This window comes from Oreochromis aureus, linkage group 7, assembly GCF_013358895.1.
Source record: "Oreochromis aureus strain Israel breed Guangdong linkage group 7, ZZ_aureus, whole genome shotgun sequence".
NCBI classification, from domain to species: domain Eukaryota; kingdom Metazoa; phylum Chordata; class Actinopteri; order Cichliformes; family Cichlidae; genus Oreochromis; species Oreochromis aureus.
The window spans coordinates 45057893-45180717 of NC_052948.1; the positions used below are offsets into that span (position 1 = coordinate 45057893).

General features: G+C 40.1%; 8 protein-coding genes, 1 long non-coding RNA gene, 1 other non-coding gene and 1 pseudogene across 14 annotated transcripts; 4 read left to right on the forward strand and 7 right to left on the reverse strand.

Annotated features, from left to right (window-relative positions):
- Positions 1-532: 532 nt before the first annotated feature.
- tmem141 (transmembrane protein 141) lies at positions 533-4076 on the reverse strand. The gene is made up of 5 exons (XM_031754543.2): positions 3915-4076; positions 3674-3740; positions 1773-1856; positions 1538-1648; positions 533-1312 (listed from the first exon to the last, which is right to left on the reverse strand). Exons 1-5 carry the CDS (start codon positions 3966-3968, stop codon positions 1251-1253), a joined length of 378 nt encoding a protein of 125 aa, XP_031610403.1. The 5' UTR covers positions 3969-4076; the 3' UTR covers positions 533-1250.
- A 2428-nt stretch (positions 4077-6504) lies between these two features.
- Positions 6505-10978, reverse strand: LOC116331834 (annotated as a pseudogene).
- trnak-uuu lies at positions 9942-10014 on the forward strand. Its single transcript has one exon. It is a non-coding gene; the product is annotated as a tRNA-Lys (tRNA).
- A 3048-nt stretch (positions 10979-14026) lies between the features above and the next one.
- On the reverse strand, positions 14027-18068 carry zmynd19 (zinc finger, MYND-type containing 19). The gene is made up of 6 exons (XM_031754607.2): positions 17678-18068; positions 16577-16636; positions 16383-16489; positions 15552-15692; positions 15218-15398; positions 14027-15125 (listed from the first exon to the last, which is right to left on the reverse strand). The coding sequence occupies exons 1-6, from the start codon at positions 17726-17728 to the stop codon at positions 14982-14984; spliced, it is 684 nt and encodes a 227-aa protein (XP_031610467.1). The 5' UTR covers positions 17729-18068; the 3' UTR covers positions 14027-14981.
- An 8446-nt stretch (positions 18069-26514) lies between these two features.
- bspry (B-box and SPRY domain containing) lies at positions 26515-34211 on the forward strand. Its single transcript, XM_031754566.2, has 6 exons — positions 26515-27019; positions 27669-27767; positions 29909-30139; positions 30268-30293; positions 30387-30511; positions 33120-34211. The coding sequence occupies exons 1-6, from the start codon at positions 26630-26632 to the stop codon at positions 33653-33655; spliced, it is 1407 nt and encodes a 468-aa protein (XP_031610426.1). The 5' UTR covers positions 26515-26629; the 3' UTR covers positions 33656-34211.
- Positions 34212-41763: 7552 nt separating this feature from the next.
- coq4 (coenzyme Q4 homolog (S. cerevisiae)) lies at positions 41764-49586 on the reverse strand. Of its 2 annotated transcripts, none has more exons than XM_031754476.2 (7): positions 49456-49586; positions 47694-47849; positions 46629-46725; positions 45427-45529; positions 45181-45310; positions 44570-44663; positions 41764-42276 (listed from the first exon to the last, which is right to left on the reverse strand). In XM_031754476.2, exons 1-7 carry the CDS (start codon positions 49517-49519, stop codon positions 42099-42101), a joined length of 822 nt encoding a protein of 273 aa, XP_031610336.1. In that variant the 5' UTR covers positions 49520-49586; the 3' UTR covers positions 41764-42098. The 2 variants fall into 2 exon arrangements, with proteins under 2 accessions (XP_031610336.1, XP_031610337.1); XM_031754477.2 differs by having other exon boundaries at positions 47694-47846; positions 49456-49566.
- A 50-nt stretch (positions 49587-49636) lies between these two features.
- traf2b (Tnf receptor-associated factor 2b) lies at positions 49637-64627 on the forward strand. Of its 3 annotated transcripts, none has more exons than XM_031754475.2 (11): positions 49637-49772; positions 55041-55243; positions 56316-56394; positions 56643-56741; positions 58669-58830; positions 58937-59011; positions 59172-59246; positions 60975-61187; positions 61287-61590; positions 61838-61986; positions 62074-62292. In XM_031754475.2, the coding sequence occupies exons 2-11, from the start codon at positions 55068-55070 to the stop codon at positions 62290-62292; spliced, it is 1551 nt and encodes a 516-aa protein (XP_031610335.1). In that variant the 5' UTR covers positions 49637-49772; positions 55041-55067. The 3 variants fall into 3 exon arrangements, with proteins under 3 accessions (XP_031610335.1, XP_031610334.1, XP_039471380.1); XM_031754474.2 differs by lacking the exon at positions 49637-49772 and adding an exon at positions 50072-50198; XM_039615446.1 differs by lacking the exon at positions 49637-49772 and having other exon boundaries at positions 55068-55243; positions 62074-64627.
- A 1901-nt stretch (positions 64628-66528) lies between these two features.
- Positions 66529-77375, reverse strand: fbxw5 (F-box and WD repeat domain containing 5). Its single transcript, XM_031754473.2, has 10 exons — positions 77243-77375; positions 75203-75398; positions 74954-75111; positions 73139-73322; positions 72886-73034; positions 71509-71844; positions 71233-71413; positions 70998-71145; positions 70694-70906; positions 66529-69337 (listed from the first exon to the last, which is right to left on the reverse strand). Exons 2-10 carry the CDS (start codon positions 75387-75389, stop codon positions 69064-69066), a joined length of 1830 nt encoding a protein of 609 aa, XP_031610333.1. The 5' UTR covers positions 75390-75398; positions 77243-77375; the 3' UTR covers positions 66529-69063.
- A 1653-nt stretch (positions 77376-79028) lies between these two features.
- Positions 79029-80344, forward strand: LOC116331706. Of its 2 annotated transcripts, XR_005614008.1 has the most exons (4): positions 79029-79076; positions 79431-79563; positions 79876-79965; positions 80056-80344. It is a non-coding gene; the product is annotated as an uncharacterized LOC116331706 (long non-coding RNA). The 2 variants fall into 2 exon arrangements; XR_004200324.2 differs by lacking the exon at positions 79029-79076 and having other exon boundaries at positions 79287-79563.
- Positions 80345-81872: 1528 nt separating this feature from the next.
- LOC116331714 (PR domain zinc finger protein 12) lies at positions 81873-87879 on the reverse strand. Its single transcript, XM_039615835.1, has 5 exons — positions 87844-87879; positions 83490-83680; positions 83216-83371; positions 82886-83000; positions 81873-82755 (listed from the first exon to the last, which is right to left on the reverse strand). Exons 2-5 carry the CDS (start codon positions 83562-83564, stop codon positions 82304-82306), a joined length of 798 nt encoding a protein of 265 aa, XP_039471769.1. The 5' UTR covers positions 83565-83680; positions 87844-87879; the 3' UTR covers positions 81873-82303.
- A 1916-nt stretch (positions 87880-89795) lies between these two features.
- On the reverse strand, positions 89796-118232 carry fubp3 (far upstream element (FUSE) binding protein 3). Its single transcript, XM_031754493.2, has 19 exons — positions 118125-118232; positions 107500-107611; positions 104738-104771; positions 103754-103803; positions 103543-103614; positions 101677-101734; positions 101262-101424; positions 100187-100285; positions 99889-99993; positions 99684-99786; positions 98848-98948; positions 98476-98605; positions 93647-93807; positions 93286-93359; positions 93099-93175; positions 92744-92800; positions 92514-92564; positions 92276-92400; positions 89796-91630 (listed from the first exon to the last, which is right to left on the reverse strand). Exons 1-19 carry the CDS (start codon positions 118218-118220, stop codon positions 91622-91624), a joined length of 1677 nt encoding a protein of 558 aa, XP_031610353.1. The 5' UTR covers positions 118221-118232; the 3' UTR covers positions 89796-91621.
- Between the last annotated feature and the right edge of the window lie 4593 nt (positions 118233-122825).

Genomic DNA, 122825 nt, shown 5'->3' on the forward strand with positions numbered 1-122825 from the left:
TCCCCAGTTTCGCGGTATCCTTGTAATCTTAAAATAATGCAGTTAAATCTCAGCAATGCAGGATTTACAGTATTTAGTTGGTTGTTATATAAATAGCTCGATAAAGTGAGTCTATTCATATTTACATTTGATTTTGTTTTGCATCTGGCATGACAATGCAAGTCTTCTTTTTGCATGAACATAGCCTAATAGCCAACAGCAGTCTTCTGCTGCTGTTGTCCATCTACAATAGCTTGAAGTACTCTGGTCATTCTCCTCTGACCTCTACTATCAACAAGGCATTTTCTCATTTTCAGACCATTCTCTGTAAACCTTAGATATGGCTGAGTGGGGAAATCCCAGCAGTTTCTGAAATATTCAGACGCTTCTGGCACCAACAACCATGCCACATTTAAAGTGACTTAAATCTCCTTTCTTCCTCACTCTGATGCGTGGATGTGTGGAATGAATGCAATGTATGAAATACATGTTTTGGTTCTGGTACTGTATATTTTAAATAGTAGCCGTATAGTTTAAATAATGAAAAACAGAATACTTTGTTATTTTACATATTATTGAAGAAAGTATTACAAGGTTATTAGCAGAATGGAGTTCAAGCAAAAGCTTTTACAGGAAAAACGCTGAATTCTTCTCAGTCTGTCCTAATGCAGACAAAAAAAGGTAACCTGAAGACTCTATTACAGCACACCTGAACCATTAGACGTCCAGGGGCTGAAAGCTAAACATTGTCAGGATTAATATGCTGTTACTGTGAGAAGGCAAGGATTTAAAAGGAAGAACTGTCCCCACATGATTTACTCTGCGTAGTTCAGGCACATGTTTAAATAAAAGGTTAGTAACTTGCTTGTCATTTACTGGTTTTTCCTACCAGAGACTCCAATAAGCAGCTCTACACCATTAGCTTTACAGTAACAAGTAGAAGCTGGTTTTGGAAGTGCACTGTTAATTCTGTTGCACGACAACCCAACACATCCAAATATTAATAACAACAACACCGGATCACAAGCTTTACATCTAATTCCTACTAAAATCCCACAACTAATTCCTGACCTCTGAGTCAGGAAAACCCAAGGTTTTTTTTTTTAATCCACACATTGAGACTGTTATGAAATTTAAGATCTCCACAACCAGAATAAATATAATACACAATCATGTGGGCCATGCAAAATGTGCAGAGCACCCCTGAGCTGTTTCTCTTTACATATTTATAATCTTTATATTGTAGATAACAAAATTTGTTTGAAACTTTTTCATTCCATCACGTCGCCATATTTTGTCTTCTGTGGTGCTGTTGGTTCCTCTTGTTGGGGTACTGAAAGATAGTAAAAAGAAAGGTAGAGATGAAGTATACGGTCTTCACTTGGTGAATCATAAGTGATTCGCACTGATAACTTTTCTGACCATAAATCTATATACCTCAATCTATATACCTCAATAGATTGACTCTTCAATCACATATCCAAGTTAACATAAAATCTTATATCCAAGTTAACACAACATTAAATTCACATTTCATACATTTCTGTACTGTGCTCACCTGAAGGTGGCGACCTGTCTGGGACTTTGCCTGTTTCTAGGAGCAACCAGAGGTCTGAGCATTTCTGTGTTTCCCAACGAGTCACTGCGTAACTGCCCACTGATGATGCCACTGAGACCACACAGGGGAGAGACAGAGGTTTCAGTGGCAGCACTGATGTAAGATCTACATTTGAGAGCTAAATAAATTTCTTTATGTATTTTTAATAGTGCAATTCAAATAATTTACTCCTGACCTATTGAAATGAGCAGGTTCCACTGAAGGGGATAAGGAAGCTTCCTCTGTAGGGCCTTCTGAATAGCAAAAAAACCTGCAACACCTGCACCAACAACACAACTCACTGTCACATCTAAAAGCAAGGAGAAACACTTGTAACTGTGCAGATTTTCTTATTGCTGTTGGGGTTTGTTTTGTTTTTTTCCAATTAAACTAATTTCTAGGTTAAACCTAAAATGACAGATGACCTGACAGCTGAGTGGGTAGGACACAGACGGGTAAATGCCATCAGCAGTGGGCACTGGATTTGATTCCCAGCTGACTGGACATTCACTGTCATTCCCACACTTTCTTTCACCATGTTTCCTGTTGGCTCTGAATAAAACTGAAAATGCCAAACAGTCAAGCTTTTGTTTGGGGGGTGGTAGGTGTGCTAGTGTCCCTTGGGAAAAAAAGGCATATATCCTCTCACTGGACACTTTATTAGTACAAGGCCTTCAAAAATGGCTTATTTCTTTGTGGCAACTTCAGCAAGTTTCTCAAAACATTCCTCAGAGATTTTGGTCCATATCAACATGATCACACACTCATGCACATCCATGATGTGAATCTCCCGTTCCGCAACATCCCAAAGGTGCTCTATTGGATTGATTTTCTTGTTCTTGAAACCAGTTCGAGATGATCTGACCTTTGTGTCAGCCATTAGAAGATGGTCACACTGTGGTCACAGAGGAACGGACATGGTCAGTTACTGAAGCAGTGAGTTACTCTAGACTTCCTATCAGCTCAAAGCATGCTGGCCATTCTCCTCCAACCTCTGACATCAACAAGGTATTTTCACCCAGAAAACTGCTGATCACGGGATATTTTGTCTTTTTCACACTATACTCTATCAATCACAGAGATGGTTGTTACGAAAAATTTCACTAGAACCGCAGCTTCACCTTTCTTCCCCACACTGATGCTCAGTTTGAACTCCAGCAGGTCGTCCTGACCATGTCTACATGCCTAAATGCACGGAGTTGCTGCCGTGTGATTGGCTGATTAGATATTTGCATTAAGAAACAGTTAAATCAGTGTACATTACAAAGTGATCAGTGAGTATATTGTTAGAGCTATGTTTAGGTATCCTTCAATGTATTTCTGTTATCATTTCTTCATTAAGAAACATTTACATTATGAACAGCTGGCATAAAAACAAAAACAGTCCAGGATGCTAAAGAGCAACATCAAAAACATAAATAGATATAATAACAACAATAGTTATTTTAACTTAACAATACAATCATTTTCTCCCTGTGCTGAGATCAGTGGATCATGTTGCTGATACCACAAACATTTACAGAATACAGCTCCCTCTTGTGGTATATTCTGTCTGCAAATCTGGTCATCTGTAATGTTTACCTACATTCATGTTGACCTTACTTCAGTAAGGTCGTTTTACTTTTACAGTTGTGTGTCATAATGTTTTTGTTATTTAGTCCGGCTCTCTGAGCTAAAACGCTATAAATTTATTGATTTGACAAAAACAAAATCTGGTAGATTTGGAAAACTAGTGCAAAGTAAATTTTCTATGAAAATCATAGATTGCTCTTTTGGGTTAAAAAAAAGAGACTGTATTGCAAAAACATTTAATAACAACAAAATTATTATATATTAACACGTTTTTCGGGGGGGGGGGTTTGTCTCGATTTTCATTAGAAATCTCAACACAATGCAGAAAAAAATGATAACAACTGAGGTTCAGAATTACACATAAAAACAGCAGCACTAAATGGTTCAAAACCAACAAGGATTTGGATGAAAGCATGAAAGCATTAAGAATGTACAAATATGAGAAAGTCAAAGATTGAACATGGACTGAAATATTTCTTATTTTAAGTATGTGACTTGGAATAAATAAGTAAATAAAGGTATTACCCAGCACAAAGGTCCCAGACCCCTTCATGAAAGCATGAGACTGACAGGCGGCGTAGCTCTCCAAACCCTGAGAGACAACAAATAAAAACAGCTCTCACCTGAGCTTGTTACACATTTCTGTTTTACCTATGGAAAAAGTGTCAATGTGAGCAGCTGCTGGTTTATTCCAAGTGTGCAGAGGGACAGTGTCCTCCAGAGTACACAGGTAATAAAAATGCATAAAAACAAACAAAAAACCCACCGGATGTTTGGCCACCAACGCGTCGTCCACTTTGGTGAGCCCCAGATTAACCATGTTGAAGCTAGAGGTAAGTTTTTTTTAATAAGAAATAACCACTTTAGCTCATTCACTAACTTCTTAGTCCATAGCTTGCTGTAGATGTACTGTTATGAAAGTTCCGTGTTTGAGAACAACAAACAGAGAAGAAGGGAAAATAGAGCAATCTGTACAAAACTGTGGCGACATCTAATGGAGGGAGAGTGGTACTGCACTCAAGGTAACTCAAGGTAGCATTTTAGAGGTCGCTTTTGCATTTTAGAGGTTGCTTTTGCATTTTAGAGGTTGCTTGCAGGAAAAAAAAAACAACAACAAGATAATACATACATGAATGAAATATATACTCACTCACTAACGCAAATATCTAATCAGCCAACCACGTGGTGGGCATGGTCAGGAAAGGCAGTTTAACAGATTTTGATTGTGGTGTGGTTGTTGGTGCCAGACTGGCTGGTCTCGGGATTTCATAAACTGTTCATCCACTGGGATTGTCCCACACAGCCATCTCTGTGGAAAGAGGAAATATGCAGTGGTTCTGTGTGAGAAAATACCTGGGTGAGGAAAAACACCCACTCTTTGAGCTGCTGATAAGAAGGCAATGGTAATTCAAATAACCACTTGTTAAAACCAAGGTATGCAGAAGAACATTTCTGAACCACATACATAACATACCGAACCTAGAAGCAGACTGCCACTCCTTTCAACTAAGAACAGTAAGCTGAGGTTACAAATCATGCAGGCTCTGAGAAAATTTAAAAAAAATAAATCTTTGCCTGGGTTTGTGAATCTTGATTTCTCCTCTGATATTTGGATGATAGGGTCAGTATTTGATGTAAACAGTGTAACTGGTGTGCTTCTGCGTTGTGTCTGATAAAAACGGTAAAAGAAAGAAAGAAAGACCTCCAAATAAATAGCTTGCCCACTCCAGCTCCTCTCCCACAGGGGAACTGTAGAAAAGGGCCGGCATTTATTATTACATTAAACATAAAATATGCATTTACACGTAACATATTTGATAAAACAAAAACAACAACATGAAATCCGACATACCTGATAAAAACGGTAAAAGAAAGAAAGAAAGACCTCCAAATAAATAGCTTGCCCACTCCAGCTCCTATGACCAAACACAAACAGTGGGGAAGAGGGTTAGCTTAACCCACCACAACTTCCAAGCTAGCAAGAATTATCTATTCATGCTAGTGTTCACGTTCCCTAGAACACATATATGGCACACACATACTACACATTTGTAACATCTAACAAAAAACAGGCTTAATAATGACAATAATTGAACTAAAATCACAATCAGAAACATCCAGGTGGCTAAATATGCATTATATGAGTGTTTTACAGTGTTGGGAAAGAAATTACACCAACCTCTCCCACAGGGGAATTGTAGAAAAGGGGAGAGGCAAAAGGGGTACACTGTATTTATATGGTTGCACCAAAGAAGAAGAAGAAAAGAATGAGGAGGGGCTCTAACTGATAATGAACATAACTACAGGCTTGGAGGTCCTAAAAGTCAGGTATAGAGGGAAGAGTTTGGGGGTTTAGAACACATTTTGTGTAATTATAACAATGTGATTTATGACCCTGTTACAACAGCATGAAAGCATGGATCCATGCCGCCTTGTATCAACGGTTCAGGCTGCTGGTGGTGTAATGATATGGGGGATATTTTCTTGGCACACTTTGGGCCCCTTAGTACAAACTGAGCATCATTTAGAATCAGAAATAGGATCAGAATACTTTATTGATCCTTAGGGGAAATTATTTTTCGTTACAGTGCTCCATTATAAACAAACATTAACAAAGACAGACAATACACTAACTAAGAATAGCACAATATATACAGGCATATATATACATAAAAGTCACTTATTAATAAATAGCTGAAAAGAACATGTGCAAAAAGGGTGTAGCTGTTGCAGTAAACAGTGTGTTAAGTGGATGAGTTGTACAGGGAGATGGCCACAGGCAGGAATGATTTCCTGTGTCGTTCAGTGGTGCTTTTCGGTAATCTCAGTCTCTCACTGAACGTGCTCCTGTGACTGACCAGCATGTCATGGAGTGGGTGGGAGGTGTTATCCAACATTGTCTTTATCTTGGACAACATCCGCCTCTCCGACACCACCTAGAGGGAGTTAGACACCACAACCTACCCGAGTATTGTTGCTGACCATGTCCAGCCTTTCATGAGCCCTCTATGACAACTGTGTGATGCTATCATGTTGATATAGACCAAACTCTCTGAGGAATGTTTCCAGCACCTTGCTTATATCTTTCATACCTTCATGTTTCCTATGCCATGAAGAATAAAATTACATTTGAAGGCAAAAAGGGGTCCAGGCCTGTCGCTAGCATGTGTGCCTAATGAAGTGGCCGCTGAACATAGATGCTGTTTAAATAAAAAGAAAAAAAAGTAAAAAATTAGTTCAACAATAAGAAAAAATATATAGCATGGGAGACAACAAACAGCCATTCTCTATTAAAAGACACATCTCCTGGATGCACTGGTACGCATCTTCAGTGATGTATCCTGGGGTCATCAGGTGTTTCGGGTCTCACAACATCATACACCCTCGCCCAGGCGACCCAGCCGGGGGTGATCAGGCCCCGACTTGCGTACCAGTAGCTACCCACGGATCAGCCCTCTTAATCCACAGCCACCTTGTGGCTTTCTCTGCCACTTCGCTCACAGCCTGGATGGCCCTCTTCTTGGCTGCCCCAGCCACGCCCAGCCGGCCTAGGACTTTGCAGAGTGATTGTCCTGCAAAGCCCCTACAACCCACTTCTATGGGCTCGTAGAAAGTCTTCCAGCCCCTTCCCCTGCACTCCTGCATTAGTTCCTGGTACTTTCCTCGTTTCCTTTCATTGGCCTCCTCGATCCGCTCTTCCCAGGGCACTGTGAGTTCCAGCATGATCAGCTGTTTTGAGGCCTCAGAAATAATAATCATGTCTGGCCGGAGGGATGTTTTTGCAGTGTGCTGTGGGAACTTTAGCTGTTTACTCAGGTCAGCCTGTAGCTGCCAATCAGAGGCTGTGTAGAGGAGGCCGGTTGTTAAATGTAGGCGCACTTGCGGTTTCTCTCCAGCCTTAATGAAAGAGATTGCCTTCCTCGGAGCATGATGGTGCTTGCTGGTGCTGATTGCTGAGGCAATCTTTTCAGCAACTACTCTGAGCACCTGGTCATGTCGCCAACAATACCGACCATCGGCCAGGGCCCTTGGGCAGCTGCTAAGGAGGTGTTCTAGGGTCCCTCTTCCAGAGCACAGGGGACAGACAGGTGTCTCGCTCTTCCCCCACAGATGGAGGTTTACTGGGCTTGGCAGAGTGTCATGTACTGCCTGCACTAGGAATCAGATCCGGTGGAAGTCTGCCTGCATGATGTTTGCCCAGGTGACCTTACGCTGCAAGGTGCTGTCCCACCTTGTCCATGCTCCCTGCCGCATAAGGCCTACAGCCCTACTTACTCGCTCCTCCTCCACACTTGCTCGGACCTGTTCCTGGAGTAGCTGGTGTCTCTCCTTTCCCTGTGCCCTGCTGACCTGGGCCTTTGGGAAGTACCCCAAGCCTGCTCCCCCTGTTGCTAAGACCCCCACCAGTGTTTTCTGCCTTAGGCATGACTCTGCCACCTCAACTGCCTTCTCGGCCTTCCACTTTCTTCCTGTCCTTACCTCAATACCTGCTGATGCCACCTTGCAGTCTTTAGAATCTCTGTACTGTAGGGCTTCTCGTGTGCGAGCCACCTTGAACTCTTCTGTGAGACCACTGAAGGGTAACTGCAAGCTGTTGCTTGCCCCATACAAGGCAGCGCTGGTGAGGCTGCGGGGAAGTCCCAGCCACTTACGAAGAAAGCCACTGATCTTCCTTTCAAGGGATTCCACAGTAGTTATTGGAACTGTATAGACAAGCAGAGGCCACAGGATTCGGGGCAGGATGGAAAAAAGCAGTACTTATATATTAGAGAGGGTCCATTTAAGATTTTTTTTTATTTTATTTTATTTTATTTTATTCTATTCTGTACAGTTGTGTACTGTATTTATTCTTATTTTATTTTATTCTAATTTTTGCTTCATAACTTTTGCACTGTCCACTTCCTGCTGTGACAAAACAAATTTCCCACGTGTGGGACTAATAAAGGTTATCTTATCTTATCTTATCTTATCTTATCTTATCTTATCTTATCTTATCTTATCTTATCTTATCTTATCTTATCTTATTTTTCCCCAGTCTGAAGACATTTAAGTGCTGTACTTACACATGAATGAGGAGATTTATGTTCTGCAGTGGTAAAGGTCCACAATTTAGAGCAACAGACAATACCAGCATTAAGTCGTGCAGTAGACAAGGAACACACACACACACACACACACACACACACACAAAAGCAAAAAATGTATTCTTATGGAAATACACTTTCCTCATTTCCATATGAATAAGGTTTTCTCCTCTTTGTTGTGCGTATGTGTAGAACCTGACCTCTGGGTAATTCAGATGTTATCTTGACCTTTTAAAAAGATGCTTCACATGGTTTATCCAGTGCTACCCAAACTTCTTTGCCTAGCAGACACATAACAAATGGCACCTAAACCACCACATGTGGGGTGCTTTCCGCACAAAATGCAGTCTATGAACTATCAAACTTTTCATTCAGGATTGTATTTATCTCCTTTGTTGGGTACCACTGGGCTTCACTGTTTTACTATTTCACTAAAATGGTCGCTAATCTATACTCAGAAATAAAAATTCTTCTTATTAGCACTACAAAAATGTCAGATAGATCAAATCTCAATAATCTGCAAGTGCCCAGACTCTCTGCTGATGTCTGTGACCGGTCTGTTGACCTTTGACACCACAGTGGCCTAAAAGATTTAAAGACCTGAGATCAGTTTCTGTCCTAGAAGAAAAAGAACAGGCAGATGGAAAGAATCCAACTGCTGAGACCCAAGAAACAACACCGAGGGTAGAGTTACCAGGAGGCCACAGCAGAGCATCCAAACATCTGTTGCTTGTTACAGAGGAGAGAAAACAAAGGGCGGAGGGCCGCTGGAGATACATGAAGCATAGACTGTAAGAAAGCATTAGCTCTCAAGGTGGTGACTGTGATGACACATATAAGGTTTGATTTATTATTCATGATACTTTCACAATAAGAGCATAATTACTGAGATTAAAAGTGAGTTAACAGGCTTAATAGATTCAGTCAGTGCCAAAGCAACGTGATGGAAGACAGCAGCTCCATTAAAAAGCGACTTCCCCTTTAACCTTCTCAGCTTCTCTGTGTTTATGCCTATAACTAATTAAGCAAATTTTCACAATAAAATGTCAAATGTAACTGAAAAGAAATACTGATCTGATGACTTATTTTCTTCCTTTCTCTCTGATTTAACCAGTGGCTCTGTTTAAGACCCGGGTCTGTTCCCTTGAAACAGAGTGATAAAACAGTTAAAGCTCTGCCTCAGACAGTTGGGGTAAAATAACACACCTGGTATGTTTTTGGTCAAATTTTGGGTTTGATACTCTTAAGTGTATTTATTTTTATTTAAAGTGGACTAGCTTTGCTTATTCACAGTTCAAAATAATCTCTTTCCCTCCATTTAAGGCAACTTGCTCCTGATTGGCTGCCCCTCTCAGGCAGCACTGAGCAATGCTTGCACACATACTGACGTCATTATTGCAAACTTGGCTACATTTTATATGCATCTCTTCAGACATCATATACATGACAGAAAATGAGCAATGGTATAACAGGTCTGCACTTTAAACTGGTTTTTGTATTTAAAGTATTAATTTTAGTGGGTTATTTACAGGACATGCGTATTTGTGTGAGTTTGGTCTAAATTAAAACAATAATAATAATGAAAAGGATATTTCACCCCAGGAGGTCTTTTGAGCTGAATGAAAAGCTATACAGCATACCTGAGGAAAAAAAAAAACCTAAATGCACTACATGCTGGTAAGATCTACATTTCAGCTACACTTGTCAGAGCCCGGATAGCTCAGTCGGTAGAGCATCAGACTTTTAATCTGAGGGTCCAGGGTTCAAGTCCCTGTTCGGGCGAAAGATTTTGACGTGGAAGAGAACAGAGCTGAAAGTTGAGGAAACAATACAGAAAGAAGTAGTAGCGAGCGGACTCTGCTGCCGTGCCTGATTTTGGTTTGTCCAAGTAACTGCAGGGTTAGCCCCGGCTCTTCTGTACTACGAGGTTAGTTGACTCCTTAGCATGATGGTAATTTATGCTGTAAATTTAACCTGCTCCGGAACAAGTTAAGATACAGATTAGAGATCAACAGGTATTAAATCACTGATTGCTAACCAATCCAGTCTCCAGAAATACCATCACCAATCCCGCAAGATCGCGCTGACAGCACGAATGGCTTACGTTTTGTTTTTGTTTTTTTGTTTTTATAAATGTGTAATGTTTCTTTGTCGCGGTAACGTTCGTATATCAATGTAATGACATAAAAAATATTATAAATCTTGTTCTGCTTCATTCTAACCTGCTGATTAGTTTGTTTTACACTCCTGGAAACACACAAAAGAAACACGTTCAACCAATCACATTCATTGGACTTTGATCTGCGACAAACTGCAGCGATGTCCACGTCTTCTCTATCAAGCTGTGGGACAGCAGCCTTTAATGTTTAAATGGATCCAGTTTAAAGTATCAGAGATCTAATGTGCTGCTGTCACCTTAGAAATAATCAACAGCGCTGGGAGCTCACTCAGTGACAAAATCATTAACTGGAATTAAGCAGATGAATTTGCATTTACAGCAGTGGGCTGGTTTCAGTCATTATGCAAATGTACTGTTTATAAGGTTTGGGGAAACCTGCAGTCAGCTGAGACTGAAGAAGTCACTTGGATGAGTGACGAAACGTTTCTCCCACCAAACGCTACGTCCAGATGAACAGATTCAACTTTTGGAGATACAGCAGTGATGGATTTTGCTGGTATATTTTTATGCTCTTTAGAGATCTTTTTAATTACCTTTGATGACATCTCTGGAGTAGGTGGCACTCATAGGGATGATTTTCTGTGGATGAAAAGTCATATGATCCATGGACCTCCCTCTTCCTTTTCTGATTTGTCAGATGCTGCCAATGCCACCCTATTTGTGTGACCATTCATCTCGATCGCAAGTGAATTCAGAAAAGGGAAAGATGTCCTGGGTACGCTGAGTGAGCTTCATAATATAGGGCCCTGGTGACTTGGTAAGTACAGGTGAGGAGCTGATGAATTAAGTGCATAGATGGAGGAAAGTTAGAGAATCAGAAAGTGCAGAGGAAGTGAGGGCAGCTATGAAGAGGAGAGAGAGAGAGCAATTGCCTTTAAGACCAGATTGTTTAACACCATGCCTGAAAAAATGAGGCATTGATGGTCAAGAAGAAGGCTGATGTGCAGCACTGTAATAACTAAAAGAGTTGTTAAAGCTCAGTTATGAAGAGAAGTGATGAGCAACATTATGGCTGGTGCCAAGAGAGGAACTGTGGTACTGCATGAGGAAGTCTGGAATGAGGGTGGTGAGACAGCGGTGAGGAGTGCAGTTGGATTGACACGCTTAGGTTTAAGATGGGGAGTTGGATTACATCACGTATTGACTTTGAGTTCATTTGTGTTTGCGATGGTGATGGACAGGCTGCCAGATGAGGTCAGGCAGGAGTCTCTGTGGACTATGATGTTCACACCTGCAAAGTTGTATGGTTTTGAGGCAGTAGTACTAACAAAACTATTTATAAAATACTAATTAATTCAAGTTAAACAGAAAAGCAGCACATTTTCAAGTATAACTCGGGTGAGAACTGGTGACTGGAGTATATGCTGATCGGGGCATGGCAAAAGTTACACATTTGTTCCACTCAATTAATGAATTATTCTAGTACTTGGAGGCATTTCTTTGTGATACCAAGGGTTCAGATATTCAAAAGACACTTTAGGAATCAGCAGACTTCTTTTTCAACTGCTCTGTTCAGGAGTCACTACAGCGGATCATCTGCCTCCATCACCTCTGTGATCTTCTTTTCCTCCTGCCTTGATTCTCCTCTGCACCAAAACCATGTCCAAACCATCTCAAGCTGAGCTGTCCATCTGATGTACTCATTTGTAATCCTGCTAACTCCCAGAGAAAGACTGAGCATCTGCACCTCAAGCCTCCTGTTTGTTATTGCCACCATCTCCAAACCATACATCACAGCAGGTCTCATTACGGTCCTCTAAACCTTCTCTTTCCACCCACTCCACCCTGCCTGCTCTCCCTTCTTCACCCCTCTTGTGCCCCGTCCATTGCGTTGGATGGTCAACCCCAGGTATTTAAACCTGTCCACCTTCCCTCTCATTCACATTGTCTCACTTTTACTGACTTTTATTTGTGATCTCTGCAGTGCATACCTCCACCTGCTCCTTGCTCTCGCTTCAGATCCCTGTATGTGGCCCCTGTATGCACATCAAACCAAACTCCACCAAATGAGGTTCATTTTTATTTATTATCATTTAACATTGGAAAAGCAACTGTCGGTTATCCCAGTTGTACTTCCATTCACATATTGTAGCTCTTTATTTCTAGGTGATTAATGCGTATATTCTTACCAATAAAAAAAAAAAAAATTTTTTTTAGACACAATCTGTACACTCTGTCCAAATCCACAGCACACCCTTCACCTCATCTACGACAGGTACGCCAACATGGGAGCCAAATTTTAGTGCAGTGTTCAAAAACTTGTTCACATTCACACACACACACACACACAAGAAAAACAAATAAATCACATGTACACATGCTTATTAAGTGTTCGGGAATTCTCACCAAAGAAACGAGAGGACACATTAAGCAGGTGTGCATTGTAGGTAACACAAGGAAGGCAAGTGATTTGTGGATAAAGTCGACACGGACCACCGTGTCTTAAAAAAAAACAACAACCCCAGAGCAGGAAATGGTTCAGTTCATCAAACCACTTTCCAAAATAAAAGTCACAAAAAGAGGGTCGTGGGAGGGATTCAAGTTTTACACTCCAAGACGTCTCTCACGTGGAAGATTGTTTTTTTTTGTGACATGACTGTGTGCAGTGTTCTCATGGGATTTAAAAAAAAACAAAAAACACTGGGAAGGCAACAGCCAGGACTCAATCATTCAATCATCCATCTAGAATCAGGAAAGTAAAATAAAGAAATGAAGTAACAGCGATGAAATGTTTCAGCCCCTCCCATCCAACCTCATCAACTCACAGATATACAACAAAAAAGGTCCCACAATGAGCACTTTTTTATAATGATGACTGTTATGCCTTCAAATATCACCAGGACAAAAAAAAAGTTTCACAATCAATTTTTTTTAAATAAATATAGCTCCATTGATAGATTTTCTTCAAAAAAAATAACCCTTAGCGCAAATACGCACACGAGAAACCGAGCACTAGCTCCTCCTCGCCAATCAACGCACACATACAGTGTAACCCCGGAGATGCAAAAATACAGTTTGAAAAGGCAGGTGTCTGTTTGGAAAAAATAAAACTGAAGAAACCACCCCCCAGCAAACTGAACCATAGAGGGATTTATACCAGGAGTGGCAAGCTACGGAAGGTCAGAGAAGACTTTGGTAAAGATCATTCTTACAGGTTGAGCCATTGAACATCAAATAATAATTGCTTTTATATTACGCCATCAGTGCTCACTTTTACTGGGACAAATTGTGTGTAAGAGCATCAACAACACTGGTCGTACTGAAGCTGGTTTCTGCCAAAGTAGAAAATTTATTAAAAAAAAAAAAAAAAAAAAAAAAAAGCCAGTCACTTTCTCAGAAGACTGAGTTCATAAGTCAAAATCTCAACATGTTTTTTTTTTGTTTTTTTTAGTTTTTTTTTTCCAATTTATTTATTTTTACATTGCAGAAACAAGCTTCCATAGAACCACATTTTTTAAAATGTTAACCGGAAATTCTCAAAAAAAAAAAAAAAAAAAAAGCTAAAAAAAGGAAACAAAACAAAAACTACAAAACAAACAAACAAACCCCAACTACTTCCAGCACTGAAACTGAAGTCTTTAACCATTAAAATTATTATATGTATATATATATATATAAAAATAAAAAAGTGACGCCTTTATTTGGCAGCTACTTTATTACAGAACAATGATCTTACTGTCAGACCACCAATTTATAATTAAATAGGACATTTTTAAATTAAGTAATATGGCCCCCTTTAAGTAGAGCAAAGATGTCCGTTAACCTCGACTCATTAGCAATGGTGACCACCTCAAAGTCCTTTTTGTACATGTTGGCAGCACACGCGCTCACACACACGCACACATCCACCCATGCACGCCCACATTCACTCAATACTGGTAGTGTGACTCGGTGAAATCTCTGATAATCTGTGTCATGGTTTGCTGCGTGGGGAATACAGACAGGGAGGCGGCGGCGATGGCAGCTAAAGTGTCGATGACTGTGAGCGCAGCAGCCGTGTGCACGAGAGAGGTCAGAAAAGGGAGCGATACAGTGAAAAGGTCCATGTCCCATTGTACCAGCTGAACGACAGATGCTGCAGCCCCCAAGTCCCCTGTTTGGACAGACGACGTGACACCCAACGGGATGACGGCGGTCTGTATTCCAACTGTGGTCCGGAGAAGCTTGTTCAGTTCATCAACAAGATGACTTTCCCCTCCTTACATACAAAACCGTAGCAGCAGGTAGTGCCCAAGGTTCTCCCTCGAGAAAAAACAAAGACCCCCCCCCCCCTCCCCCAAAAAACAAAAATAAAAACAAACAATCCCATCCCTGTCATCCACATGAAAAGCAAGCTATGGAGAATTACTAGTCCTGGGAAGTGGCAGATGTCTTTTTGTGTTATTCTCCGTGCCCTCGTCTTCTCAGTCCTGAACTCCTTCAATCACTCAACCAATCAACATTGTCTCTTCTCAGGAAGCCCCCCACCCCACCCCACGTCGCACTTAATCCCCGCTCCCCTTCCCAAGTGTAACCCCATTCCCTCCCCGATGATCATTCTCCTCCCCTTCCAAGCGAGGATGAAGACGGATCACCGCTCGGGCTCAGACTCCAGGGCCAGCGCCCGCTTACGCTCACGACACTGTTTCTTGTGGGCCGGCCAGTCCCTCTGCTGGCACTGGGACCCGCAGTAGCGCGCCACCTGGCAGCGGCCGCATATGTTGAACTCCCGCAGCTGTGGACAGACAAGGAAGAAGATCATCTTTGGCTCTGAGAGCACAAAGCTTTCGAATGGGAATGCTTTGTTACACGAGTTGGAATACATACCCTCCTCTCAATGAGCGAACAAGGAGGGTAGTGACACTCGTAGTAGGTGCAGGAACACTCCTCTTCCTCCACCAGCTCCCCATTTGCGTTGTAGTAACGTGTGCGACTCAGCTCCAGATATTGCTCCTCCACAGGGTCGGCTGGTACCTGCTGGATGGCCAGCCAGTAGAGGGACTGCTCTCTGTACAGATAACATGAGAAATGTTAGGCATGCATTACTTGTTTGGATAACCCTGGAATAAATCACAAAAGGATTTAAGACTCATTTCCCCTTAACATCTGCCCGGTTTGTCCTTTCTAGCATTTTCACATGTACCTATAACCAATGTTTTACCTCTGCTTGCTGGAAATCTCCTCTGGTTTAGGGCTCCAGCCTACTGGAACCAGTCGCAGGTTGTCTAGTCGGTTGTCCACTGTGACAGAGTTGATGTGGATAACTTGAAAACTAGGGGCGATGCCTCCTCTGTGCTTCTCCCTGGGTAAAGACATTAAAAGTTAGCCAATCTGCAACCAGCAGGGCAAAAATCTGATCTTGGATAAGAAGAGTGTTTATTCCAAGGACTCCTCAGTAAGGAGCTGATGCTAGCTCAGAACTTGAGCTTTGAAGACGTATATGAAGCAGCATTGAAAGCCAAGTCCTCTACAGAGCTTGAGCATGCACTAGTTTACTATACAACCTCCATTTCTCACGACTAGTGATGAAAGTGGAAAGCTGGCTCGCTAAACAGTTGATGGTTTAAGTGACACCTGTGACGCCGCCCTGAAAGAATTCCTTTTGCAATTTTAGCCTTTCCCCTACTTTTGTTAAGCTGAAGCAAGTCTCATCAGCACCCACTTATCTTATCTGACAAATTTTAGACTGACTAAACTAAGATGAGCCTTAGGATGGAGGGTGCTTTCACAAGAAGCATGCTCACAGATTTTCCAGCAGAGGAAAAACAACCACAGAAGAAGCTACTTCCAGCAGGCAGCTCCACATGTTTGATTTGGCAGGTTGTCTATTTTTAAATGCCAGATTCAAGCCCATGAGCTAAAGATCAAACCTGAGACCTGTCGCTTGTTAAAGCAGTGCGTAAACGACTACGGTATGGCGTCAAAGGAAAAAAACAACAACAACAACAACAAAACAAACAAAAACGCCTTGACACAGTTTAAACAGACTTACCAGAGCAGCTCGTGCAGCGGCCTTCCTGCCCAGCGGCCTTTGCCGACGTCAAAAGCATAAGCAAAGATCTTAGCTCCATTGCCATCTGCATCTACTTCCATGCGTGCCTAGAAACAGAAAAACATCGCTCTATATTTTTTCTCCTCAACTGTATCCGGATATCAGAGCAGTAGTGAAAAATCAAACACGCTTACCTCAAAGGCATAGTTCTCCACCAGTGGTATGTCCTGCTCATCGATCAGCGTGTACTTTGTCTGAAATAAGACAATTCAGGGTTATTTTCATGTTTACACCTACAACTGCAACAACAGCATCCCCACTCTCAGGGGAGCTTCATTGTTTGTGAATTAGCACTAGCAGAGTCATAAACAGGGGCACTACTTCTAGGACAGGTTTCAACCTTCCAAACTTTTTACACATGCACAGCAGCAACACCTTTATGAAGCAGTCCCAGCTGTCTCACAGACACCTGAGCTCTTCTCCAGCAACACAACATCAAACAGATGAAACCTATAAATGTGACACTTTCTTCTTTCTATGATTGCATGTGTGTGTGGCGTTTTCACGAGTGACATGTTTACAGCTGAGTGACCGGAGCCCTGTCATTCAGCAGGTGGGCAGCCGGCTGGTCACGGCTCAAATACGGTTTATTCCCAGTGTGTCCCGTGACTCCAGCGGCAGCAGCTGGGAGCGCTTTCTGACCCACCGCTCGCCACAGTTTCTGCTTCAAGCGTTAATTAGTACGATTAAAGCCAAAGCCGACACAGGCACAGATGTTGGGCAGTGTCGTCCTGCCGGTGCTTTGTCACACTGCACAAAAGAATCAGTTGATGGCAATGGCTTCCTCATTAGCCGACACTTGAGGGTAATCCTAGTAACAAGGCTAGCGTGGCTCTGCTAACTGCACCTCCGAGTCTTGGGTATGACACGACCGCCGAGGGGTTTCCACTCCACCGACAGCGGCTGTAACAAAAACTGAGCACGTGTTTACGTTTCTGGCGCTGTTTGATCGTTAAATGTTAGCCAGCGGCTAGCGTAACGCGCTACATGCTAACTAGCGTTAGCGGCGGAGTTTGAGAAACCAGTCTGGCTCGGCACGGCCGGCTTTTCTAATCCGCTCAAACGCCTTTAAATCGGTAAAGCCGAACTACTCCCGCATTTGCGACTGCTTCATAATAATCAACTCGGTTGGCTAGAGCTGATTGAGCATCGCTAACTATGTCTTTTCTGGTGACTTTTCTCTTCCCCGCGGGCCCTCCCCCGGCCGCACATGGCAGCCCTGGGATCCAGCTCACCTTCCCGGCCACACGGCCGAGCCGTACGATCCCGAGCTTGAAATCCGACATCAGGAGGACGGGCGGTGGCGACAAGAAGAGGCGCAGGGTCCAGCCTAAACTGTATTCAGGTTCAAAACTCGCCTCTCAGCCCCGGTTGCCAGGTTGCGTTAAATGGTTGGGTATATTCTCTGAGTCCGGATCTCTCCGGCAGCAGCCCAGCCTCGGTGACACACCGCCGCTGGCGCAGGAAAGCCGAACAAGCTGCTGCTGCTGGGAGGGGAGGGGCGGGAGGAACCTCTAACCGCAGCGTCCAATCAAGCGTGGCGTTAAGGCTTTTTAATACAACACGTCACCTTACGCTGCCAAATAGGAAGCGGCAGTTTCAAAAGACCGCCTGTTTTCAGTTACAACGTCATCACACTCTCGTGACCACTTCCAGCCATTTTCGCGCGAAATGTTTGATGTCTGGGTGGGATTATTGCAGAGGGCTTTGACGTCATGATGCGTCGTTTGCTGCTAAATTTGGCGACAGGCATTGAATGTGCATTGCGTAGGAGGCTAACAATGATTCATAAGGTAAACATTGAGCCCAGTGGAATAAAAGAAACTGGTAGACATGGATAAAAGAACATCATAAGACTGGAAAAATAGAGATAATTACAATAAAGAGAAAAGAACAAAAAAGAGTCAGTAGAAAGCTGAGCCACTTACTGTTCAGGATCAAGGATAAAGTACACAGTGTATTCAGTTTATAGCTCAATGCAAGAACAAAAAATAATAAAAAGAAAATTGGCCAGTGTTCAGATGATAGTTTACCATCACTTTAGCATCTAAGGAGCAAAAAACAAATTGAAAAACCTGATATGGAGAGCTTAAAAAGGTAATTGCTGTTCTTTAGGTTTGTGAGGATGTTTCATCTTTCATTGATTAATTTGTTTTACTAACAAAAGGTGGAGAGTCCTGGTTATTTAAACCTTAGTGAGGGTTGTGTCCCATGGATGTGGTCATTAACCAATTATTGATCATGTGAGTCATCACATCATCAAGGTGTGAAAAAAGGGTGAACTATTCACCATCACCCGGGGTTATGGGTGAAATCACTGTGGGATCTTGCCTCAACCAACCATGTGACCCACTGAAGTCATCTGAGTCAAGGCTGAATGTGGAAGGGGGTTTAAGAGCCTGGGAAGGGACCTCAAGACTATGTTCTGGTAAACCACCCTTTCTGTTCAACGATGGTCGTTTACAGTGGATGTAGATGGGTGCCTTTACTCTTCTCTCAAGCAATCTGCCATCTCGGTCCAAAGTGTGAACACTTTGCGTCCTCAAAAGACCTGCCATTGTGCTTTAAGTGCAGGCTTAGAGATGAGTCTTAGGCCCATGTGTTTGTGGTTTATTTGCAGTTTGGTTTCTCTAATACTGAGGTATGAACACGCCTCACTGCACTGCCCAGCATACACTATGTTGTTTACCTTGTGTTTGGGAATTTGGAGAAAATTCTTCCAAGTTTCTCTGATAAACCTGCTACACAAGGGTAAACAATATTGCTGTCCAGTTGTCTTTCTGTTTGTCCCTAGTTGTCCCTTTGATGATTTAATCAAGGCCCAGTTGAGATAACCACATGTTTCAAGAGCTTTCTTTACATGTGTGGAATATAGCTGACCTAGCCAGACCTACCATGACCTGGACGACTGTGAACCTACACAGACACACTGAACCTGATATAGTTCTTTGAAGATTTTGAAAGATCGGTTTCTTTTTACAATCACTTACTGACTGCATAATGTCTTGATGCATGCTCAATCACCCGGGTAAGTAAATCTCCAAAAGCTGATTCTGTTCATCTGGACGTAGCGTTTTGTGGGAGAAACGTTTCGTCACTCATCCAAGTGACTTCTTCAGTCTCAACTGACTGCAGGTTTCCCCAATCTTATAAACAGTACATTTGCATAATGACTGAAACCAGCCCACTGAAAGAACAATGGGCTTAATGGAAGGCATTTCTTCCTTCATGTATGTCGAACTTTCTGTGCCACTTGTTGCTACGCAATCCCATTACATTTTGGCTTTTCAGCACCTTATACTGGATTCTGTGTTTGTCAGCAATGGTGATATGGTGTAAAATAAATGCACTGTTCCCGTATGAGTGATCTTTTTCATTTTGTTGCTTCAGTTATTTCAGCTCAGTTTTTACTTCCAAATACTGCTTCATTTCAGTCTTTTGTTATGTGTGTTGAATCACGCTACAGTAAGCTGTAATTCTACACGCCAGCATTCAGTCATGAGAAACAGAAATTCACAGGTCCTCATCCCCTCCTGTGAAAAACTAAGTAGACCTAGTGACTGAGTAGCTTGTAGAGCCACGTTTAGCAGCTATAACTTGAAATACTGGTTTTCTGTATGGGTCTATCCGTCTTACCCCACTCTTCTTTACGACGTACTATTCGTTTACACATAGCTCTCTTAAGGTCACACCACAGCATTTCTGTCTGGACTTTGACTGAGCCATTGCAACACCTTCATTCTTTTCTTTTTCAGCCACTCTGGTGCAGATTTGCTGCTCTGCTTGGGTTCATTGTCCTGTTGCATGATCCAGTTGTAGCTGTCCTGGACAGACAGCCTCAACAGACAGGCTGACCAGCTCTGTTCAAATGAACGAGAAGACTTTGTTCAAATGCTTGTCTGTTCATTTGTTAGCAGGAATAATCAAAAGGATTTACATGAAAAAATAAAATAAAATTACCAGAAGTGGAGTCTAATTTTGCTGCTGTGTTTGCGATGATTGTCATGTTGAATGACTCAGTTTTAATCAAGCTTTAGCTGGCCTCACATTTCACTCTAGAATAATTTGTTCTCCAGAGGAGTTCATGATCAACTCAATGACTGACAGATGTCCAGCTCCTGTGGCTGCAAAACAAGCCCACATCCCCCACATCTCCCACCTCTCTGCTTGACAGAGAGTATTAGGCATTTGTGCTGATATGCTGTGTTTGGTTTTCTCCAGACATCTCCAATCTGGTCTGGTCTGTCCAAAGGACATTGCTCCACAGGTCTTGTAGTTTGCTTGACTTTGCAAATCAATGTGCAGATGGTGGATTTGCATGAACACACATGTATGCTCCAAACTATCCAGCAAACTACCAATATATGTGCTTTTCCAGAGGTCGTCACATCTGATTATCAGTAAATCAAATGCATGTCTTTAACATCCAGGTGCTACTTAACCCCTTAATTCCCCGAGAACCAGCCATGGGGGGTAAGAGAAAACTTTCCTCTTCACATGACAGCACATGGCAGTGTACAACAGGTTGTATCAAAATCAGAGGGTCTGTGGTGGGTTCTGTTTATGTTTTAGTCTTGACATTTGTACAGTTAACACCTACAGATATCCACAAACACCAAGAACTTGGCAACAGTAGGAAGGGAAAATTCCTTTTTAACATGATGAAAGCTCCAGGAAAACATCAATCTGCTGCTGTCTGTTGGGATTGAAGAGAATGAGAAGAGAAAAATAAGAGTATAGAGACAAAGGATAAAACCCAAAATATGGACATGCTCCCATCTTTTCAGATGGGGACTGAAAAGATGGGAATGAAGAGGAATCCTCAGAGTCCCCCAAGCAGCTTGAGACTACAGCAGCAGAGGAACCCCAGGGTCACCTGGTCGAACCCTAACAAGAAGCTTTATCAGAACAGAAACTGTTATGCCTAGAGAGTATCTGTCTTCTGAATCCAGACTGGGAGCTTGTTCCACAAAGCTGAAGAATCTGCATCCCAAACTTCATTTAAAAATCCAAGGAACAATAAGTAAGCCTGTAGTCTGTATTCTCTTTGGATAATATGGTAATTATGAGGTCTTTAACATATGGTGGGGCCTGGTTATTCAATACTTTGTATCCTGGAGGTCATTAACCTAAGTCATTTTAAATCATTACTATTAAAGTAATACTTGGTTCAAGAGAGCTCTGACTTTTAGCAGCCTGGCTACATTGCTGAAAAGAAATCTGTGGTTGTTCCTGTTTATCTCAATCAGTGACAAATATTAAGACATTCTAGCACTTTGGAGGTTTTCTAAACACCATTTCCTCACCACCTTCTGAGTTATCTGCTCTAAGATGTATATTTGTAAGTTATACCAAAGATTCAAGCCTCTGTGATTTGTTGCTTTTTCTTATTTTTTATGCTATTAAAAAAGATATCAGAGGAGGAAGCAGATATAGTGTAATTACATTTATTAAGAGCTGATCAAACAAAAGGGGGTTTTCAGGAACTACTAACCCAATTCCAAAAAAGTTGGGAGGCTGTGTAAATTGTAAATAAAAACAGTCTGCAATGATTTGCTAATCTCGCAAACCCTTATTTAATTGACAAATTAAATAAGGGTTGCACTAACACAGGTATGATTCTGTCATGGAAATTACTGCACTGGCTCAGGAACACTTCCAAAAACCATTGCCTATCAACACCATGCATCCAAAAGGTTAGGATAGCTCCATCACGCAAAGAAGAAGCCATATGTTCTTTGGTCAGAATTTGAAATTGTTTTTGGAAATTTTGGATGCCGCATCCTTTAGACTAAAAAGGACTGGGACCATTCGGCATGTTATCAGCACTCAGTTCAAAAGCCTGCACTTCTATAGTGTGAGGTGCAATGTTTCTCTACCAAAAGCCCATCAGCCAGCCGTCTTAGTTTCTACCTTTATGGCCTGTTGTTAAAAGAAACACAACCCTGTCCCAAACATTTTTGACATCTGTTGCTGCTGTTAAATTCAAAATTACTTTTCCAAGTTCAAACATTTTGTTACTTTGTACTTTGTAGGACTCAGAAGCAGCATTGAACTCAAAATACAGCTTTATTCATGGACTTCCCTACATAAAAATATAAAAGAACTTAAACTGGGGAGATACTAGAAAATTGCTAACTAGAAAGTTACAAAGGTGAGACAAGGAAAACTAAGACAATATATACACGCAGATAACGAGGGAGGAGGAAACGGGCGGAAAACACAGCAGAAGCAAACCAGGAATAACAAGACAAGGGAAGTTAAACTCAACACAATGCATACGAGACAAGAGGTTATGACAATAAAACAGAAAACATAGCTACCTTTGAGACAGAGCCTAAAACATGCAAACTTTACAGGAACAGAAGACAAACATGGTGACAGAACACAGAGAGACACAGGGATGTGATCCTTAAAGATAAAATGACCACAAAACACACAGACAAACAACACCTTGGGTCAAGACCCAGGGATCATGACAATTTACAGCATCCTAACAATTTTGCAATTGCAGAAAAGAGACAACAAATTAAACTCGCAGCTAAGAGATGCAGTCTTAGATGCAGTCTTAGATGCCATTAGTTTTATTCTTCAGACTGAATGTGCAGAGGAAACATGCAAAATCTGGAATATGAAACCATTAAAAGTGAATCCTTGTTAAGGAAGCTTATCATGTAGAGTCGTCATTTAAAATAATCTTTGTGGTTCTCAGTCTGGAACCTCACACCAACACCCGTTATGTTTAGTTAAGGGAGCCAGCGCCCTCTGGAGATCAGGAGCAGTATTACAGAAACCTCAACCCAAGCAGCTTGAGTTAGACTGAAAATATAGAAGAAATGCTTAATAAAAGAGGAAATATGGAAGAATTTCTGAATTTCTTGATTCCTTTTCTTTTTAAGTTATTCTGTTGAAATTTGCTGCTGTTTTGGTTAGGATCCCTCTTGCACAGACGGCCTCACATTTGACTTTAGAATACATACTTTGGTATACAGAGTTGCTCAGGTGCTGTTACTACAAAACAAGCCCAAATGATCTCCCTTCTCCCACCATGCTGACAGTCTTTTATGGCCAAAAATCATCTTGCAAAGGACATTGTTCCAGAAGTCTTGTAGTTTGTTCAGGTGCACCTTTGCAAAGTTAAGCCGTGGTTTTGAGAAAGAGGCGGCTTTATCCTGGCACCCGTTCCAAACAAGCCAAACTTGTTCAGTGTTTTTCTAATTGTGCTATCATGAACTTGAACATTTATCATGCTGAACATTTTTCAGGCATGTAGAGTCTGAAATGTAGCTCTCAGTATTTTTTATTCTCTGAGCACTGCACACTCTGACCTTGGAGGGAATTTGCTGGGACGTCGACTCCTGGGAAACCTGGCAACTGTCTTGAATGTTTTCCACTTGTGAATAATCTTTCATACTGTATAATGGCATAATGGTATAATGTATAACTTTAAATCCTTTGGTAATGGTCTTATAACCCTTTCCAGATTGATGGGAAGCTGCAGTTACTTCTTTAAGACCACTGATCACTACGATCATATCAGATGTCATTTTATTTTCTAATGGAACTCATCAGGATGTATCAAGAGACAGAAAAGGCGCGAGCTTCATTTGTTTTTTGTCTGGATTATTAAAAATCTTTTAATTGTTTTCCTTCTTTTACTATGTAATCACATAGTCATCATTCTCCCACAACAAACTCAGTGTGCTGGAAACCCTTAATCATTTCATGATATAAGCACCTCTTTGTCTTGTGTTTACTTGTTTCCCCTTTACAAAACAGCTTTTTATGTCAGTACAACAATGGCAGCCCTGTTTCTCTGCTGTTCTCAGTTCAAAGTGAACTGAGTGGAAACCCACCTTATCTGAGCCAAAAGGCATGACGCTGTCCTGTCAATCACTCCTATTCATTTCTCTAAAGACATGGCTGTGGGAGGAGTGGGTGGGTGGGGGTGGGGGCGTCTCCTCCTGCTGGTTTGAGTTTCTGGAGATCTGATCTGTTTGCTCCAAAATGTACAGGTGACTTTCTTGTTACTATTTAAAGTGCTTTGACCATTATTCGTCTTTCCAAAGGTCTGTCAGTTTTTCTTTGGACATCAGCTGCTTTTTCACTTTTCACTTCACTCCTTGTACGTGACCATTTTCAGAGGGATGTTTTTTATTTGCTGAACCGCATAACACTGGCACGTGAATCATTCAAGCATAACAAAAGCATCTAACTGAAAGGATGAACCAGAGCTGTGTCTACACATGAAAACTGGGCAAAGAACCAATTTTAAATCGTATCTTAAGGCACTTTCTTTTAGCCTTTCACAATAACACATCTACAAAAGATGTCAAAGATAGCACAGTTTGACGGGCATAACATTGCTCCAAAAAGGGGATTGCTGGTTAGCTATTAGCTGAAAACTTAGCATATCTCAGCATGGTGTGCAGTGTGACTTAAAAAAACATGGAAGAATCTGGAAAAGTGGAGGACAAAAAAAAGACATGCCAAACCTAAAAAAACTATCTACATTTCCTAAAAAAATAGGAAATGAGAGATACATCTGGACCTTCAGCTGATCCATCTACAGTTCACTGAAGCCTCATCAGAAATGGTCTCAGCTGGCTGTCATTAATCCATTCTTAAGGAAGGGAAACAAGGAGTAAAGGCTGAGTTGTGCCAAATTACACTAGAACTGGACTGAAAATCAGTGGCAACAGGTCTGATGGAGTGATGAATCCAAATCTTTTCTGTTTAATCAGGGCTATTTTTGGTCTGTTTTTCTTATTAATTGTGTTTTAATTGTTGTACAGCTCTTTGCAATGTTTATATCTGTGAAAAGCTCTCTATAAATAAACTTTACTTACTTAACTTACTTATTTACTTACCTGAATAGAAAGACACACAGTGGAAAACTATGACTCATGGATTAAAGCGTGAAGCTCTACATTAATGAAGCCGTGTGGGATCATGTGGACAGACAACAGAACGAAAGGAAACCAACATCCAAAGAAGAGCTTTGAATGTCCTTCAAGAAGCCTGAAGCTCAATAAATCGCTGCACCTGTTTCTCATCCTAGCAAAATGTAATGAAATAAGAGGCAGCTCAAGAGTGTTTTTTGGATGCCACACCTTACAAAGCAAGTGGCATTTTTTGTTAATGGACTTGGCTGTGGTATGATATGTGGTAGCAGACCATCTTCCAAAGTGTACATTGGGTATTCCCAGGTCTCTCTGGATTCACTGGCTTTTCCAGAGAGTGGGTGTTGCTCAGTATTGCTAAATGAACTGTCTCAAGGTGTGGCCGCACCGCAGATCCCTGCACATAGTCATAAAATGAACCATGAGTTTCTATCACACCTGTCCTTCCTGAAAAATATAATTACACTCTGCTCACACAAAGGTATCTAACAGACACTCCAGTGCCCTATTGTTGCATTGATACGGTCTCAGAAACTCGCCATAAATTAGCCAAAATGAGGAAATAAAGCCTTTTATTTTACACATGAGAGTTTTACCTTGTTTGAAGTATAGCAAAAATCAATTTGACACATTTTAAGTATATAAAATGTATAAATGTCCACAAAGAAAGATTCTCATTAATTATCCGAGTGTGATTTACCTAATGTCCCCTGACCTGTTCTACAAAATCCCACTCAGTTTTTGTTCATGTTGAATTTTAGGGACTTTGCTCAGTTAGTAGGATTTTTTTTATTTTCTATACATGAATTTCATCTGAAATAACCACAATGTAGGACTATGAATTAAAGCTGACTAAGGTTGAAATCCTGCCCTTTGAGCTGCGCTTTATAAAACGAAGTAATTGTTTTAAAACCAAAGGCTTTATCTGCATACTGAAAAAGAAAAAAAAAAGGTTCTAAAGTGGCCAAATCAGGAACACCAGTGAAACAGGGAAATGAAAGACACTATAAATATGTAACCGCAGGCTATTAGGCCATAAGGCGCACAGGCCTATAACACCTGCTTGTATGATGGCATGACTTCAAACTCTACGGACGGCTATCAGGTGACGCTCGTGTGAAAACCAGCGGGGCAGAAGCTTTTTTTCTTTTTTCTTTCTTTGGGCTCTGACCTCTGAGATCCCTGTTACTTCCGCGTTCCGCTCACCTGTTACACCTGTGTTACTGCTACGCTGTTGATGCGACTCCTCCTCCTCCGCCGGTGCACCTGTTCTGCTTTCGTGCCATGACCGAGGACTTCGAAACGTGTGATTTAACATGCTCGTCCCCATCGGGTGACCCAGAGGAGACTCTAAAAACGGTGAAAAGCTGGAGTATGGAGTGCGAGCAGCCCATTTTCTCCGTGCTGGGAGGCGGAATGAAGCTGCAGAAGACGGTCGACGCTCCGCGGCCGACTATTAGCGGCAGTCCCGGAAAGACCTCACTGGCTGCGGCCACTTCCGACACCGAGTCCGGGATCTACTCCGTTGAGAGTGAGCTGTGTGTGGACCACGAATCCGAGCTGGACTGGTACTGTGGCACCGAGCAGAAACTCATCTGCTCCCACTGCGCCACCGTGGGCTCCTGCCAGGGACACACCGTGACCCCTCTGGCCACCAGAGTCACCGTAGTCAGGGTGAGTCTCGGGCAGCCAAGCAACAGCTGTTTGAACATATTTCAGTCATATGGGATTTAATAGTGATCATTTTCAGCTCAGGGGTGTATAGCTACAATAAATACACATTTTCACCCGGAATAATCTGCCCACAGGGCTCCAAATGGCTTCATGAAGGTTTCACTTTGGCTGAGTGGAACTTTAATCTTTTTTCATCTTTAAGGGCAACTATTTTCTTCTAATCCTATTTACCATAAAATGACATTTTTCTGACTAAACTTAACAAAATACATGTTTAAAAAGTCAAAATACTTTGATTTAATTGAGTTTTTGTGAAAGACTTTGCCCATCGTGACTGAGAAAGTGTGGATTTTTATATTTCACCTACAGTTGTATAACCATAACAGTTGTCCAGATAACAGTAATTATGAAACAAAGTGGCCCGGGTGTTCCCATATTTGTTAAGTTAATGTTTGTGTAGTTCTTAGGCCTTTCTTGGGTGTGCCACACTTTAAGTGGCTGATTCCTCTCAGCGGTATTTGAGAATACAGGATTTTCTTGTTGTGTTTCCAGCTGATGAGTTCCACATGGTTTTTAATGTGATTTTTATTCCTGAACTGCAGACAGTGTGCAGCTTATTTAGGTTTTTCTTTTTTCTTTTTGTTATCAGAACAAACTGGTGGACGTGTGTGAGAAAATGCAGCTGCAGGCACTGAGGATTGAGAGGTTTATCGAGCAGACACTGGGAGCCAAAGAGCAGAAGCTTCAGGTGATCCACACCCACCCAGGCTCACCACACACTCATGATGATCTCAGCATCCAAATGCTATGGAGCCTGTTTAGCAAGTGCATTGTGTTGACATTGGCTGGATCCTTTTTCAGATGTGACTCTTTGGCCACGTTTTGGGTTTGTGTATGATGATAGAAATTTCTACAAGCTGCTATCTGTTTCTACTGATCAGTCAATTTATTGATTTTTTTTTTTTTTTTTTTTTTTTTTTACTATTAGTATAATATACATATATAGATCAACTCTCTGAGCCCAAAGTGAAGTCTTTATTTTGAGTGTTTTGTCCATCTAAACCCAAATTATTCAGTTCACATTAAGCAGAGAAACAGAAGCAAATCCACACATTTCAGAAAAACAAACTGTAACTGGGACATTTCTTTGATAAATATCCAAACTAATTGATTATTGGTAAAATTTTCTTTGAATTTTTTTGCAAGTAAAACAAAACTTAACATGCATTAACACCTTTATTCCTTTATATGACCGACTGTGTAAGTTCTATAAATATTAGGAGGCAATTATTTGTTTTCTCTGACAATTAAGTGTTAACTCGGGACTATAATAATGAAAAGATAATGATAATATATTTTATAACATATGCTTCACATGGTTTAAAAGACTTTGATATAATCACTGACTTAAAAATATATAAAAATGTAATGGATGTAGACTGTAACAACAGAGATAGGAAAAAAAATAATGGGGCAAGTCTTGCTGATTCAGTGCACGTAGCAAAGTCTGCAGCCTCTCTTAGCTTAATGGGTGTTCAGGGCAAGTCGTGCTTGTGCACTAAAGAGAGCAAATCGAGCCTCAAGCAAACAAGAAAAGCCTGATAAGTGGAAAACTACCACCACACCTGAGCAGGAATCAAATGTTTCTGTAACAAAATAACTTTACACAGTGGAAAAAAAGAGCGTGGTCAGTGAATCTCTGTACACTTTGCTGTGCTTGGTCAGACGTGCGAGTCAGGAGTATCATTAACGAGCCGTCGTGCGTGCCCACCGTCAAGTGCTTGTGCCACTGCTTATGAGCAGCAGCAGCTTCCATTAGACGCAGGTGTAGCCCAGTGTTTGAGTTATAGGATAGAATACCAGATAGGAAGTGGGCATTAAAAAAGCAAGACTACATCACAGTGTGACGAATTTTATCAGAATATGCTGCTTGCACTTGAATTTATTACAGCAACGCATTTGACTGCAAGCAGCTTTCTAGCTGTACGTTCATACAGTGATTTATTCTAAATACTTTATGAAATGCAAATCCATGGCTCATTTGAAATCACCAGCTAACCTAGCATGCATATGTTTGGGCTGTGGGGGGAAAGTTACCGCCACGGGAAAAATTCTCTACACAGGTAGTCCAGCAGGGATTTGAACTGGGAACCGTCTTGCTGTGAGGCACAGCAAATTTTCCTTGGAGATGTTCAGTGATGACACAATCAAACAAACCGAAACGTGATAAAATCATAATAAAACCATATCGGAAAACCTGCTACACCACAGCATTTTCTATTTACTTTTTATGTAATTTTGACTTTTTGTTTTTAATTCACTTTAGTTTCAGTCAGGTTCCAGAGTTGCTGTTTTTTATTTCAGTTTAGTTTGTTTGGCTTTAGTTTAGTTTTTATTAGTTTCTGTGCTAGTTTTAGTCTTTATTATTGCATGCAGGGCATGTGTCAAGGGCGAGATTTTGGAAACTCAGTGCAGCATAATACCCATGCTACAGCAGGCCAACATCTCAGATAGCTGCCACAGTTTGATTGGGTCACGGTGGGCTGTATGTATATTGTCATGTTAGTCAGTTCAAATATGAAGATGTGAAAATTAGTTCTGGGACTGTGGATGTGGTTTTTATGGCATTTTTCACACATTTTTGATATTCAAAGAACTGTACAAGTGACACTAAATGATTAAAAGAGTAAAAACCATGTGAGACTAATTCACGGGAGATACACAAGGATAAAAGTCATGATAAAATCAACAGATTTCAGTAAATGTTTTATTTTCAGTTTTCTCATGCCAGATTTTAAAGGAAATCATTTTAAAATCATTGATAAATCAATCAAAGGATTTTCACTTCACACTCGTGCATTTCTTCTTCCCTGCTGTCTTATTATGCAGGCAGCGGCGACCAGGGCGAGGGAGCAGGTGCTGGCACAGGTGAGCGCTGCACGTGAAGCCCTGGAGGAGGAGGAGCAGCGTCTCTTGGAGGAGGTGCAGAGAGAGGAGGAGCGTGTGGAGCAGTGTCTCCTCACCCAGAGGGCCCACTGGGGCCAAGCGTTGACGAATCTGTCGCAAACACGCTCCCGCCTGGTGCACACGCTGACGCACACTCCCGACGCACAGCTGGTGGTGAGAGACTCGGGAAGCTTTGACGGGAAGGGGTTAACAGGGGCGGCTCTAATAACTGTATCCTGAGTTACGTTTGACTCAGTCATAATCACTGAGAGTAATCACTTGCTTAATGTCTCATTTTTCAGACCAGTGTCCAGGAGATAGCTGAAAGGTAATGTTTGTTTTTTATAAAGCAATATTTTGTGAATACTATTTTCTTGCTCAGGAGCTGTATCATCAAACCTCTTTTCCCTGCTTGTCTCAGGGTGGAGGAGGCAGAGGGGGTCGGTGAGCCCTGTGACACAGACCAGCTCAGCCTGAACCCGTCCTGCACTGAAAGCAAGCTGCTGAGGGGTCTGTGGGCTACTGCAGTGCTGCTCGGGCCAAATGGTCAGTAGATTTTTATTTATGTTATACTTATCAATCATTTTGTGTAAATGCAGCACATTCAAAATTCAAAAGCATAACAGTTTTCACTGCAGCACTACACAGTGTATTTACCAACCTTAAAAATCTATGAACAGAGTGGATTTTGTAGAGTATGCTCAGATCCACTCAACAGAAGGAGTGAGAAAATCTGCAAGAAAGAAAGGTGAAGAAAAAAGTATAATTTCCAATTACAGTTTATACAGATGTAAGAAAATGGCTCATAATCATATTTTCTCTTGATTCTTAATCAAACAAAATTTTGAATCCTAAAATAATCCTAATTTTAGCAAAATCTTAAATAGGAATAGGAATTGATAAGAATTTAGCAATTCCTGTTCCATTATTGATTCTCATTGGCTCGACTCTGAGAGTCACCACCATCGCTAAGCAGCATATCAAAGACATTACATTCATGCTGAGGGTCAAATGGTTATTCACGTTGGAGGTATTTGCCCTGCTCCGTGTGATAAGTGTTGGGATCATCAATCAAAAAAAGGAATTGTTACACAGAACACTTCTCTTAAAAGTATTGCAGTATGTTACTTAATTACACCTAGGAGGAAGTAATTTGTTTTACTACTACTTCATTTCGCTCCATAAAATCACCTTAAATGCATTGTCTCATAATCAGCATTTAACTATATAAACCTGAGGCTGCAGACACACACATTCTACTTTAGAAACATCAACAGGCAGAAACAGAGGCTACAGCCTGACTGCTCATCATGTTGTTACCTGTTAGAGTTCAGGGTCTGGCTGCTGGGCTGGGGTCAGCGTTCACTCAGCTTTAACATCACTCTGGGTTCTTGGCTAGCTTAGCGTCTGTGTAGGTGCTTGCAAAGTCGAGATTGTGTTAGCAGCATAATGCAGTTGTTTCTGTCCTGGATGCAGTTTTAACCCAACCCTATTCTTTAACAACGGTACATTATACTGCATAAAATAAATATCCAAAATATGGTTAAAACCAATTTTAGTTTTTTGTTTCTCACATAAAAGGAAAGTAGTTATTGTACCGCCGCTGTGAAATGGCAGAGTCAAACGTAACTGAAACTCAATGATTATTCTAAATTCTCTTTAAAATGTGACAGTTAGTAAAATTATGCCTTGAAATGAGGCATACAGATAATGACCATTTTAATTTTAGTTTACCTGCACATTATTTTCTGAATTAATCGATTTTTAAAATGTTGTTTAAAATTTCAAGTTGTGTTATTTATTAGAGAAATAACAAACTGAGTTCATGTTTTTATACCCAAATTTGATCTGGCACTTGTGTCTGAGAGGTCAGGAGTTCATGAAGAACAACATTCAGCTACTAAAACTAATTTTTCTATTCAGGAATCCAACTAAATAATTTGGCATCTTAATCTAAAAATAAATGTGCTTCATTTTTTCCTGCTTTTTTTTTTGTAAAATAGTGAATTTGAAAATTAAAATTATATAATTACATTTACAACAATTATAGGAAATTGTTGTAAATGTAACATTTACAACATTAAAAATATAATTGTATTAAAAAATGCTGGTAAATATCATTACTCTTCATTTTCAGGTGTTGCATAAATGTTACATGTGGTGGTCTACTACATTTGTAATAAAAGTTTTAAAAGCAGGGGTGGTAGAGCTTGTTTATATAAATAAATTGAAGATTAATCAATTCTGGGCAGGAAGAATGAGTCCTTATTTGTGGGTCCCCTGCAATGCTCAGGTCCTACTCTACTATATAAATGTTATTGTAGTCCCTTGTAAGGTGGTTGTTAGGCAAGTTTATAGATGTATGTGTGTAAGGAGTTTTTGGGGTGTGGTACATCGCCTGAAATTCAGATAGATTATCTCCAGTTAGGTATTACTGTGGTGAAATTAAAACAAAACGGTGCTTTTCTAAGGTGTTACTGATGCACAAATTCTACAAGTGTGTCATTTTAGGTCATTGGTAGGTGGTTCCTAAACAACATGATGACATCATAATGCGTGATATAGATAACAACCTTCAGACACCTAAGATATACATGTGTGCTACTCCTGACTATGTAGGGTGAGTATGCAGAAAGAAAGACAGAGATTTCATACTAAGATGATGACAACGTCACTCTCATTGTCAATACAGACAATGACGGACACGCCCTACAAAATATCCCTGTTAACTGTGGCAAATTTAACATAAAGCACATACGGTGGTTACATGTATTTTTTAGCGACACAGATATAAGCATGTAATCACACATTTATCTCCAAAGATGATCTGATTTCCTAATGTGTGTGTGTTTGTTGTGCCTGGACATCTGAATGTAGGGTAAACTGAAACACATTATACTGGTGCAAGTTAGAAATTCAGGAGTTACTGGTATATCAGGAAGATCTGGAAGATGAACGGGGCAGTACTGTAAAGTAATTCCAGGTATTCTGTGTTTGGAGAAGAGGCCATGTGCCATCTGTTTGGCAGCGCTCAGAATTTGCTTGATGTCCTGTTTATATTCTCTGTATTTACTGCATATTCTCATGTTTAATGACGAAACAATATAAAAACAAAAACATGATAGTAATCGACCCTTTTCCTTTCTTCTCGCAGCTTATGGATCATCGTGTTTAAAGTTCGATGAGCGCACAGTCAGCCCTCTTCTCTCTCTGTCTGATGACTTCTGCACTTTAACTTTCCTCCACAAAAAACCACGCCACTCTCCAGCCTACGACCCAGCACGATTTGACTCTTGGCCCAACGCCTTAGGCTCGCTCTCTATGTCGTCCGGCACCCACAGCTGGGTGGTAGACGTGGGCCAGAGCGGCGCCTTTAAAGTTGGGGTCTGCTACGCCTCCCTGGAGCGCAAAGGTTCTGGGAACGAGGCTCGACTGGGCCACAACAGTCAGTCCTGGGTGCTGTCTCACTACGACGGAGACTACTCCTTCTGCCACGCAGGGAAGAAGGTGCCGCTACAAGTGGCGAGGAGGCCGGAGAGGGTGGGCCTGCTGCTGGACTGGCCAAGTCAGACGCTGCTGTTTTATGAGCCACATTCCTGCGCTGTGCTGTACTCAGTCTCACAGAACTTCAGTGCACCGCTGCTGCCGGCCTTTGCCGTGACTGACCGCAATATCACCATACTGCACTGATGGACACACACACACACACACACACACACACACACACACACACACACACACACACACACACACACACACACACACACACACACACAGTTATATAGTGCCAAAATTGCTAAATGAGCATTAAAGATGTGAAGAAACCACAGAGAGAGACAACGTCCTCTAATGTAGATTTAATTAGCAGCTTCGCTGTCTGAGCAGTAATGAGAACTCCAGACACAGGCTCAGTTTCTATTTATTCACTCCTGCTGTAGACACCTTTATTTTTTACTGTTTCTAATTATTTTAGGCTAAAATGTCATTGTGAGCTGATCACATTATAAAGTAGTGTTGTTATAGTAATAACAATTTTTTTTATAAAGAATATTTTTGTTTTTAGTATGATTACATGTTGCTAACGAAGCATCCACAAAGAAAACATCACTTATTCTGGTTGATCCAGGACTATTTTAAATGTGGAAAAGAAACTCACTTTAACAATAATCTGAAATTGTTTTGTATTGTCAAAATTTTAGATGTTATGTGGTGAGTAAAGGAGTTATTAAAATTGACTCTTTTGTTACTTGAGTCTAATATTACCCTGTTATTTATTTGAGCCGCAGTAGTGTTTGATTTTGTGTATGTGAGGCAGCGTCCACTGGGATACAGTGAAGCACAGCGTACTGTTTAAGTTGGTGTAAGTTGGATTTTTGGTACTTTCGGGCAGCGGGAAAGGTAATCAGGAGGAAGCTGGTTCAAATAATCCAGCTACTGGTCATTTTCCACATGTAAATGTATGAGAGTGATACTTCTTGATAAATCTCACACAAAAAAGGGCATTTGTGAAGGTTCAAATCAAATCAAATCAAAATGTATTTCTGTAGCACAATTTAAAAACAACAGCGTTGACCAAAGTGCTTCACATCAGCCAAAAAGAGAATGAAAAGTTAAAAATAAAGCATTAACAAACAACACAGGTGACAAACATAAAAAACAAGCCGGATGATAGTCGAACTAGTTTGATTCAAAAGCCAGAGTAAAAAAGTGAGTTTTAAGACGTGATTTAAAAGACTGAATAGACTCAGAAGTACGAATATCAACAGGAAGGTTATTCCAGAGTCTAGGTGCTGCAGTTGCAAAGACACGATCACCTCTGGACGTCAGCCGAAACCTTGGTTGTACTAAGAGCATCTGACTAGAAGATCTTAGTGCTCTTTTGGGGTTATACAATAGAGGAGTTCAGCTAGATAGCTAGGCACCAAGTTGTTTAAAATTTTAAAAGTAAGCAAAAGAATTTTAAAATCAATACGATATTTGACAGGGAGCCAGTGTGAGTTAACTGAAACTGGAGTGATGTGATCATACATTCTAGTACCAGTTAAAAGGCGTGCAGCAGCATTTTGAACTAATTGCAAACAATGGAGAGAAGAGTGTTGGAGGCCCAAGTAGAGAGAGTTACAGTAGTCCAGTCTAGTGATAAATGCATGAATAAGTTTTTCAAGGTATTTCAGAGGAAGATAGGGCTTCGCTTTGGAAATCCAACGTAACTGGTTTTAACCACTGTGGACACTTGCTTCTGTAATTTGAAAGAGCAAAAATACTCCGAGGTTTCTTACAGTGTGGGAGAGATGGCTAACAAGAGGACCAAGAGTATCAGTTTGCTGGCCCAAAGGGCTGTGATTATCAAAAATAATAACTTTGGTTTTATTTTCATTCAGGGAGAGAAAATTATGTGATAACCAGACTTTGCCATCATGACAGTTAAACAATGGCGGCAGTGGGGCGGAGACATCCAAGTTCAGGGGAAAGTAAACTTAGATGTCATCGGCATGGCTGTGGAAGGAGATATTGTATTTTTTGAAAATGGATCCCAAGGGCAGCATGTACAAGGAGAAGAGTTGGACCCAAAACGGACCCCTGTGGGACACCACAGTAAATACGAGCAGAAGAGGAAGACAATTGCACCATAGCAACAGAGAACAACCTCTAGCCTTGATAAAAGAATGTTATGACCAACAGCATCAAAAGCAGAAGTCCAATCTAGTAAACTAAAACTACAGAGCAACCCGAATCAACGGTTAAAAGAAGATCATTAAAAACTCTTAATAAAGCTGTCTCAGTACAGTGGCGAGGTTTGAAACCAGACTGGAACTTTTCACCAGTACCATTAACATCTAAAAAGGCCTGAAGTTGCTTAAGAACTACTTTTTTCAGGATTTTGGACATAAAAGGGAATTTGGAGATCAGCCTGTAGTTAGAGCATTAGGGTCAAGGTTTTTCTTCTTAATAATGGGTTGCACAACAGCGTGTTTGAAGGCAGTCGGTACACAACCTAATGACAGTGATGCATTCAATAAAAGTAAAATACAGGGCCCAATAGTCTTCAAAGCTTCCTTGAAAATGCGAGAGGGAAGATTGTTATGCAGGAAATTAGAAATTCTTAAGTGATCAATTCTGACTTTTAAGGCAGAAAAAGACAGGCTCAAACTGCTGAAAAACAGTCGAACATTTAGAAGCTGGAACTTGATCTATCACTGAACGTTATAATACATTCAATCAACACTTTATTAGGTGCATCTTGCTTGTACATGGTTGGCTCTCATTTTTGGTTCTTGGTGGGATTCAATGGTGCTGCAAACATTCCTCAGACTTTTTCCCCCATATTAATATGATGACATCACAGTTACTGCTGAGTTGTCGGCTGCACAACTGTGTTGAGAATCTCCCACAACAATAACACTCAGGTAGGCTGTGGGTTTAACTAAGGGGAACACAATGAACCAGTAAATTATCCCCCACACCATTACACCTCCAGCAGCCTGACCCATGCTTTCATATACTTTACACCAAATTCTGACACTATTATCTGAATGTTGCAGCAGAAATCAAGGTGTAGTCTTCTGCTGCTTCGAGGTGTACATCTCTTCGGCATACTTTGAATATAACAATACGTTATTTAAACGGCTGTTGCCTTCCTATCATGTCAAGGTCATGTTTATTTATATAGCACATTTAGAACAATCAGATCAAAGTCAGCTGTGTAAAAGTGCATTAAAAGTATATAGCTACAAGAAAAATTACACCAAATAATCAGGAAATTTTAATACAATACTTAACATTAAAATAAAATAAGATTAAAAACTGAAATAAAAACAATACAAATAAAATCCGACAACAAAGGATGAGGATGTCAACTGGTGCCAAATTCCAAGCAGAATAAATGTGAAAATAAATGTGTTTTTAATGAAGATTTAAATGTGTGTGCTGTCTGTCATCACTGGCTATCATCTTAAAGCATTGGTCGCATGCGATTGACCGACCGGATATTTGCCTTTGCGTGCAGCTTAACAGGGTGTGACTGACAGAGTGGCCAGGGAGTGTTTCCTCACTGACTGAAGCGCCATCTACTTTTTAACCACTAGAGGGCACCACTGTCCGACCTAAGAAACCGACATCATAAGCTTGATGTTGGTTGTGATCTCCAAGTTTCCTCGTCAGAACAGTGAGGACCACGGATAGAGTCAGTCATGCAAAAATACAGGATATTCCCAAACTGGGTTCATACTGTCAATGAGAGTCTGTGAAATAACTTCCCGAAATTTTAAGATAAATGAAACCGACGTGGCTGCCCAAGACTGCTGACTCTGGTGGTGCAGTGGTTAGCACTGATGCCTCACAGAACAAGTTCCTGGATTTGAATCCACCAGGCTTTGGCTTTTCCGGGCTGAATTTCTGTGTTCTCTGTGTGGTTGGGTACTCCTGGCTGTTTCCTGACATCCAAAGACATGCATGTTTGAGGTTAAATGGCAATTCCAAATGGGTCATGGGTATATGTGTCTGTCTCTGCGACAGCTGGAGTTGGCTCCAGCCCCCTCATAACCCTAAATTGGAAAGTAGATTGTACATACACGAGCACCAGAGAGGAAACATGTAAACCTCCAAAAAGCGATCCCTAAAGGTTGATTCTGTTCATCTGGACGTAGGAGAACCGTTTCGTCACTCATCCAAGTGACTTCTTCAGTCTCAGCTGACTGCAGCTTCCCACAACCTTATAAACAGTACATTTGCACAATGACTGAAACTAGCCCACTAATGGTCACTGATCAAAGACCGTTGATCATGATACTAATCATAATACATGATACTACAATCCATTACGGTTCTTCAGGTAGTCTGGAGTACAGCACCTGGCTGCTCGACAAGCATTCACCAGAGGTCACCAAAACTGCCACCATGTTCGCCATGTTCGCCATGTGAGATGGTGTGGCAAACATTATACTACCTATAATATCATCAGTTGGAGAAAAATCAGTCAGTCTGGATAAGGAGATAGCAATTGTTGACGTACAAAACCATTCCCTATTCAGGCGGTGGAGAAATGCTTCGTCATTAGGATGTGCAACAAACGGTTATTTACACAGTAAATTTTCCAGCATGTAGCAATCACTATAAGACAGTAGACTCTGCATATAAAACTCTCTTCTGCAACAGATAATTTCATTTATAACAAGGGCACTTTAACATCTGAGACAAAATCAGGCATTTGCCCAAAGAAAATTATATTTTGTATCTGAAATACTAAATTGGAAAAGTTAAACAAAGATTTTCTGTTCTTATATTTTTGAGCAGTGAATTAGGGTTAGTTTAAAAACATCTCTTGTGACCTCACTGAAATTTATGTTTTTAACAGGAAAGGTGCTTCTGTTCGGCCGTTACAGCACTACAGGTGTACAGAATTTTACTTCCTCCTCGTGTCGTTATTACTGTAAAAAGGAGAGTAAAGTTTGCGATATGACAGTCAAAAGGTCAAGGAACACAGCTGCCCTATCACACACTCCTTTCCCCATCAGAGTTCATGAATCATCAGGTGCTTTTGTTCCTCAGTCATTTGACAACTGCATTCAGTTTTGAAATTAATCACTGCATGGATATCAGATCAATATTAGCATTTATATAAACCCTAAACACCTGGCAATATTTACACATTAAATGGCCACTTTATTATGTACAGTGTTTTACTTACAAGTAAAAACTACCTGTTGATTTTCAAACCGAACATCAGAAAGGGGAAGTAAGGGGGATTTAAGTTACTTTGAATCTAGCATGTTTGTTATTGCCAGACAGTATGAGTATTGCAGGAACTACAGATCTACTGGGATTTCCTGCACAGCCATCCCTACGGTTTACAGAGAATGATCTGAAAAAGAGAAAATATCCAGTGTGTAGTTCTCTGAATGACACTGATTGGAAGGAAACAGTAATTCAAACCACCACTTAGCAGCAGACCACACCAGGCGTCACTCCTGTTACTGTACAACCAAAACCTGAGGCTATGATTCATGCAGGCTCACCAAAATTGGATAACAGAAGGTTAGAAAACATTGCCTGCTCTGATGAGCCTCGATTTGTGCTACAACATTCAGATGGTTGGGTCAGAAAACTACATGGTGTGAACTACGTAAAATCATGGATCCATCCTGCATTGTATAAACACTTCATGCTGCTAATGGTGTGCGGAGTATTTCATTGGTTCATTTTGCAGACCCTTAGTACAAACTGAGGATCTGTTAAACCCTACATCCTACCTGACACTCAATAACACTCAGGTGTTGTTGATTGTCTGATGACTACTTCCAGCAGAATAACAAACCATGCCACAAAGCTCGGTTTCACACTGGTTTCCTAAAACATGACAGTGAGATTTATACTCAACTGCCTCCAGACACTAGATCTCAATCCAATAGACCACCTTTGGGTTGTGGTAGAACACGAGATTTTGATCATGGATGGGCACGAACTGTGTGACACCATCATGTCAATATGGACCAAATTCTCTGAGGAATGATTCCAGCACCTTGTTGAATCTATGACATGAAGTATAAAGGTTGCTTTGAAAGCAAAAAGGAAACCCAACCTGCTACTAGCAAAATGCACCTAATAAAGTGGCCACTAATCTATTATAACCTTACAAAGTATTGCTCAATCTGATCAGCATTTTAGATTATTTTCGTTTTGTAAATTCAACTTCAATTTGTGTCCTGTGGGGATTTTTAGACCAAGATAATAACAAAAAATAAAAAACCTAAAACGTTGTAGTTATACTACAAGGTATGAGAGACCTCTGAGAATGAGATTTTGCAAAGGTTGGCTCCGCCCCAGTGGAGGTAAGATGTTTCGCTCTTTTATCGCTCTTACCAGGCGATAAAACAAAAAGTCAGAATACCCCTGAGAGCACATTTCAAGTTTCAGATAATGAACAATGACAGATGAACAAGAGCAGATATTTTGTGTAAACACATCTTACTGTAAAAGTACCACAAATCCAACTTAGAACACTGTGATGTATTTCACTGTATCCAGTGAACTCTGCCACATGCACACAATAGATAAGACTGACATGGCTAATTATCGCCCCATAAGCATACTCCCGGTCATATCTAAAATAGCTGAGAAGTGGGTGGTTAAACTCCTCACTGCTCACCTAGAAAACACCCAACCCTCATTACATCCATTGCAATTTGGTTTTCGGGCACATCACTCCACAGATACTGCCCTGTGTATGTTAGTGGAGAACTTGAAGAGCTTGCTGGACAAGAGTCCCTGTATTGGAGCTGTATTTTTAGATCTGAAGAAGGCTTTCGACTCTGTAAACCATCAGATATTGTTGTCCAGATTGACTCAGTTTAATATCTCCAGTCAGGCTCTTCAGTGGTTTGCCTCATATCTCTCACACAGGAAACAGTGTGTGGTGTTGGATGGGGTTAAATCTCCATATTTAGATTGTGATACAGGGGTTCCTCAAGGATCTGTTCTTGGGCCCTTATTGTTCTCTCTTTTTATCAATAACTTACCTGAAGTCTGTCCAAATATATTTGCTCAAATGTATGCGGATGATGCAGTTATATATACGCAAGCAAATAGTGTCCAGCAGGTGGCAAAAGATCTTACAGCTGCTTTAGCATTAATGCACAGCTGGCTGGAGGACTCATGCCTAATGTTGAACACCTCAAAAACTGTCTGTATGTATTTTTCAAAACGCCCCTTAAACTTGAAGCAGTCAAACATATTCCTGGATGGAGTAGAGCTTGAATTAGCTCCAGAATTTAAATATCTTGGGGTCATTCTAGACCCAACATTATCCTTCAAGAGTCACATAAATAAAGTGTCCCAGGTACTTAAATTTAATAATCGAAATTTTAATCATATACGTAATAATTTAAATATGAATGTTGCAAAAACTTATTTTTACTCAATGATCATCTCTCATATGGACTATTGTTTGACGTCCTGGTCACTTGCTTGTCCAACAACACTTAAAACTATTGAAAACATTTATAAAAGAAGTTTAAAACTACTTGACAAAAAAACCAACTTCCCACCACCACTGTCATGTGTTAAAAAAACATAAATGACTGAACTTCAATAACTTAGTGAAACTTAAAAGAGTGTGTTTAATATATTAAGTCTTACACTCCCTTGCTCCACCACCACTAAAGGAGTTCATTAGGCATAAAGAAAGCTCAGACAGGACCACTCGAGCTACAATCCAAGGAGACATGTTTATACCCCACAGACGGACAGCATTTGGGCAGAACGTCCTTTCTGTCAAGGGCGGCCATCTGTGGAACAGTCTTCCTCAATCCATTCGAGAATGCTCTACATTCAATTTGTTTAAGGCAAAGGTTAAAAACTGGTTATGGACAAATCAAGTGTGTGATCATGTATAAGTTGTATAGTTTTAATGTTTTATTTGGGAACAGAATGGTGTGTATGTGTAAGTTTGGTGATGGAGCTTTTATTATGAATGAATGATGAATTTTTATGAATTATTATGTCTATTTTTTTATGTTTAAGGACAACAGATGGAAATTAGCCCTTGGGTATAATCTGGTATGTTTACATTCATGTAATTTTTTTTTACATTTATGTTCATTAACATGCACTGTCCTAAATAAATAAATTAAAATTAAATTAAAAACACAGTGGCTGAGGTTACAACTTCTGAGTAAAAAGTAATAACAGTGTCAAAAAATAAGCCTGTTTTAATAACTACAACAACTTTAATAATTCTAGTTATATATAACTTATTATATTACGTACCTAATGCAGTGGCCAGTGAGTGTATAGTCACTTTATTTTTAAACTTAGATATAACTTTTATTCAGATCTTTATTAATTAATTTATTTGCATTTTGTTTTTTTTTACTGCAGTTACACAACATCACATTTTTAACAGGTTACTGAAAGTGTTGAACCAGAGCCGTTATCTGGCAGAATCCGAAGCGTCTCATCAGCTGAGATCATCTTCCGTTAAAACCAGAAAAACAGGAAAGAAGATTTTTCAAATCTTTGCCAAGAGGGAAATTCTCCCTTCCCCCCCAGCATTACAAATTTCCACAGAATCTTTTAGACATTTCTGGTTTAGTTTCTTGTAGAGCAATTTCCAGAACATTCATTATGTTTTCCCTTTTCAGGTCTTCTTCTTAGCCTTTGGTATGATGGGAGGTGGCTCAATGTTGAGCTCTCGCTGGAGGTCCTCGAGGCTCTGTTCCCAGCGCCTCTCGTAGAAGATGCTGAGGACGCAGCGAGCACGCCGACCGCTCTGCAGAGCCCATGGGCCCAAAGATGTGAAGAGTGACTGTAAACGACTGGGAGAGGCACAAGGAAACACAAAGAAGGAAGATGAGAGCGTCATATAACAATAATGAGGAAACCTGGCAAATAAACAAGTCACAACAAAGTCCCCTGATACTGAGGAAATTCACAGGTATTAAATGAGGAAGACTTTATGATTTGCAGGCAAACAGCCCACATACATGTCATCATCCCACACCCACGCACATGTACTCACTTACAGGATTTCACTGATTTTACTGTTTCCAGATGTTTTACTTTGGACTTTTTACACTGTATCCACTAAATCCAAGTACAAAAGGACTTCTAATCATCTCGGTTATTTTCTCCATTGTGCTGAACTGAAAGTGAAGAACTGTTATTAAGACGAGGCGGTCATTCGATGATGACAGTAAATGCAAGTTTGGCTTCTGGGTAACTGAGATGGTTTATTGCTTTTTATTTCAAGAAACAATGACACATCAAATACTCCAGAAATGGACCTAGATGGATTTACATACACTATATTGCCAAAAGTATTCGCTCATCTGCTTTCACAAGCATATGAACTTGAGTAACATCCCATTCTTAATCCATGGGGTTTAACATATTGGCCCACCCTTTGCACCTATAACAGCAGAGTGCATGACTAGGTACTTGATTTTATTCACCTGCTGCCATGGAAGTGATCAGAACACCTGAATTCAATGATATGGATTTGGGAGTGAACACTTTTGTGTACAATCTAACATTCACTTCCACCTCCACTTGGAGAGGGGTCTGGGTTTTCACTTCTCCCTCTGGCTCCCCTTTTTATTTTTTACTCAACTCTTTGTCATGTTTCATGAGAGTAACTGATTACAACATTGAATTCCTTCCTCTTGAGCTTGCTGTTCCCCTTTTAGAACGATATTTATCTGATGTTCAATAGCTGGATTTCTTTCTTTCTTTCTTTTTTTTTTAAGCTAGAATTCTGTTGCAGGAAAGGAGCTGACTTAAAGTCTGGGTTGCGCAAAAGAAGACACCACACACAACGCGCTCTGTTTAGACTCAGAGCAAACAATACTGTTTGACTGATGGCCCTTAATATAAAGACTTCGGACTTTACGTTTCCCAATTTTTGCTTCAAGTTATTTTGTTATTTACATAATAATGTAAATAACCTAATAATTATCCTTATTGCAGTTTTAGAGGAGCGGTGCTTCAAAGGATAGTTGCAGATTTCTGTCAGAATCTGCAGATTATACAGTACAAATAAAATGTTCACGTTGTCTTCCCAACAGTTTCACTGACATCTACACTGGATGGCCAGGAAGCGTTCGCGATGTCCTCTCGGGCGCTTCTCCGGCGCTGATAATTGGCGTCTGTGTTGTGTCAGTGACGTAAAAGACGGATTTAATGCGACATGACCGTTCAAACAGCCGTCGCTTTCTAAAACATCGGATATGTATCGGATTCAGTACCTCATACGAAAGTGACCCAGATCGGATTTGAAAATATCGGATTTGTGCCGTTCACACTGTCATACCATGATCGGATATGGGTCGCATAGGGTCAAAAAAATCGGATTTGATGCGCTTTCGCCTGCAGTGTGAACGTAGCCTAACAGATGCTCTGGCGGGGTTTTTCACTGAGCCCTGAGTTTCTCTCTGACTCTTCCCCTCTTGCTGAGGCAGCTCTGATTTCATTTCCTTTAATATCAAAGCATGCAACAGAGCGCATCGATGTTCATGTTGAACTTCCAGTTAAATATAAATTTTTTAGCCTTTAATGTGACCGATTTGTGATTAAATAGTAATGGATGTAGAGCGCACCTTTATAATTGTATCATTAGTTATTATTAATCTCTGGCTTTCTTCAGTGTGTCATTCCCAACTGAAAGCAGCAGATGCCTGGTTCTCCTGGAGGTTTCCTTCTGTTAAAAGGGAGTTTTTCTTTCGCCCTGTTGGTCATTGGTGGGAAGTCTTGTTGTTTTTTTCTCTGTATTATTGTAGGGTCTTTACCTTACAATATAAAGCACACTGAGGTCACTGTTGTTGTGATTTGGCGCTATATAAACGAAACTGAATTGAATTGAAATACTGTATTAAAATGGAGAATCCTGGTATCAGAGCTCCACTAATGGTGTCAAATTTTTTCATAACCTACAAACAAACTTAACACGAGGTTAATGTATTCAGAGTTTATCATATAAGGAGTTTAGCTCTAAACTCAACATTATTCCTGCTTTTTGAAACAGACGGCAGCCTGTAATCAGACTCAACCCAACACTTACAGAAATTTCAGCAATTCAGTCAAACTGTAACTCTCCTGTTATCCCAACTATACCTTGCATTTAGCCGTAGTGGCCCCAGCACAGCTCCAAGAGCACACATGGGAAGCCCAGTCTGAGCAGCTTCAAACCATTTCACAGCGACTTCACCTGAACGGAAGACACAGAAAAGGACACAAACATGCAAATTAAAGATTAAATTAGGAGAAAGAAAAGGAGAAGTTGTCAGCCAACAGTTTTTTTTAAGTGTATTAAAAATAACTTCTGTGTAAACCCTGTTTCTCTTCTCAGAGTTTTTGGCAGGTTTATTCTGATATAGAATCGGTCAAATAGGAGATGCCTGCAAAACTGAAAGCTCAGGTCAACACTTCATATCAAATGGACTTAAAATGTAGGTTTAGAGATTTGTAGGTTTGCAGAGACAACTGGATGAGAAAACTTGGGAGAGAAACAATGAAGTTCAAATCTCAAATCCAGTTTTGCTGTAAAACTGGAAACATTTGTTCAGACACGCACAGAATAACTCTCACTGACATATAATTAGGTATGCACTATATAAAAACAATGCATGGCTTGGCTGTGAAGTTTCTATAAATGAACTTTTACTTTGCAGATGAAAGTAAATGTCAGAAAATAGCATTTTCAGATTACACAGAACTCGACTCACCCAGCATGTTAGTGGGCATGCCCAGTAAGGTGTGCAGTAAGTCGTGGACCTCTCTGTATCTTTGCATGACATAAGCTAGCTCCTCGTTGTCCACAAACTTCACGTCTGCTCTTGAGTCAGGAGTCACATCCTGAGGGAAAAATTCAAAAACGGAAGAAGGAAGGAGCGTGTTTATATCAAACAATAAGTGTTTACAAATGCACAAAAAAACATGTACATATGCACATCACATCAGCAAATACTCACATTGTCCTCCAGAAATCTGAGGTATTCCCTCCCAAAGGAGCCGTCAGGCAGCGAAGCCATCTTTGTCAGATCGAGCGTAGACAGCCGGATCCTCGGCCTTTCTCTGCAAGATCAAATCAAATAATAATAAAGCGCAACACTAATTCCAAAAAAGCTGGGATGCTGTGTAAAATATAAATAAAAACACAATGCAATGCAAGCTTAACCATATAGAAAAACCGAGACCAGCTGCTGGACTTTTGGATTCCAGCTGCTCAGCAGTCCTGGGTCTTCTTTGTCATATTTTCACTTTAGCATCGTCTTGCTTTCAGGCCTTCCCTGAAAAAGATATCATCTGGATGGGAGCGTATGTTGCTCTAAAATCTCTATATACCTTTCAGTTGCCTGATGTTACCTTTCCAAATGTGCACTGTTGCACTCCCATACCATTAGAGAGAGATGCAGGCACCAATAACAAATTGAATAGTCGCTCTCCTCTTTAGTCTTGCAGCGTCCATGTTTTCGCTCCAAAAATTCTAAATTTGGATTTTTTCTGACTACAGAACTGTTTTTGTCTTTGCCTCAATCCACTTTAAATGGATAGATTAGAGAAGACAGCAGGGTTCCTGGTTCAGGTCTACATCTGGGCTCTTCTTTGCACAATAGAGCTTTAACCTGGATTTGTGGATGGCATGGTGAACTGTGTTCAAAATGATTTCTGGAAGTGTTGCAGCGCCGCCTGACAGCCCAAAGATAACAGACATCTAGTACCAATTTTGGCCTTGCCTATGCGCACAGAGATTTCTCCAGATTCTCCGACTAAACTGTTGATGATGAGCAACTCAAAGTCTTCACAATTTTACACTGAGGAACATTAACTCTGAAACTGTTCAATGACTTCTAGATGCAGTTTTCTGCAGACTGGTGAACCTCTGACCATCTTTACTTCTGAGGAATGCTGCCTCTCAAAGATGCTCTTTTTATTCCCAGTCATGTTCCTGCCATCAAATTACAAAAATGATACATTTTCTCTGTTTAAACATTTAATTTGTTTTCTATGTTCTATTGTGAATAAACTACAGGTTTATCAGATTTGCACATCACTGCATTCTGTTTTTTTAAACATTTTAAACAGCATCCTTCGAAGATCCAAATTCATTCACATTTTTTTTTAAATGTGCCTGAAGCAGAAAGCACTCTGACGTTCTGCCACACTGACTCACGTTAGGACAGCGTAGCCTTCAGGGTCATTTCTCATCCTGTCCCTGAGCTTTATGAGCGCTAGGTGTCCCGTTGTCTCCCCCAGGACTGCAACCATGTCTGTAAAGTACCCAGAGTTTCATGAAATCCAAGGGCACCGAGTGCAACATCATGACAGTACAGTGAAATGTTGACGATATTTTTATTTACAGTAAAGAAACCATGTGTTGATTCTAAACAGGTCACTACTGTTTACTCATCATGGAAACAATACTCAGAAACTTCACAAACTTTTAATCAGTCTGCTTTAAAGACGGAGCTGGGAAAGACCTCTGTGCCTGTGAAAAATGCATTTTAAAAAAAATCCATTTATTTATCAATTTATTTTTGGACATGAATCGATACTAAGCAGTGAATGTCATGAGAAACCTCACTAAATGTCAGCTGACAGGTGTTAAGACTCTGTTCCTTCATTTAGGTTTCAGGGTAACTAATATGTGGCTGTAATTTGTATTTAGTCTCATTTTTGTTTCCAAGACATTTTAAGTCACGTACTAAAGGTCTCCAGAGAATAAGCCCTTGAGAATGAATACAAAACGCTTAATCAGTACATGGGAAAAGAATCTAATCAGTGGTATCATTTCTGAAAAATGGAAAACAATCCCAATCTGGAGCCACATCAAGGTCACAGACTTGTTCACATCCCTATCAGTTGGAGACTGGCTGAGATCAGTTTTACCAAGAAGCCAAAAATACACTTTGCTTTTTTTATTCTTACATATTTTTGTGCTATTTTGTTCTTTCTTTGGAGACCAAGAAGACATTTTGTACAGTGAAAACACTGCCTCAAAAAAATACATGTAAATTAAGGTTAGGCTCCGATCACTGTGATTCAGACACGAAGGCAAAAAAGTTCAAATGTAAATGTTGGCACTAAATTTTATACCGTTAACTCCAACACCACTCAGTTTAAAAACAGCTGTGCTTTAAGGTTTATCCGTGACCTTGTAAACAGCACTTTGATTAAATATCCTCATCTTAACCGATTTATAGTCTAACACACAGAAATGCTTATATGAGCGTCTCACCATGTCTGTAGGGGTTCTGCAGTGCCGCCACACCTGACCCAATGGACAAGAGAGCTTTTTGAACGGCGGTGGTGGGAATATGTCCAGGGTACAGTCCATCGTAGTGGATGTTTGTAAACTCAGTGCTGCTGCTGTGCAGCTGCTGAACACAAACTACTAAGGAAAAGATGGAGTGGCATTAAACACTGGACTATTCTATACAGACTATTGCTGTTATAACAAAAAATAACTGAACAGATTATTGATAGTGGAGTGTCTAAATACCAAAACCTTTATGGCAGGATAAACCATTCAGAGCATTTATTTGTAGTAACAGACTGCACTGCACATCAAAGTTATTAGAGTTAACTAAAACTAGATGACAGGGGAAAAAAGAAAAAAAGTTTTAATTAAGTAAAATGAAAATAAAAACTAGACTTTTGAAACAGATTAAAACTAAATGAAATGACTTTTTTGAACCTGGAAAACTGACTAAAATTACATTAAAAAATACAGAGGAAATATCCTCAGTTACTATCTGTTAGTATGGTAAATATTTTATAATAGCTTGGCTGATGAGGCATTGATGGATATGTGTATTGAGACTTTGGATGTCTTGAACAATGTGAATCAACTGCTTTCAAAAGATGTGTTTTTTTAACTTAATTTTTATTAACACTTAAACAATTAGTCATTCGTTGTTATATTACAGTTGTCACATTTACAGTTATGGTGGCAGAATATAGCATTCACATAATTACTTTTTTATAATAACAATAATAATAATAATAATGATAATGATGATGCTTAAATATAAATAAATCTAAAAATGAAAAAGATAAATAGATAGATGAAGCAAAGGAAAAAAACACAACCATAATTAAATTAATATTTCCCACTAATGTGTTTCTCTCCCTTCATTGTTCAAATAATGTAAAAATAGGTCTCCGTCTCCTCATGAACAAGTCTTTGTTCCATTTCTAATGTTCCATTAGATAGAGTTCCCAAATTCTAACTCCAACCACATATGATATGATGGAGGGTTGTGTTTCAGCCATCAGATGAGTTTTTATTGTAATACCTGCACTGATTTTCCTAAATCTTTCCTCTAATGTATGGCCTCAATGGAACAAAGATTATAGGGACTAAAAGTAACACTGAAACCAGTAAAATTAAGTATTTTCAAGCAATAAAACCTACCTGAACTCAAAGTGAAAAACTGATTAAAGTAAGTGATAAAATCAAAAACTAAAACACAAAACAATAATGACAACAATGTTGGCTCCTTCTGAAGAAGGAAGCCACAGTCCTGTCTTGTGTATGTGTTTTGGCAGAAACGTGTGCTTAATTTACGTCACATTTTGTGTTCGTACATCTGATCTGCATGAGCTCCATGAGAATAGATGGCACCAGAAACACATGGGACACAAAGATGGAGAACACTTTCATTTATATGAATTATAAATCACTGACATTCAGCACCGTTTGATGACGTGTCAAAAGATCATTCCAATGTAGGGTGAGTTACTTTCAGGTATATGTGTTGTTCGCCTGCTACAACGCCTGCTTTTTTCTAAAGAGTGATTCAGTAAACAATGATTAACATTTCCCTGATGTTAAGCTAACAGATGCTTAACATACTGCTAAGTAACGCGTAGCCCTGTGCCTGGTGCATGCTGACAGCGAGGCTCCCACACTACTTCTTTCCTTCACCAACTTACCACCAGGTTTATTTTTAAGAACACTAAGCTGTAACACAGAGGACACCTGCTTAAACTCGTACCTTTAGAAACTGTAAAGCAGTGTCGCCGCCGGTTGATCCATCGGAAGGGTATCAGCAGCCACATTCTTTTGCGGTAGTACGCATGCGTGAGTGTAGCACTTTTTTTGTGTTTCGGAGCAGCCCAAACTACGTTGAGAGGGGTGGCTTTGGGCTTCCATATAAAAACCCAGCCGTTACTGCGCCCTCGCTAGCAGCAGCTTAAAACCAAGTGCGCTTAGTGACACACCCGTAAATTATGATAAAGGGCGAGTTCTCCTTCTCTTTTAGTGATTAAGTTGAGTTTTCCCCTCGTTGAGAAACACAGGCCAGACGCCAAGGTTAGTCAGTTTGCATGCTGTGAATCCCTTCCTATAACTCACTAGCAGTTAGCTATCTGAGTAGTTGAATGTACAAGTCCTAACACCAAACACACTTTAATTTTAGCTGTTTGAAGTTTCGCAGGTGCTCATTAAAATAATTAAAGTGTATTTTACGTGCCAAAGTCTACGGTTGCTTTAAAAAAAAGCACTAGCCCAAACTCTAAAATAATACTTAAAATAATTACAGGAGCTAATCCAGTAAAATAGATGCAAAACAGCCCACATTACAGTGGCTAAGCTCTCTGGAAGCTCTCTGCTACTCTCTGCTGTTTTTATATAGCTTCCAGTGCTTACGTGGTTAAGGGTGTAGCTAAGTTACGAGGTGAAATACTGTGTCAGTGGTGGTGACGACTGTAAGATCCGCTGACAGTCTTTGCGAACTCGGTGAGTAAACATTCAGGTTTTGGCTTTTGTATGAGAAAGGGTCTGAGGCACCCTGCATTTTCACACTGAACTTGCAGTAAGTTCATCGTGAACACGCAGGGCAATAACATGGCGAGCTCAGAGGACGAGTCTCCCCAGGAAGAGGATGTTTTTTAGGCTTTGAGCAACGCTGGGTGTAGCTTTAAAGAGCAGCTGTGGTTATTTGTCTGAGACAGAAGTTGAAATGTTGAGACTGAATTTTGTACTCTTTTTTTTTTGTTGTTGTTGCTTTATTTCGTTGTTGCTGGTTGTGTTGTTCGTTTCACAGAAAAGTTTGTGCTGCTGTACATGACAAAGGTCACTTTGCAAGGTTTAGCTGTACGTAGGCCTCGTGTGTGTTACCTTTATATAACTTCACTTCTTTTTTCTGTTATTTCAATGCACAGTGTTTCATTGTCTATTTCTCTGACAAAGATGACTAGTTTCCACGCGATCCAGTGATTGCTCTGAATGGATGTTGTAATTACAACCTTTGACAGAAGTTTCTATGGACACATCTAAACACGAGCTTACACGTCTTTTCGCTCACAGCCTTATCCTTTCAGTTAAGTTTTGTAAGAATGAAGTTAGGCTTGAACTTCTTACGCAATACCAGTAACAGACAAGTTACTCATGGTTTAATGTGAAAGGGGTGAGTGGCAGAAATGAATTGCTTTCAAATAAATACACATAGGAGGAAAGAGCTTCCAAAGAAAAGCAGCATTTCCTGCCTTAATATGAAATTATTAACAGTGTATTCAAATCATATGTATGTGTTCTAATATCGTATGTGTTCTAATTCAGGGTGAGATAAGTAAAACTCTAAAAATAAACGTTTAGGAATCTAGATTTATGCCAAAGAATTTCATTTTGTTAGAAACTTCTAAGATTTAAGTAACAGTTTAGAGGTTAAATCTGTGTGAAGCACAGTTCAAATAAAAATGAAATGAAATGTTCCACTCTAAAAGCTGGATCTTTAGACAGTAAGCTCACCTTGGCTGTAGTGTGATTCATCTAACTGAATGAAGTAAAAAATCATAAAAGTTTCTAACTTAAATTCTTGTAGACGAGTTTGTAGGAAGGACACAAAGCTTCTTAATTTTTTTTTGAGCTATGTGTACTTGGATTTACTTATATTATGTTTATTTATTTATTTATTGAGTGATGTATTGGAGTTGGATTGTTAACTATTTCCAGTTTCACTGTTAATACTCCCACCGAAATTAAAACAGGGGCTTTCCTCGCATATATCTTTTGATTCAACATCCACTTTCTGTGTGGTCTTACTTCCCCCCATGAAAGTTAGTCGCTTTGTTTGAAAAGGATCTAAATTGGTCTAAGGAAAAATCCACTGAAAACATGATTCAGATATGTTCTGCTTGGAGACCATGTCAGCAGAAAGTTCATTGAAAACTCGTGACCATCAGGACTTGTGCTGTTTTGTAGACACAATTTGGAATTTACCACTTTATTTCTTTGTGGGGAAAAAGCTGAGCTGTTTTGTTGGAATTGCATACATCATTCACATTTAGTTAAACATTAACATTTACTTTATGGGTGTTGTTCTGTTCACTTTAGGATGTGCTTTGACATAAGAACATAAATGGTTGAATGGTGAGACAGCACTGTTAAGCCGGGTGCCTTTTGCACACAGTTTTACCAGACTGGCAACATATTGTGTTACCTTAACCCTACAAACACCACAACCTCAAACAACCATATTTTCAAGTTGTGACATGCAAAGGTGCACTTTGTCCACATTCTTTGCAGTTTTCTTTGACATGCAGGCATGTATTATATATAATTTATACACCTGTAAAACCCACTTACACATGCAGTGGGTGTGTGGAAATATATCAGTAAGAGTTGTCATCTGCTGGTTATGGGAAAAACAAACACTAAACATTCCCCACACATTTTTTTCATAAGGGAATTTTTTATATATACATATATATAAATTGCATAATACCAACAGAATAAACATTTACAGAAATCTGTGACAGAAGGGATATTTGCAAGGACAAAAGAAGCCCTGGTGCTGTTCTTTATGCAGTGGGTGAAATAACTGGCACTACATGCTATACTTTTAGTCTGAGGTAGACAATTGTAGGAACCGTGACGTGAACTGTGCCAGATGATTACTGGCAGTGATAAGTGATTAGGAAGCAGACAGTGCATAATAGTCTGGTGTCTATGAACCAGGTGGGGTGAGTTTTCTGCCAGTTGGGCATTTTCTTTATTCACTTTTTTCTTCACATATTTCAATCTGAAATGATTTCCTACCATAAAGTACTTTAATGGGAGAATGATTTTAAACAGTTAGAATTAGTGAGGGAAGATATTGTTTAAGTGTAAATGTAAAAAATATGTTTACCATCTTCTGATTGCCAGAGTAGAACTCTTGATAATTTCTAAGACATACTGAACACAGTTAAAGGAGGTAATTTAACCAAAGACCATGAGAGTTTCCTAAATTTGGTGCCTTAACTTAACCAGGTATAAAATAATATAATATATATATATATATGGAGAGAGAGTGCTGGCAAACCTTTTCCACTTGTAGAATATATATTCAAAAAGGGGCTTTAAGTTAAAAATTGAATTCATGTAAAGCCCAGATATTGAGTACATTTAGAGCCCTATTTGGAAAGAAATTGTTGCTGGACATTATATTTTAAAATGCAAAGATATTACATGTTGAACATCAGAATTTAGTTTTGTTTTAAAGTTGAGCTGATTGTGAATTTGATGCCAGCAACATGGTTTGAAAAAGTCAAGACACAAATTGTGTAATCTGGTGAAGCATCAAACATCTGATTGGGGTAATTGGAAAACAGGCAGCAGTGTAATTGGGTCTTAGTCTTTTAGAAGTAAAGATGCAGAGGAACTGAGAACTCTGAGAGAGACTCCTTGGGAAAATTTAAGCATAACTTCAAAAGAATTAGTGAATTTCATTATCTGCTTTTAAAAAATGAAAACAGTCCAGGGGAGCTCAGGAAATTGCTGCACGGTCTCAGAAATACTTGCAGAAACAAATGATGAATCCAGTTTGTTGTTGCTGCTGTCACAAATTGCAAATTATGCATAATTACTTTATTTTTTAGAAAGTTTAACATAGAAACAAGATACAGAAACATCAAAGTGGAAAACTGCCCAGTTCAGAAATGGATAGATGGATTTATGGATGGAGCCTCCTGTAGGTTAAAAGACCAAAACGGTACCATCTAGCTTATACGTGTAGTCGTTTGTATTAGTGATCGTGGCTTGAGTGATGTGCACACCAGCGAAGTCACCATTAATGCTGAATGACATGTAGATTTTGGAGTGACACATGCTGCTATCCAAACAGCTTTTTCTCCACACAAGTTGAGCCACATTCTGCAAAGAGCAGTGGGATGCAACACATAACAAACATTTTCTGCATCGTAAAACCAAAATAATAAGTGCGTGAGAAAACGACTCAGTGATTCTTTTCGATCCCTGAATGCTTATAAATTAATAAGAAGTAATGTAAACCTTTGCTCTTCCCTTTGTACATGTTGGAGACATCAATTCATTTAAAATCTCAATTTCAGTATTTGATATATTTTCTTTGTGCCATTTTCATCAATATACAGATGAACTGATTTGCAAATTTTTTTACATTTTATACAGCATCCTAGCATTTTAACAAAGAGGTCGTATAAATATTATAACTATACACCACTCTGTATGCATTAAACTTTAAAGAACATACAGGATGATATGAGCACAAACACGGTTAATGGTAAATTTGACTTAAGTAGCTAATGTTAAAACGATTTTAAAAATGGTCTGTCTTTCTCGTCCTTTAATTTACGCCACTGTGTATCACTGCGCAAACCTTCAGTACCCGCTATTACTTAGTTAAACTTCCTCAAGTTGAGCACATGGTGGAGCTGTGGCCAGCACCCCTATAAGTATCATTCCTGTAAGAAACCGTGACTTAAGTGATCTTTTAGTGTTAACACTTTAAAGCAAGCTTGAAACTGAAACAAAGGTAACAGAAACTATTTGTGGAGGGTGAGAAATGTTGACAACATTGCAGGAAAAGTATTTAAAGGAAAGACTCAAAATACACATGGGAAGAAAAGCTATGCTGTCTTTTGCCTGGCATCATCATTTTTTCTGTGAAGTACTAAAGATAACAGCAAAGCTCGTGTAAATGCTGCGTTTGCATTTCACACCGTATTTACTCAAGCATCAGAAAGTGAGAACTATTTTGCTGGTATTTCTCAGTAGAAAGATGCTTATCTGATTATTATCTGGAAATGCTGTACAACAAAACCAAGTTCTACATTTCAAAGTTACTCAGCTATTTGTAAGCTGGACATACAAAGAAAATTTGCAGGGGATTTTTTTTTTCAAACTGGTTTAGATACGTGTTTAAATAGATTAGGTTGTATATCCTGATGCTGCTTCTCCCACAGTTATGTTTATCCCACCAATCACAAGACTTTTTCTGGTAACTCAAAAAGAAAGAGTACCTATGTCTTCAAGTCATTTGACTTGCTGATCTTGTTGCAGCCGTTGCAGTGTTAAGCAGGGTTTTCCATATTTTTGAATATTATTACCATGCTTTTCTTTTTTTGTGTGGCATTGCTGGCTGTGCCAAGACTTACACAGTAGCATGGACAAATATTTCCTCGAGGGTCACACAGATTCTCATGGTGATCTTTTAAATAGTTAAGCTTGCCAGTAGATAATTCGCTGCTAGTTTGAGTTTCTGGGTAGTTTAGATTCCATCTGTGCAGTTAGTTCCTGTCTAGTTAGTTGACAGCTGTTTCTCTGTGTTCTCATTAACAGGATATAGCAGCAGATTGATGGAGAAGAATGGCCCGTATTTCTTTGGACTGTCCCAACTCTTTACCAGGGATTCCCCTCAGTGTCCTGTCAGTGCCCATGGAAAATAAATATAAATGTCAGCAATGTCTCCAGGTCCTCAGGAAACCTGTCCAGGCTCAGTGCGGCCACCGCTTCTGTGTACACTGCTTCAAGCAGCTCACCAGGTAGACTGGAGGTCCTTAGACCAAACTGCTTACCCCGCACCTAATGTTTCCTATCTTACTGGAGATGCTTCAGCACATCCTTTCCTCATCTTTCCTCAACTCTGGGAGTTTTGTCCAGACAAGATCAGTTATTAATGCAGACTCATGCCCCACATGATGGACCTGTAATACTGATGTCTGTGAATCACAAGGATGTGGTGTTGCTGATTCATTCTAAAGTCTTCTTTCTAAAACCTCCTTTCTGAGTCATGCACACACTGGTGAATTGTTAATGCATGAGGTGTATTTGTAATGAATACCCAATACAGTGTTTTCATTGCCTTATGTATTCAAATTCATTACAGAGTAATCGTAATGAATATTAACGAAAAATAATACATGAGGAAAAACACTGGATTTGTAATGAATATTCACTACAAGTACAAAGAGGTGACACACCAACGTATTTGTAACGAGTATTTGTGATGTGTATTCGTTACAGATACATACATGGATACATTAATTAATTTCTAGTTGATGTCCATTTCTGTTATGTGTTATCTAATGTTTCATGAAAGTATAATTAAACAAAATGTGACAGAAAATGTGGAATTTTACCATTTAATTTTTTTAAAACCGCCAGACTCTTTGTTAATTCCCCAAACATTTACACAACAGTACCACAAGTGCTTGTGAAATGTGTGGATTTCGCATGTGATTTGTCTGAGTGCTTTTATTTGTTTCAAAATAACCAGATCATGTACGTTATAAATTCACCATGTGATGTGACGCGCACACACACGTGCTCTTTGTTTATGCTTGTGTGTGTGTTTTGGTTATTTGTTTAATCGCCTTCAAACTTGCTAAAGCAATTTTTTTTATTATTCTTTTTTTTTTTTTTCTTGTCCCACTGATATGATGCTTACAAGCTTCTTTTCATTGCCCTTGCATTGATTAAATGTTCATCTGCTCGAGGTGTAATCCACACTGGTCAGCAGTTGCTCCAGTTTTGGATCAGCAGGAAATTGTTGCTGACTGTTGGCGTCGAGCAGCTGCTTTTACAGTAAAGTCACAAACCTGTCTTGTTTGGTAGTTCTGGCCCAAAGCCATGTGAAGCCTGCCGTCAAGAGGAGATATACGAGGAACCCATTTCCATTCTAAACAGCAGTGAGGTAAGCCTTTATATTTATTCAGGTTAGGTTTCAAACCCACCATCTTTGTTATGCTAGGAGTAGTCAGCATGCAATGTGTTACTGCCCTTTAGAGGAAAAAATATGACTGCAATCTGGTGGGGGTTTCCCTAACCACACAATGCATCCTACTCTTGTCTGCTTTCTTTTAAGACTGAGGGAACATTGAAGGCTTTATGAGTTCACTGATCTCTTTGTTTTTGCCCTTCCCCCCACCCCCCACCTCACAGGCTTTCCCAGACAATGCAGCAGGCCGAGAAATAGCAAGCCTGCCAGCCAGGTGTTTGAACCAGGGCTGTAACTGGACTGGATCTATTAAAGAGTATGAGGTAAAGTATGAAATCTGTCTTCTCCTGTGGCATGGGCATTGCTGCCTTTTACCTGGGTGTAGGTTTACGCTACCAAAAAAGAGCCTTGTCAGTATTTATTAATCTACATGAGAGGTTAATCTGACCTATAATCTGCGTTCCCGGGTCACTGTGTTCCCTGAAGAAACCTCAGCTTTCACAGCACGTTCTGTACGCTATGTGCTGCGTCGCTGCAAACAGGAAGTGAAACTTAACAGGCAGCTGGAAAGTCCCAGCCTCTCCTCATTTATCAACAAAAGCTCAGTGGAAAGTACCAGAATGGAACAACCCTGTTGAGCTTAGCGTGACTGGGTTACTGACCATTAACCATAGAGCTGTTAAGGAAACTGCTTGTATTCATTCAGTTTAGCAGAAACCCAGATTTCATTGAACACAGACTGCAGTTTGTAAAACTGTATGAAAGACACGTGAAGTAAATAAAGCTGGTTAGTGTGTGTGTGCGACTGAGCCTTGTGTGTGTGTCTGTCTGCAGCTGTGTTTCTAATGTAAGCATCAGTTTTAGATGAGCTACTTAGTTTGTGTAGTAAGCAGATGGCACCATGATGCTAACGCTGTGAAAAGGATGTTTACAACAATTCTTGTCTGTTTGTGGTTTTAACTAAGCGTACCAGTGTGACCTAATCTACATCAATTTTGTGAGTGTGCGTGTGTGCATGTATGTGCGCGCGCATGTGTGTTTTTCACCTGGGAAATGTTAAGATGATGATGTTTAAATGAAACCACTAGGCTAATGTGTGGGATTTGCATGGATTGGAAATGGGATCCCAAGCAATAGCATGCAGATGAATCTTCCTCTTATTAAAAAAAAAAAAAAGAAGGCACCAAAAGATCAAAACCTGCCAACCTCTTATTGTTGCTTCACAAACTATTATTATGCTGTGTGATACACCCACTTCGCAAATACTTTTGGTCTGGTATCTTAGTCACTGTCACTGTGTGGAAAAAGCTACAAATTGCTAGCCGCACACACCCATAGCGAGGCCTTCTGAAGCTGGGAAAAAAATAGTCACATCAAGGCGTTGGAGTGTTGTGTCGAGGTCAGGGATGAGATTAGGAATCTTCTAAATGTGAGTCATGTTTATTGACGCGATCCGGTTCAAGATTTTTGAGCGTAGCAAGTCTGGAAAGTCAGCAGTCAAAGCGAAAAACAGGCTAACATACCTGAGCTTCTGCTTCTGGGTCTGCAGCGTGCCTTTGGTAGTCATTCTGAAAGACGGCAACTTCCCTGTCGATTAACCCCACCTTAAGCTCCACCCCGCCTGTGTGATTCCCGGTATTTTTAAATGGCGAATACACAGCTTTAAATATATTTCTTTAATTATTCTACTTCCACTTTTTTATTTTTGTACTTCTCTTCATTATAATTCTATTTCTATGGTACATTTTCATCCTTTTTTTTCTATCAGATGTTTGTGGAGCTCGCTTTTTGTTTAAATTTCGTTTGCTTAGCATGTCATTCGAAAGTAAGAAAAGTGCATATTTTAATGGGGGTTGCAATGAAAAACAACTAAATATCAAAATAATCTTGATCATAATCGTGTGCACAATCATAGAACTGTATTTATCTCTTTCATACTCAGATCAGTGTATTATGTTTTTACTTTCACTTTTTTTGTCAGTTGGAGGTGTATTTTTTTTTTTTTTTTTTAAAGAATAAAACAAAACAAAAAACCACCTGTTTTTCCACATAGAAGCTAAGGAATACACCCTGTACCACAGCACTACACCTTCATTTAAACACTTCCTGAAAAGCGGTTATTTATCAGTGATTGGGAAGGGTTTTCCCCAACTGTCAGTTTGCTCTTTCACGATGCTGAAAACCTGCTTTACACATAACAAACAGGAAGTTCGATAATAATAACGAATAAAAAATGTCTAATATTTTTAGGCTCAGCACGAAGGTCGCTGTGAATTCGAGCGGATACTGTGCGAGGGCTGCCAAACCCTTATCCTTCTCACGGAGAAGGACAGACACAATGAGAGAGAATGCGAGGCAAGAACTCTCAACTGCAAATACTGCAAGATGACCTTCAACTTCAAAGAGATAAAGGTGGGACATAAAGAGACTACACTAAAATACGCTGTTTTTTGTTTTTCTTCTTCTTTGTTGGCATTAATGGACACAAAGTGACGTTCTGCTTTACGATGCATTTCAGGCCCATGATGAGATCTGTCTGAAGTTTCCCATGCAATGCAAGGACTGTGGAAAAAAGAAGATACCAAGAGAAAAGGTTAGCACTGTTACCTTCAATGTAATCTAAGTGGTTTTAGGTCAGTACTCCCCAAAGTCTCCTTATAAGTTTCTTTTTGACTAGGAGTCCTTCACTTCCACTTTCCTGTTGATGCACTGTTTATAAATGGTCTTTTCTCTTTGTTCATTCTGCCTTTCAGTTCAATGATCATGTGAAGTCTTGCGCCAAGTCAAAGAGCACGTGTCCATTCAGTGAAGTGGGCTGCAAGTCTATGGTAGGTGCAGTTACATAATCACCTCTCAGTGTGATCAAACTCATTTTTGTCATTGCGTTGTAGTAGTTTGGTGCTTATTTGTGGTTTAAAAAGGAGTCTAAATGTAAGTACCTTACAGTAAGGTAGTAATGTGGCTTATACTTTTGCTGTTGTAAGTAAATTATGAAGTTGGAATCAGATGAAGGAGCTGGCCTGGCTAAAGTCACAGCATCACTGTTTGGTGTTTTTACTGTTTTGTTTTCCCTTTAACATAAGATATAATGAGTGCCTGCTTTGTGCCTGATGTATGCAGTGAATCTGTGTAGAGCGTATGATGTAGCCTACGTAAGCAGCACATGCTGTTTCCAGTATTTATACCTGTGCAGGCTGTGTAGTTATGTGTAGTTATACTGATTATAGGGTTTCAGAAGCGTAGATTTAACAAAGAAGTCTAAAACCACTGTTAGAGGTTTAACTTCCAAAAGAGCCAGGGAGTTTCCACTAAACTAATCATCTCCCACCAGCTGCTTTGTATTTGGAGCACAGATAGATGTGAGTTATCTCGTGAAAGCTAGAATATGTTGCACACAGAAAAGATTTCGGTGGGGGTCATTGGATAAATTAGTCTCATTGCAGAGCAGATTCAATGCTATTAAATGCATTTTCTCATTTCCTTCTTCCTAATGTGTTCCCTGAGGTTAGTCATGTGACCCTTTCACATGAGATATTTCGCGCTCTGTGCTTTTGTCAGTAGTTTAAAGTTGGCTGAGCTCAGTTTGGCAAATGTGATGTGATATGATATTACACCCAAGCACCAATGAGAGCTTAGGAGCCTTTGAATCAAACCATCGTGGCAGTTAAGGAGGTGTTTGCTCATGCTGCCGGGAAGCCCTCTAAAAGGTTAGATAAGGCTGTTTTCTCAGTTCTTCTCGAAGCAATCAGCACTACTCAGCAGGCATCTTAAAAGGCCTCCAGACACATGCTTAGAGCAATTTTAAGCTTTATCTAAATTGGGTTTACTTTCATTGAGCCAACAGAACAAAAGAAACTGCATGTAAATACTCAAAAGTGAAACCTGTTTAAAAATATATAAAAAATTCCCAGCTCGCCCCTGCGGGCGGTCTATCCTTCAAGCTTGGGTCCTCTACCATGTGTATATAAATGTATCTATATATATCTATATCTATATATAGATATAGATATATATACACACACATTATTTATAAGTGGAGGAGGTGAACACAAATCAGTCCCATCACACATTTGGTTCACAGGAGTAGTGATCAGTCGATCCAAAGACAGTTTATTTAAAAAAGATATTTCTACTCATCTGGATTTAAAAATTGCCAGTTACAGATGGCAGCACACTGATATGTGATTACTGAAACCACTTATCCGGGTTTGGGTTGGCGGGGCAGCGGTCTGCGCAGAGAAGCCCAGACTTCACTCACCCCAGCCCGCTCTTCCAGCTCATCCTGGGGGACACAGAGTCATTCCCAAGCTGTCTGAGAGATGTAAAATCAGTCTTAGGAGTCAAAATCTTTTATATTAACACACTGAATCCTTTTTCAACCGGCTGGTTTGATGAGTCTGAACCTTTTCAGAGTGCAATCACAGCAGTAGTAAATTTGTCCTACTTAAGGCACAAACTGGACACCACAGCCCAAGCACTCGCCTGGGATTAAAACTAACTGGTTTGACCTTTGTCGCAATAAAACTTAGACGAGCTCTCCCGTGTTTCTGTATCAGGTAGAGAACGGGAAGCTCTGTGACCACGAGGTCAACAATACTATGGAGCACTTGCGTCTGCTGCTCCCTCTGGTGCTGTCAGCGACTCGGGCTCACTCAGAGGGCTGTGGTGCCGGGGAGTGGCAGGAGGACTCCGGCGTGGGCCTGTACAGGGATCCTAATGAGGGAGCCGGGCCCACGACCTCCGTGCAGTCTGTTGACCTGGAAAAAAAAGTGAGTCTCAACAGATTTGATGCCGCTTGTAACCACTCTGTTCATTTTGTGAAATGAGAAAATAATGATTTGTTATTTACTTATTTTTTTTGCCAACAGGTGAACGCTTTAGAAAACATTGTGTGCGTCCTGAACCGGGAGGTGGAGCGCAGTTCTGTTACAATGGAAGCGTTCGCACACCAACACCGCTTAGACCAAGAGAAGATCGAAAATCTGTCTAACAAAGTCCGACAGCTGGAGAGGACGCTGACCATGAGAGACTTGCAGCTGTCTGAGACCGAACAGCTGGTGCGCGAACTCCAGTTCTGCACCTACGACGGAATATTCGTCTGGAAAATCTCCGACTTCTCGCGCCGAAGGCAGGATGCCGTGGCTGGTCGAGCGCCTGCGATGTTCTCACCAGGTAGGATGGAAAAAGATCACGGTTGTACACGTGTGGTATGCTTTTAGGTGAGAGGGATTTTTCTGTTTTGTTTTGAGGTCATACAGTTCACATGACATTATCTTCTGGCGTGTAGACGGGGGGAATTCCACGCCGCTACACCCTTGTTGTTCTTCAGGGAGCGTGCATGGCTCTGCTGATTTCACATGAAGCTGTTTTAGGCTCTGTTTCCATTTCTGACCCTTCTTTTTTTGGTTTTTCCACGCAGCTTTTTACTCCAGCAAATATGGCTACAAAATGTGTCTAAGGTTGTATTTGAATGGCGACGGGACGGGACGGGGAACGCACCTTTCACTGTTTTTCGTCGTCATGAGGGGAAGGTGCGACGCCCTGCTGAAGTGGCCGTTCAGTCAGAAGGTGGGGAACCGTTTTGATCCGTTGAAGCACGAAACTCTCGATGAACGGCACGAAACGAACTCCTCTTCTCTTCTTCTTCCCCTCCAGGTGACTCTGATGCTCCTGGATCAGAACAACAGGGAGCACATCATCGATGCTTTCCGACCGGACGTCAGCTCCTCGTCCTTCCAGCGGCCGATCAGTGAGATGAACATCGCCAGTGGCTGCCCACTCTTCTGCCCGCTGGCCAAACTGGCCGGAAAGAGCCCTTACCTCAGAGATGATACCATTTTCATTAAAGCCATTGTAGACCTGACAGGCTTATAAGGGTGTACTGTGGAAGTAACACCAAAAAACACTCTTTGTTTTGTTTTGCTTTGTTTTTTTGTTTTTTTTTTCAATACAAAAACAAAAATCTAAACCGAATAATTACGAATTGTAATAATACTATTAATAATAACAGTAGTAGTAATAATAATAATAATATTAATTATATATATATATATGACGAAAATACAATGTTATTATCATATAGGACTCTATATTTATATATTATCACATTAAAAGCATCATTAGGATGTCATTACACCTTGAGGGCGTGCGATGTGACATCTGCACTCATTCCGAGGATCCATCTGCAGTGAATCAGTGAATCAGCGGTGGGAGCTGAGAAGAGCTCTCTGAGGAAAAAAGGGTCTGAAGTCATCTGTTATCCTGATGTTACCCACCTTATATCTGTATTGCATCTTGTAGATGATAATTATTTCATATATTATAAGCAGCCTAATATCATAATAGATATAATACACCTTCTTTAGCTTTGTGGGAGTGTGTGTGTGTGTGTGTTGTTTTTCCCACCACTGTGAGGATTATTTCTAGTTACTATTTATTTATGGCTCGAGATAATTAAAGTTAACTAGTTCTAATAAAATATTTTCGTTTTAAAGGCGCATACTTGTGTTTAGTTTTAGCCACTGTTAGCTCTCATGCAGTAGAGGAAAACGACAACCAATGAAAACCAAACAAGCGCTGATGGACAGGAATGAAAAATACTAGCTTATAAAAACTAGTGTTGATGAGCCCGTGGTGCGTGCACTTGTCACTTAAACGGCTCGATCTGGTAAACATTTTATATAAAATTTTAAATGAATCTAAAGAGGATAAGACAATGATAAAATATGTAGCCTGTTTCAAATAATCCCATAGTACTGTATAACTAAATAATCCTGAAACATCTAGTGTTACACAGAGAGGCAATTATATAAATAAATATATAAATCTATATATGTACACACTTTATTGTATTATGTCAGTGCTACTGCTAACTATAATGCCTGATCAGTTGTACTCATACTGTACTCAATCATATAAAGTTAGTTTTGAATCTTTCATGACTTTGATGACTGGTGATTATTTATAAAGTGTTTTAAGGGATGCTAAAGTACCATTTGACCGTAGGTACATTATTAATTTAACCATTTTTCTCTTTGTTTAGACTGTGATTTGTGAGTGTGTGTGTGTGTCATTTAAGATAAAATTTCACAAAATTTTATTTGATTTAATTAAAAGTTCATTTAAAGCATAAAAATACTGAATATTTCCTTGTTTTATTTTTGTCTTCTTTTTTAAGACTTTTTGTTTTTTAATCCTGTTTTAACCTAAACTGGATTAATTGATTATTAAAAATTAATAATTGCTGGATGTAGCAACATGTGAAATGTAGGCACAAAGGTGTAAGCACCACAAATAGCTTTAAGTCAAAAATATCTTGTAAAACACTTTTAAAAAAAAGTTTCTTTTAACCACATATTTTCTTACATTTGTTTTTTTTTTTTCTAAAATAACCACGTGTGAATGTGAAAATCCCCCCCCCACACACACACAGGAATAACACTACAGGTGATTCCTTTTATGTAAAACTCTGATGCCTTCTCCTAAAACAAACAGATGATGCAAACTAGCAAGGGCGCTAAAGAGAAAAAAAAAACACAAGCACCACGCCGCAGTCGAAAGCAAAGAAACATAGCTGTGTTTGTTGTGAATATAGATGTGGTGTACCTGTTTATCCTTGCTTCACGTTGTTCTAGGGGAACTCCAGCTATTTCACATATAAAAGGTTTGATATCCAAAGTGCTCGTCAACCCATTCTGTCGTCAAGGAGGCGATTTAAATGATGGGAAATGTGTGAACTTTTTTCATTTTAGGGCAGAGTAGGAACATAAAACCAAGTTTGAGTAGCCTCTTTAGCCAAACATATTGTGGCCTTCCTGCCTTGCAAAGAAACACAAAACCTGCTTTGGTGAATGCCCAAATCAGCAGAAGCAGTGTGCACAGCTGTATTATTGTTGCACCTTTGACTTCTGTGAAGCTCTAATAGAGGTCCAAAGAGTTTCCAATGTAAGTGTATGACAGTTTAATAACAACCTCTTTCACTCAGACCTTGTAGATCTGAAGGTACTGAGCTCAAGCCAACAAATTCCTAAGAATGAGTGAAATGTTTCACTTGGATTATGAAATTTAAGACCACTGCTTCCCAGCAGCCTCAGCAATGCCTTTGTACCTCAGGCTGACAGTGGTGAAAACTGAAAATGTTGACTGTGTTAATGTGTAGCATGTCAGTGTGCTGAATTACAAATAAAAGCAGAACTGCAATTCAAGTGAACTCAAAGCGGTAACCCCTTTATTTTAACCATTCCATTTAAACCATGTTTCAGCCTCTTTTTAGGTTTCAGGTCAGTCATGTCAGCTTCACCACACAAAACATGTTTACCAAAAATGAAACCCCACTAGTATAAAAAGAACACAAATTGACTCATTATACATGCCAGTGATGGTCTTCACTGAGGCTGTGGAAATGCCTCATCATGGTTGATATAAATGTGGTTGGAAAGAACCTGCCAGAGGGACGGCGCACGTGTGATTGATGACTATGCGAGGAATGAAAATCTTCTGAAAGCCCCGGGGTTAGATTCTCAAGTATTTAGATGGTGACGCACTTTCTTATCTAATGTTCAAAGTCAGACACTGTGAGGTCACCAGATGATATCACAACAAGTGCAGCTGTGCCATGTTTTGACCTATTTGTATTTTTTTCAAGTCCCCATATAACTGAAATGAGTTATTGCCGGTAATTGTCGATCCACTAACCTACACACACAGCTGTAACTGATACACTTTGGTTGATGCTTTTGTTCTCACCCATGTCCCAGAGTTATCGTGTATCATTTCGTAGATGGTGACCAAGAGTGAGTGCTAAACAAATGACACAAAACTGAAACCGTACAAAAGTAAATCCCCTTACCTTATCACAACTTAAAATCCACGGAACTAGAAGCTGTTGTAGTTTAGACTACATCTCTAAAACATTTAAAGTCGCCACGCTGAAGAAAATCACCTACACATAGTTCAGATTCATTTCAGTTTAATCAAAACACCCAAATGTCGCCCGCACAAGCAGGTGTGTCAAACCAAACTCTTTTCTGTCAAATATCTAAATATACAAACTTAATTCTGAAAACTCTGCAACGTTGTGTGAAATTTAAATAAAAACAGAATGTGGTGACTTTGTAAATCTCATTAACTCATTTTTTAAATTCATAATAGAGCATAAAAAATATTAAATGTTTAAACAGACATTTTACTGTTGCATGAAAAATATGAGCTCATTTTGAATTTGATGGCAACAACATCCTCTTCTGTCAGCATCTGGAAGTGAGCAGACCAGCTACTGGGCTCTTTCTGGTTCTTGTCTGATATACGTAGGATCCTAGCTGTGTAAAAACGGGTGATGCTCTAACAGGATGCTACTATTGCAACGAGTCAGTACAATTTCTTCCCTCGTAGATACTCCGCAATTGCAGTAACACCACTTATAGTCAAAGTGGAAGCATTTAGGAACCACAGCAACTCAACCATGAGGTGGCAGACCACGCAAAGTCAAAGAGCAATGGTCTGCTGAGGACTGAGGTGCAAAAATCACAGAAAAGTCACCAACTTTCTGCTGACTCACTAGCTGCATAACTCCAAACCTCCTGCGGCATTTACATCAGAACAAGAGCTGTGCGCCGGGAGCTTCAGGCCATGACGCAGCTCTTGTAGCTAATGTGCAAGAAGCCCAGTGCTTTCTGCCAAGGTGGGCAATAAAAGTTCAGATGCACAGGATAAAATTATTTAATGAATTACTTTAAAAAATAAAAAAAAAAGCTAAATTTCCCTGCTGTGTGGTTCACATGTATCATCGTTATCTGTAGGCGCTGTATCAAAAATAAAATGTCCAAATATGTCAAAAACAGAAACAAAGGTTACCAGGAATGTACTTTTTCTCCCTACATGACTATTAGTAAGCAACAGTGACATTTTGATGGAAAATTTAATGCACACAGAAGCTAAAAATATGCCTGTGTAGTATGTGTCTATTTTTAGATTTGACTGCGGAGGAGTGCGAATGATTCTGGAGAAGACTCAAACCGCATCACCTGGGCGCTCAGGGTCGATTTCTAAACTTCACTAACTGACAAATACTTGCAAACAGACAATAACAATAAGGCTAGGCATGCATCGGGCTCTCTTTTCAAAACCTTTAATCAAAAACTGCACAAGAAAGCAACACGCAGAAAAGAATATCAGTCTGACACATGTTCAGTTTTCTGGACTTGCAGGGCATGCGCTTTATTAAAGTGGAGCTTTTAAAAAGAACACAAGCTGGAAAAAAATGATCATGAGGAAGCAAACATTGGCAAACCATGACAGCGTGATGAAGAGGAAGTAAAAGGGGAGCTCAGGGAAAAAAGGAGAAAGTTTGTGACTTTTTAAACAAGTTCAAAAACATGAAAAAACAAAACAAAAACACTGTTCAGGTTAATGAAACCCGCTTGTTCAAGTGTCGGATTCACAGGGGATTCTGAAAAGTCAACAAGTGAAACAGTCGCCCAATCATAATTAAAGTCATGTTTTAAAATCAGTCACGTCCTCTTTAAACAGGCATCTGCGTGGAAATGTAAATAAGCCAGTAAAGTACCCTTGTGCTGGTTAAACTGTAGCTGTAGTCATGCGTTACTTTTTGTTTTGCTTTGTGTTTACCAGTAAAAGCACCTCAAAGGGGACTTAAAGTATGATGTAAATACCAACAGACATTTCAACACAATCTGACCAGGCATTCAAAATGAGTCTTCAGTCCTTTATACTTTCTGTCTGTTTCTGTGGAAGTGTTTTTAATCTATTGTTTCTTGTCTTTACCAAACAAAGACTAATAATATTAGACAAAGTATTTTTAAGCCTTGCTAAACTGAATTTAATTTCAAGTAATAGGCGCGACTTGTGCAACCTGAAAGGTCCATGAAACTCCATTATTGCTTTGGGTAAAAGTCTGTGGCACTGGTGCACAATGTAAGTTACAACATAAACTGCCAATCCACTGAATATCTTTATTACAGCATATTAATATTTAAAAACAAAAAAAAAATTTGTGATATTAAAAGTTACATGTGTGCCACCTTAAAATAAAGACTGGGTATTAACACCGCCTTCCAATCCTTAAGGGAAACATTAATTATTTATACACTACAGCACTGTTCAGCAGTCTGTGGACAAACTGGAGAATGGCGGCTTTCTTTTAAAATCCACAGGACCAATTGGAGCTCGAGGTCGGGGTGTCAAACATAAGGCCTGGGGACCATAATGGGCCCGGCAAAGACTTCAATGGACGGCTTTGGAAAACATTTAGTGCATAGATTTTTAACTTTTAACTGTATTTTCATAAGTTTTGCAGCTTTTTCAACTCACACAGACCTCCCCCATGCCCATTCATACCACACCAAAGCAGTTAAGTAACAGATTCCTGTTTTGACACTATCAACTATAGAAATGTCATTTTTTTTTTAAAAACAGTGGGTCCACAGTTTAACAAAAGAGAGTAATTAACAAAACCTTTACGTTTTCTAAATACAGGACAGTCTGGGCAATGTGCTACCACTTTTTCTGCAATTTTACACATTTATCATGTAGAAAAACGATCATGTAGTGTTGAATGTCGGGGATTAAATGTTTACTTAAATGTTTTTACTGGTCTGGTTCTCTTCAGATTAAAGTGGCCCACAGCATAAAATGAATTTGACATCTAGGTAACTTGACTAAAAAGGCTCTACTTGTAAAGTTTCCTTCTCCAGAGGGGGGACAAAATATGTTGCTAAATAAGAAAAGCAAAATTAATTAATTAAATTCTGCAAAATAAAGGGTGCAGCGTTGTGATGCTAATGAATGAAAAGGGTTTAAATACATTTTTATATTATACAGATCCAATAAACACTCAGCTACACAAACAACTCTTCTTCACAGCCAGCGGTTCCTCTTATATTAAACTGCGCAGTAATTCTACATTTAATAGAATAGTGATGGATCATTTCCCGGGCATGGACAAAAAAAACAAACAAACAAACAAAACAAACAAACAAAAAAAAGCAGACCACATTAAATGCAGCTGAAACTCCTTTTCCCTTTTCGTTTTATACTCTTTTATAAAATCTTTGAGAAAAGAGTTTATGAGGAACTTTTAACTCGAGACGTCAATTGGATACAGCCACTGATAGGAAAACAAACAGCTTATTCTCAGTTGCACTTTGCCCTAAAGGAGGACCTTTGTATACATGTGTACGTCACATCCAGGAGTCCAGACTGTTCAGACGCCACTTTACAGATTTTTTTAAAGACAAGAAAAAAAAAAAAAAAAAAAAAAAAAAAAAAAAAAAAAAAAAAAAGGAGAACAATCATCTTTCAGGGAAGCAGTTTTTGGGCATCCGTGTTTAGGTGTCAGCTCTACACTCTCTACATCTCTACCTGTGTTAACGTTGCATATCATTTCTGTCTGCAGTCAGTTCTGCTGGCACAACAGCGCCCCCTTGTGTCTGAGCCTGCTATCGTTTCCTGTCAGCTGAATCAGTCACCGCTTTAGGTCACAACACCGTGAGCTCAAGCGAAAACAACAGACTGTGCCCACGCTGTACACATACATGGAGTGTGTATATATTCATACCACAGAGGGAAAAGATCAGACTTTCCTCACCATGCTTCCCCCTCCCCGCTTCAAGTGTTTTCCAGCCTGACTCATGGTTTTCCGTTGATGCAGGAGTTCTTGCTGCGGCTCAGCCAGGACGGCAGGAGGCTGCGTGGTCTGGGCGGCCGGGCGGAGGCCTGCGCGAGGCGGATCATTCGCGGCGAACGCCACACCTTGATGGTGGAGTCGTCGCTGGCGGACAGCAGCAGCTCCTGGTCGGCAGGGCTGAACGCCACCGAATTCACCACGTCGTCGTGTGCCAGACGCGCCAGACAGATGTTGTAGTGACGGTCCCAGATGTAGCCGTGCTTGTCCTCGGCTCCACTACAGGTGGGAGATTGGAGGGTAAGTCAGAGCAGTTACCAAGCGTTTGATTTAGTGTGTAAACAACTGCAGTAAATATCGATTAAAACTGACAAACACAAATATGTTTACTTTACTTTGAAATAAATCAAGACAGTCAGCTGTGAAGCTGCAGCTGTGTGTGGTTACGCAGTGGTTTTACCTCGTCAATGTTTCAATCAAATACAAAGTGAATAGTGAGTTTAACAAAACTGTTATACATATTTCTAATAAACCAGTTAAGAATTTAAGTTATTTAGACATAAACATACGATCACAGCCCACAAACACATTTAAACAACAGCATATGATTATTAATATTTATCTATGAACACATTTTATTTGATTTATTTCATCTTTATTTTATTGTTTTCATCGTGTTTAATGTCTTATTTATTTCATTTGTGTTTATCTACTGGGTTTTTTTTAATCTTTCATTTATTCTTCTGTACACCACTTTGGTCCATGTGGTTGGTTTCAAGTGCTTTCCAAAAAAACCTGCTATAGTATTGTGAAGTATGGTATAGTATGCGGTATGGTATTTGCCTAAAATGCAAAAGATCACCAGTTTGAGACTAGGAGGAGACACCAACCGAGTCTCAGTTGTGGGTTTCTATCTGGTGAGAAATCTGAGGCAAATCAAACTTGATATATCCGCTGTGGATCTACATTTTGTCTGACAGTGATATTGGGTGTCACTTCACTGCATCTATGAACCTCCTCTTTGGTCTACCTCTTTTCCTCCTGCCTGGCAACTCTTCAACATCTACTGTCCGTTATTCCCACCATCCCTCCTCTGTACATATCCAAACCAGCTCAATCCGAGCTGTCCCTCTATCCTTGTCACTCTCAACAAAAATCTTCACATGCCATGGGAAATATTTGTTTTTATATATGTAGTGGGGGAATAATATGGACAGTAAGTGGAAAATCTCTTCATGACAGCACCCATCATACTGAACAGATTCTTCTCAGTTTCGAGGAAAGATTTTGTTTCTGCTTCATTATTTTCGTTTTGCTCACGCTCACGACTGACATGTCCTGAGTGTAAACTTTGAAAACCTCAACATCCGAAAGCAGCGTCTTCATTCAAACAAGCGGTCTGATTACCGTTTTAAATACTGGCACACCCCTGTTACTAGAAATAACGTCATGTACAACTGACACACTGTGACGCACTGAGCCAGAACAAAAAAAGGGAATTTCTTATATACTGAGCAGTGAAATGATGAGCACATTTACCGACACTGCAGTATCGCTTCCCTTTCTGTTGCCCAGTGGAGAGTGGCTGCGAGTTTTAAAAACCTCTGTGTCTGAGGGATAAAATAACAAACACACCTGGCAACAAAGTCTCTGCTGACGTCCAGGAAGATGAAGAAGCACTCGTCGTTGGGTGTGAAAGCTCGATGAGCGCGCAGGCTTCTTCTCTCCTCTCTCAAACTCTTCAGGTCAATCACGTGCAGGTCGATCTCCTCGGCAATAGGGGGCGGAGACATGGGGTCTGAGATCACGCATCCAGCTGGCCAAGCCCGGCTATTAACATACAGGTATCTGACCAATGACAGAGGAGAAGTGATGTTAATCTTTAAAGCTGATACAGGATACAGCTTAAAATTAGCTCAAATTTTTCTCATTTTATCACCTGTGGTCTGGAGAAAGGCCCATGCCAATGATGTGACCGTGGATATCAATAACATGGTCCAGGGAATCAAAAAACTCATCTGAACTTCGCTCTTCGCCGAGAACAGGACCCGAAGTGGTCATCTGTTCAGGCCTGATTCGCTTAATGCCTGGAAAGTGAAAAAGGAGCTTCCAGGTGAGAGAGGGCCGCCACAATTCTGAGAAAATATCGCAGCATTTCTGAATAACTTTGTTACCTATCTGGTGAGGAGAGTATGTAAGGCTGCCGGTGGTGAAGAGTAAGTACGTTTTGTCTTCCTCCCCGGACTCGGACGGCTCAGAGAGGCTGGGGTCAGGGGGCTTTGTGTAGGCTCTGCCCATCAACTGAGCCACCTGGGTCTCGATCTCCAGCTCCTTCTGCCCCACGTTTTTTCGGCTCTAGGAGGAAGAAGGAAAGTGCAAAAAAAGAAATTGAATAAAAAAAAAATGAAAAAGCTAAAAAACCAAAACCAAAAGTCAAACAGATTTTTTACATGTATAACGTGCTCCAGTCCCGACATGGTCGGCTGAGGGAGACGAGGACTGGGGAGGCCATGACCTCTCGCTCCCCTCTGGCACTCTTCCTCCTCTTCTTGCTCCTCTTCTTCCTCGCTGCCGGACGTCGCCAGGTCAAAGAGGAGAGGCTGGTGGTGCTGCTGCTGCTGCCCCTTCTGTCTTCGGGCCTGAGACTGAGCCTCATAGTCCAACAGCAAGTCCGGGTTATCGTGACGCCGACAGTGGGCCACCATCACCGTGCGAATGGTGCTGGCGTTGATGTTCTGGATCTTGAAAAGGCGCTTGACCACGTTGACATTCTCCGATTCGATATCCTGTTGCAGGAAAGGAACATTTATTTTTTGTTTTTCCCCTGGAAACCCACCACTGCACATGAGCTGCTTGGTTTTATCTTATTCGCTCAATATATGCAATATTTTAGACATGTGTGAGTCTGTGACCTAATGCAAACCACAAAAAAGTGCCACGTATTGCCACTTAGTCTCACTCAAGCAGCAACATCTGGGCCTGAAAAATGAAGCCACTGCAGGAGCTGCAGTTCCTCCGCTGGCCACTGAGGCTTGCTCCAAAACAAGAGCAAACCCACAGAGCACTGGCATGTTAAAATAAAATAGAAATAAACATGTTTACAGCCTGCTGCTTTGGAAAAAAGAAAATAAACCAAATTTCTCAGAGTTATTGAAAGAAACAATATGGGTTAATACCTCACAAACAGTCTTTGATACTGAAAAATAACACCACCTTTCTACTAATGTGTGGATGCAATCTTTGTTTACTTAGCTGTTGGGAGGTTTTTCCCCTCACGGTCATGTAAGCACCTGCCTGATAACACACAAGATCCTGTTTTCTAGATCCTCCTCCTCACTTTCAACGTCCTTTATAACCTGAGCCTTTAGCTGCTTTGCCCCAAAACTTTGGAATATGCCTACACCGGATCTCCGGACCATAAACTCTCTATTTATGAATCACGTCTGAAAACCCACATGTTCAGAACTGCATACCGTTCATTATGACATGGCCTTAGTCTACAATCAATTGATCAGTTTTTACAGTTTAGTGGTTTTATGTGTTTGTTTTATTATCATTTAACCGTGTATATGTTTTTAATTTCCTAGACTAATGTAAGCTGTCTTTGAGGGCATAAAGTTTTCATGATCTCGAACGTATCTTACAATTAGTTGCTTTCTACCCGTGCAAACACACTCTAGTTAGACTCACATGTTGACAGTGAAAATAGGTTAAATCAGGGAAAACACACATTTTCCACTCGCCCACACATATTGCTCATTTCCTGCTTTATGACAACTGCATGTCAGTTTTTATAATAATATCAAGGCTACAGTCTAGGGTCTCACCTGGAAGGCTTTATTGAGCCAGAGCACAGAGCAGGATGTCATGTTGCCTATCCAGTGCAGGTTTCCAGATATCAGGTGGGTCTCATTCAGCCAGCAGCCAAAGACATCATAGGGCTTGTTCCTGACCCGTGACAAGAGCGTGTAATTTTCTGTAGCAATGCATCAAATGGGGAGAGCGTCACAGAGAACACATTCATGAACAATGTATAACCCCGAGCATAACCTCATAGTTAGAGTATTTCATGGTTCCTACCTAGACTGATGACAGCGATTTCTCCTGATGACGAGTGGTGTGGTCCCAGGTAGACACCCGAGACGAGCAGCAGGCTGTCATCAGCGTTGAACTGGGAGAACTGGGTGTAGCCCCAGTTAAACTGCCGCATGCTGGAGCTGTGCACCAAGGAGATATTACCATCTGGCCGCTCAGTGTCCCACAGCTGCACACAGGAAGAGAGAAGACATGAGAGAATGTGCAGAGATGGATATTGATAAGACTTTAGAGAAACCAACGCCACTATCAGTTCGGCTCACAGGACTGAATTTTTAGCAAGTCCCTCGTCTATTCTTGGTTATATTCTCTGAGAAATAAAAAAAAAAAAAATGGCCTATGCAGGCTTTCAGCATCATCATTTCTATAAAAACTTGTTAGAGCATTTAAACTTTTTGACACTACTCGTCATTTTCCTTGCACCACTGTAGTCACACATGAGACTGATTGCTGTTACACAAATGAATAAATACCAACATATTTATAATTTTTTTGTCTAATTAATCACGACTCTACGAACAGTATTTTCCCCAAAATTTATAAATATTTTGTCCCAGAAAGTTGACTCTGTTCATCTGGATGAAGTGTTTCAGTGGGAAGCGCTGAATGATTGAGCATGCATCAAGACACAAACATTCTGTGTTAGTTAATTCTCCAATACACTTCTATTTTTCCTCTCACCAGTGTGCTTTTTTTATATGCGTGATGGTATTGAGTGCCTGGGTCATGCCATTGGTCATCCACTAATTTTCATGAGCACTGCTGCATACTTTGCACTTTATAGCCTGGAGTAATACTCACTATGCATTTGGACAGCAAGATACCCCCACAGGAAGTCAGACATTTTTCACATACTTTGTAATCTGTTTGCACTGTTTTTGAAAGTTGCCACTTCTGAAGCCCCCCAGGTACTAAAGAACCAACCAGAGCGACTTTAAAACTGGTCACCAGAATTTTGACTTGCAGTCATAAAACAAGAACATGATGTAACACAAATCTTCATTGTCCAATTGCTCCAAGTCCCCAATACTCCACACGAGTTGAGTAAGTTCTGCTTGAACAGACTTAACAGAGTCACAGTCAAAGCATCACAAACTGGTGAACACATCCCAACAAGGTGAACACAGGAGGTGATATGCAAAGCTTTAGTGCAATGTAGAAACAGCACCGCCTCGAAGACACCATCTCTGAAATGCACACGTGTGCAGTCTGCATTAAAGTTACTTGCTGTGCTAATTCTTAACATGGTAGTCTACTCAGGTAAATCTGGTTGAAACTAAGATGTTTGGCATGCTGTTTTCAATATTTAAAAACTGATCGGTTGCTTTTCATAGCTCTTCTGCTTCCTGACACAGTCAGTGCCAAAAAAGTGACCAGAATAACATTTATTCAGATGAGTAAAATACCCCAAATTGCATAAAAGTGTCGCCTAGTCCAGCGGTCCCCAACCCCCGGGCCTCGGACCGGTACCGGTCCGTGAGTCGTTTGGTACCGGGCCGCGAGAGTTGAGGCTCAGGTGTGAAATGTATGGTTTTCAGGGTTTTTATCGGTTTTCAACGTTATTTTGTTATCGTTTTTATCGTTAACTCGGTTTTCCTGGGTCTTTTCACGTGTGTTATGAATAAATCTTCTTTTTTTTCGGTACCGCACTAGTTTTATTTTGTTGTATTCATCCGCGACACCTCATTGCCGGTCCGTGAAAATATTGTCGGGCATAAACCGGTCCGTGGCGCAAAAAAGGTTGGGGGCCGCTGGCCTAGTCCTCCATAAACAACACGGAACCTCAACAGTATATCTTACCTTAACAGTACAGTCTTTTGAGCAGGAGGAGAAGCGGTGACCCCGATGAGAGAAAGCCAGGTGAAGGACTTGGTCAGTGTGCTCTCTCAGAGTTTGAACCTCCACACAGGGGATGCAGTCAAACAGACGCTTGAACTCCCTGTACCACGACACAGCCGCTGCACACAGACAGGTTTTGGAAGTAATGAGAGAAAGTTTCAGCAGTAACTAAATTCTTCTCAGAAACAAATAAATAATAAAGATATTTACCAGGGTGCCGGGGTACCGAGCGGGGGATGCGGTAGTAGCTGTAGAACAGCTCCCTCCACAGGAACTCATCTCTGGAAACAGCCAGCCACTGTCGGCAGGTCAGACCAGCTCTCAGCACAGCATCATGGGGCAGACGCAGAAAGATCTCCAACACCAGGCTGTCCGGCAGAACTGGGCCACACTCCATCCTAACATCCTGGGTAACAAGCACACACAGGTATAGTATAGTGCTGTCCAAAGGTTTCAGGCACAAAGTATAGAAGAGACAACTTTTTATGAAGCTTTTTGGGTTTGTCTTTGAGCAGTCTGTGTCTGCATTCAGGTTAAAAACAAAAGATCTGCTAGGATACCAAAATAGGGAACTCATTTGTTGGTGTGCATCTTGAAATCATCAAAACAGGAAGTCTCGTCTCAGATATCTCTGGCCCAGAAATATTGACCATTGTCTCCAGAGGGAAAAATTAGCTGATGGATTCCCGGACTGCTACATATTAGGTGATGATGATTAATTAGTCCCTGTTGTTGTTAGCAGCAATATTTTATCTCAAGGTTTCATCTGAATATAAGCCATTCTCTGACTAATACCAAAGAGGTTTTGGCCAGAGAAAAATCACAAGGACAATGATTAAAAAAATAAATTTTTCGGCACTTTAAATGAGGTTTGTGGCACATATCCCCAGAGGTAAGAGATGTGGTACACCCTCAACAGTCTACACATCTGTAAATTAAACTTCAAATATATTTTTGATCATTAAATTGTCAGAAATGACAGGAAAATGCACAGAATTGCAACTTTATCTTGACGAATCACGCTCATCTACGTGGTCTAACTGCAAAAGCCCATTTTAAGCCAGGAAGGAAACTGGACAGTTTCTGTGAGCTTCTTTCAACTCCAAATTAAAGCTGTCCAAACAAATGTTTTTATGACTGCACATTTATAATCCTTTTTTATGTTAGCCATATGAATATATTGCATTTTATGTTGTATTTGCTGCATTTGGCTGACCTTCAACCAAGGATCAAAACTTCATTCGCTGCTTTATAAAAAACACAATGTAAAATATAGACATCACTCAGGCTCCATGAGATTAACTCCTATTCTGACTCCAGTCAGCTGAGATATGAGTAAAATTATTTTTTTTATTATTTATCGCATGAACTGTAAAGAACAAATACAGATCCAGCTTCTAGCATTAGCATTTTTGCATAAACGGCTAACCACGCGTCTTCTGTTCATTTCAGCTTAATTATAATGAAAATTTCAGCTACACTTTTAAAATAAAACAGCTACAACCAGTCAGGGTGCTGCATATTTTTGTGGCTCCACCTTTAATGAGATTATCTGAAGCCAGACAGCGGTTGACAGCTGTTGCAGTGCACAGACAGCGGCCCATTAAAGACATCATCATGATGTCAGTGAACCTACGACCTGCTCTCTTCCTTAAAACCGGCTTTATTTGCAGAATTTTGAAAGAAAGGGAGAGCTGACATGTCGAGTCCTGTTCACAGCAGCTGGAACAGGGCCATGTTAGCGTGGCATTTCCTTACATCACAAAGGTGCAAAATGGAAAATTTTACGTGAACTGAGTTTTTAAAAATGTGATCGACACCCTCTCCAACTTTGGAGTAAACGTCCGCAGCTCGTCTGTGAGGGACCGTCGTGAAAAGATGACCTAACATGGACATTTTTTGTCCGGTACTATGTTTACACTGAAAGCAAACCAGTCTAGCCTTCCTCCTCACAAACCAGACATTTGTAGAAATACGTTATAAGTAGTAAACGTTTGTATTTGTTTGCCAGTCTAAAGTGGAAAAGAGTTTCGTTTTCAGCTACAGCAGAAGACTATGTAGCTAGCTTTAAGTGAGCTAACTTATTAAGAATGCAGCTAGCTGTTAGCTGACATTTGTTTTCAACTTTTAGCTGCGCCCGGCAACACTCAATATTGACTGCTAGCTGCTAATTTTACGACTAAAAGCTTTCGTTGACTAACTTAAAGAGCCTCGCTTCATACAGGTGTAATGACACAAACTGGAACCCACCTGCTGGATCAGAGTATGTTGGAGAGAAAAATCCAGCGGCTAGCCAGCGCTCAACGCTAGCCACAGAAAATGACAACAATCCTGCAGCAGCTACGAGGCAGACAGACGCTACCAATAGATGGCAGAATAATCGATACATATACATAGGAACTTTAACGTATGCAATCCGACAGAAGAGGTAGGAAAAATGGATTTAAAAGTGAAAAGTAAAGATAAAGAATAAATGTGTCATATTGCGATTACTAAAGCAACTCTATTTTATTTAACGGCATAATCGTTTTCTTCTTCTTTCGGCTCCTCCCTTTAGGGGTCGCCACAGCTGATCATCTGCATCACTCTAGTATCCTCTTATGTCACACCAAACCTCTGTATATTCTCCTTCTGTGGTCGTCCTCTTTTGTTTGGCAGTTTCATCATTAACATCCTCTGCACATGTCAGCCTTGTCTTTCTAACCGTGTCTCCAAACCACCCAACCTGAGCTGTCCCGCTGAGATACTCCTTTCTAATCTTAACATCTCAGGTCTCGCTGTCATCTTGTAATCCTTCGCTTGCTGCTATCTATCAGTCACAAGTCAACCCTGACACTCGTCTCCACCCACTACCACCTTGTCTACACTCTCGTCTTCACCCCTGTCTCCTTCTTATTCGCACACATGTATTCCGTTTTGCTTCGACTGACTTTTATTCCTCTTCTCTTCGGAGGATACCTCCACCTCTCCAGGCTCTCTTCCATCTGCTGTGAGCGTTCATCAACTCCTCAAAGTCCTCCTTCCACCTTCCTAACACACACTTTTCTCTCTTTCTATCTTTAATCACGCTAACCTGCTGCTAATCCTTTCCAGCTCGATCTCTCTGTCTAACCAATCGATGCAAAAATCTTTTGTCTCCTTCCTTAAGTCATAAAAGTAACTTCAACAAAGTTAACTCGGCCTGTTCACCATTTACAGTTAGGGTATTTTATGACTCATATCATCATCATCATCATCATCTCTAACTCTGTCTCTATAGACATTTTATTAGCATCAGTAAATGATCTCATTTTCTTTTCTTGCCCATAAAGTAAGCAGACAATGGAAAAATGAAGGACAGTAACAGGAGTGGTGGCCAGTGTTGGTCAAGTTACTTGAAAAAAGTAATCAGTTACTAATTACTGATTACTTCCCCCAAAAAGTAATCCCGTTACTTTACTGATTACTTATTTTCAAAAGTAATCGATTACTTAGTTACTTAGTTACTTAGTTACTTTTTAAAAACACGATTTACAACCTGAATAGGTGATAAAGCGATAGATCTTTCAGCCCAATTCTACTTTTTCTGCATAATTCATCATACAAAATGTAATCAAATGGAAAAGTCTCTTTTTAAAACTTGTTTTATTAGTTTTAATCTTTTAACTTTATGCATCAAGCAAAAATTAAATTATATGCAACATTCTCTGACTGGAAGAAATTTGTTTAACATTTAAACCTATTTTCTGCACATTCCAGCACATAAAATAAAATATTTTTTTGTGTTTACACTCACTCTTTCAAATAGATGCAAGTAAAACACAGCAGAAAATAAATAAAATCAAAGACTAGCGGTCCTGTTGCTCTATTTTCACCTGTAAAGCAGGACTGGGGTAGGCGGAGGAGGTTTACCCTGGTGCAGGTGTGCCGCAGCGGTCAGTGGAAGAATCCGCGAGTTTCTCTGTGAATTTCACATTACGTCGTAGTACACTCGGTGCTTGCTTGGAAGTTTAGGGGTTTTTTCGCTGTAAAAAGAAGTTTTCTTCCCACGCACAACGGACACTAATGTTTTTGTCACTTTTTATGGAATCAAACTCAAAATAAGGTCAGTACTTCCACGCTTTAAACGCTGCATGCTACACTCTGTCCCGCACTCGATATATTATGATCTGCAGACAGCTGTTGTCACGAACGTCGCACTCGCCACGCCACTGTCATGAGACGTTCTCGCAAAAATCACGGTTTTAGTAACGCAGTAACGCAGCGTTCCTACGTGAAAGTAACGGTAATCTAATTACCGTTTTTGCAATAGTAATCCCTTACATTACTCGTTACTTGAAAAAAGTAATCAGATTACAGTAACGCGTTACAAGTAACGCGTTACTGCCCATCTCTGGTGGTGGCTCATGGTAAACTGACACCCCAGTGGTGTACTGATGTCTGTGTGACTGAAAAATAGCTGAGTCATTAGGTTGGCACTGTCGCTGCACATATAACACTGACTACTGACCAGCTACACAAGATCTAACACTCCAAGACTGACTGGTGAAGAAAACACTGAAGTGGAGCCATGCTGTGACTGATATGCTCTGGTAAGATTTCCCTAGATTTTTTCCCAAAGTTTTAAACATGAAGATTTATTAATTGATATATTTATTAATTAAATAATGTGACTAATGCATTTATTTTTCTTTAGATAAGCAACATGTTCGCTGCTATTTTATTTTTTTTAATGAAATAAAGACGTAAAACATAGACGTGCATCCTGGGTTAATGTGTTAATGGCATGTGTTACACCTGATAGGGATGGGATCAGTTTACCTGCTGCACCATTATCTCAGCAGAAGAGGCTAGGCTAATGCTACAACAGATAACAGTCAGATAAAGTTCCTGTCTTTATTTAGCGCTGCACAATGTGGCTGCCTGGGTCGTGTCTTGCTGTTGCTCCTCAGCAAAGGACGGGACATCATCAGGAGAGACATACACGTGTAAAGGTGCTCATCACTGGGTAACATGGTATCATTTCAGAACAGTAATCTGCAGAGTTGTCACAAACATGCTGTTTTACTTACCTCGTTGTCCAGGAAAGCAAGTGTGGACGGTGTCTGATGATGCAGCACCATCCAGTCAAAAGCCTTCCTAATTCCTCTCAGCAGTGCGGAGAGGAACGACAGCCACATTTTCTCCACCCGGACACCCTGCAAAGTGTTTGATCGCCGCTCTGGTCTGACTCTGTGTTGCTCTGTGCTTGTTATAATGATGACTTATCTAAAAACTCCTGTTTGGGAAGCTGGATAAGGTCTGACAGCTGACAAATACGGCAGCATCAGTCAGGTCATTATGTCACATCACGACTTTAACCAATAAAGAGTTGTGCAGGATGTTTAATTTTGTATTTCTTGGTGTGTTTCCAGTAAAGTAGTGATTTCCAGTATTTGCCCCCCCCCCCCAAAAAAAAAAGAAAAGAAGAAAGACGATTGCTCGTACAAAGTGAGGCTGCAATCAGTTTTCAGAAAAGTGACTTTTATTTATCGAGCTAAAAAGTGTCACTGACATAAAAATTGTCTTTTTCTGGATAGATCTGGCCAAGAGCCTGGCAGAAAATGCAACAAATATAAAATAACAGTTCTATAAAAATATCTGAAGTGGCCAAAAAGCACTGGACTGGTTATAATAGAGAGCACAGAGGAGTTACATTAACAGAGAATCATATAACCCCTTCGTAGATCTTCTTTGCTACAGTCTATTTACCAATATGAGCAAAGATAGCACATAAAAAACACACATAGAAACATCCGCAATGACTTTTTTGTGAAACCATCTCTTCTCTCCAGTGTCTCTGGCGCCATCCTGTGGAAGAGACTACTGTTTCAGGCTGTAGGACTTGTTGGGGATCAGTCACAAAGCAGAGCGTGCAGCATTATAAAAATATCTCCAAGGTTTATGAAAACACCATGGCAACACGGGAAATATGCACTGATCATAAAAACACACCAACTACTTGTTAATAGAATTACACCAAATATGTTAAAGTATCCATGCCGCTCAGTACTTTAATACTGTACACTGCATATTAACTTGTTATGGTTAAAATTCAGCACTTCATCTTCTGGTAACTGACCATGAGGCGGCAAATGATCAATAGTGGGTCAACGACACTCTTAAGGGACAACTTCCACTGGGGATTAACACCAGGGGCTCTCCACCATTTGGTTTTAGAACTGAAGAAGCTTCTTGGCTGAGAGGTGAAACGTCTTCAAGAAACTGAAAAAGCTCCAGTCGCTTTCTTTCCAAGCTCCTTAGATGTCCATCTAACTACTTATAATAATTGTTATGATGCAAAGATTATTACGAGTCCAGGCCGAAAATGATGAGCCAATGAGCTAAAGAAGTATCTACGTTTTTGAACATTATGTTTCATCCCTTTTTGCCTCCGTTTATATGTATTTTTAAAAAATCCACATGGGCAACAAACACACCGAAACCCACAGACACAGACACAGCCAAAAAAGCTTAATCCTGGGTCACATGCGCTATTTCAGAAGAACAACGTCACTGATTTAATTCACTAAATTCTTCTCCTGCATGCTGATGAGAGGATTCAAACCAATATCATTTATTCTATGTTTCTATTTTATATGTGGACTTTTCTTTAAATATTTGGATCTGTTGTGGAAAGTAAAGAAAGAATCTAACTGTCTAGGGAAGCATGATGCTTTTAGATATGATTATAAAACTTGGGCATGTGGTTAATGTTGAACTAATGCAAGAAAATAACTGAAACAGCAACGCATGCAATATCATATCATTTATTTAGAATAGAAGAAAGCACAAATGTATTTACATTCACATGTACAGTAGCATACAATTCCATTTTTATATAATTACCTAACTCTCCAAAGTACCGTCTGTACAACGTTAAAGTGACTATTTTAGTTTACAGTGTGGAACAATGCAGCGGAAACCATGTACATCCCTTAGTTTCACATGACTGTACACATCTGTGATGGTACTTTACACCTGAGCTGGTGAGGATTTGATGCAAACATATCAATTAGATTTAAGGATTACGCACAGAATCACTGATAACAAATGATATAAAAACGAAATATGGGTCGACTTGTCTTTTCTCTCTTTCTCTCATCTTCCAAAACACAAAAATTAAAGCATGATTTCTGACAAAAAGAAACACGCAAAAACAAATTAGGCGAGAAATGCTTTCACTGTCACCTCGACTTGTGTTTTCCATTCACTGAGCACCCTTTGCTCTAATCGGCTCTAATCTAAAGTGCAACGTCGTCCTGCGTGACAGTCCTTCCAGTGTTTCCGTCATCATAGCACCATGGTTGGGATGTGGTGCACCAGAGGCATCTGGTGGGGCACGGCTGTCATTTGTGGGGGAGGAGGGGACACCTGGGAGGGCGCATCGGCTCCGGCAGCCACTGGTTTGTGCCGTGCGCTCTTCTGGTGCGCCCTGAGGCCCGCCAGCTGGGAGTAAGCGCTCTGGCACACGTGGCACTTGTAGGGCCGCTCGCCGGTGTGCAGGCGCACGTGGTTGCGCAGAGTGGACGACTGGCTGAAGCGCCGGTTGCAGAAGCGACAGACGAAGGGCTTGTCCAGAGTGTGGATGCGCATGTGCGAGCGCAGGTTGCTGCGGGAGTTGAAGCCGCGGTGGCAGATGACGCAGCGCATCCGACCCGTGGAGGAAGAGGAGGTGGCGGAGGAGGAGGAGGAGGAGGAGGAGGGGGAGCACGAGGAAGGGCCGTCACAAGAGTGGGAGTCATCTGGGGAGAAAAAAAGAGCAGGAGATGTTTGAAAACCTTTTCAGCGCGAGTTTCACGTGGTTACCGTGTTTTGTTTTGTTTTTTAAGTAGCTCCTTTTTCATTCACAGTGAAATAAAACCTGCTTCTTACCATTTCTGCCTTTCTTCTGGTGTTCTTCTTCAGTTCCGGGAACTCCAGGGATTCCCAGGAACGTGTTCTGGGTGTTTCCATACCAGACAAGCAGCTCTTGGTCTGGCGGGATGGTCTGAGAGGGGAAAAGCGAGATAAAAAATATCAGTTAGACATCGTGAAATTTCGATTTGTTGCTCTGTGAATGATGCAAATGACAAAGAAAGAAATCACGGGTTAAGTTCTTATTCTAGCCAGCAGGTGGCACCTGCATTTTACACGCTTAGATGTCTTTTAATGCCATGGGCATGTTACAGCTGCTATCTGGACTGAACCTAAGTGCGTCCTCACCTCCACGGCCTTGTAGAAGATGCTGCTGCCGATCTGCACCACTTCCAGGTTTTGCTCCTGCTCATTCCGGGCACACTTGATGTAAGTCATCCAGCTGCGCTGATCCTCCTGACTGGCGTCGATGAAATAACGCACTGTGCCGTCTTCGTTGAACACCTGAGCGCACAAGGCAATGAAAAAAAGTGGGAGAAATTTATAAAGAGTCCGACTGAGGAATTTGGATAACACAGGTCTCATCAGGTTGCGGGATGAACAAATGAAGTTAGAAGCTCACCTCCCACATGAGATTGTTGTTCTTGAATAGGTCCACGTGTTCAGGGGACAGGAGCCTCCCTGTGAAGGGGCCCATCTCGGTGCCGGCTTTGATCCAGGTCTTGGAGAAGATGCCCAGACCCTCACCGGGGATCGAGCTCTGGGCGATGATCACCTCACTGGGCAGCACCAGGCTGGACAGCTTCTGCACCTCTACGAATATAAAGAGGAAGATACGTGAGAATGTTTGTTTGTTTGTTTTGTTGTTGTTTTTTATAAGTAAGTTAAAATACGGAGAGCGGCTGGTCAGTTTAAATGATAACGCGTACTGTGAATCTTTGTGTCAGTTAAAGGGCATGGGAGCCAGATTACTGTGGTCGGGAGACGTTCAGCACCAAAGCTTTGCTGGAAAAAAGTCCTTAAAGCAACAAATGAACTGGATCTTATTTTAGTCACGAAATATTAAGCTACACCTCATCCTCCGTTTAATTCGATTATCTGGCTGAATTGAAACTTTTTGTTGTGCAAAAGCCTCTCGGAAAGCATTTTCATCCGCAACAGAAAGGAGGGAGAAAAAAAAGAAAATCGTGCTTCTTTAATGTCAAAATCAAAGATTTTTTTTTTTTTTTTATTACTTTGGGCTGCCAAAAAAAAAAAAAAAAAAAAAAAAAAAAATCCCGTCCGAATAGGGGTTAAATGGTCCTCTATTGCGCAGGGTCCAACAATTTGTCATGCTTCAGATGTGATATTCATTAAAGTTTACTGGAAAAGAAACGGCTAATTCCAAATTCATTATCCTTTTAAGAACTTTGTAGCAATAAATTTGCACTGAAAGAAATGCGGACTTGTTAAAAGCCTCAGGAATTTCTGCAACAAAAAAATGGAAAGGCGATTAGATGGTTGACATGCAATGAATAGCATTAGATTTAGCCTTCACGGTGCATTATGTGAGGAACAGCAAATCTTTTAAGGAGAGAGAAAGAGAAAGGCTCCGGAGCCCCATAGCTGCCAAGAGAGGAAAAGAGACTGTCCGGAGATTGATGAATGCAGGATAAAAAAAGGAAAAAAAAGAAAAAGAAAAACCCGGGGACATCTTAAAGAAAGGAAACCTTTCACTCCGCGAGGTTTAAGTGGAAACTTTCCCAGGTCAAGCACAAAGTTAACCAAATTAATTTAATGCTCGCGTCTTTCAGTTACACGCCTAACAAGCCTCCAGCGCGAGGTCTCGGAGCTGGGGAAGGGTTAACGCGTTAAATGGGTCGAAATAAAAGCAGGAAAAAAAATTGGGAGAAAATGTGGAAAGCAGCGAGGAGTCAGGGAAAGTTTAGGACATAGGCACTGTAGAAGGCCAGTAACAGGTCCGTGTTTATAGCGATGGAAATAAATGAGAATTTTGAGAGAGAAAAAATCTGTGGGGAAAAAAAATGTAAAGTTTTATTGTCGGCTTTGATTAAACGAAGAAAGATGATTTGATCAAATGCTTCCAAAAATGTGTCCTACAGCCATAAAGCGCAATTCAAGGGGACCTTTTACGCACAACCTGGTGTAACGAAAACAAACCAAAATCTGCATTAAAAAAGCACAAACCCGCACTGCAGTGTGGTTAAACATTTTAATAAAATAGTAAAGCATCAGCAGCTCAGCCTACCTCCAGCAAAGGACTGAGCCAAGACTTCGGCGGTAAAGGCGGTCTTGGGGCTGCTGCCGGTGCTGCCCTGCCGCTCCTCCGCCAGGTGTTCGCCCAGCACGTTCCTCCACCTGCCGTACAGGAAACTGTGCAGGATGTCCGATGTGATCACGTCCGACAGCGAGCGACTGGGACACTTAAATCCAGATTTTAGAGCCAAAGCGTCGGCGGGTAGCACGGAGCCCATGTTGTAAGACGAGTAAAAAAAACCCACAAAGAGCGAGGAGGGAAAAAACCAACCCAGAAATGATGATAAGTGAAGCTGCAGTGAGCGGAGGAGAAGAAGGAGAAGTGGACACACAGGGAGCTGCTCTTCAGTCCGCCCCTCTCTCTGCTCCAAACTGTGCGCAGTAAAGCTGCCCTGCCTTGGTTGTGGGGGTCTCTTTATATAAGTGGCTAGTGTGACCCCTGTCTAATTACTTATTAATGACACACCCCTCACCGCGTGGACCTGCCTGCTGCACGGCAACAAACCAGCAGAGACATTAAAACAAACGGAGACAGAGGAGGGGAGAGTGAGGGGAGGCAGGGAGGGTGGGTGAGCGGAGGGGCAAACTTTACTTTGGTAATTATCCGCACATAAAGCTGCATATTAAATTAACACACATGCGCAAAGCCATTGTAGTCATGCATGTGAGATCGAAAAAGGCACACAAATAAAAAAAAAACCGCTTTGAATGCACACCTGTGCTGCCGGGGAAGGGGGGGGCTGCTTCCGTGGATTTGTTGGGACTTTATTAATGATGTATGTTTAATAAATAAGAATAAAGAAGGAGAAGGTGGTGTTAAAATGATGATGATGAAGAAGGAGAAGTTTCCTTCATGCGCACAGAAGTGGGTCATTGAGTCTGGGAGTTGCTCGCCCATTTTTTTCTCATGCATTTCGTATTCATGTGGTGGTAATATTAATTTTTTTGTGAAGAGTTAGCGCGGGAATAACAAGAATGGAAACAAGCTCAACTTTAGGGTTTTTCTTTCTTTCTTTCTTTTTTTTTTTACAGCTTTGTTCGCATGCAAAAGAAATGCAAAGCTGCTTTGACGTGGTTCACTTTTTCAAGCCCTTGTTGAGGTAAGCGGTTTAATATTCATGGATGTTCGGATCCCCCTCCACCCCCACTCCGTATTGTGGCGACGTTTAGATGAGTATATATGGGCCCTTTTCTTCTCCATATAGTCGCAGTCCTCTGTGTTTTTTCCTCTCCTGCCTATTTTTCGGGCTTGATGGACTGGGGCTAAATGGGCAGTTTTTCCTTCTTTTCCAGCAGAGAGGACATCTTTATTCCATCCCTGGCTCACAGGTTTCCTATTCAGCTCCCCTCCAAGTAATGTCAGGGCCCTGAAAAGTGCTGCAAATCAATCTTTCATGGTGTTTTGAGGGCAATTTGACATCCATGCACTCCTCTTTTCAGTCCAACAACTACAAGGGGATTGTCCGAAAAAAAAAAAAAAAAAGAAAAAAAGTGGGCAACGTTGAGCTCTCTCTCTCTCTTTCTCTCTGGACGAATATGGACTATGGCGATGTAATGGCACAGAAGATATGGCAAGTAAATACAATAGCGGAGAGTTTTGTTGAGCTGCAGAGATAGTGAAAAGGCAAGGTGAGTGACAGGGCACGAAAAAAGATTACCGTGTACAGCTGCTTTTTATGAGCGGGCCCCTCCCACGTTTGTCTCCTTTTTCCCAGATGAAATTTCTCTGCTCTTTCAATGGGATTCTTTCTCATCTAGATTGATTTACATTTATAGCATTCATCGCACAAATCCGAGGTAAATGGCGGGGACAGGGGGGTGGGCCGCTTCTTTATTAAAGAGGAATTAAATGAATTGAATTGGGGTAACGCATGGATTTGATTTGCTTATTTATGCATTAACCTGTGGCATTATGCGGAGCTGGTAAAGCCGCGGGCATGTCAGCAATGGCAAATCATCCCGCTTAGCCGTTCCATTGTAAAACAATTTAAGCCATTATTCTGTCCATTTAAAGCTTATCAATTTAATGTGGATGATTGACAATTATTGCACAAAGAATGTGGTAATTGATGGATTTCAAAGAGCTGCTGGGAAACCTATCAAAGGCGAGCGTTTGTTTGTGGGTAAATAGCGGAATTTTACGCGAATCTGAGGGGGGTGAGAATGGAGAGATACACCCCGAAGAAAAACAGGAGAAAACATGGCTTTACATATTAAAATGTCAGAGAATAAATTGAAAATTACTGAATATTAAAAGAGACTTAAGAATTTGCTTGGATTTTTTTTTTTTTCTGTTATTGTTGCTCGTTAGAAATAAGAACTACAAATAAGAACTTTCCCTTCCTGCAGGAAGGGAAAGTAAATCACTGACTTTACCCAAACATCCGCATGAATTTAACTGAGGCCTGCTGCAGGGACACACACACACACATAGCTGCTGTCCAACCAGTAGGGAGAAAGGAGCGCAGAGCCTCCCGCGGGATCCTCCGCCGTGTCATTAAAAACAGATTAAGGTAGCTGCCACAGTGCGCCGGATCCTGGAGGCCGGCTCATCTGCTGCAAAGGTGAGAGAGGTGCAGCCCCCACCCCACCCACACCCCTAAGAGCCTCTCTTTTTCTTCACCCCTCTCTCCTTCCGTTGCGGGACAGGGCACCTGCTGGATGTGGAGGTGTTGTTGTGTTGTGTTGTGTGTGTGCGCGCGCAGGCCACCTTTACTTACAGAGCATGGAAACTCATTTAAACATGGTTTGGCTCGTCCTGCCCAGCACTGGCTGCGATGTGAAACTGCGAAATTATATCCATCTTCTTTTTCGATCAGTCAGCAGAAACTGCAGTAATAATTAAAATGTCACGACTTGATTTATCCCCTTAAATCTCGCGCTATTTGACACTTCTAAAGAGAAAATGAACCCAAATTTAGTAGCAGCTGCAAAACTGCTAGCCTGTGGATAAAAGTCCCATAAATCCAATTTCTCTCATCATCAGTTTAGAGTGCGATTTGAAAATAAACAAATACTGACAATTGTACTTTTACCTTTTAAAAATGAGTCCGAGACAATTAAATTGATTGTTTTCTAAAATATTTTCAAATGAAACTGCACCAAATTACATGCAGATGTAATAAAAACAAGTCGTAGAGTCAGCTGAGTCGAAGTTGGCCTTTCTAATCAGTAATGCGCTTTTATAACAAACAAGACCTGGACACAGAGCAGGGGGAAGAGGATAAAACAACCACTGCTGCCATTTCCACCCCTCTAACATAGTTAAAAATATCTAATAATTCTGAAATGCGAAGGCTTTTTCCATGCGGAGTAGACCATAATTACCTTATATTAAAAATGTTATTCTGGAACGATATTCCCAATTATTTCTACATTGCTATTTTACCTCAAACATTGCTAAAAGAAAACTGAATTATAGTGAAAATGTTCAGTTATGATTGGGAAGAAAAAAAATCTAGGAATTTAAGAGTGATTCGGGGTCAGGTGATGTAAGATAAATGCAGAATGATGCATTAATTATTTTAGACACTCTACAGACTGTTTATGAAATTATAGATCATTTAGCTTGTAAACAGCAAAGTGAGGTGGAACAATAGAGGCCTCAAAATGAAGTCAAGGTCCCTAGAACTACATTTATTTGGCACAATATTTGCAGAACCTGCATAAAGTCATTAAAATAATTTGAGGAATATTTTACTTGCACATAAATACATCAATCCAAAAAAATGTGGTTTACTTTAAAAGCCTCTGCTCTTCTCATTTTTCAGACTGAAAGCAGTGGCTTTTAAAAAGGAGGCCACAGTACTATTGTACAAGCAGGATCATTTTTAAATCATCGTTTCAATACTCTGGCACCTGCCCCTGTGCAACAGACCGGCATATTCAGCATAAATTCCCCATCATACTGTCAGTTTGGATAAGCAGGAAAATGCTGCGGTGTGTCTACAGATAATGAAGTGCCCCTCTCACTCTGCTTAAAAAGGAAAAATTATTAGATGGCCACAAAGGACCCAGCAGGTCCAAAACGTCCACAGGGATGGCATGTTAAAGACGAAGAGGATCAAAATCAAGGGCTGGATTTGGAAACAGCTGCACGGCATCAAAGCAGGGGCCGCTACGGGGCCACGCAGGATCCACTGTGGCAAGAGCCTCCCTGCTGAGGGCAAAGATGTGCAGTGACAAAGCTGGAAAGAGCTGCAGGAGAGGAGGAGGGGCGGGACAGGACAGTGGAATGAGCTGATGCTGGCTTTAAGCATTTAACTTGCGAGAAGGATGAGGATGGAAAAAGTGCAGGAATTGTTTCAAGTGCAATGACGAATGGATGTAGAGAAAATGTGGCCAAGTAGTGCAGCATTTGGAGCAACAAAAAAAAGAAAAGAAAATAGAGATAAAAGGAAGGCCAACTTTAGATTTCCTGACAGGCCCTGAAGGTGAAGTCTGTTATAGTAAAAGTCCAACTGAAGTCCTCATCCGCAAACTAAAGCAGTGGCTTATTTTAATAATAAAGCAAAAATCAGTTTCAATTTAAAGTCATGCAACAGACTCCTAAACCCGCAGGTATTTTTTTGTCTGTGGACATAACGCAGTGGAAGTATTACAGCATGCAGCAGCTCGGCAGTGCAGAAAAGTTACCATTATGAACGTGTAATAGCATAAATCACCCACAAGAGAGGCTTGCGGAAAATTTATTTGAATTTGAGAACTGGCAATGGACTATAGAAAATAGATATTCTGCTTATAAAACATGAAAACATACATTTGGCCTATATATCCTCTATGTATCATCTGTTAGTATATATACACACACGAACACAATAGAGCTCTCAGAAAGTTTCAGATGTGAAATTTAACACTTTAGTATCAGAATACAACCAAAGACATCCAAATGATTACAATAGTCAAACAGAAAAAAGAAAAGAAAAAATTCAGCTCAACAGTACACAATAAAGGTAGTCCGGATGTTTTCAATACATGGTTAACTGTACACAAGAGGAGGAAAAAGAACCAAACAAAATAAACACCATAATTAGACATTTTGAATTTATATCCCTTTTCATTAAGAAATGACGTTAATAACCAGAATCACTTGCTATAATGACGCATCATTTATATTAGATCACACAAGAAAATTAAAAAAAAAAAAATTAAAAAAAAAAATTAAAAAGGTATTAGCATTGGACTGAGTCCAACGCCCCGCTGAGTCCACAGCAAGGGTTCAGAGGGGGCGCCGGCGAACTGGGAGGTACCAAATAAGACAGTTTTTGATCATAATACTTAAAACATAAAAATACTACATTAATTATTACACAGGTACGAATTACAGGGGCTTAGCAGTCTTGAATAGTTCAGGTACAGAACACACACACCCAGGAGAGGAGAGAGAAATAAAGTAAAAACAAAATCCACCACGTCTTGTTTTGCTTCATAACAAGATGCAACATCAAATTTCAAATCGCACATTCACAATCTGAACATTTTCAGTATGAAAACAGAACAGAAAAAGAGGGACAATTTTCCTGCAACTCTGATCACAGGAAAAAAAAAAAGTATTTATATATCTATATATATGAAACAGATGTTTAAATTAAACAGTCAAATATATGAGCATATATATACATAGTTGTACAAGGTAGCAAAGTCAAAAAAGCTATTTGCAACATCCCCCTAAATCAGATCAGTGTAATAAATTATCCATGACATTTGCATTTGGAAAAAAAAAATCATCTTAAAACTACAAGTTAAAAAGTCTGTCAAAATATTAGAGAACCCATCTTTGTTTCAAAAGTGAAATAAGATATTGCACCTTTCTTTAAACCAGAGTACAATAAAAATGACAATGAAATAGCATAACAATGCACAACAGGAATTAAATTAGAACTATTGCCACTGGCTGACATTAACCCACTTTAAACCTTGTAACCTTAAAAAAAAAAAAAAAATCCTGTAACAAAAACATCACAGTTTCATTTTATTGAATTATGTAAAAGGAGAGAAAAAAACATTTTAAACACACGTTTTAAACATCTTACGACATGTGACAACAAAACACTGTATTCAAGACTGCTAAGCACACAATCATGGTTTCATTTCGACAGAGCTAGAAAAAAATAGATCATATTGCCTTTTGAAATGTTACAACTCTTGGGTTCATTTTGGCGCGCAAACTGAGCAAAGACAGGAAAATATAGAAAAAAAAAAATATAACAGAACAGCTCTCTCAAGTCCAAAAAACAAAGGGATCCCATATACTGTCTATCCAAAATAACAGTGTACATAAGCATTTAGTAACAAATAAATGTTCCTGATTTTAGAAATATTACTTTATTATATAAGTCACTCTACAGCTAGTGTTTCTCACTAAGAAAAAAAAAAAGTCTTCAAGGCGCTGGAAATCTAGACCCCCCACCCCCACCCCCCAGTTTAAAAAAAAAGAAGAAGAAGAAGAAGGGTTGTTTTCATCCTCAGTGATTCAAGTCTTTTACCTGGGCGCCTTCTCTAATGATCCTGTAAAGTAAAGACATGACAGCGTTTAGCACATCTGACATTTGTCAGGCACTTCCATTAAAACGCGCGACTCCTGACAGCACTGCAAAAACGCTGCATCGTCACAGTGCAGCAGCATACTGCCAGCTAACTTTCTATACAGAGTCGGAGTTTTGAAGATGTAATTTTGAGTGTGAACCATCTCTAATTAACACTCAGTTAATGGATAAAGTATTTACAGTCTTAATGGGGAGTAAAGTTGCTTTTTCTTCCCATTTTCCAAGAGCTTATTAAATACACCGATTTAAGCTGGAAAAAAATATGTGATTGATAGATAGATATAGATAGATAGATCTCTCTCTCTCTCTCTCTCTCTCTCTCTCTCTCTCTCTATATATTTTACATTTTTTTAACAAATGTAATTTTATTTATCAAGAAAAAAAAATCCCAACCAAAAAAACAAACAAAAACAGTACATTATTTTTTGCTACACCTGGCTAAAGTAAAATATCACTACTATGATTAAATTTAAACCACAATCAGCAGCAATACAAAAAAAATTCCCCTCAACATTAATATTTACTCCAGGAGTGCCAAATAAACTGAATGCATGCCGTATGAGACAGGCTGATCCTTCAATATCTGTACATTTGAGTCCGACCTCACCTGAAGACCCGGGGCTTGCGTCTGAGCGCCCTGGCTGAAGAAGGCCATCGGCTGTCTGTAGACGTCAACCCAGGTGCTGTAGTCAGGATTGGAGGTCTGCTGAGATCCAGGACTAGCCGCCTGGCCTGAACAGGAGGGGAAAAACAAATTAGGTGAAGAAGAAACAAATGCAGGAATTGAGCATATGTTTAAATCCGTGTCTAATGCACTCCCAAAATAACACAGTAAAACTACATACCCCATCCTTTGTTGTATTCAGGAACAGTACTCTGGGCCTGGGTTTGCTGACCTATAACGAGCAGAATTTTTATTTTCTACTCTACTGAATTTCTCTTTTTTTAAAAATTAAATCAGGCTTGTGTGAAAAAACAAAGATCAATGTGCACAGATGAGATTTAACTTCAGTCTTGAAAGAGTGAAACAAAGAGCTACAGGATAAATGTTCTTTTGTTCCTGAGTGACACTTGCCTAACTTTTTGTAATACTGCTCCCAGTCCATCTGGCCCGTCTGGGATCCATTGTGACCTGAAACCAGACAAAGATAACGCCGCCAGAGTTACTGAGACTGGATTTTACTTTTCTGCTTTTCCATCTGCAAAGCTGCTTTCTGATGATTTCCACCGACAGCAAATGTAAAACACGTCGGTGCAAGAAACACGTGGATAACCGCCGGGAAAGCTGCCAAAGACTGAGAACAGAGCTAGTCGTGCTCTGCTGCCGAGCTTTTGGTCACCGTTTTCATATTTATAGCCAATAAAACAACTTAAGGTACATCACAGTATTCGTCTAGATAAAGCAGCACATTTTTGGTGCAATTACTCACCATTATCCTGTTGTCCTTGGGGTTGCCATATCTGAAAAGTTGTCCCCCATCCTCCAGTCATGAACGTCTGAGGCCCACTTCAAACAGGAGAATGCAATCATGAGTTTAAACGGCGTCTGCTGAACATCTATATTCACATAGGAATGCATTAAAATGTGCTGTGAGGAGGAGAGAAATGGACCCTTACTGTTGTGGGGGAGTGGTTGGTCCTTGGTTGTAGGGATTCATACCGAAGGTGCTGTTCCCCCCGATTCCTGGGCCCTGGACAAGAGAGAGGAGAGGAGGCGAGTGAGAGACCACACTTGTGTTTAAAAGGAGCCAACAGGCAAGGTCAGAGGGCAGGGCCGAGTGCTGATGCACTCCATTAAGTCCATTTGATGGATTCTTCATGTTTAACCTCTGGTGACATCCTGCTGGCCACCAGGACCAGAGCAGCCTAGCTCAACCGAGAAGCTCCCCGCTTTGACATGTGCGCTCATGAATATCAGACCAGACAATGGACATTTTGGGGAGGGAGTATTGTGGGGGGCTGGAGCTAGACCACCTACCCCAATTCTCTCATTGATCAGCTGGCGGGCCTTTTCCATCTGCTGAGGGGTGCCTCGGATGGAGAAGATGCGCACGTTGGGGTCGGTGTTGGGCGGCGGGTTTCTCTGCAGCTCCACGTGGGCACGAGACTGCTCTTTGATGTTCTTGATGGTTTCTCCACCTGAAAAAACAAAAAATCATGCTCAATTTTCATATGCAGCTTGTACACATTTTTTCAAACAACATTAGCATTTAGCACTAACGCCAAACTTCCTTTTTCCTGCCCACACTCGTGGGCTGAGCTGGGTTTGGAAGACTCCAGATCTAATCTCCAAGTAATCTCCCCAAGATCTGAAGTGCTCAACTATCAGTACTGGTCAGAGTTTATCATAATAAAGGAGTGAAAAGCTTACAGCTAATTGGGATCAAGGTTATATGTTTAGCACAGTGGTTAACACATTCGCCTAACATGTTAAACATCCCTCGCTCTAGACCAAGAGGAGGAACAAATCCTTGGGAGGGTTATGTCAAGAAGAGCCTTCATCCTCCACTGTGACGACCCTTTGAGAATACAGGAGCAGCTGAAAGAAGCTCCAGACAAGGAAACTATTTTAGTACCGTCTCACGTTTATTAATTGTTGATCTCCTTATGAATGCACCCGACTAATATTTACAGGAGCTGTAATCCACTTTAGGTTTCACTACCACTGTTCTCTCCATGCTGCTGCTATCACTGATGTCCACAGCCCTTCCTAACGATTGGCTTTCATATACCGCTAGTTTCCAATTATCTGCATGACTGAATTTGTAAAAACCATAAATAACAGCTTCCCCTCTTCTTTCTATTTATGACTCCATCTATGCATCCTGCCATCTTTCTAAGGCCAAGAGTCTAAAAGCTGTTACACACCCAACTCACGAAATTCAGAATTTTCAGATTTAAACTTGCTGTGTAACCCACCCACCCACCCACACACACACACACACACACACACACACCGCAGAGTGTGTTTTTTGGAAAATTTTCCCTTAAAAAAAAAATAAATAAATAAAAAAACAACCTAAAAAAAAACCCCTTAAAAAAAAGCAGTTAAGAACAAGATGAGACCAAGCGATGATGAGCTGGTCCTGTTGTTTCTGAACAAGAGGGTGAGGGTGGTTTGATCAGAGAGTTGGAGCTATATCACCACGGCTTTCGTACATGTGTCAGGATGTCAGTGTGTCTGGGGTACAGCTGTATTATTTTACCATCTCATTGTGTATTCAGTACCGGTGCACAATTTGATCTGCACACTTGTGGTCTAATGTAGTGACCTGATTGGCCAGATCGGTTTATTCAGATACGAAAAATCAGTGTGCACGGCTGCATGAAAAAACAAACGAAGGAGAGTCTGAAAAATATTTCTAACGCATGAACTATTAGCACAGAATTTATGCAGCCGGTGTGTAAAGGTCATTACTTTAAATTAGACTTCTACCTGATAAGTGAAGGAAATGACATCTGTGTGTGACTTCATCAAAACTAAAGCAATGAGAGAAGAAAACAGTTGTCGCTCACTACGCTTTCTGGTCATTCAATATGAGACCGTCAAGTTTGTCTTACAGGGTCTGCAAGAAGATCAGTGTCATGGCAACCTCTCTTCTGAGGTCTGACTCGGTGCTTTGCTCCACAACACATGGAGCGAGCACTGGGCCAGCTTTCTCTTCTGACCAAATCTAAGAGTGCTACCTTAAGAAAAATCCGGCATGTGTCTCACCACTTATCTACCATTCTCTTGTAACATCCATGCAAATCAGGAAACAAAGGAAGACATCTCCTGCACGACAGCCCCTCCTCTGCATCGGATGCCAGCTTCCCGACATGTGGGGAGAGCAATTACACCAGCAGGGAGAAATGAAACATAGCTGGCAGGAGAAAAGGGGCCAAAATTGAAGCGTATCCTCCTTCTGGGATATCGTTTGTCTCTTTTACCCCCTTTCATTCTTGACTCGGTGTTGTCCTCTGTGATGAGAGGTGGAGGAGGGGGGGGGGTGGGTCTCCGAGGGTGCTTCCCGGGGGGACACCGGGGCTGTCCCAACATCAATTACATATTTGTTCACTTGTGGCTGACACTCTGATGACCCTGGCTGACCTCCGAATGAAAGCGCTCATCAAAAACCTCTCCTCCTCCGGTAGCCTTATTCCTTGCTGCCAAAAGACTGCACATGGGCCATTAACCCATTGTCAACCAAATGAAACTTCTGCCTTAATGAAGCCATTATGAGCTCTTCTAGTCAGACAGCAGAGAGCAATGAAGACCCCGACTATTCATTTCATGGACTGGGCTGTAGTGAGGACAGATAATACAGGCTTTATTAATGAGACTGGTTTAGCGAGGTGGAGAAAAGGAGGGGGAGACAAAAGTGCAACTGGTGACGGCATTCAGGGCGAAGCCAAGGGACTGGTTAGCTGCTGGTGGGGAAAATAAAACTTCCAGTGGCATTAAGGGAAAGTAGAATTAGCAGAACGGGCAACGATGTTTCTAATGTTTCTATAATTCAGCTTTATATGAAATTACAGTAGGGCGTATAGCTGAAATAGTGGAATAAATAAAACTTTTAGAATAGAAATGTATATTCGCTGAATTGCATGCAAGTATTTTCCCACTTAAAAAAAAAATAAAATAAGGATGGGTATTGACTATTGACTGCAGAGACTGAAACCCCTAATAATAAACTAAATGCAGCCGAGGTAAAAATTGTATTTATTTATTTATTTACTTTTAAACAGTGAAAGTCTCTGCTCCACTGGGAGAGCAGGGGAAACGGACAAACCTGTAGCCCCATTCAAATACATTAATCTCCAAAGTTAGACCACCTTCTCCAGCCAACTTTAAATTTTTTATTTATTTTTTTTAAACAAAAATGTACAACCCCGCCCATTTTTCATTAAAATAAATAAATAAAAAAATCTTTTAACACCTTTTACAAAATAAGTCATCCGAAGACATGAGAACTGAGAAGTGGTCCAGTTTTTTTCCTAAGATTAAGAAGCCACCAAAGAAAATAAACACTCAATTAGAAATCACATCTTAATTTAATATTTGCTAGGTTAGTTCAAAAACTTATACTAGAAGTAATAAAATAAATTTAAAAAAATTAAATAGAAGACAAAAACAGAGCAGATAAAAAAAATGAGCCTTTGTGCTCTCAGCGGTTCGTCACTAATGACATTTAAAATTAAATAACGAAATAAATAACTAAATAAAGAAGGACTTTGAGTGTGAACAATTCAGTATACAGTGTAAACTCAAAGAAAAAAAAAATGCTTATACAAAATTTATTGTGATTTAAAAGAAAAATAATAGCTAAACATTTTATTAAGTCTCAGATGTACTTAGTGGTAGTTTATTTTTGTCTCTTTGACAAGAAGAGCTGAAAAAGTCACAGGCCCCCTTTTAAATATTTACTCACTCAGCTTAAATTAGCAAAACAACCCCATATCAAAATCACATCATTAAAAGCTTAAATCATTAAAAAAAAAACAAAAAAACAACAAGTGGTTGAAATTATGATGAACAACAAAAATTCCTGCACAAATGTTAAATTTAGCCAGTAACAAAGGTAGCAGCCCACTTTGGGTTTAGAAGTTTCAGGTTAAAACTTGTGCGGTGTAACTTTAGGATTAGGATTCAACTTTATTGTCATTACACATGTATAAATACAGGGTCACGAAGTACAGTATGCATCTAATCAGAAGTGCAAGAGCAGTAAGTGCAATAAGAGCAATTATATACAGATAAGTTAAGCAAATATACAGATGTACTACGGGCAAATGTACGGATATACTGATATATACTTTGTCATGCTGGTTATGTGTTTTGTACTAACTTCACGGCTCTGGTAAAGTCTGAGTAGGTTGGTGGGTGGCTTGATTCGTCAAGCTCGGTGTGGCGGTGTGTATGAGGTCAGAACAGAGGGGCAATGAGCTGCATATGGCATCGTAAAGATATTAATCACTGCATCCTTTAAGGGATGCCTGACAGCACCCAGACCCACCGCCATCTCCACCATATTGGCCCACTTCATATGCTAATGCACAGAGAGGGGGACGCAACGCCCAGGTTTATTTGTTTCCCTCGCCCCACTACATGCACAAAAGCCACTTGACATTTCTATTGCCATGTTTTTATCTTAGGTAAAGAGGCCCCCTTTGACCCGCCCTTCCCCACACAGACACACACACACACACACACACACACACACACACACACACACACACACACACACACACACACACACACTAAGGCAGCATCCATCCTAGCATACAACACACACACAGCTCCTTCCAATGCAATGGTCAATGACTTTTAAATAGCTGGCAATAGAGTGGGCATGAATAGCCAATAAGCTAATTCCTCCTATTCATTCCCTCGCTGCACTCTATTGGGCTGAAAGACCCTCATTAGATGCCAGGCAGCCTTCCACATGATTGAGGGCTGTTATTATGCACCTTTAACAATTAATGTCACATTACACGCATTATCCCCGTCATTAAGCCCTTAGTGAAGCCAATGAATGCCACTTGTGCTGTATACATGAGCCTTGGAGGGAGAATAGGAGGGTGGTCACTCACCCCCTCCTCTCCTCATCAGTCTCTCTCAGAGGCAGGACACCAAACGGCAGTTATTAAAATGGAAACGGCAATCTGCTGAGCTGGATACTCTTATCAAGTCTGCTCATTTTAGTCAGGCTTATGCAACATCAGCTCAAACAAATACAACAAACAGCATCTTGTGCTTAAGTGTTAGTGATATTTAAAAGAAAAAACTGTATCTGTGTTTAAATATCTCCAGAACGTTTTCCTTACCTTTGCCAATCACCAGGCCACACTTATCAGCTGGTACTGCATATGTCATCTCTTGCAGACCTCCAGGCCCTCCCACGTTACAGTCACCTCGCCCTCGACGTCCCATTACCCCGCCAAATCCATCTCGCTCCTGTCAGGAGGAGACAGGAGAAAGTTCATTATAATAAAGAGACAAAAGAACTTGACAGATTGTTGGAGGTCAGGAAAAAATAAAATCCCTGCATATGAGCGATTGCTCTGATGGACATTTTTTTTGGTGGTCTCCAAATTTCCTTTAAAAATTGTTTATTCATAAATGAATTGTCTAATTAAATATTTAAAGCCAACTTTGCGTGAACAGATGCAACTACATGGGGACTAAGAAGCACATACCTGAGCTGTCTGAACGAGTTCATTGATGAGGTGGACCGCATGATGACAGTGGTCGGGCTGTCCCATCACCTGAGCTACACGGTCAGGGCTGATACCGTCATCTGAACAACGACAGTCAAGGGAGGAAAAGTTATTTTACAGAAGCTTGAACTGCATGAAGACTTAAATTAAGAAAAATATAGGTGACATGTTTCTAACTTTAGTGGCTGCCTGTTTTTTTCCTGACTGTGTGGACACGTCTCCAGAGAATTTACATTAAAATGCACCAACTACGCATGCACTCCAGGCGACAGATGTCAAACAAAACAGTAATGACTTCTGAATGAATAGCTACTGAGAGCTGGGCTAATTCAGAACAAGCTTTTCTGTGACTGATTGTAAAGTACTTCACCACTACAACTATAATTCTGTCATCTTTTACATGCAGGTAGGCTGATAAGGACCAAAATGTACAAGTTTACGACTTTACAAATGTAAAATTATTATAATAAAGTACAAAAATTTGATTTCAAGCACTTGCAAAGACACTCAAGAGCCTGTGGTTGTACTAAATCCATATTTTGTGTGCCGTTCATGTCAGATTTTAAGGGCTTTCTTGACCTCTTACTCTACAGTTAGTGCATTAACTACAAATGATGACAGCACTTTGCTAGAAAACCACTTTAATCTCTCACCGCCGTCACCATTTGTGATTTGTGTCTTATTTTACGACAGCTTAAATATTAAAATACCAGAGTTGCACATCAGCTACTCCCTTGTATGTGATGTAATTAATCTAGACCCAATCGTATTAGGCAGAAAATGGCCAACATGAGGCCTTGTTCAAGCCTCTTTACCTTGCTTGAACTGGATCCTGACCCCAGCATCATTCTGAATCTTCTTGATCATCTCGCCATTCCTGCCAATGATGATGCCAACAGCAAATCTAGGCACAACCACCTGTGTTGACAAAAAGAAGGGAAAATAAAGAACGCTTAAATTTACTCTGAACAAATTTAGCTGGCTGTCCCGAAGCTGAAAAGCAGAGAAAAAGGCTCTCACGTCCAGACTGCTTCCACCCATTTTGGAGCCAAAATCTGCCCTGCCAGCTCTGTAGTCCCCTTGGTCTTTGTCCCGGATGAGCTTCACAACAAGTTCACGGGCTTGCTAAAAAGAAAATTCAAGTACTGGGTAAACAATCCTGCATGTGAAACAAAGCCAAGTCGGACTGACCCGCTCCTCAAAAAAATAAAAAGTTTTGAAATAAAACGTTTGAGTTGAAGGCTGAAGGCATAAAATGTGTAAAATTGAGTGTAAACAGGACAGATAGTGGCACACACTGAGCACTTCTGAGACTGACCTGCACTTTGTGGGGATCCCCAGTGATTCTCAGGGGCTTGTCTGCTCCAGTGGGCATGGGGTCATCCTGAATCATTATCATCTGCACTCCTGTTCTCTCCTGCAGGGGTACAATCAGACAGAAGAAGAAACAACCTCAGAAGAGTTACCTGGGGCCCAAAATACTACTCGCTCCAAAATGGAGGAGATTCTAGCACATCTCAAAGAACAGGATGTTTTTTTGTTGTTAAAAAGAAACAAAACAAAAACTAAACCATTCTGAATGCAGCTGTTCACACAAACCATGTACTTTCGCTTTTGAATCAAGCTTGTTTTTTTTGTTTGTTTGTTTTTTTTTGTTTGTTTTTTTTACATGTGAATAAAGATATCTGACCAATCAGACCACTGCATTTGACAACAAGGCTCAAAACACACACTGGTACTGAAACAGACCCCTTAAAAAATGTTTTAAAGGGGCCTCCAATTGTTACAATTTTATTCTTACTCCAGTGATTAATGCTTGAAACACAGTGCAGCTGATTTCAGTTTGGGTCATAGTTTCTACTGGACAGGTCAAACACTTTACTCATTCCTAAATGCTTGATGAAGAATCACACAAACCTTAAGTTTGTCCCAAATGAACTAGTCTAAAGAAATCAATTTCAACTTAACCGCCTTAATTTGATCTTTTTTAAAGAGCTACAACCTTAAACACGTATTCAAGTTTGTTACTCAGTGGATAATGTAAAACTAGAGCTGCTTCCTTCTTTCTCAGACCTCTTTTAGAGGATGCCTTTGTGTTTTTAGTGTCATTTTTACAGAACTCTCTCAGATAAAGCAGACAGTTACCACTTCAAGGCATATTTTCAATTACAGTCTCTCTCTCTCTCTCTCTCTACATCCCCAGTTTGATTAGAGACAATGCCACAGTTGCTAAATACCAAACTTATTCTCTCCATTTGCACAATCTTTATAGTCCTACAATCTGTATGCAAAATGTTGCAATAATAACACAAAGTTAAAAAACCAGGTCATCACCATGGTTCATTTCTACTGTAGTGCATGTGTTGTGTTATCAGTGCAGCCTACTCGCAGACCTGCAGTTGTTTAATGGTCTCTCCTCCTTTTCCAATCACCAGGCCGACTTTGTTTGCAGGGATCAGGATCTGCTGAATGGAACTGTTGCCATCCATCTCATTGTGGAAGCCTGGACCATACCGACACTGCTCGATAATCTCGCACAGAAGCCTCTTTGCTTGCCTGGAGAGATGAGCCAAGAGCAAGGAAAGGGATTTGTCACTACAACCTGTACAACCTGCACAACCTGCACAACCCCCCCCCCCCCCAAAGAAAACGCTTTGAAATTGTGAAAGATGAGCTCAGGTGATTCATTGACTGATCAGGACTTCAAGTGAAAAGAGACTGGAGTTCATGCCCTGAATGACAAAAGGGCACACTTTCCTAATGACATGTGGAGTTCCAGTTAATCTGTCAAGTTAATGTGGGACTTACTCTATGTTCTCTGGACTGCCAGTCAGTGTGCAGGGTCTGTCCAGCATGCCTCCACTGTCTGCAAGAAAACAGAAAATTAAAGAAACTCATCACTAAAAAAAATAAATCTTTGCATTTACAAGTTTCAGTTTCATGCAATAAAAAAATGAATGCATTGCATCAAGTTTCATTTTTCAGCAACATATTTCGCAAACTTGCAACTTAACATGATAACAAACCACAGCCTGGGATGTGGCGAACACTGCATGTGCCACAAACAGTGCTGATAGTTGTGTGAGTAACACTGGAACCAATGTTGGGCAAACTATGTGAAGACAATCCTCGGTTTTGTTAATTTAGTTTGAGTGGGGAGTAAAAAACAAAACAAAACCCCCAAACCCTCTGTACTAGGCTCAAAGAAAAAGAATAAATGAATGGCAGAACAAAGAAGAGAGCCACAGACAGAAGCTGGAAAATAAAAATGCCAAGTGCCACAAACTGCAGGTCCTCTAAAGTGCAAAGTCCACCTGCAACTGGCTCTTATGTTATGAAATAGGTTACAACCTGGTATAAAACAAAAAAACAAAACAAAACAAATAACCCCCCCTGCATTTAGACTTTTTCCCCTTTCCCTAAATGCTATTAATGTTAAAGGCCATTATCTGCCGAGTCCAACTTTCACTATCTGGAATCTGACAGTGAAATCTAGCCTGAAGTGTGGAACAGACATCCAGGAAGTCTGCTCCAGGATTTGAGTGTTTCTAATATTTTATTGGTCCTTGACTTGGCACTAATTAGCAGGCATGTCAGCTTCAGCTATAGTTTGTGAATGCAGCTTGCTAACCAAGTTTGCTAGCCTTAGCAGAAAACTTAGTAATTGATCTTATCACATCATACTTTAAGTCCACAAAAGTACAAGCTTGCTCATGCAAACTTAAAGCATGATAAAAACAAACCAATCCACCAAACAGTTCAGGTAAATATTCTATACAAAAATCCTGAATTCACTATTTTCTTAATCTGCTGGTATGCTGCAAATGCAGATCGGCCTCTGGCCGTGCATACACACAGAGACACGAGGATTCTGCTAGCTTAAATTCGGGGCGATCGTGGCTCAAGACTTGGGTGTTCGTCTTGTAATCAGAAGGTTGCCGGTTCGAGCCCCGGCTCGGACAGTCTCGGTCGTTGTGTCCTTGGGCAAGACACTTCACCTACCGCCTACTGGTGTTGGCCAGAGGGGCCGATGGCGCGACATGGCAGCCTCGCCTCTGTCAGCCTGCCCCAGGGCAGCTGTGGCTACAACTGTAGCTTGCCTTCACCGGTGTATGAATGTGAGAGTGAATGAATAGTGGTATTGTAAAGCGCTTTGAGGGGTCCCGAAAAGCGCTATATAAATGCAATCCATTATTATTAAATTGTATCTTTAAAATACAATCATCAAAAATTAGCAAGTTTGCTCAGACTTAAAAGAAAAAAATATTAATGAAAGGCTGAAGCTTTGGAGAAACCCGATGTGTCACCAAAACAAGACCAAATAAAACAGAAGATGAGAGTTTGAAATATATTATATTGTATATTATAAATATACAATAAATTAAATTTTCATCTTGGGCTTTTTTAATGCTGTTTCGCCTCGTCAACATTTAATTTATATCAATTGTCTTTCCATCCACAGTTTGACCCTCAGAGGAAACAACATTCACCATCATCTTTTATTGCTGCACACAATAAAAGTGAGTAACACACAGCACAGTATTTAAAGACTTACTAAATACAAAATGAAAAGTGACCATGTTATGTGTTATACATTTGTTTTGCCACCTTGAAAGACCTCACTGCCACCATGTTTTTATCTTATGTTTATCTTTATGCTTAAACTGGACTTACCTGAAGCAATCTGGATCTTGCAACCTGATTCCTGCTGAATTCTTGAGATCTGCTCGCCTCCTTTTCCAATGACTGAGCAAAAAAGAGAGAAATTTCAGTATTTAACTTTTCTCCCCCATCCCACAATTTAGATTGAGGCCCAGTGCTTTGACCCAAAAACTGAGCAGAATGTCAATACTGATGATTACAGGGCAAATGTTAGGCTACTTACTGAATCCCACCATCTTATCAGGCACTTTGAAATCTTCTGTTGTAAAAGCCCTGAGAGAAATTGGTACATGATCAATATTCTGCCTTTCTGCCAGAGACATCTTGTACACATCAAAAGAAATAATGCTGAAATTATTGGGAGTACAACTAATGACCATTTTCTATACAATCAACAGAATAATTTCTGAAATTTGGGGCACATCCTGCGAGTCCATCACAGGGCACATAATTTCTTTTCTTTTTATTTTGTTTGACGCTATAACATTGTGAGGAAGTTACAATTTGAACCAAACGGTTTGCTTTGACCTATGAGAATCAATTTGAGTACCATATTTCTTTTATTCTTGGACATTAATAGCTTTGCATGACTAACAGTTTAAAATATTATTACGAAGGCTTGGTGTCCGCCCACAGTCAGAAACAAATTGTTTTAGCTCCTTTACTCTTCTACTCGGCTAACTTTATTGTGAATGGCTGTCGCTCATAAACAGAGGGTTTGAACAGCAGGTGTGTGGGGCTTCTGTGGTTGTAGCCAAATCAGCAGGGGGCTGAGATGACCATACTAGGGAATATCTGCTCACACTGATTACATACAGAGCCAAGAGTAGGAAAGAAAAGCTAATAAGCCTGAGCTTTTGACTCACTGAGATAGGTTTACCACATGATTTTAAACTTTGACCCCATTTAATGTGATCATCCACCACTATATTAATATTTGTATGATGAGATAAGCACAAGTCCACATTAAAATTGCTTTACGTTTTTCTAATTTAATTTACTGTCAAATTATAGGAAAAGTACTTAAAAGTAAAAGCAGCAAAAACTTTATAACCATGTAAAACTGGGTTCATATTCATCTTTGATGTCACAACAACACGTCATACTGTGAACCACAGACATGCATGTGCTTGTATGAGAAAATAAACTGATATTGAAACAGTGCACTTCTATGAACTCAGGACATATTCAGGCGTTTTCTGCTTACCTTTGATGTACCATTGCACTGAGATGGTTCCCCACTGAGAGAAAAAGAGGGGAAAGCACACCAATTAACATGTGACAAATAATCTGAGATCATGGTTTAAAATACAGCAGATGCACCACAAATATTTGCCGAAGTGATCGCCAGCGAAGCAGCAAAATGAGAAAGAACGAGTCAGTGGTGGAGGGGACGGCTCTGCCAATCCTTCATGTTTGTGTCTGACCTGCAGCAGGGGGCTTTCACCAGCATGGAAATCAGGCCTGCGAGTGTATGAGTGAGTGTTTCAATCAGAGCCGCTCAGAAAGAGAGAGGCAGCAGCCAGGTCAGCGACTGCTGGTCCTGAATTGAATTTTGACAGGTAGCACCAAGCAAGGGTCCTGCAGGGTCATTGGAGGATGTGCTGTCATGGACGTGAACACCTGAGTTGATATCTCGTGGGTTCAATCAATTTTATGGCTGTTTGCACTGATTTCACTTCTTCTGGAAAAGCACTGGGGTTAACGCTTAAGAATGGGACCGCTATGAATATAAACGAGGAAGGTCTGTGTCTCACTCGTACGAGGACGAGACTGGATGATAAAGTCTGAATGCCTCGAGTACCTGTGTACTTGTTTGATAATTAACTGCAGTGATACACAGATACAATTTCTGTTATTTCCCCTCCAGACTGCAAGAAAAACCTTGACTGAGAAAAAGCTGAGCACACAGCGATCCAAACAATAACAGTAGCAAATAAACCTAAACCAGAATTGCATCCAATTTTCTTATCCGTTCATTCAGGGTGGAACTATCATACAAACAACTGTGACGAGATAAGACGACAGGATAAATGTCTCGCGTTTCCACTTCGGGGATATGAAAAAGATCAAATCTTTGTTTTGTGTGCAAGGCATAGAAAACTGCAATGTTTTGTTGTTAAAAATAAAAATCACGACACTGCAGTGTCAGATCCAAGCAGACACAAAAACACTTCAGATTACAACAGTTCCTCCTACACAGATGAAATGTACACAGACAGTTTGGCAACTTATACACAAAACCATGAATACTGAAAAGTGACTGAATGAGAGTCACTCAGAGTTTAGAAAGAAAAGACTACAGCCATTTATTGCAATTCAAATTAATAACTCCTTATTTAATATGACCAAATTCAGCTGCTTTTACATGAAAATGTCTGAAAGCTTTAGCGTAGTCTGGTTTCAGATCTCCAATTTGCTGTCCACACGTCTGTTTATTTATAACAGAGCAGGTCTCGTGATGCTTTCACTGTACATTTTCTAAGTTGCGGAAAAACAGTCAATTAGCCAGAGCTCTAGAGGCAAGAGTAAAAACAAATGTATTTCTTCTGTGCCAAAGCCTGAAAAAGGATCACGATTACTGATGCAAATTGTCCAAGTTATCCAATCACCAAATAACTCAAAAAATGTTGTTTTCCCTCCATCTTAAGCAAGAGATGAAAAAAAATAATCACAAGCACAAGGCATGGCATGTGGCCACCAGTGCACTTGAACTGTTATAAACAGCCATTAACTGCTTCTAGCAACTGCTGCCACAGCTTTTTGTTGAAAAGTAACGCCAAAAGGCGATGCCTCATTTTCTCCTTCTGATTGGATAATGAAGTTTGTTGGCTAAACTCTGGAGCCCAGTATGAAACAGTTGCACAAACCCTTGCAAGCTAAAAAGGCAAAGAGCAATGTGTCATGTCAACCATTTTTATTAATCATTAATAATAAAACAGAGCCAAGATTAAGTTCAGTGAGGAAAAGGGACAACACCCAAAACAAACTTCCCTACATCAGTTTAATTTCACTGCATGTTTTCCTTTGGTTATCAACACCACGCCTGCTGTGGCTCTATACCCCAGATTTTGAAAATCGCTCTTCAATAGTGATAAACGCGTCTCGTTTTCATGCAGCAGAATGCCCGTGTAAACATTATGCAAGAGAAGCTGCAGAACCAGAAAACATGTCTGTGAATTTTATGCTGCCAACATATGAACTATACACTCGCTGGCCATTTTGGTAGGTACATATGTTCAAATGCACCTAGATGCAAATGGGCCTCCAAAGGTACGGTACGATCCACAAGCATAAATTAGGATTTACTAATCTGTGCAGTGATGTGCGTAACTTTTGAGGACTCGCAAGCACGTGCTTCAATCCACACTGGAATAAATACTGATCATTACGCACAATTTATTAAGTTCACAAATTAGACAAGTTCTCCCTTTCAAAAAGCTTTGTCTGTATACAAATGTTTAAAAATACACTCCCTCACTTACAAAACCGTAAATGTGTGCGCACGAATTGCCTGATAGACACAGATGTCATATGCCCATGTGGGGTTTTTAAAAATAATTTTACACTGCCAGCGTTGCATAGATCCACAAATGTAAGCTGCGTTCATGTGCTAGTGTAAAACTGGGATATTCTTGCATTTTTTTGTTTGTTCTTTTCCCCCCCAACTAAAGTGGTTGCTTCTTCAATTCACTACTTCTTCAGCTACCAGATCTCAGAGCACCTTTGGGATGTGGTGTCAGTTGATGGATGTGCAGATGACAAATCTGCAGCAGCTGTGAGTGGCCATCATGTCAGTATGGACCAAAATCTCTGAGGGATGTTTTCAGTAACGTTGCATCTCTGCCATGACAGATTATGGCAGTTCTGAAGTCAAAAGTGGTTCCAAAGTGTACCTAACAAAGGGGCCAGTGAGCACGTATGTTATAAAATATGTGACGTGTGCGCGTATATATCCTCAAGACTCACCTCCATTGTCTAGTGAACGTTTCTGGCCTCCAAAGCCATACATGGAGGGGTCCAAGACTGGAGATGAACTGTTCATACTGGGCATCTGGTCTCCTCCCATCTTGGCTGTCATCTGCGGACAAAACCGATACATGATGATACCCTTTCAACATACACTTCCTTTCCAACACATAATCTTGGGCAACCTTTTATAAATGTGACACCTCGTTTCTTCTTCTCGCCTGATTTAAAGCATCAGCTCTGGAGCAAAGTTTGGTCTCTCTAGGGTGTTATCTATTTGACAGCTGCAATCTGCGACAGTATATGTATTCAAACGACTGATCAATGGTGATGCTTTCCTGGAAACATCTGTCATATTCTGGTTCTCACTGGCTAAGGTTTTCAAGCTTTCATCAATAAATCATAAAGATCAGAGTACATTGCAATATCACAACTGACAAGATATGTCACAACAGCTACCTAAAACACTGACAAAGACTCCCAGGTCTTTGGAGCGGAGGCTCAATCCTGTTTGGAGAAGCAGTGGAAGGTTTTGCAAATATGCAAACTGAGAAGACAAAGAAAAATAAGTCTAGGCCGAAACCTTTACCATCACAATTGCATTTTCTTGTAAAAGCCCTAAATTATGCAACAACAAAATATGACTTGATTTGTCGGTTTGCTCTTTAAAACATTTGTTATGACTTTGATGCTTTTCGTTGGCTAAAACCTGAATCTCTTTCAAAGGGCCAGTTAGCAATTAAAGGACTTACTTTATGTAAAACACGGTGACTAAACCAAAACGCAAACAGCAATACAGCTTCACTGCAATTATATACAACGCAGGGTTCACTTAACCGGCGGCCTGACAGCCAGCATAAATGTCAGGCAATTTTGGTCAGCTGCTGGTCCAACTGCACTTCCAAAAAACCCATCGAAGATCAAAAATAATACAGCATTGACAAGCACACGTCATTGTTCAACACTGTTTCACTTCAGCTCTTTGTATGTTGTAACTTCCCTCTTCTCTGTGGCTAGCTGGTGGACCAACACCACCACAAGTAGTGCTGGGCGATATGGAAAAAATATTTATCACGATATGAATTATTTTATATCACGATATACCACCTGACCTGTGGTCATCTGGAAAGTATGCAGTCTGTAAACAGCGAGTGGAGAGGGTGCAGTCTTTGTTTTGAGTTACCATAAAGCATGTCGCAAATCCGGGTGCACATAAAGCAGCACCATGTCGCAAAACCACAAGACGGAGTTTCTTTGCGAAAAATATCATTTTTTTATACTTTATTTTCTCTTGCATAAAGTTAAGAGTATGTATAGTGAGAAGACAACACTAATATATTTGCCACAGGCTATTTAACCCTTTAAGACCTACCATAGAACCAAGTCCGCCAGAGCTTATCTTTACATTTTACATGCTGTAGTGCCATTTATGGGAGCATTTCAAGCTGCTATACATCAATACAACCATTATAGCCCAAATTTTAATAATATGTATGCATTAAGTCCATAGTAACTACATAAATTGCAAAAAAGTGCAATAAACTACAAAAAAAATTGAAAATTGTTTTTGTTTTGTTTACATATATTTCTAGTTAGAGAAATTTAAGAGGCTTATCCCTCAAAACTGTAAATACAAAAAAGTTGCACAAAATAGTTTCCAACCACGAGAAATTTATTTTGAGTGTCGTCATATTTTTATGTTTGAGATACACTAATTTTTATATACTACAGGAAAAATGAAAATAAATATTATAATGCAAATTTGCAAAAAAACAGCATGTGCATCAAAATAAACTATTTCCAACAGTGTAATTTGACTTCTAAGCATCCCAGAAACGATACAGAAAAGCATAAAGTCAAACATGACTTTATGCCAACATAGGCTTTGAAAGTAAAAAACTACATTTTCCGCGAAAATGACGTTACTTCCGGTTTCAGACGGGTAATGGCGGACATGCGATAGTTCGCGCTGACTTATATTCCAACGTAGGAAGTGTTATGAACAGCTGATCGGATCAGCAAAGCGTGTTTCTGGAATATTATGTTTTTGTTGCTGGAAGTGCTTTTTATGCAATTTTTGCAAAGCTGGAAGGAAACCGTGACCTAGGGCAAGCTAATGGAATAAGATGCAAGTACAACTCCTACGGTTTCATATGCAAAAAAAAAAAAAATTATTGCACTACCTTACGTTGTTCCAGTTCTACAGGGATTTAAAAATAGTTAGGCAAAACGGAGTGTGCCTGCTCCGACCGGTTTTAAAGGGTTAATGATATATTTTATGTAATAATTTATAAAATTAGGGTTAGAAACGATAGAAACGATAGAAGACAAATGGCACGATAGACACTTTTCTATCGTCCACACGATATATATCGTCATATCGCCCAGCACTAACCACAAGTAAGAATAGCTCGCTGACCAGGTGTTTGTGACACTGCCTCCTGGTGACAGTAAACAGCTACAACAGATAGAAGTACAAAGCCGTCATTGGTTGCGCGCAGGACCACCGCAGAACCTTTTTGGAGCCCAAACAAGGTTTATAACCTTAAGAGAGACGAGGACACCATGAAAGGGGTCAGTTTATGCTCTTGGTTATTTGTCATACATGGCTGATGGTATGAAGGCGACACCACTGTGCAACAGTAAGCTCAAGTAAAGTGGAATCAAAATCTATATAAAACAATTAAATAGGCTTAAACATAGAGACAACTTTTACCCTTTACTCATGGTGGCAGCACATTTCTGCTAGGAACTGCTAAAATGAAAGCTAACTGCATGACAACATGGTCCTTTAGTTTGCTACTGATCTCCAAAATTGGAAGACTGTTGGGGAAAACTGTTAATGGACACCACAATATCCCCCACACACAAATCATGCGACTTGCACCAAACAGCTGCATATTCAACTTTTATATTTATTGATTCAGTTTCTTTAAAGTATAATATAATTCAGGGATATATGGCAAATAAATATAGCACAGGATATCTCCCCCCCCCCCCCAAAAAAAACAAAAAAACCCCAAAACATAACGAAACAATACGCTCAGCTTTGACCAGCACTCGTTTTTAACTCGTTACCAAACAAGCTGTAAGGCTCAGCACTCCAGGTTAGCAACGCAACATTTGTTTCACTACTCCGTTTTCTTGTAGTGATGGAAAGTGTTCAAGCCCATCTTGAAAGTACAAGAAGAGTGCAGTTATTTGCTTTAAAGCTCAACTAAAAACTGATTTATAGCTATTTCCAAATCAGCCACTTGCCTAAATTAGATGCTTGCAACGATCGACATTTAAATCTTCTTGTGAGCACCGGCTGCACTTCCATTCCCCCATTATTTCTGCAACCTCTCCTTCCATACAAAAGTATTGCATTACAGAAAATTACACTGAATTGACATATGCGCCTGACTGGAATTTCTTCCCCGATATGAAAATATAGCGATGGAAATTAGAGTTTCCCATCACCTTCAGGGACAATTATCTACTTCATGAAGTGAGAGGCCTGCAATGGAAATAAGGAGGCATAAAGGGAAGCAGGTGTGGGGTTGTTATTTCTATGGTGCTGTGGCATTTAAGTACATGTGTAACAACATAAAAACAAATTTGATCAAGTCTGTATTAAAAAGAAATTGAAATGTGAAATGCACATCAACATTTGGTTTAATTTTTAAGTCTCTTTTCTTCTCAGCTGATGTTTTTTTCCCGCATGGAGAGAGGCTGAGCTCTTCAAAAACACATCTCTACAAAATCCTAACTTTGTATTTTAGTAACTTTCACTGTGAGAAATAATTTTAAAAGTTCTTCATTAACCTAAATGTAGTTTCAAATAAAAGCAGAAATTCTTCACTTATTTAGAAGCATCCCAGCTGCAATGATGTCCCATGTGGAAGACTGCTAACTGGTTGATAAGTGGGCCAAAATAGGGAAGGGAGTGACAGCGGAGTTAGCAGGAACATGAGCCATGCAAAACCTATAACCAAGAGTGTACCACACATCGGTCGTACCAAATATTTTTGACACTGCCCCTCCCTTTCTGACATCAGACGCTCTCTGCAGGTTGATGGGCAGTCTGAAGCTGTCCACAGACTTCCACCACTGAACTACAATTTCCCAATCAGGCACTCAACATTCTCACTTTTTGCTCACGTAGAACGGGGTGATGTCAAGCACTGGCATATTTAATTATGGCTCTGTTGCTTTGGGCATGCTAAAATTTAATTTTTGAATCACTAGAGCCAGCATTAGCCAGCCAGATTAGATCATTCAAGTACTCTAGATCCACTGTTAGCCAATAAACACATGTTATGCAAATATCCAGAGAGAACAACGCAGTTGCCTGTACAGTTTTTTAAATTTGTGACAAGCTGACCAATGTGGCAACTAATAAGTCTGCTGTATATGAATAAAGTAACTAACAAATGGCTAGCTTGGCTAAGGCTAACTTCTAACTGAAGCTTGTCTAGCCACCCTCATGGTTACTTTTGCTGATGTTTGAGGAAGCTGGTGCCATCATCATAGCGCCACTAGCACACTGCTAAATAACTACATAATTCAAAAAATTGAATATTTATCCAGCAAAAATTAAGGCAATGCAAACACCAGCAATTGCCACAAGCTGCATTTATACAGGAGCTGACTCAAACCTTACTGTAAAAGTAGAAAAGCTTCAAGTTTATCATCTCGTCCACATCCGTCTATTTGCCTTTGCTCGAATTTGTTCAACACTGCGGATACTCTCCTCAGTTAAGCTACTGTTCCCCTGCTGCTCTGTACTGCCTGAAACCTGCCCAGCTCTTCCATAGCTCAATATTCAAATCTGTGACTTGTTCACTCTACAGTAATTATTCATCTTTAATCCAACTATAGCCTGCTGACAGCCACACTAATGATAGCAGATGGCTAATGTTGCGCAACATTAGCCTGTTAATTTGATTAGAGTGCTAATTTGATATTTATTTTTAGCACTGATTAATATCCAAGTATCCATTTTTTGACAACCCTAATATTAACCAATATCAATGTATTTTTAACCAACGATGAATGTTAGTTCTCTTAGTAAGTCTTAATAAGGCTCTTGGCAAGTTTGACAGAAGAGTCAAAGAGAATCAAAAGGGATCATCACAATCAGCCCCAAAGAGAAAACAGCGACGATCACAGGCATTCACAAAACAACCAGTTAAGAATTCACAAACAGGAAAGCTCAAGAGTCAAACCAGTGAGATCATCTATTCAGTCAATTTGTTTTTAATATTTTGAGGCTTGAGCCAGTGCTGCAATGACAGCTGATGAGATGTCCTATAGCTAATGAAGACACATGAAGCAGTAAAGGATGGCTGTTAACCTGCAGCTGTGGGTCAGGAGAGCAAATTAGTGCAAGTTAAATAATGTTAGGAGGAGAAAAAGAAAGATTTAACTGTGGGCAGAGGTGTAGATTAATTTATCATTTGCCCCCCATTTTTGACTTTTGGACTCCCTGACATTGAACAAATCTAGAAATCTACATCTATGATGCAACAGGTTGACAGGCATGCCATCTCATGGATGGTGGCTCACTGAAGGGTACACACTTCATATTCATCAGCAGAAAGCCTTCTGTGTCCAGTGAGGCCACAAGGCAAACAGCACTGCAGCCTGGCCTGGCCTCCGGGATAGTTTCACTTCTTGAATGCAACCTTTGCAGAGCAGCTATGCAAAACAAGAAAAACTGCTACTGTCAGTCAGGTTTCATACTTTAATAAAAAACAAAATGTGTTAAATGTCAAATACTTATTTAGGGATTAAAATGGCTTAACAACACTGAGATAATGGCAAATAGGGGGCTTATTGCAGAGGTGAATTAGACTAGCAATTTAATGTGATTTGTTGTTGTTATGGCTCAAGACCATTTAATAAAAGCAGAAAATAGGAAATGTACTGCTGAGCTATTTCGGCTCCAAGATTTAAATGTCAGTCACTTTCAGCAGCTGCTCCCAAGCAGGGAGAAACGGGTACTAGGCTTTAGCTGCATCAGAGGGAACTTAAACGACACAATAGAGTAAGAAAAAAACAAAAAAACAAAACGAACAAACGGTACAACACTAATGCCACATCAATGTCACATGATGCACCAAAAAAAACAAAAAACAAAAACAAAAACAAAAAAAAAACAAAACAGAAAACGATGGGATGACTTCTCTTTTCCATCGAGTATGTCGTGCCACTTAAAGGAACAAGTTCGCTTCATTCAACTGTTTATGGCTCTGCATTAATCACACAGTCAAATCTTTTCTTTCAGATCTGTTAAGCTACATGTACACGGTCTACTTCTGGATTCTAACAGGAAGATGACAATAATTTAGTCTGTGGTTTCAAAATAGTGGTCCTATGCTAATAGTTAAATATTTCCTGTATATTTGAGGAGCCGTATGAAACTTAAGTGTTTTAAATGTGCCTGAAATATGGGTTACTTTGTGGCGTGTGCATTCTAGCAAACAGACAGAGGATCAGATTAGCGTAGCTTAGCACAGGGCCTCAGTTGCTTGGTTATGTTCCAGTATATTGAGAAAATGGTGACACCCATCCACCTTTAAAACAAACCAAAACATCCAAATAGTGCTAACTGGTGCAGTTATGCACAGTTTTCAACATTTTACTCAGTTCCACTGGATCATTTGCAACTTTCGTTCACAGAGACCTAGAGGAACATTGGCTGCATTGCTAGTGGTGTTGTAACATTTTCAAACCGGTAACTCTTGTTGTACATTAATGGAATCTTACTACAGTACAAGAAATCTCTCTGTGATTGTTTCTTTGTGTGCCAATGACTCTTTAACTGTGCCAAACGTGGCGTTGAGCAACCACACTTGATATGTCTTAAGCTGAAGGTTTTTATCTACAGATTATCTTATGACATCAACAAATTGCCTAGCAACCACCTGGCAATAAGCTAAAATGGCCAATGTTTTTCCATTCATATCCCTGTAACACGTTTTTTAAAAAAAACAACAAAAAAACAAAAAACAAAACAAACAAACCATTACATAATTTCTTTTATGACAACATTTTCATATTCCCAAAAATTCAATTATGAATAATATACTAAAGCAGGAATTTGGGTTGTGCGATATGACCAAAATGTCATATCCCAATTTAACACATTTATCGTCCCGACAACGATATATATATATATAATCACAAAAATTTTACATTTTCTGTAAATTCGGTGAATCTCGGGCAACTCGACTTGCGTGAAGTGTTTTCAGCTGTGCGTCGTGTACCTGGAGTTGAGTGTTACATAAGTTGAAACGGCCACAATTTTCTTTGTATTTATTACACGTCGTGTTCTAAGGTCTATTTTTTAGCAGCTGACGGCTCTTTTTAGCTTCTCATCCGTAAACACTCTGCATACTATTTCACGTGATTCCGTTTATTTTTAAAAATCTCAACCGGATCTTCAGCTTTATTGTGAAAGGTTTATGTGGAAAATAAACAAGCGGATGGTGGAGCCACGCAATGGTTTTACCGTCGTTGTTGCTAACGACAACGCATAAAAACAGTCGCTTGTCCGTCCATAGTGTGGTTATATTAAATATAAGAGAAAGAGAGAACTTTAATTCTACAGTGACCATCAAAACGATGAAAACATATTGCCGTAAACCATTTTGCAACAGCACGAAACAAATGATAGTGTAATATGAATCGATAGACGTTTTCATGTGGTCATCCGATATTTATCGTTATATTGAACAGCCGTAGCAGGAATTATACTTTACATGTCTGCAAGTCCACTAGTGATGTAAATTTCATCAATGCACTGCCAGCGCGAGGGCCCGTGTAGATGTCCGTGTGCCAACCGGTTTCTTTTGCCCATGTGAACTCGCACGCAGAGAATTTACGTTACAATGCACCAACTACGTAGGCTCCCCAGGTGGCGGAGTTCAAGTGTATGTCAAAGTATAACAGGAATGATTATTTTGCCATCGGGTCCCCAGCTGTCCATGTCGGCAACTGAGTATAATCTAGGCTTAAGATGCCATTAAGTTGCCGAGCAACGATGTAGCAACGGGATAAAAAATACCAATTTTTTTAATCCGTTATGCACCTACACCACCTTAAGAAAACAATCCTATTGTTTTAGTTTCAGGACAACATCTCTTTTCTATCCACAAAAGCTAAATTGTACATGATATAACATTGCCCTGTTGCTGATAACCCACTTAGCAAAGGTCTAAAATGGCCCATTACTTGTATGCATGCATCTATAACACCTTATAGAAGCATTTTAATTCTATTTTCACAGCCAACAGCATGAATTGGCAAAACAATATACCAGCATGTGGACATACTAAAAGCTACTTTTAGCAACTTCCTTTTTACAAGGGGGCTCCACAGTGGGTAGCTCCATACATTTCATCTGGCAGATTTTTTTCTCTGTTTTTGTTTTTATATTGGATGCCCAGAGACAAAACCTTGGGATCAGACTTGTGAGGTGACTATTCAGACCTCTATGCTACAAAGCCACTCAAAGGTGTACTAGTAACAATAGTACATTTAACCAAGTAGTAATGTTAATGTTGACTATGGCAACGACCCTAGTTGACTGGCCACATTCAAGCCCAAGTCCACAGGCAACGAAAGTTGAATAAACAATGGAAATACAAGGAAACCCTTCACAACGGAAATGTTTTTCGGGAAGACAATGTGACTAAGGAGCTCCAGAAGTGACAAGCTAACAGTAAATGACTAACAGCATAGTTGTATTAATAGCATTGTAAAAATCATGCAATTAAAATGCACATTACTTTGCATCTTTTTCCCCACAACACCAATAAATCCTGTGTTTCTTTAAGCGCATTTAGTTTGTTTTACTTTCTGCTGCTGTCACATTAACATCTCCCCAAAAGCACTTCGTCGTGCTCTAGTCAACTTCTGTAACACACATCAAACTTTAGTTATGTACACACTGGAAGTAATTTGCAGTGATGTGGTGACCAGAGACTATAGAATGTGAATGACATAAGATTTGATGAAGCAACTATGGGCCAAATAACTGCGGGCAAGGAGGGAATGGGCGTGACCTGAGATCAACAGTTCTCAACTTCCAGATGAGCAACTGAAGCAACCGACTGACGTGTGACCTGATAGTGGGTCACCTAGGCACCAGAGCCTGGAATGTCTACAACTGACCAGCCATCAGCTTCAAAGCAATGTGCGACGAGTCTATGCAGCTTTAAAAAGGGGTAATCCAGGTTCATCTGATTTGTGTTGTATGTGGTGTCTAAATGTACTCAAGTTTAAAGTACTTTTTTTAAAAATAATTTCTATAAATATAAAGGATAACGCAAAATTCTGAAGGGAAAACCAACAAGTGTGTATACTTTAAATTGTGAGCATAGTCACCCCCCCCAAAGAACTGGTTATAATGTGAAAACAATCACACTCTCAGACAGTGAAATACATTCAGTACGTTTTTGCTCTTGTAGGCTCATTGCAAACTAGATTAAATTGACCTATATTAGTATATTTTGAGAAAAAAAAAATGCATTAGGCTGCTGTGGAAGTTGCACATATTTGAGTACACAACTTTAGTGGTTAAGATATTCAGGTGGGGTTTATAATTCACGGGGGTTGAAGGGGGGCACAGTAGTAGCTATAGAGTAAAGTCCAGTTTACACACTATAAGTGCTTTTAGTGATATAGTTAAGCCTGCAGCAGAGAGCAAGCTCCATGTGATCAACTTATTGATAGCTTGCTGCAGTGACCATGTCTGCAACGGTCACAAAAAGACACCGGACAGCATCTCTGGCGAAACTGCATTTTATTTTAATTATTATTTTTCAGGGAGCAGTGGAAAAATCCAGTGTACATAACAGGAGTAGTGGAGGGGGGCTTATTTCAACAGATGACGTTACATGGCCTAACTCCAACGCTGCGTGCGAGGACACACTACCACAAACGCTAGCTAGCTAACACGAGCTGTAGTAACTTGCTCGCCTGTGTTTTTATGTCCAACACACGCCACACGTTTCACATGAAGTGTTAATAAATTACAAGCATAGCAAACGAGGTAGTTTAATCGTTGGTGATGCATTCAGTTACTCACTAAGCTTTGATGATGCCTCTTTAAAGCTGTCTCACTGAAGCTAACTTAACAATGTAATCTAACAAGTTAGCCCGCAGAGAGAGTTTAGCCGTATTGGGCTTCAAGTCTTGACTAAATGTTAGCTTCGGTCACGTGGTGTCGAGCTGCAGGGTATCCAACTTGTGTTAGTCAGCTAGCAAGCCAAGCTAACTGCAACTTCTGAGAGTTGACAACAGGTTGCAGTTGACTCACTTAACTTCCTAAAGTAGCACAAACTTCGACACCTCAATAAGCCGTCGTGTCTTGTGACAAACATGTCTTTATGGGTCGTTTTCACCGCGTTGACGCTGAATAAAAGCGTTTTCTGCTCTCTATAAACTATAATCTGTCCGCTCAGCTATGCCGTCTCGGCTATTTAATGTTAGCTTGCCAGCTCGCAGTGTGCACAAGGGGTGTTTATAGTTTAGGATCTGGGATGCCCCAACCAAAGTCTCGGTCTGCTCCGCCCGCAAATACGTTGTCTGCGGTGCGAAAGCGTCTCTCCCGTGTTCGCTGAAGAGCATTTTACCTGTCGGACCCGGCGTATCGTGTCTGCGAAGTCATCTTTCGTTCCGGGCTGAGCCACCGAGGCCTGTCCCTGAACCAGCTCCGCCATCATCATCATCCGCCTCGGCAGCTGAGAGCCGCACTTAAAAAAAAAAAAAGCACACGTGCCAAACCAAAGCACCGCGAGCCAGATGATCTCGCGAGTTGACCGTAGAACACATGGCATGTAGGACATAGGTAAGAAAAACAGTCATTACAACTATACAGGAAAATTTTACAGCACACATTTATTATATTATCTATTTGAAAAATCATATGTACTTAGTCAAAAAATTATTTTGTGTATTTCTTTATTCAGTCGAATTCTCTCTCTCTCTCTCATATATATATATATATATATATATATGTGTGTGTGTATATATATATATATATATATCACTCAGAGGTCAGTGTTATATGGAAGCTTGTTTCTGCCACTAAAGTAAACAAACAAAAATAACTATTCATAAGTCATAATTGAGAATTCCCTTTAAAGAATTTTTGAGATATTAAGTCGAAATTTTGAGATAATTACATAAAATTTGACTGCTTATTTTTCAGTGGTGGAAAGAAACTTAAAACGGATACCGTAATTTTGGTTGGGTAATATCGAAGACCAAAACTGTCAAAATCCAAAATAAATGAATAAATGAAATTAGGAAAAAATAAACAGCAAAGGAAAATAGTGGAATTTAATACATTAATGAGAAAAATGTAATTGAAAAATAGGATATGACAAAAGATATTTTTTAAATCTGTGCATTTAATGGTATTTATTGAGACGCCATCTCTCTCTATGTTTCTCTCTTTATTTATCTGTCTGTGGTACTCTGAGAGTTTGGGTCTTTCACTGCTTATCAGCTTCAAACACAAATGTTTTCAAATTATACGTATACAAATCAGAGAAAGAGAGACATTTTCAAGTCAGGGAAATGTTGGACACTTTCTTACTTAGTAAAAGGATAAACATAAACATAAACATATATGGATGTACATATACACATATATGGATAAACATAATTGTCAATTGTTGCCAGCTTATTCTTATGCCACTATAGAAAGGCAAAATAAATGCATACCTGGGGTTTATAAGCAAAAAATACCTTTTTGAAAACAGAAAACAGGTCTGAGTAAAACACTAGCTTTTAATTACACATAATTATACATAATGAACTTTATTTTTGGATTTAATGATGGTCCACACAATACGTGTTTGAGCTGAAAATGCAAAGCCTTAACATACAGTTTGTGGATTCCTCGAGCCACATATGTTTCAATCTTCTTCTTTTTTTTTTTACTATTTATAGTCACATTTCACTGTCTGACAGGATGAAAAAAAATCCCATCTCATGCAACAAAATGAAAACCTGCACATGTGGAAACATCTATATCATTGTACATCTGGAAAATGCCAGCAGCAATACAGAGGAGTAAAATTGCTGCAAATTTCCAAAATGTTTATGCAAAACAGTTCCTTCTCCATAAATTGTATCCAAACCTCAGACAAGTTGACCACTGAGGACTGATATTAATATGTGGTCCAGCAGAGCAGATGCAGTTAAGAGTTTCTGGAGATTTTTTTGGAGTCGTCTTGATGAGGATTTTCTTCAAGTCTAATCTGTCTGGTCGTTTGTGTGGAAGTTTCTGTTGCCCACAACTGATCCTCATAAGTCTGTTAAGATGCTGGTTCTTAAACACTTAAATATGTTTTCCTCTTATATGTAGCAAGTTCATGCAGCTGCTCTAATTTGAGACATGGAGACTAGCATGCCGTGTCTTACAGACGTAACTACATATATCAGTTTCCTTTCCTCGTCAGCCCCCGGGCATGTTATCACTCCCAGAAAAGAAGCAGAGAAATTAAAAGGCAGCTGAGCGCTGTTCCCAGACCAGCACCTCTAAATGAAGACCTCCAGTCTAGCAGGACTGAAGTCTGATCTGGGCGACTAACATATTGCAACCATGTGCTGTGCTGCCAATGTATTCAAACCCGGAGGTGGCTGGGAAATCAAAGACACAGTCAGGTGGTTTTCTTCATATACAGCCAGACGATGCATTCATGAGAATGGACTCAAGCACACACATACAATTTGTATAAAATCAGCCCCCCATCTGGTCAAATGGCCTAGTAGTAAGCAAAGGCAGTTAAGGCAGGTGTGGGTCTCTGGAGTGCTGCCAATCAAGCAGCGGGAACTGACCAAGTGTGTGTTTATGTGTGTGGAGCTGTGGTTACCGTAGCAGGCTGATCAAGTGTCACACACAGACACAGCTTCCTCCCTGTCATTGTCTGGCAGAGAATAGATGCTTGTTCCCAGGGTTCACTGTGGTAAAACTGTTGGGCCACTCGCCAGCGAAGTGCATTTGAGCACAAACTCAGCCAAGCTTTTGGTCTCTCAAGAATAAAAAGGGTTTTTTTTAAGTATCATCAGATGAAGCTGAGTAGCTGATCTTTTTTCTTTTTGTCCTTTTCATGTTCATTTCAGTGAAGTCAAAATTTGATGTTTTCTGCGGTCAGGCAAGCGGAACACATGCAGAGGTGGACAACTGAGCATTTAGGAAAAAGGAGCATCAATATTGGCACACTTACTCTTTTTGACTACCGAGCTTTTACCTCCTCCTCTTTTCTCTCCAATCTCAAAAGAACAGGCAATATGAGACTGTAATTGCTTTATAATTGCCATAGTTCTGCTATGGGCATAAATTTCTAAAGGCTGGATGCAAGAAATGGTTTAGAGTTTCATCCAGAGGTCTCAGAGGTATCCCAGCATGGCTTTCATTCAGGAAGACATTGTTCATGCAGCAGGAAGCAGTAAATAAACCTTGGCTCTGAAGCGTTAATGATTTTCATATCTGAAAAAAAATGAGGGCCACATCTTGTGAATTATTTCCACAACCGATTTCCAAAATAGCTGTTCTTAAATTTCAAACATTATAAATATGTTGGGTTTTTTGTATTATCCATATATAATTTTGTAACTTTTGTATGTTGCATAATTTGTTTCTTTCATTTTTTCATTCTCTGTAAGAAGTTTGCAACAAACACTATGACCCTACACACATCCTTTCTGTTGTTTCATTCTAGTGCATCATCCATATACGAACATTGCATAAGAATAAAAAGAGAGTAACATTAATTCATCAGTTCACGGTTACTTGGATAAATTACAAGAAGTATGAGTAAATAAGTAAGAAAGTAACTATAGTAACTATTTATAGAGTGTCTTTCATAGGCAAAAAAACCCCCTTAAATAAAAACCTTAATTTATACTTACTTTAATAAGTGAAGCAGAAGAAGGAGTAATTACGTAAAGTTTAATTACAGAGTGCTTTTCACAGACATCAAATATATGTTACATTTGCTGATCACGCATAGCCTTTGAACCTAAACAGCAATCCTACTGAAACAAAATGTCTACATCTAAAAATACTTCTCCTGTGTAGTAATACTAACATCACATTACCACAGCAGTAATGGGATTGCATTTTATGATAAAAAAGAAAAGTGTAATGAATGACTTCATTGCAATTTTCTCACAATGCAAAGCCAGTGGGTTGAATATGGTCCCCCGGGGCTGCATGTTTGACACCCCGGTTGTGCAGTTTTAAAATCAGGGGCCAGAATTACTCACAGTGCAACTTAACCGCTGGCAGATGGGTGCAAGTTTTTGTCTGTGCGAAGCATATGGGGCTCATTATTTTTTAATTCTTTTAAACCTAAAGTCTGCAGATCCAAACAATGCTGATTCCTGTGCCTTCATATGGAGGCACAAAAGACTTTACATAACTATTTTTTGACATATATTCCATTTATTAAATGACCTGTGAAAAACGTTGAGCTCACCTTTAAACAGCGTGTAGAAACATGCAGCTGGAAGTATGGGAACTAGTTTTCTAATCACAGATCTTATCTTAGCCTTTAACCCTTGAGCAGTTATCCCAGGACTTAAACCTTCATATTAAATATTAAAGATTAATGATTTACTTACTTAATATTATTATCTTTTATTATCTTTTATTATCTTTTTCCTGTATAAGCCAGTGTAGGTGTACTTAAACTATGTTTTTTTAAGCATGTGTGTGTTGCTTATGGTTTGGGATGAGGTGAAAAAAATTGCTCTTACTTTTTTGGTGTTCAACAATATGTCTGTTTGCAGTATTTGCAGTACTGGTTCACCTGTCATCACAAAAAGCATTGGTTTTATTTATAATGGCCATTTTAAACATGCTCAGTGCTTCTCACACAGTACTACTGAATAATGACACTTCTTTACACCTGCGACACAGACATGCGACACAAACTGTAAGGTATGTCTGCAGCTGGGTGTGCTCAACAATTCAGTGAAAACAATATGCCGTATATGCTTGGTGATTTTTGTTTCTATACAGTAGTTTGACAGTTAAGTTTACATGCTTTGCAAACTATGTGCTTGAAGTTACTTTCATCCTAGAATCCCATAGAAATACTTTACTGCTAGTAAAATGTATATTTTCTACATTCTAACACTCATTTACATGATCACATAACTTGATGAAGGCTGTGTGCACTCACTAAGCAAGCACTACTATTTTGCTCTTTGTCTTTTTTCTTCACTTGTATTGTTGTTTTTTTGGTGCTAACTCTTTATTGCATTGCTTATTCACCATAGGTGCTGCTGCTTGCTATACTGTGTTTGCTATTCTGTTG

Excerpts from the sequence above, each read along its gene's own strand:
- tmem141 (XM_031754543.2), bottom strand. The coding sequence starts at position 3,968 with ATGGTTAATCTGGGGCTCACCAAAGTGGACGACGCGTTGGTGGCCAAA. Across the intron at positions 1,857-3,673 it reads GTCTGGGACCTTTGTGCTGG|GTGTTGCAGGTTTTTTTGCT; the intron begins GTAATACCTTTA and ends TTGTTGGTGCAG. Across the intron at positions 1,313-1,537 it reads AGACAGGTCGCCACCTTCAG|TACCCCAACAAGAGGAACCA; the intron begins GTGAGCACAGTA and ends ACTATCTTTCAG.
- fbxw5 (XM_031754473.2), bottom strand. The coding sequence starts at position 75,389 with ATGGAGTGTGGCCCAGTTCTGCCGGACAGCCTGGTGTTGGAGATCTTT. Across the intron at positions 73,323-74,953 it reads CAAAAGACTGTACTGTTAAG|CTGTGGGACACTGAGCGGCC; the intron begins GTAAGATATACT and ends TCCTGTGTGCAG. Across the intron at positions 73,035-73,138 it reads AATCGCTGTCATCAGTCTAG|AAAATTACACGCTCTTGTCA; the intron begins GTAGGAACCATG and ends GCATTGCTACAG.
- zmynd19 (XM_031754607.2), bottom strand. The coding sequence starts at position 17,728 with ATGTCGGATTTCAAGCTCGGGATCGTACGGCTCGGCCGTGTGGCCGGG. Across the intron at positions 16,637-17,677 it reads TCGGCCGTGTGGCCGGGAAG|ACAAAGTACACGCTGATCGA; the intron begins GTGAGCTGGATC and ends GTCTTATTTCAG. Across the intron at positions 15,399-15,551 it reads GAGATTTCCAGCAAGCAGAG|AGAGCAGTCCCTCTACTGGC; the intron begins GTAAAACATTGG and ends TTATCTGTACAG.
- bspry (XM_031754566.2), top strand. The coding sequence starts at position 26,630 with ATGACCGAGGACTTCGAAACGTGTGATTTAACATGCTCGTCCCCATCG. Across the intron at positions 30,140-30,267 it reads CTCCCGACGCACAGCTGGTG|ACCAGTGTCCAGGAGATAGC; the intron begins GTGAGAGACTCG and ends CTCATTTTTCAG. Across the intron at positions 30,512-33,119 it reads AGTGCTGCTCGGGCCAAATG|CTTATGGATCATCGTGTTTA; the intron begins GTCAGTAGATTT and ends TTCTTCTCGCAG.
- LOC116331714 (XM_039615835.1), bottom strand. The coding sequence starts at position 83,564 with ATGGGCCCCTTCACAGGGAGGCTCCTGTCCCCTGAACACGTGGACCTA. Across the intron at positions 83,372-83,489 it reads ACAACAATCTCATGTGGGAG|GTGTTCAACGAAGACGGCAC; the intron begins GTGAGCTTCTAA and ends TTGTGCGCTCAG. Across the intron at positions 83,001-83,215 it reads TCTTCTACAAGGCCGTGGAG|ACCATCCCGCCAGACCAAGA; the intron begins GTGAGGACGCAC and ends TTCCCCTCTCAG.
- traf2b (XM_031754475.2), top strand. The coding sequence starts at position 55,068 with ATGGCCCGTATTTCTTTGGACTGTCCCAACTCTTTACCAGGGATTCCC. Across the intron at positions 61,591-61,837 it reads GCCTGCGATGTTCTCACCAG|CTTTTTACTCCAGCAAATAT; the intron begins GTAGGATGGAAA and ends TTTTCCACGCAG. Across the intron at positions 61,987-62,073 it reads AGTGGCCGTTCAGTCAGAAG|GTGACTCTGATGCTCCTGGA; the intron begins GTGGGGAACCGT and ends CTTCCCCTCCAG.
- fubp3 (XM_031754493.2), bottom strand. The coding sequence starts at position 118,220 with ATGATGATGATGGCGGAGCTGGTTCAGGGACAGGCCTCGGTGGCTCAG. Across the intron at positions 103,804-104,737 it reads AGTGCAATGGTACATCAAAG|GGCTTTTACAACAGAAGATT; the intron begins GTAAGCAGAAAA and ends AATTTCTCTCAG. Across the intron at positions 101,425-101,676 it reads GGCAGTCCAGAGAACATAGA|GCAAGCAAAGAGGCTTCTGT; the intron begins GTAAGTCCCACA and ends TCATCTCTCCAG.
- coq4 (XM_031754476.2), bottom strand. The coding sequence starts at position 49,519 with ATGTGGCTGCTGATACCCTTCCGATGGATCAACCGGCGGCGACACTGC. Across the intron at positions 47,850-49,455 it reads CTGCTTTACAGTTTCTAAAG|TAGTTTGTGTTCAGCAGCTG; the intron begins GTACGAGTTTAA and ends TCTTTTCCTTAG. Across the intron at positions 45,311-45,426 it reads TCAGATTTCTGGAGGACAAT|GATGTGACTCCTGACTCAAG; the intron begins GTGAGTATTTGC and ends TTTTTCCCTCAG.